This window comes from Oncorhynchus kisutch, linkage group LG14 (genome assembly GCF_002021735.2).
Source record: "Oncorhynchus kisutch isolate 150728-3 linkage group LG14, Okis_V2, whole genome shotgun sequence".
Classification (NCBI taxonomy): domain Eukaryota; kingdom Metazoa; phylum Chordata; class Actinopteri; order Salmoniformes; family Salmonidae; genus Oncorhynchus; species Oncorhynchus kisutch.
The window spans coordinates 48968162-49099567 of record NC_034187.2 but is presented as its reverse complement, the minus strand read 5'-3'; the positions used below and the strand labels follow the sequence as shown (position 1 = coordinate 49099567).

The 131406-nt window shown below is 41.5% G+C and overlaps 2 protein-coding genes across 4 annotated transcripts; both read left to right on the top strand.

Annotated features, from left to right (window-relative positions):
- Nucleotides 1-40211: 40211 nt before the first annotated feature.
- On the top strand, nt 40212-64321 carry lipea (lipase, hormone-sensitive a). The gene is made up of 11 exons (XM_020500717.2): nt 40212-40316; nt 51409-51657; nt 51893-52177; nt 52421-52511; nt 53246-53391; nt 53559-53744; nt 53874-54029; nt 54237-54381; nt 54480-54707; nt 54888-55276; nt 61085-64321. The coding sequence occupies exons 2-11, from the start codon at nt 51418-51420 to the stop codon at nt 61343-61345; spliced, it is 2127 nt and encodes a 708-aa protein (XP_020356306.1). The 5' UTR covers nt 40212-40316; nt 51409-51417; the 3' UTR covers nt 61346-64321.
- A 6209-nt stretch (nt 64322-70530) lies between these two features.
- On the top strand, nt 70531-122837 carry LOC109903782 (probable ATP-dependent RNA helicase ddx6). Of its 3 annotated transcripts, none has more exons than XM_020500719.2 (14): nt 70531-70758; nt 71846-72830; nt 75366-75429; nt 75546-75650; nt 76071-76200; nt 84487-84633; nt 94728-94822; nt 95129-95251; nt 101038-101166; nt 106706-106822; nt 107913-107976; nt 110958-111059; nt 111188-111409; nt 122468-122837. In XM_020500719.2, exons 2-13 carry the CDS (start codon nt 72643-72645, stop codon nt 111394-111396), a joined length of 1473 nt encoding a protein of 490 aa, XP_020356308.1. In that variant the 5' UTR covers nt 70531-70758; nt 71846-72642; the 3' UTR covers nt 111397-111409; nt 122468-122837. The 3 variants fall into 3 exon arrangements, with proteins under 3 accessions (XP_020356308.1, XP_020356307.1, XP_020356310.1); XM_020500718.2 differs by lacking the exon at nt 122468-122837 and adding an exon at nt 115672-116477; XM_020500721.2 differs by lacking the exons at nt 111188-111409; nt 122468-122837 and adding an exon at nt 110045-110120 and having other exon boundaries at nt 110958-111042.
- Nucleotides 122838-131406: the final 8569 nt, after the last annotated feature.

Below are 131406 nucleotides of genomic sequence, written 5' to 3'. Positions count from 1 at the left end.
TGAGAGCATCTTGGCTGCATCATCACACTACAGAGGATAGTGCGTACGGCCTTGTACATCACTTGGGTTGAGCTCCCTGCCATCCAGGACCTCTATACCAGGCGGTGTCAGAGGAAGGCCCTAAAAATGGTCAAATATTCCAGCCACCCAAGTCATAGACTGTTCTCTCTGCTACCGCATGGCAAGCGGTACCGATTCACCAAGTCTAGAACCGGCAGGACAATGAACAGCTTCTACGCCCAAGACATGAGACCGAGAAATAGTTAGCCAAATAGCTACCCGGACTATCTGCATTGACCCTTTATGCACTAACTCTTTTGACTCATCACATACATTGCTGCTATTGTGTGAAAGTGTTCACACCCCTTTTTTCCACATTGTGTTGAGTTACAGCATGAATTGAAAATGTATTCAATTGAGATTTTGTGTCACTGGCCTACCCACAATACCCCATAATGTGGAAGTGGAATTCTGTTTTTAGATTTTTTTACAAATTAATAAAACATTTAAAGCTGAAATATCTTGAGTTAATAAGTATTCAACTGTTTCGTTTAAGTTCTGGAATACAAATTTGCTTAACAAGTCACCTAATATGTTGCAATAATAGTTTTTAACATCATATTTTTAAATGACAACCTCATCTCTGTACCCCACACATACAAGGTCCCTCGGTCGAGCAGTGGATTTCCAACACAGATTCAACCCCAAAGACCAGGGAGGTTTTCCAATGCCTCGCAAAGGGTACCTATTGGTAGATTGGCAAAATGTTTATAAAAAAGCAGACACTGAATATCCCTTTGAGCATGGTGAAGTTATTAATTACACTTTGGATGGTGTTTCAATACACCCAGTCACTACAAAGATACAGGCGTCCTTCCTAACTCCAGTTCCCAAAGAGGAAGGAAACCACTCAGGGATTTCACCATGAGGCCAATGGTGACTTTAAAACAGGAACAGAGTTTAATGGCTGTGATAGGAGAAAACTGAGGATGGATCAACAACATTGTAATTACTCCGAAATACTAACCAAAATGACAGAGTGAAAAGAGGGAAGCTTGTATAGAATAAAAATATTCCAAAACATGCATCCTGTTTGCAATAAGGCACTAAAGTATAATTGCAAAAAATGTATTAAAGAAATTAACTGTATGTCTAAATAATAAAGCATCATGTTTGGGCAAGTCCAACACCACTGAGTATCACTCTTCATAATTCCAAGCATGGTGGAGGTTGTATAATGTCATCGGCAATGACTAGGGAGTTTTTTTTGAATAAAAAGAAACTGGATAGAGCTAAACACAGGCACCTGGTTTGGTTTGCTTTCCAACAGACTCTGGGAGACAAATTCACCTTTCAGCAGGACAATAACCTAAAACCCGAGGCCAAATATACACTGGAATTGCTTACCAAGACTACATTGAATGTTCCTGAGTGGCCGAGTTACAGTTTTGACTTAAATCGCCTTGAAAATGTATGGTAAGACTTAAAAATGGCTGTCTAGCAATGGTGGACAACTTCACAGAGTTTGAATCATTTTTATATTGTACAATCCAGGTGTGCAAAGCTCTTAGAGACTTACCCAGAAAGACTCACAGCTGTAATCACTGCCATAGGTGATTCTAAACTCAGCAAAAAAAGAAATGTCCCTTTTTCAGGACCCTGTCTTTCAAAGATAATTCGTAAAAATCCAAATAACTTCACAGATCATCCTTGTAAAGGGTTTTAACACTGTTTCCCAATTAATGAACATGCACCTGTGGAACGGTCGTTAAGACACTAACAGCTTACAGACGGTAGGCAATTAAGGTCACAGTTATGAAAACGTAGGACACTAAAGAGTCCTTTCTACTGACTCAGAAAAACAACAAAAGAAAGATGCCCAGGGTCCCTGCACATCTGCGTGAACGTTCCTTATGCATGCTGCAAGGAGGCATGAGGCCTGCAGATGTGGCCAGGGCAATAAATTGCAATGTCAGTACTGTGAGACACCTAAGACACGCTACAGGGAGACAGGACGGACAGCTGATCGCCCTCGCAGTGGTAGACCACGTGTAACAACACCTGCAGAGGATCGGTACATCCGAACATTACACCTACTGAACAGGTACAGGATGGCAACAACAACTGCCTGAGTTACACCAGGAATGCACAAGCCCTCCATCAATGCTCAGACTGTCCGCAATAGGCTGAGAGAGGTTGGACTGAGGGCTTGTAGGCCTGTTGTAAGGCAGGTCCTCACCAGACATCACTGGCAACAACGTCGCCTATGGGCACAAACCCACCATCGCTGGACCAGACAGGACTGGCAAAAAGTGCTCTTCACTGACGAGTCAAGGTTTTGTCTCACCAGGGGTGATGGTCGGATTTGCGTTTATCGTTGAAGGAATGAGGCTTGTACTCTGGAGCGGGATCGATTTGGAGGTGGAGGATCCATCATGGTCTGGGGCGGTGTGTCACAGCATCATAAGACTGAACTTGTTGTCATTGCAGGCAATCTCAATGCTGTGCGTTACAGGGAAGACATCCTCCTCCCTCGTGTGGTACCCTTCCTGCAGGCTCATCCTGACATGACCCTCCAGCATGACAATGTGCCACCAGCCATATTGCTAGTTCTGTGTGTGATTTCCTGCAAGACAGAAATGTCAGTGTTCTGCCATGGCCAGCAAAGAGCCCAGATCTCAATCCCATTGAGCACGTGTGGGACATGTTGGATCGGAGGGTGAGAGGTAGGGCCATTCCCCCCAGAAATGTCCAGGAATTCGCAGGTTCCTTGGTAGAAGAGTGGGGTAACATCTCACAGTAAGAACTGGCAAATCTGGTGCAGTCCATGAGGAGGAGATGCACTGCAGTACTTAATGCAGCTGGTGGCCACACCAGATACAGGCTGTTACTTTTGATTTTGACCCCCCCTTTGTTCATGGACAGATTATTCCATTTCTGTTAGTCACATGTCTGTGGAACTTGTTCAGTTTATGTCTCAGTTGTTGAATCTTGTTATGTTCATACAAATATATACACGTTAAGTTTGCTGAAAGTAAACACAGTTGACAGTGAGAGGACGTTTCTTTTTTTGCTGAGTTTAATATGTTTTGACTCAGGGGTGTGAATACTTATGTAAATTAGATATTTTTGTATGTACTTCTCAATGCATTTCTAAAAACATGTTTTCACTTTGTCATTATGGGGTATGGTGTGTGTGTAGATGGGTGAGAGAGGGAAAAAATAAATCTATTCCATTTTGAATTGAGGCTGTAACATGACAAAATGTGGAATAATTCAAAGGGAATGAATAGTTTCTGAAGGCACTGTATATGTACATATCTACCTCAATTACCTCGTACCCTTGCACATGTATAGCCAAGTTATCGTTACTCATTGTGTATTTATTCCCTATTTTATTTTTCTCTCTTTTCATTGTTGGGAAGGGCCCATAAGTAAGCATTTCAATGTTAGTCTAGACCTGTTGTACAAAACATGACATATCAAATTTGATTTCAAATTATTTCTATATGATTGAAATTGTCCATATAGGCCCATGTTTATCTCTTAAGTCAACTCGGTTTTCATTTGAAGCATAATTTTATACTGCACTCATTTGTAAACAATTCTTTGTATTTGTAGTCACCTTCATTCGGAAGTTAGACAGCCTAAATATCTTGATTCTATGTTTAGCGGAGATCATCTGTGAATAAAGTAATGCAGAAGGGTAAAATAGAAGGGTAAAATATAACGATACACTTTGGCTGCTCTACAAGTGGTCTGAATCACTCATAGATGTGCAAAGGTTTTTTAGAGCCATCTTACTAACGAAGGCTCTGGGAAACACCTTGGCTACTAAAGATACATCATAAAATGGTTCTAATGGTGATCCTAACGCTACAAAGGCTCTGGGAAACTAGGCCCTGTTCAATGCATTGAAAATCCAAATGGCAAAAAAGAAGATTACAGTATCCGGATCTTTCTGATCCCATTTTTTTTCTGTTTATGGACCCAGGGGATTCATTCCTTTTAGTGTGACCCCCAGACCAAGAGAGGTGGGTGTAGTTGGACAGGGAGTGACCACGCACTACCGTAAAACCAATCAGAGTTGGATTAATTTCTCCCCCTCACAAGAAAGATCTACCCACCCTCTTCTACCCCTAACCGATAACTGCCATAACAGTGGCAGTGTTGAGCCTCCATTGCCACTATGGGTCTGTGTTTATAAGAGAGGCTTGAAGGTGAACCTTAGTTTGGACCGACAATTATATACATAAAGCACCTGACAAAGTCCGCTTCCGCATATGACTTACCACTGTCCACCTTGGTTTCAATTCAAAAGGTCTTAACGCCTCCTATTTTCAATGGTCGTGGCACATCACCTTGTTCCCAACAATTAACAATTAATTCTGGTATCAAGAAGGAACGTTATATAATTAGGTTATAGGAAGGACACTTCATGTACACTTCATGTAGCTTATCAATGTAATTCAAATTATTTAATTTCCCAGATTACCAGTTCATGACAGGTAATTCTATTTATATTTCCTAATCTGTTTTCCTCCTGTTAGATAACTAACAGTAAGTATTTTTATGTTAGCTTACATGCTTACATGAGAAGCTTTGCCTATCTGAATCCAGGGCCTTTTCTCAATTTGTCCTCTCTCTCCTCCTTTTGAAAAGTTAAAAGGTAATCCAGGAGGCGGCAGGGTGAGGGAACGTGTACAAAAATCCTCTAGTATGAAACGAGACTCTCCTCTTCACTTGCCCGTCATCAGGCAAATGACGTGTTGTGGAACCCAATCAAGTTAATTGTGCAAGACAATTCAAAGATAAAATGACAAGTATTTTATTTTACCTTGTAGCCTAGTCAATTATTGCCGTTTGAGCTGTCTGATTGCTCAGTACTTGTGACTGTCGTGGAGGATTTAGGATTAGTTTCAGGCCTATTTGTGTAACAGCCTTGCTAAATTGTGGGCGTGTTGTATTGTAGGGAGTTTTTTCACTTCTGCCAGGCAATCAGCAATCAGTGCTGGGAGGTAGTGCTAGTACTGCATCCACAGTTTTTTCATTGGCAGCATTGGCAGCTGTGGTGTTGTTACCAAAGCGAAGACTGACACTGGAAAAAAAGACGTTCTGCAGGGTTGTTCTACCGAGTTATTTGAAGAAGGAGAGAGAGAAAGGCTCCACACCACTCTCACTTGTGTATCTTACCTAGTTATTTTCTGAGGATCTCATTTTGCTATTTTGTAGCTTTTGCAAGTATGTCTGTGTTTCCCATCCCAGTTTGCTCCTCTGCCTATAGGTTTTACGGAAGCTCCAGTGGCTGCAACCCTTCTAATTTAGTGTACACTGCAAGCACAACCCATGTGGAGTTCCTGGTGTCCGGCAGTGTTCTGAACTGCTGATCTGCGGTCAATAAGGCTGAGTTCACACTTCAGTCCCTACACTTTTTGGCCCTGATGGAGACATGGATTTCCCCAAAGAACACTGCTACTCCAGCTGCTCTCTCATCATCTGACTATGTGTTCTCTCACAGTCTTAACATTGTTGTCATCTATCGCTCACCAGGTGCCCTTGGTGATTTCCTCAATGAGATTGACACCAAGTTAGTTTTACTGCTTGTACTGGGTGGCCTTAACCTCCCGACGCCTGTCTTCCTTCAATTAATTTCTTTCCACTTCTTTTCTCTTTTGACCTCACCCTATCCCAGTCACCTCCCACTCACAAGGCAGGCAATACGCTTGACCTCATCTTCCCTAGAGGCTGTCCGCCTACTAATCTCACTGCAACCACCCTCCATGTTTCTGATCACTACTTTGTTTTACGATCTTCCCCTCCCGCTCCGTGGCTGACTGACTCACTGCGTGCTGACAGAACAGGGCTTCGGGCAACTGAGCGGGAAAAACTAAACTTCCGGAGGACCTATCATTCTTCCACTCCCTCCTCTCTACCTTCTCTTCCTCTATATCCACAGCTACAGCCACTGTCTATCACTCTAAATGTCAAGCTTCCTGGGAAACTCTTCTCTACTTTCTCCTCCCTCCTTAGTCCTCCACCTCATCCTCCTCTCTTCCCTCTCTGCCTGATGATTTTGTCAACCACTTTTGAAAAAATGGTTGAAGACATCTGTTCCTCTTTCACTCAGCCTGCTGAGTCCAACGGTCCCACTCACACAGAATTACCATATGCCTTGACTTCTTTCTCCCTCTCTCTCCAGAAGAAAGCCTGTAACTAATGATGTCTGGTCGCCCGACAACCTGCCCAATTGTACCCCTCCTCCCTTCTCCAGACCATCTCTGGAGAACTTCTGCCATTCCTCACTTCCCTTATCAACTCATCCATGACCACTGGCTTCATCCCCTCTGACTTCAAGATGGCCAGAGTTGCTCTCCTCTTCAAGAAACCATCACTCAACCCCTCTGAAGTCAAACACTACAGACCGTTATCCATTTATTTTCTTTCCAAAACACTTGAGCGGACTGTCTGACCAACTCTCATTATCTCTCTCAGAACCATCTTCTTGACCCTAACCATCAAGACGGCTTACTCAACTGAGACCACTCTCCTCTGAGTCAGAGGCTCTCCGCTCTGCCAAAGCGGAATCTCTCTCCTCTGTTGTTATCCTCCTAGATGTATCAGCTGCCTTCGACACTGTGAACCATCAGATCCTCCTCTCCACCCTCTCAGGGTTGGGGATCGCAGCCTCTGCACACTCCTAGATTGCATCCTACCTGGCAGGTCGCTCCTACCAGGTGGTGTGGAGAGGATCTGGGTCTGCATCACGTGCTCTCACTATTGGTTTCCCCCAGGGCTTGGTTATAGGTCCTGTCCTCTTTTCTCTTTACACAAAGTCACTTGGCTTTGTTATATCCTTACATGGTCTCTCCTATCATTGCTATGCTTATGACACTCAACTACTCTTCTCTTTCCCCCCATCTCAGCTTAATGTTGGTCCACCTCAAGCTCAACCTCGACAAAACTGAGCAGGTCTTCCTCCTGGAAAAGGACTGCCTGCTCCCAGACCTCTCCATCACGTTTGATAACTCCACTGTGTCTCAGTCCCAGAGTGCAAAGGCTATGGCCAAACCCTACATCATAACCTGAGCACTTCGTTCCACCACTTCTGGTCTCTTGGCCCTCCCACCCCTATGGGAAGACAGCTCCCGCTCAGCCCAGTAAAAGCTCTTCTGTGTCCGGGCACCCCAATGGTGGAACAAGCCCCTAAAGTCAGGACATCGGAGTCCCTGCCCAAAACATCTTCCGAAAACATCTGAAACCTTACCTCTTTGAAGATTATCTTAAATAACTCTCAAAGCTCCTCATACGCCCCCTATCAAGGAGGGGAGGACACCCTTATGTTCGCCTGTTAACAAATTAACGAATCTCCTCAACCACTTATCGGTCTCTGGAGCAAGGGTGGGGGATGGATTTTTTCTCAAAAGAGAAAAAGTACAGGTCTCCCTTATAAAAGAGGTCTTCTGACCTAAATAAAAATTTGCATTCTCTACTGGCACGTTCTCTACTAGCATGTAATGATGATGCTGGGAGACAGGAAGCATGTGCAGAAGGTGAGTAATTTAATGATAAGAAAAAGGCAGATAAACAAAATAGGAGAAGCTTACTTAACTTACCTACTGTGTCTCTAGGGGTGATGATCATGTGTTACTGGTCATGCTGAAAAATATCTAGGAACATTTAGAAAAGGCAAATAGCCTAGTGAAAACACCATCCAACCCCACCTACTGGTGGATAAGCAGGTAAATTTGGATGTCAACTCTCTACTGATCAAGTGAATTAATAGTTTCCTTGTTAGCCTTACTCAACAAGTGAAGTTTAACTCCGCCATCTCTACATCTGGAATGGTGAATACAGGAGCCCCTCAAGGTTGCGTACTTTCACCGATACTGTACATAAACGATTGTCAAGCCTCTGACGCAGCCCACACATTTTTTTAAATGCAGATGACACCGCTGTTGTGGGTTTCCTCCACCAAGCCTCTCTTCAAGGTTTTGACAGAGAAAGGGCAAAATTCATCCAGTGGTGTGCAGTGGTGAAATTCCCCTTCAGTAGGCAGAAGGCCTCATCGGCCTCATTCACGAATGCCTGGACCACTGACGCTGCATTGGCTAATCCATAAGACATCACCAAGTACTCGTAGTTCCCAGACATCGTGCTGAAGGCCGTTTTCCATTCATCCCCCTTCCGGATCAGATTTTAGGCACTCTGCAGGTCCAGTTTAGTAAAAAAAACAACAACACAGGCACCAACTGGAGAGGGTAGCGATACTTGGTGGTGATGGAATTGAAGCCCCTGTAGTCGATGCACGGACTTAGACCTCCGTCCTTCTTGGCCACAAAGAAGAAGACTGCCGATGCAGGGGAGGTGGATGTACAGATCGAACCCTGTTGGAGAGCCTCCTGGATGTACTCCTCCATGGCCTCGGTTTCAGCCACGGACACAGGGTAGATCCTGGTAAATGTCCGGGATGTCGGGCTGGAAAAGCAACCACAGGACTCTCAACCGACTTGGAACCACAGGGTAAGGGAAATCAGGCAGTGATTTTCATCCTTGACCAGGAGATGTTGGGGTCATGACGTTAGAGACACGGGAGGCCGAGAATTACTTTGTGTACGGGTGCGTAGGTGATGAGGAAGGGAAGGCTATCTTGGTGCATGGGTGAGTGGTGCTGTGATGCATGTGATAGTGCCGGAACACCAATGGCCGATTACCCAGGTTTGGACCGGAAAAGGGGAGGAGAGCGGGTAAGAGGGGAATAACTATGTAAGAATGCTGTTTATTGACTATAGCTCAGTATTCAACACCATAGTACCCTCCAATCATTAATCTCGAGGCCCTGGGTCTGAACCCCGCCTTGTGCAACTGGGTCCTGGACTTCCTGACGGGCGGGCTGCTCCCAGGTGGTGAAGGTAGGAAACATCACCTACACTCCGCTGATCCTCAACACTGGGCTGCTTGCTCAGCCCCCTCTTGTACTCCCTGTTCACCCATGACTGCGTGACCAAAGACACTTCCAACTCAATCATCAAGTTTGCAGACGACACAACAGTAGTAGGCTTGATTACCAACGATGACGAGACAGGGAGGAAATGAGGGCTCTGGGAGTGTGGTGCCTGGAAAACAACCTTTCACTCAACGTCAACAAGACAAAGGAGATGATGGTGGATTTCAGGAAACAGCAGAGGGTGCACCCCCATATCTACATCGACAGGACCGTAGTGGAGAAGGTGGAAAGCTTCAAGTTCCTTGGCGTACACATCACTGACAAACTGAAATGGACCACCCACACAGACAGTGTGGTGAAGAAGGTGCAACCTCAGGAGGCTAAAAAAAAATCACCTACAACCCTCAAACTTTTACAGATGCACAATTGAAAGCATCCTGTCAGGCTGTATCACCGTCTGGTACAGAAACTGCACTGCCCACAACCACAAGGCTCTCCAGAGGGTGGTGTGGTCTGTCCAACATATTACCAGGGGTAAACTACCCCCCCTCCAGGACACCTACAGCACCCGATGTCACAGGAAGGCCAAAAAGATCATCAAGGACATCAACCACCCGAGCCACTGCCTGTTCTCCCCGCTATCATCCAGAAGGCGAGGTCAGTACAGGTGCATCAAAGCTGGGACAGAGAGACTGAAAAACAGCTTCTATCTCAAGGCCATCAGACTGTTAAACAGCCATCACTAGCACATTAGATGCTGCATTCTATAGGCATAGACTAGAAATCACTGGCCACTTTAAGGAATGGAACACTAGTCACTTTAATAATGTTTACATATCTGGCATTACTCATCTCATATGTATATACTGTTTTCTATACTATTCTACTTAGTATCTTAGTCCGTTCCGCTGTGACATCGCTCGTCCATATATGTATCATGCATGTTAACATTAGAAGCCTCTTCCCTAAGTTTGTTTTATTCACTGCTTTAGCACAATCTGCCAACCAGGATGTTCTAGCCGTGTCTGAATCCTGGCTTAGGAAGACCACCAAAAAGTCTGAAATCTTCATCCCTAACTACAACAAGATAGACGAGATAGAACTGCCAAAGGGGGCGGTGTTGCAATCTACTTCAAATATAGCCTGCAGAGTTCTGTCCTACTATCCAGGTCTGTACCCAAACAATTTGAACTTCTACTTTTAAAAATCCACCTCTCTAAAAACAAGTCTCTCACCGTTGCCGCCTGCTATAGACCACCCTCTGCCCCCAGCTGTGCTCTGGACACCATATGTGAACTGATTGCCCCCCATCAATCTTCAGAGCTCATGCTGCTAGGCGACCTAAACTGGAACATGCTTAACACCCCAGCCATCCTACAATCTAAGCTTGATGCCCTCAATCTCACACAAATTATCAATGAACCTACCAGGTACCACCCCAAAACCGTACCCTCATAGATATCATCCTAACCAACTTGCCCTCTAAATACACCTCTGCTGTTTTCAACCAAGATCTCAGCGATCACTGCCTCATTGCCTCATTGCCTGCATCCGTAATGGGTCAACGGGCAAACGACCTCCACTCATCACTGTCAAACGCTCCCTAAAACACTTCAGCGAGCAGGCCTTTCTAATCGACCTGGCCGGGGTATCCTGGAAGGATATTGATCTCATCCCGTCAGTAGAGGATGCCTGTTTTTTTTAAATGCCTTCCTAACCATCTTAAATAAGCATGCCACATTCAAGAAATTTAGAACCAGGAACAGATATAGCTTTTTCAAGCAGAAATTTGCTTCCTGCAACACAAACTCAAAAAAGTTCTGGGACACTGTAAAGTCCATGAGAACAACACCTCCCAGCTGCTAGGATAGGAAACACTGTCACCACCGATAAATCCACTATAATTGAGAATTTCAATAAGCATTTTTCTACGGCTGGCCATGCTTTCCACCTGGCTACCCCTACCCCGGTCAATAGCACTGCACCCCCCCCCCCCCCCCCCCCAGCAACTCGCCCAAGCCTTCCCCATTTCTCCTTCTCCCAAATCCAGTCAGCCGATATTCTGAAAGAGCTGCAAAATCTGGACCCTTACAAATCAGCCGGGCTAGACAATCTGGACCCTTTCTTTCTAAAAATTATCTGCCCGTTCAACCTCTCTTTCGTGTCGTCTGAGATTCCCAAAGATTGGAAAGCAGCTGCGGTCATCCCCTCTTCAAAGGGGGAGGACACTCTTGATCCAAACTGCTACAGACCTATATCTATCCTACCCTTGCCTTTCTAAGATCTTCGAAGGCCAAGTCAACAAACAGATTACCGACCATTTCGAATCCCACCATACCTTCTCCGCTATGCAATCTGGTTTCAGAGCTGGTCATGGGTGCACCTCAGCCACGCTCAAGGTCCTAAACGATATCTTAACCGCCATCGAAAAGGAACAATACTGTGCAGCTGTATTCATTGACCTGGCCAAGGCTTTCGACTCTGTCAATCACCACATCCTCATCGGCAGACTCGATAGCCTTGGTTTCTAAAATGATTGCATCGCCTGGTTCACCAACTACTTATCTGATAGAGCTCAGTGTGTCAAATCGGAGGGCCTGTTGTCCGGACCTCTGGCAGTCTCTATGGTGGTGCCACAGGGTTAAATTCTTGGACCGTCTCTCTTCTCTGTATACATCAATGATGTCGCTCTTGCTGCTGGGGAGTCTCTGATCCACCTCTACGCAAACGACACCTTTCTGTATACTTCTGGACCTTCTTTTGACACTGTGTTAACCCTCCAGACGAGCTTCAATGCCATACAGCTCTCCTTCCGTGGCCTCCAATTGCTCTTAAATACAAGTAAAACAAAATGCATACTCTTCAACCGATCGCTGCTTGCACCTGCCTGCCCGTCCAACATCACTACTCTGGACGGTTCTGACTTAAAATATGTGGACAACTACAAATACCTAGGTGTCTGGTTAGACTGTAAACTCTCCTTCCAGACTCACATCAAACATCCCCAATCCAAAGTTAAATCTAGAATTGGCTTCCTATTTCCTATTTATTTTGCTCCTTTGCACCCCATTATTTTTATTTCTACTTTGCACATTCTTCCATTGCAAAACTACCATTCCAGTGTTTTACTTGCTATATTGTATTTACTTTGCCACCATGGCCTTTTTTTTCTTCTTTTTTTTTGCCTTTACTTCCCTTATCTCACCTCATTTGCTCACATTGTATATAGACTTATTTTTCTACTGTATTATTGACTGTATGTTTGTTTATTCCATGTGTAACTCTGTGTTGTATGTGTCGAACTTTGCTTTATCTTGGCCAGGTCGCAATTGTAAATGAGAACTTGTTCTCAACTTGCCTACCTGGTTAAATAAAGGTGAAATAAAAAAAATCATTCCTACTTAGATTTGTGTGTATTTAGTATATGTTGTGTAATTTGTTAGATATTACTTGTTCGATACTACTGCACTGTCAGAGCTAGAAGCACAAGCATTTCGCTACACCCTCAATAACATCTTCTAATCACGTGTATGTGACCAAATAAAATTTGATTTGATGATTGCCAGGGCCAGTGGTTCGTAGACTGGCGACGTCAAGCACACTAAAAGCACTCAGATGTTTGTCAATTCATGAGTTTAAAGGGTTTAATTGGAAGGGATTCTGGAACTTTACATCCTACATTCTAATTAATCTAACTACATCACATCAAGCTTTTCTTGTAGACATTTACAATTTACAGGTGGCATGAACCTCACAAGTCAGAACTTGTTAGGTGAAGTTTACACCGGCATGAGTACTTTTTCAAGGACACCAGCATGGACTGAGGAGCTGCTTGCACAACAACTCTGTTTTCAGTTTGTGTGTATGCTGGTGCCTAATTGTTATACTGGCTTGTTTAAGAGACTGTGGGTCTTCTGTCAAAAGTTACTAAGGATCGAGTGGTTGCTGAATGCAAGGCTATAGTGGTCAGTTAGAGGTGTCAGATGAGTCTGTGGCTCTGACATCCAATGTCAAGGTGAGTAGCAGAGGTTTTGGTGCTGGTGCCAGAAACTGGATCTGACCAGCACTAAGCAGAGTTAGGGTGCATAAGGAGGATAACTGACACCATCTTAAAATGCTTATAGAGATCAGCATGTATTGATTCTCAGTTCTGCTTCGCCATCGGAATGTACAGTATGCAATGACATGGAGACAATAGAGAGGTTGGGAACAGGAACAGGAGAGAGGTGAAAACCTTTTCCAAAAATCTGAGGCAGCACAAAGTACGTGAGGATGGCTGAGGGGTGGTCTGGAGGGGAGACGATCGTGGACTTCTCCGTAAGTTGGAGAATTTGAACTTTTCAAACACCTGAAACATATTTTTCCTGCAATATAGAGCCATAACCATTATGCTTAGGTCTATGTCAAAAATGTAGATTTTAATGCATATCTAAGCATACCTCTTGAGCTGTCTGTATCCTCCTGACTGGTGTTTGTTTTTTTAAGAAACTAAATGCATCTGCTAAAATCTGGGTAAAAGATTAAGAGGAATGTGAGTATTATTCAGAACATTTAGTAATTGCTTGCTTTTCTAAAGTCTACCAACCTTGCCAGCAGGCATACCAGCTAAGATAGTTAGACACAGAGGTGACACCACATGTCCCAGAGTGGTGTGAAGAAAACAAATCTGGGGCCTGTAGTTTTTCCTGATCTGGTAACTTAAACAGGTAAAACTCTGGACCTTATACAGTATGACATGATTCATCTGTTGAGTTTTTCTAATCAGGTCATATGGTTGAAAAAAACTGGCCTTTGGGAGGATGAAACCTTTGTCAAACCGCAGCAACCTTGTACTTGTTCATATTAATTATATTTTAAACATGGACTAGGGGCGTTTCCTATACATAGACACAGAGAAGCAACATGATTGGACAATAAAACTCAGACAACTCAAACAGGGCTGAGCTTGCGTTATGCAGGTTTGCATTGTGTAGTCCTGCCCTATGCAACTGTAGGCCTAATAAAACATTTGCTCACAGTCTATGTCAGCTATTGTGTTTAATGATTCATTCCAGTTAATAATTTTGGATTGAACAAATCTAGTTAGCCTAGTCAGGCCAAGTTGAATTTTTCTTTATTACATTTTTTCATGTCATCCAATTGGTAGTTACAGTCTTGTCCCATCGCTGCAACGCCCGTACGGACTTGAGAGAGGTGAAGGAGGGCCGCCCCATGGATCTCCCAGTCGCAGCCAGCTGGGACAGAGCCTGGACTCAAACCAGGATCTCTAGTGGCACAGCTTTTACTGCGATGCAGTGCCTTAGACCACTGTGTAGACCACTGCGCCACTCGGGAAGCCCTAGTCAGCCCAAGTTTAAATATAAACCAAATGTTATCCCATTCACATTCTCTCATAAACAAATGGGATATAAATACACAACGTTACAGCTTCCTTTACTCTGGCCAGAGGGACAGGGTGCATAGTAGGCTGATAGACTATGCAGCTGCTGTTTCCATGCAATACAACATGTCAGATCACTAATGTCATAGGCTGCTACATTTAGGAAAGAGTTTTTGCTTGTCTCCGTCAGGAGTGATGTGTTATCATGCACGCCTTGAGCTTTGTGCCCTGCTCACACAACCTACGATTTCCCTGAATCTGACATGCAAAGAGCCAGACAGGGAAATTGTGAGCGAATGTAACGAGTGCGCTGAGAGGTAGGAAGCAAGTTCAGGGAGTGAGTGTTTTAATAAATAAAAAGACACAATGAACACAAAACCCAAACAATGCACCAACATGAAAACAGAGTCAATAACACCTTTTTATTTTTATTTTTTATTTCACCTTTATTTAACCAGGTATGCCAGTTGAGAACAAGTTCTCATTTACAACTGCGACCTGGCCAAGATAAAGCATAGCAGTGTGAACAGACAATAACACAGAGTTACACATGGAATAAACAATTAACAAGTCAATAACACAGTATAATTTTTTTTTTTAAGAGTCTATATACATTGTGTGCAAAAGGCATGAGGAGGTAGGCGAATAATTACAATTTTGCAGATTAACACTGGAGTGATAAATGATCAGATGGTCATGTACAGGTAGAGATACTGGTGTGCAAAAGAGCAGAAAAGTAAATAAATATAAACAGTATGGGGATGAGGTAGGTAAATTGGGTGGGCTATTTACCGATGGACTATGTACAGCTGCAGCGATCGGTTAGCTGCTCAGATAGCAGATGTTTGAAGTTGGTGAGGGAGATAAAAGTCTCCAACTTCAGCGATTTTTGCAATTCATTCCAGTCATTGGCAGCAGAAAACTGGAACGAAAGGCGGCCAAATGAGGTGTTGGCTTTAGGGATGATCAGTGAGATACACCTGCTGGAGCACGTGCCACGGGTGGGTGTTGCCATCGTGACCAGTGAACTGAGATAAGGCGGAGCTTTACCTAGCATGGACTTGTAGACGACTTGACACCTGAGGAAATAACTAAGGGGAGTGGCAGATATAGGAATGATAATCAAGGAGGTGATGGAGTCCAGGTTAGTGTCATGAGGCGCAGGTGAGTGAGTGAGACGATAGTGACAGGTGTGCGGGATAATCAGCCTGATGACCTAGAGACCGACACTGGAGTATACATGACAGCGAGTTGACAAATCATGAGGCAAATCAGTCTAAGAAGCAGCACTTTGCTCCTCTTTGTAAAGCTTTGCGTCAATATATTTTATTCAACTAAATTAAAAGTGAGGTGGCGCTGCCATCACGTTTTCTGGCGGGCCATGGTTTCTGGCGGGCCCTGGTTAGACAAGCTAGCTACTCTATCTGGATTGACAGCCTGAAATAGCTTCTTGGTAGCTAGTGAGGTTGGGTGATTGGGAACCTATTTGGGCTAGCTAAAGCCAAATTCATAATATTGCTAGGTGGCTAGTAGTATTACAGAGAAACAACAAAAATGCAACAAAAAAATCTAAATAAATGTTTTATTATTACTATTTTAAACAGGACAAATCTGAGGGGCCACATGCTCCTTACCCCATATGGGCATGATGCCTCCCAGTCAATCTCTACTGTAAACACACCTTTGAAGTGTCTGACAAAAGACTGTTCTTATTGGGACACTGTCGAGTCATTACTAACAGAGCAACAAACCAAGAGGAAAATGTGACTCTCCCCTAGGACTAAATACAAGGTTTCTGTCCTCAAAGAGAAAAAAAGAAAACTTGGATTAAAGAGATCTATTGGTATATTCCTCTGTCCCTGGAGACAAGGGGGCTTTTTAGAGGTCCGTCAATATAAGCCCCAAAATATGCCAACTAAAACTGTTTAGCTCGTCTACACATGTCTTATACAGAATGGATGAAACTCTAAGCTTTCATAAGTAACATATACAGTCCAAAATTAATGGCACCTTCGATAAAGACTGTATAAAATAAACAATACAAATACTGAAATATATTGTGTGCAAAAAAAACATTATTTTATACTAATACTATTGCTGAGAGAAAAATATTTCGTTATAAAAGCAATTTAAAAAAGATTGGTGTCAAAAATGATTGGCATTTTCAATACTTTGTTCACCCCCTTGCAAGGATAACATCACTTAATCTACAGTATTGGGTTTTATGAGGGTGAAGAACACATTGGGAGGGATCTTAGACCATTCCTCCATACAGAATCTTTCCAGATTCTTGATATCCTTCAGTCTGCACTTAGAGTGTCCTTTTCAATTCAAACCACAGGTTTTCAATAGGGTTCAAGTCCGGAGACTGAGATGGCCATTGCAAAATGTGGACGTTGTGGGCAATTAATAATTTCCTTCTGGATTGTGACGTGTGCTTGGGGTCATTGTCTTGCTGGAAGATCCACTTGCGGCCAAGTTTCAGCCTCCTGGCAGAGGCAACCAGTTTTTTTTGCTATAATCTCTTACGATTTGGTGGAATTCATTATGCCATTGACTGTAACAAGGACCCCAGGACCAACGGAAGCAAAACAGTTCCATAACATCAGAGATCCATCACCATATTTTTACACTAGATAAAAGGTTATTTTCTGAATATGCATCCTTTTTTCGAAGCCAAAGAGCTTTATTTTCATCTCATCTGACCATAACACCCGGTTCCAATCCAATGCCGATTTTTTATGGCAACCCTTCCTAGTAGCCTTTTGGCATGTAGGTGTTGTCTAATTGTAGATTTGGAGGCTTGGTGACCCCAAAATGTGACCACGTTCTGTAATTCTCCAACTGTGGCCCTTGGACATTTCTTTGCCTCCTGAAACATCTTCCTCACTGTACTTGGGGACAAGATACACATGGGTCCTCTACCAGTTAAGTTTACCACTGTTCCAGTGGTTTTAAACGTTTTAATTGTTGCCCTAATAATGGTAAATTGTATATTTGGGTTTTCTGTTGTTTTTTGTACCCATTGCCTGATTCACGAAAGTCTGCTTTTGCCCATCGGGATGGATGACAAATGGATTTGAGATGCGTTACCTTATTTTTGTATACTTTTTTTATACATGAAAGCCCACAATTCAGTTGAGACTCAATACAGCTGAGATTCCCTTTTTTTTAAAGTAGAATGTTAATGCAGATGACATTTTTAACATTTTATATATGAATTGTGGGGGGGGGGGGTTCGCTATTTATATTCTTTATTTTATAGTCCTTTTTGCTGATCTTTTTTAAGGCTGCCAAAAATTGGCGAAGTCACTGTACATTAGTCTAAACAAGAGGGCTTGTTTTGGGTGTTGTAAATCTTTTCCCGACTGCACTGTAAAGCCTCCACTGTTATGACCAAACAGAGAAGAAAGGTAGACTGTCTATGCTCAGTCTTAGTAAAGCCAACACAAATAGCATTCCTCCCTCCTGCTGGTAGCAACTGTTCAGGGTGATGGAAAATGTATCCTTTATCCTCCATTGATCCACCATTGTTTGTGGTATCACGCAGTAGGGAGGAAAGACATTGCTTGTATAACAGCAGCAGACGCAGTCATCTCATGTTCCAATAACACAGTAGATTCAAACCTAAAAAAGGTTTCCAACCAAGTCTTAGTCCCCCTGTAACGCGTCCTTTGATTGGCGACCCTCGCCGCCGACCCTCGCCGCCGACCACATTATCAAGTTGCATCAACATCAGCTCCTCTTGTTTGTGTTGTTTGTTTTAACATTTAACAATGTGTAGTAGGTTTCAGAAACTTGTTTTTATTTATTTAGCAGACGCTCTTATCCAGCATCTTACCCAGTGTCAGCTAATGTGGCTAAATAATCAACTACTGGTGAAGTAATGCACTTAAGGTGTCCGTCACATGTCCCAGCAGAAGCAGTTCGGAACAGTTTGTGCATATATTATGACTTTTGTAGACATTTTTGCTTGTTTTGGAAATTAATTGACAGACTTCTTGAATTATCTTAGATTCATTCTGATTATTTTGAGGAAGTGTATACTGGCAACTGCGTCTCAAAATGGACAAACAGTACTATTGCCGCCTTTTTCTCATTTTTCAAGTGAAGGTCTTTTAAGTGAGTATGGGGGCACACTCCTTCAGTTCAGCCAGCTATGTGCAGGCTAGAGTGTGTCTTGTGCAAATTCTTCTGTGGTTTACAATTAATTGACAATATTTGTATGGGTAGATGTATTTTTTGTTAGGGAAAATATATTTTTTTATTCATTGTTTTATTATATGTTGAAAGCAAGCAATAGGCTAAATAAATGAATGGTTTAACTGTGTAGTCCAGGCACACATTTACTAGAGAAAGCATGTGTTCGAATCTGGTCTGCTAATGCCCTCTACGTGTATGACAACGTGTTCCAGATCCTGACAATATCCAGCAACTTCGCAACAGCCATTGAAGAAGAGTGGGACAACATTCCACAGGCCACAATCAATAGCCTGATCAAGATGTGTTGCACTGCATGAGGCAAATAGTGGTCACACCAGATAAGGACTGGTTTTCTGATCCACTCCACTACCTTTTTGTTACTAAGGTACATGTACCTTTTTATGAAATTGTGCACATTGATAGATATTCAGTCAACATTGAATGACCGTAACTGTACTGCCTACGGACTTTGTTTGATGTTAGCCTACACTGGAGAGTACGTGTACTGGGGGACATCTGCAAGATGGTGCTGGAAGGCTTTAATAATAAATGAATGTCAAATCAATTACACTAAGTGGTTGTCCTTTTGATGTGCTGTCTCAGTTTACCATAAGGTGTAAAAAATGACCTAACTAAATGTGTAACTAGTAGTTAAGTAGTTTTCTGACCAGATACTTTTTTACTCTTACTTGGGTAGTTTCTTAAGAAAGTAACTCAAGTAGAGATTTTCAATAATCTACACACCTCTGCAAATTATACATAGCCTATGTTACGGTTTTCTTCCGTCGAAAGAGAGTCGGACCAAAATGCAGTGTGGTAAGTTAAATACATGTTTAATAAACGAATAAACACAAAATACAAACGGAACGTGAAAACCTATACAGCCTATCTGGTGAAATACAAAACACTGAGACAGGAACAATCACCCACGAAACACTCAAAGAATATGGCTGCCTAAATATGGTTCCCAACCAGAGACAACGAGAATCACCTGCCTCTGATTGAGAACCGCCTCAGGCAACCATAGACTTTGCTAGAACACCCCACTAAGCCACAATCCCAAAACCTACGAAAAAAACCCATATATAAACACAACACAAAATAAACCCATGTCACACCCTGGCCTGACCAAATAAATATATAAACACAAAATACTAAGACCAGGGCGTGACAGAACCCCCCCCCCAAGGTGCGGACTCCCGGCCGCTCACTTAAACCCATAGGGGAGGGTCCGGGTGGGCGTCTGTCCACAGTGGCGGCTCCGGCTCGGGACGTGGACCCCACTCCAACCAAGTCTTAGTCCCCCTGTAACGCGTCCTTTGATTGGCGACCCTCGCCGCCGACCTTGGCCTAATAACCCTCACCAAGGACCCCACTGGACTGAGGGGCAGCTCGGGACTGAGGTAGAAGCTCGGGACTGAGGGGAAGCTCGGGACTGAGGGGAAGCTCGGGACTGAGCGGAACCTCGGGACTGAGGGGTAGCTCGGGACTGAGGGGTAGCTCGGGACTGAGGGGTAGCTCGGGACTGAGGGGTAGCTCGGGACTGAGGGGAAGCTCGGGACTGAGGGGAAGCTCAGCACTGAGGGGAAGCTCAGCACTGAGGGGAAGCTCAGCACTGAGGGGAAGCTCAGCACTGAGAGGATGCCTAGTACCGAGAGGAAGCCCAGTATTGAGAGGAAACTCAGGCAGGTAGTAGGCTCTGGCAGATCCTGGCTAGCTGGTGGTTCTGGCAGATCCTGGCTGACTGGCGGATCCTGGCGGATCTGGAAGATCATGGCTGACTGGCGGATCCTGGCTGACTGGCGGATCTGGAAGATCCTGGCTGACTGGCAGATCCTGGCTGACTGGCAGATCTGGAAGATCCTGCCTGACTGGCGGCTCTAGCTGCTCCATGCAGACAGGCAGCTCTGGCTGCTCCATGCAGACTGGCTGCTCCATGCAGACTGGCTGCTCCATGCAGGAGACTCCGGCAGCGCTGGAGAGGAGGAAGGCTCTGGCAGCGCTAACCAGGCGGGAGACTCCGACAGCGCTGGAGAGGAGAAAGGCTCTGACAGCGCTGAACAGGCGAGGTGCACTGAAGGCCTGGTGCTGGCACTGGTGGTACTGGTCCGAGAACACGCACAGGAAGCCTGGTGCTATTGGTTTTCACATTTTCATTATTTTGGTAGTTCTCATGTATAGGTTTTCCTTTATTAAAATAACATGAATCATCATAACGCTGCATTTTGGTCCGACTCTCCTTCACCACAAGAGAACCGTTACAGTTACGGTTTTCTTCCGTCGAAAGAGAGTCGGACCAAAATGCAGCGTGGTAAGTTAGATACATGTTTAATAAACAAATAAACACGAAATACAAAACAACAAACGGACCGTGAAAACCTATACAGCCTATCTGGTGAAATACAAAACACTGAGACAGGAACAATCACCCACGAAACACTCAAAGAATATGGCTGCCTAAATATGGTTCCCAATCAGAGACAACGAGAATCACCTGCCTCTGATTGAGAACTGCCTCAGGCAACCATAGATTTTGCTAGAACACCCCACTAAGCCACAATCCCAAAACCTACGAAAACAAACCATATATAAACACAACACAAAATAAACCCATGTCACACCCTGGCCTGACCAAATAAATATATAAACACAAAATACTAAGACCAGGGCGTGACAGCCTAAGTATAAATGGAGGAAAGTTTAGCGTTCTACAGTAGGCCTAGATCTGGAAATCAACTGATCAGCTCATCAATTTAGCCAGGGAAACACTAACAGTAGATTATCGACTGTGACGTGGCCTAACTATTTTGAAATTGAATAAATTCGGCACGTACAGTTGAAGTCAGAAGTTTACATACACTTAGGTTGGAGTCATTAAAACTCGTTTTTCAACCACTGCACAAATTTCTTGTTAAAAACTATAGTTTGGCAAGTCGGTTAGGACACCTACTTTGTGCATGACACAAGTAATTTTTCCAACAATTGTCTACAGACAGATTATTTCACTTATAATTCACTATATCATAATTCCATTGGGTCAGAAGTTTACATACAGTAAGTTGACTGTGCCTTTAAACAGCTTTGAAAATTCCAGAAAATGATGTCATGGCTTTATAAGCTTCTGATAGGCTAATTGACATCATTTGAGTCAATTGGAGGTGTATCTGTGGATGTATTTTAAGGCCTACCTTCAAACTCAGTGCCTCTTTGCTTGACATCATGGGAAAATCTAAAGAAATCAGACCTCAGAAAAAAAATGTACATCTCCAGTCTGGTTCATCCTTGGGAGCAATTTCCAAATGCCTGAAGGTACCACGTTCATCTGTACAAACAATAGTACACAAGTATAAACACAATGGGACCACGCAGCCGTCATACCGTTCAGGAAGGAGACGCGTTCTGTCTCCTAGAGATGAACGTACTTTGGTGCGAAAAGTGCAAACCAACCCCAGAACAACAGCAAAGGACCTTGTGAAGATGCTGGAGGAAACAGTTGCAAAATTATCTGTATTCACAGTAAAACGACTGAAAGGCCGCTAAGCTCTGCTCAAAACCGCCATAAAAAAGCCAGACTTTGGTTTGCAACTGCACATGGGGACAAATATCGTACTTTTTGGAGAAATGTCATCTGGTCTGATGAAACAAAAATATAACTATTTGGCCATAATAACCATTGTTATGTTTGGAGAAAAAAGGGGGATGCTTGCAAGCTGAAGACACCATCCCAACAGTGAAGCACGGGGGTTGAAGCATCATGATGTGGGGGTGCTTTGCTGCAGGAGGGACTGGTGCACTTGGCATCATGAGGGAATAAAATTATGTGGATATATTGAAGACATCAAGACATCAGTCAGGAAATTAAAGATTGGTCGCAAATGAGTCTTCCAAATGGACAATGACCCCAAGCATACTTGACAACAAAGTCAAGTTATTGGAGTGGCCATCACAAAGCCCTGACCTAAATCGTATAGAAAATATGTGGACAAAACTGAAAAAATTGTGTTGCGAGCAACGAGGCCTACAAACCTGACTCAGTTACACCAGCTCTGTCAGGAGGAATGGGCCAAAATTCACCCAACTTATTGTGGGAAGCTTGTGTAAGGCTACCCGAAACATTTGACCCAAATGTTAAACAATTTAAAAGCAATGCTACCAAATACTAATTGAGTGTATGAAAACTTCTGATCCACTGGGAATGTGATGAAAGAAATAAAAGCTTAAATAAATCATTCTCTCTACTATTATTCTGACATTTCACATTCTTAAAATAAAGTGTTGATCCTAACTGACCTAAGACAGGGAATTTTTACAAGGATTAAATGTCAGGAATTGTGAAAAACGGAGTTTAAATGCATTTGGCTAAGATGTATATAAACTTCCGACTTCAACTGTGTTAACAATAACAAACACAATTCCAGTAAAAATGGAAGATTGCAAGAAATACTGTAGCCTACCATTACTATATCTAACCCAACTCCAAATGTTGCCTGTCAATACAGCCATAAATGTGATGCATTTTCAAAACGCAAAATAGGCTATAAAAATAATCTGCGTTTAACACCTGCATTTGGAGACGAAAATCATTCACGTTAGCAGCCAATATCAAGTAGGGATACAGAATGTCACATCTCTGGAGTCCAGAGCAAACTAAATCATACAACCATATGGCCTACTTGTACCAGAGTTTGCAGGATCGGATAGAAAGCATGTTCTGTCTGCACTGTGCCATCACTGTGCCATCACGAGTGCTCGTTGCCAGTAGGGTAACCCTTTTCTTCCTCACAAATATACTAAATTCACCAGAATATGTTACATCTTCATCCCATAATATTGAAAACAGTGTGATGTTACAGCTGCTTAGACATATAGCCAGCAGCCACCCAAATTAGGCCTATCTGAAATATGAAAATGATCAATGAAATCGTCCTTGTTCTGGCAATCTTGAGTCCGTAGTAGATTGCTAAACTGTATTGTATATGGATGATAAACGTAAACCTAATCTGTTTTTGCCAGGTAAAACTGGAGGAAATTAGTTATTTCTGGTCAATGGTCACTAATCTGGACATGCACTAGGCCTTTGCGCACCAATGCTGACATTGACATTGACCAACAATCAAGACGCTGTCACGCCCTGGTCAAAGTATTTTGTGTTTATCTTTATGTATTTGGTCAGGCCAGGGTGTGGCATGGAGTTTTTGTATTGTGGTGTGTTTTGTCTTGGGGTTTTGGTGTGTATATATTTGGGATTGTAGCTATTGGGGTTATCTAGCAAGGTCTATGGCTGCCTGGAGTGATTCTCAATCAGAGGCAGGTGCTTATCGTTGTCTCTGATTGGGAACCATATTTAGGCAGCCATATTCTTTGAGTTTGTCGTGGGTGATTGTCCTTAGTGTCTTTGTTCCTGTCTATGTGTTAGGTTACACAAGTATGTGCTGTTTCGGTTTTCTTTACGTTTATTGTTTTGTAGTGTTTAGTGTTTATTCTTTGTTACGTTTTGTTTGAATAAATATGGATCGCAATCGACACGCTGCAGTTTGGTCCGACTCTCCTTCATCACCACTAGAAAACCGTAACAGACGCTTCGCGCAATTTTCCAGTTCTATAGCATAGATGAGAATTGAATGACTTGTGAGCAGTGGGTTCAGAACAACAACAACCAAAAATGTAGGCTATCCCCCCAAAATTAGGGGTGAAATTATACTACCACAGAAAAGCACACTTTGGAGACTGGAAGGGCAAATGGGGATGTGCTCTGCACAGATAAGCCCTATCTGTGCATGTAGGCCACCCTGAGAAGATTCAATATTTAAAGATTTATTTTAAATAATTACCACCATGAGACCTGTAAGGATGTCTTGTTTGAGTCAGTTGGGAAGACATTAGGCAAAATATGTATTTTTTGGTCATAATAAAGACGTCTCAAAAAACACATCTTAATCTGGATATATTTCGGTCCTATGACTTCACAACCAGAATATACCCGGACAGCAGAATTAGACGTTGTGCGCAAGTTGGGAAGGATTTCCCAAAGGCTCCTTGCAATGCTGGATCCTTGGAATGTCCCTACCTCAATCAAGTAGAACTGTAAAATTGTTAAATTAAGGGCTACGTTTAGTGTTAGGTAAGGGTTAGGGTTTACGGTTTGGTTCAGGGTAGGGATGTCCCAAGGAATCCGGATAGCAGTAACTGGTCATAGAGTGAGAGACGGGCACGGTATTTGTGAATGGGCCAGCGAAACAGGCATTCATTTGTTTTGTTTTTTAGTGTCCCTCCCGTGTCCCTCCCGTGGGATGGTTGAGCTAATGTAGGCTAATGTGAGTAGAATGAGGTTGTAAGTAACAAGAACATTTCCCAGGACACAGACATATTTGATATTGGCAGAACGCTTGAATTAATTGTTAATCTAACAGCACTGTCCAATTTACAGTAGCTATTACAGTGAAAGAATACCATGCTATTGTTTGAGGAGAGTGCACAGTTATGAACTTGAAAAGTTATTAATAAACCAATTATGCACATTTGGGCAGTCTTGATACAACATTTTGAAGAGAAATGCAATTGTTCATTGGATCAGTCTAGAACTTTGCACATTCACTGCTGCCATCTAGTTGCCAAAATCTAAATTGTGCCTGGGCTGGAATAACACATTATGGCCTTTATCTTGCATTTCAAAGATGATAGTACAAAAAAACACATGTTTCTTTTAGTATTATCTTTTACCAGATATAATGTGTTATATTCTCCTATATTCATTTCACATTTCCGCAAACTTCAAAGTGTTTCCTTTCAAATGGTATCAAGAATATGCATATCCTTGCTTCAGGCAGTTAGATTTGGGTATGTCATTTTTGGCAAAAAAAAAAAAAAAAAGGGGCAAACTATGTCAAAGAAATGGTACACCACACAACAAGCGGCAGAATTACCAATATGTTTTGTGATATTGTTAGGAAATATTTAGGCCTACTGTGTAGATAAGGCACATTTGGTTTATTTGAAAATAATTACTTTTTGCAGAATTGATAAATGTATTGTTGAAAGGCACGGAGGCAATATTATTTACTGTGTCGATATCCCCTATCGAGGCTAGTGTACAATAATAACGTCATTTGATGTTCTAGTATTTATTTCATGGATAAATTCTATTGTAAATGTATTAAAAAATATATACAAACGGGGTGCTATAGGATCTGTAGTCTACATATTGTACATTGTAATACACTACCTACATGCCATGCCACTACTACATGCCATTGTGTGCTGGAGCTATTGGATTTATTTTTCCACTGTCAGTAGGCCTACACATTCACACCTGAGTTGAATGTGGGATGCCTAACTACTTTTCCCTGAAGGAGGGAAATGAGGTACAACGTACAACTTCGATTGAAGGCCTAAAATCATGCCTTACAAGACCAATGAAATCATAATGATGTCCTATTACAGTGTGGATGTAGGAGTAGCCTATTTTACAATAATGTAACCGTATGTGGTAGTATTATTTATCTAATTGATCAATTAAATTGTAAATGTTGATGCGTACACTACTTTGTTCAATGATTACGGTATTGTACAAGGTAGATACAGGAGTAGCCTATAGTATACAAAAATAACATAATCGAATGTGCTATATTATAATTTTTTTGATTAAAGACCAAATTGTAAATGGCGATGGGAAGGATATTTAATTCCATGAAAACTGAATGTTTTGCTATATCTGGGAGTATGTTAATGAAGGTTTTTCAGCTGTTGAACTATGGAAATGACAAACACATTTCTAAATCTGTCTTTCTTTTAGTCAAGAAGATGTGATGAGCAGAGCAACCAATCAGCGTCACTGCAGCTGTTCAACCCTCCACCTCCCTCCACAAGCAACCACATCCTCTTCTCCTGTTCAACTAATTTGCCGCTGCACAGAAAAGGACTGTACATACCCATGTGCCCATCAGTGCAAAATGATCCAGCCAAAGCCTCAGCTGGATGCCGAAAATATGAAAAATGTCAACAAGATGCCACAGTAGTGTGTGTGTGTGTGTGTGTGTGTGTGTGTGTGTGTGTGTGTGTGTGTGTGTGTGTGTGTGTGTGTGTGTGTGTGTGTGTGTGTGTGTGTGTGTGTGTGTGTGTGTGTGTGTGTGTGTGTGTGTGTGTGTGTGTGTGTGTGTGTGTGTGTGTGTTCCAAGAAAAGACATGAGTGTGATGTGCCCCTCTGTGTCAATGTTGAAATGCCATTAATGAAAGATGGCAAAGGAGATAGTGATGTGATAGTGTGTTTGTATGACTCCTTGGGATCTAAAATGAGTGTGGGGTGCCCTCTTGTGTCTCCTTTTTGTTCCTTTGAAGGCACTACTGTCATCCCTGGTGGAGGTTCTTGAAACACTGCTATTTAAGTCTGAGCAGAGGTTGATGAAAACCTTCAAAGTTGGTGGTGCTATATTGCGTGTTATCTTGAACACCAGGCAGATGTTTGAGTAGAGAATGAAAATGGTGTAAACTGAACAGGTTGAACTTGTTGAGTACACTCTTAGAAAAAGGGGTTCCAACAAGGTTCTTTGGCTGTCACCAAAGGAGAACCCTTTTTGGTTATTATGCGTACACTACTTTGTTCAATGATTACGGTATTGTACCCATTCGGTGCCTAGGTAGAATCATTTTGGGTTCCATTCCACAGAGGGTTCTACATGGAACCCCAAAGAGTTCTTACTGTAACCAAAAAGAGTTGGTTGTTGAACTTGTTGAGTACACTCTTAGAAAAAGGGGTTCCAACAAGGTTCTTTGGCTGTCACCAAAGTAGAACCCTTTTTGGTTATTATGCGTACACTACTTTGTTCAATGATTACGGTATTGTACCCATTCGGTGCCTAGGTAGAATCATTTTGGGTTCCATTCCACAGAGGGTTCTACATGGAACCCCAAAGAGTTCTTACTGTAACTCTTTTTGGTTACAGTAAGAACTCTTTGGGGTTCCATGTAGAACCCTCTGTGGAATGGAACCCAAAATGATTCTACCTAGGCACCGAATGGGTTCTACCTGGATCCAAAAATAGTTCTTCAAAGGGTTCTATAGGGACAGCGGAAGAATCCTTTTAGGTTCTAGATAGGTCTATATTGCAGTGGTGGTTCCGTTGTTTTCTTAAAAAATATATATATATTAATTGGTGGTGGTGAGTTAAGATAATCAGAAATACTGTGAAACATCCCCACTTTTAGCACACATTTGCAAGCAGGCAAAGTAGCCTACTTCTATGCGTGCTGAGGCATGTGTGATCACTCAACATTGACAGGACTGACAAAAATGCTCACATGCAAACAAAAGACAAAGAAATTACAAAACAATGAAGTAATTGGCAAAAGAAATGTAAATGTTATGAAATAAAGCAAAACATGTGGATCATGTGTATCAGTTCGAATAGCATTAAGAGAAATGACTGTAAAATCAACACTGTAGATGATAAAAGGAATTAACAGTGAACATTTACTGGTGGTGATGTACACTACATGGCCAAAAGTATGTGGATACTTCTTCATCGAACAAATCATTCATAAATCATGGGCATTAATATGGAGTTGATTCCCCCTTTGGGAAGCCTCCACTCTTCTGGGAAGGCTTTCCTCTAGATCAGAGGTGGGCAACTCCAGTCCTCAAGAGCCTGATTGGTGTCACACTTTTTTCCATCCTTAGCAAGCACAGCTGATTAATCAAATTGCATTCTAAACTGAAGATCATGATTAGGTGATTATTGGAGTCTGTGACACCAATCAGGCCCTCACGGACTGGAATTGCCCACCCCTGCTCTAGATGTTGGAACATTTCTGCAGGGACTTGCTTCCACTCAGTCACAAGAGCATTAGTGAGTTTGGGCACTGATGTTGAGCGATTAGGCCTGGCTCGCAGTTGGCGATCCAATTTATCCCAAAGGGGTTCGATGGGGTTGAGGTCAGGCCTCTGTGCAGGCCAGTCAAATTCTTTCACACCAACCTCAACAAACCATTTCCCTATGGACCTCGCTTTGTGCACGTTGGTACTTTCATGCTGAAACAGGAAAGGGCCTTCCCCAAACTGTTGCCACAAAGTTGGAAGCACAGAATTGTCTAGAACCAGGCTCTGATGGGTGGCCAGTCCTCTTCTGGCTGTGCCGGGTGGAGATTATAACAGAACATGTTCAAATTGTCAAATAATAATAATCACAGTGGTTCTAGAGGGTGCAACAGGTCAGCAACTCAGGAGTAAATGTCAGTTGGCTTTTCATAGCCGAGCATTCAGAGTTAGAGACAGCAGGTGCGGTAGAGAGAGAGAGAGAGAGAGAGAGAGAGAGAGAGAGAGAGAGAGAGAGAGAGAGAGAGAGAGAGCGAGAGAGAGAGATGAAAACAGCAGGACAAAGTAGCATTTCCGGTGAACAGGTCTGGGTTCCATAGCCGCAGGCAGAACAGTTGAAACTGGAGCAGCAGCACGACCAGGTGGACTGAGGACAGCAATGAGTCATCAGGCCAGGTAGACCTCAGGTCCTCTGGGAGGAGAGGGAGAGAAAGAGAATAGTTTTTAATAGTTTTTAATATTTTCTGGGTCGTTTGGCTTTTTCAAGAGAGGCTTTATTACTGCCACTTTTAGTGAGTTTGGTACACATCCGGTGGATGTTATGTTCTACGTTGGAGGGCCAAGCACAGGAAGCAAGTCTTTCAGTAGTTTAGTTGGAATAGAGTCCAGTATGCAGCTTGAAGGTTTAGAGGCCATGATTATTTTCATCAATGTGTCAAGAGCTATCGTATTAAAAAACTTGAGATTGCATGGCTGCGTGCTCGACACCTATCAGCAATGGGTGTGGCTGAAATAGCCAAATACTTTTGGCCATCTAGTGTACATAAAGGGGAATTTATCAACATTAACAATCAAAGGGTAGCCTAAAGAAGTCACACAATGACAAACAATTCACACAATGACAATAAATGCACACGATTTGTCGGGAGACAGAAACATGCCTTTACTGCAGCTTCGCTACACACCCATTCCCTCCTTGTCTAGACATCTTTTTTTTATTACACTCAATACACATAGCCTAATCTTTACATAGAATAGGCCCAGTGGCAACCGGTTTTGAGCTTCACCAGTTTAGCTTAAAAATATATATAATTTCAAATATATATATTAATCTTTTTTTGGTGCCCGTTTCCATGTTATTTGGCATTAATACATGTCACAGATCAGTTTGCAAACAATGTAAAAAAATATATAATAATAATATTTGAGTTAATAAAGCCGCATACAAACATGGTCTCTTGATTTCTTGAGGAAGGCAGCTCCAAAATGCAGGTGTTTCAGGCTTGCTCAGTGCTTTCTGTGGCGGTGGGGCAGCCAGTGGAAAATATGGAGCATAGGGGTTAGTAATGTTCTCTAGTTGCACCGTGTTTGGCTCAGTGTTCTGTCACTCAAGGGGACACTACGTCACCGCAAAATCTACAGGGAGAGCAAACAAATTCAAGTACCTTGGGTGCTGCCAAAGAGTTACATTGGAACTGCCCATCCAAGAAGGCTCCAAGTCATTGTCCACAGATAAAAAGTCAAATCACGTTATAATCTACAGTAGCTTTGCTTTGACTGATCATGTCAACATCAAACTTTCAAATCTTAGCTAGCGGTCATCATCATGAATCAAGTTGACAATCTACTGGCAAATCCTTTTCAAACCTTGTCATATGAAGTGAAATTATGAAGAGAAATTATAGATAAAACGTATCGGTGCTCCTCAGCCATTGAACATAAACATTATGAGTGGTTTGGAAGGAATCAACTGCAACCATTGCAAAGCAATCACTAGCCTGCTATCCAGTGGAGTAGATGTGTAGTCCAAGTATGGGTTCAAGGTTCTCTTTTCCAAGCTTAAAAGGATAAACATTCAACATTGGCCATTCTGTCAATCCAGCAGGACTTCGGCAGCATTCAAAATAACTGGAAACTCGGAACTGGGAAATCTCAGAATTCAGTGAGTTCAAGACAATTGGAAGCTCGGGGAAAAAACTAGCTCCGACTGTGAAAATACGTTTTGAGCGGTCATCCAACTCGGAATTCCAAGTCGGGAACTCCGGCCTCTTTCTTGAGCTCCAATCTGAAGATTACTAAAGTCATGATTCGACCCTGTTTTTATCAAAGTTCCCAGCTGTCTTGAAAGCACCATAAATCCAGAGTGACAGACTTTGATGACAACATTTCCCAGGAAGGACAGCAGCACCACCTTCCTGTTCAAGTGAGCACAGCACAACAAGGTGTAACAGTGGTAAGGTGTTGGGACTGCTGCTGGGACTCTGCTGTTGGGACAGCTTTATGTAGGCTCTAACAGTTTGTGGGCACCGTCGGTCACCGTTATAGTCCAATTAATGTTTAGTGTTGTGGCTATGCTGGCATGCATCTAAAACATATATATATATTTTTTATACCCCACCAACATTTACATGCTAAAATCGCCACTGAATAGGCCTAGGCGTAACCCTAAAAATGTGTTCAGATGTAAAGCAGTAGTGTAGATTGGTGGAAGTCCCCATCGACTGAGGATGTAGTTTGATGGTAATTATCCAACCATTATGTAAAATTATGTTGAATATAATAATAACCTACATTTACAAATCGGACTATTATGTGAATAAATGCAACAGGCCCTGTGCTCTCCAACACGCCTTTCTAGAGGATCTAAAAACATAGCGAGTCATTGCATCACCGACTCAGTATGACTATAATGAACGTGTCTAATTTGCACTGTTATGCAATTACTAACAGATTAGGTACAAATAACTAATCCTGGCAACCAATGTTATAGCATTCATTTAATGAGGCAAGCAGATCAGAGATGGTACCCAAGAATGTTATGTGTATAGGGTAAATAACTACCAATAGACCTACTCAATTATAATGTAATCAATCAAATAATTACTCTGTAAAAGAGGAATGCAGTTACTCAATTAAACTAGTATGATATTTTAGTCATAAAATAATTGACACAATTACAGTGTACAGGAAATAAATGATACATTACAGAATAACACAGACTAAATGACTATCACCAATAGGTTAATACTTAACCTGGTTACACCGTGTCTTCAGTTCAGAATCATCTCTAAAACAAAATACCATGTGTGTCTGATACATTTACATGTTAGCAGACACTCTTATACAGCCTACACTAGCCTACAGTAGTGAGTGCATACATTTTCGTACTGATCCCCTGTGGGAATCGAACACACAACTCTAGCACCGTGCTTTACCAACTGAGCCACACGGAACACAGGAGCTTGGTAGCAAGTTCTCAAATTATGAACAAATTCACTGTCTTTTCAACCAAATTCAAGCAGAAACTACTATTTAAAACAAAAGACAGGAAAACAGATTCTAATATAATCAACTAAATGTAAATGATAGGGGTAGACATTCCCTCTGAACAATCCATCCTCCGATGAACTAAATAATAGTTTCCCTGTAACAAATCCAAAGCACTTACAGTACAATAACATATCAAAATTCATAACTCCTTATCAACTCTTGAAACAATCCAAACATGACAATTTAATTCACACAGTAACATTAACTTTGTTGTTTCATCGGTCTTCACACCTCTCGTCAGTGGCCACAGATAAGGTATGTTTGAACCTTGTGATAGCCCACAGATGGTCTGCCATCCAAACAATGTCATACAGCGTGATTGAGTCATTATGCTGGGCCTCGCACACCACCCAGTCATTAGTAGTGAGTATATCACCTTCTCTTATTTTTCCACTACAATAGTCATTTATGGAAACAAATGAAAAATCAAAGGCCCAATGTGGAGCATCGAAACATATTATTATTTTTACAGATGTATACTGATGTATTCCTAAAAAGCAGAAGGTATTAAATATCATTAATCACATTGATTAGTCTATGCAAATGGATAGTAAAACTGTCAAACCTTATTAATATGACTAAATGTAGTCTAATTGGGAACACATACGTAGGTGGGAAGTCAAAGATTCCTACTCACACTATTCTTTGTAAAATCCAGATTAGATATAGGCCTTCATGTGTATCAAATCTGTAGGCGATAGTGGGCTAGTGTTCAGGCCTTGTCATGATCGGTGATTGAAATTAGACTGGTATGTTTTCGGTTCCGTTTGCGATAATGTGTAAGAACGCAACTTCCACCTGACTGTGCTGCTGCTCCAGTTTCAACTGTTCTGCCTTATTATTATTCGACCATGCTGGTCATTTATGAACATTTGAACATCTTGGCCATGTTCTGTTATAATCTCCACCCGGCACAGCCAGAAGAGGACTGGCCACCCCACATAGCCTGGTTCCTCTCTAGGTTTCTTCCTAGGTATTGGCCTTTCTAGGGAGTTTTTCCTAGCCACCGTGCTTCTACACCTGCATTGCTTGCTGTTTGGGGTTTTAGGCTGGGTTTCTGTACAGCACTTTGAGATATCAGCTGATGTACGAAGGGCTATATAAATAAATTTGATTTGATTTGATTTGAACTGCGCTGAAATTAATAGCCTGATTCAATGTGATTCTCCTGAGAAAAAAAAAGTGTTTATCTGTTAAGCTGTTTGGTCTATGAATAGACCCATACCCTTCTATACCCATGCTATCTTATTAGTATTTTGCTATAGGCATAACCAACCACTAATATTCTAACTTGCGGAGCATTTAAAACAACCATATTTTCTGTGGGATAATGACACATGCTTTACATCCTAAGCCTATAGGCCTACCAAGAATCCATGTTGAGGCTGAGCAAGACCTTCGATGGGCTAGTAGACTATGCAGAAATAATCGTGGAGTTAATCATCACTATAGCCTAGATCGCTTTATATAATCTGGACCAATTCAAGCCCAGTTTGTAACCAACCATAAGACTTCTCCACAGAAATGGATAGCCTAAAGGCATTGATGGCCATGTGGGGTCGCATGATATGAAAATTCGGGTTACGCGAGAATTTCCAAAATCGTGAAGAATAAAACAAACAATATATAAACATATATACACTACCGTTCAAAAGTTTTGGATCACTTAGAAAGAAATACAGTGTAGACATTGTTAATGTTGTAAATGACTATTGTAGATGGAAACGGCAGATTTTTTATGGAATATCTACATTAGGTGTACAGAGGCCCATTATCAGAAACCATCACTCCTGTATTCCAATGGCACGTTGTGTTAGCTAATCCAAGTTTATCATTTTAAAAAGGCTAATTGATCATTAGAAAACCCTTTTGCAATTATGTTAGCATACCTGAAAACTTCTGTCTTCATTAAAGAAGCAATAAAAGTGGCCTTCATCATTTTTGAACGATAGTGCATATTATAGTATCATCTTTGTATCTCAAAATCATTGTAATATGGTTAATCTTCCAAATCTAAATGAGCGCCCTTAGATCATGGGAAAAGGCTCCACTTGACCGTTGCACTTGAATCATTGCCACATAGTGAAAACAATGTGTGGTGAGGCAGAGGCACAGAAACTCGAATCAATACATCAATACATTTGTCAGTACTGTTGAACGAACAATTTATGCTATTTCTAGCAATCAAGAGGAAACCCAAACGATTCTGAACCACGACCCCAGTTTGACATCTGAAAAGTGTTGCTACCCCACCCATGTGAAAAAAATTACGTAATTAACAGCCAATGTTAACTTTTTTATTTTGGGCTTTGGCAGTCAATTGAAAAACACTCATGAGAGATGGGTGTGCTTGATGAATGTCGTGTTGAAGATTCTCAAAGTCAAATGGCGTGGCCGACAGTGCGCACCTTATCTCAGCTGTCACATCCCACCTGGATCAATATTTCGTCACACAGATATGAGCTGGCGAAGGGTATAGCCTACCATGAGTTTTATGGTGCTTTTAAGACAACTGGGATCATGACATCAGTGATCTTTTGGTCAGAAAGTCAGAGCTCTAGAAAGAGGCCCGAGTTCCCAGTTGTTTTGAATGCGGCACTAGAGACCTAGGCTATCTCTTGTTTCTGAATAGGGATCCCTCCAACAAAGAAGCCCCCATGTCCATATTGATTTGAGAAATAGGCATATCTACACAGTAATGGTGGCTGGCTGCAAATCAACTAGCCTAATATTTATTTTTTATAGAGGTGATATGTCTATTTTAGCTAAATCGACAAATTAAATAGATTACTTCAGATCTTCAAAAATGTATTAACCTCAGCAGCAGTGACCTTGCTTGCAGAAGCCTATGGTTGTGCAATGGCATCCCACCTAACAAAATGTAGTTGAAAAGACATTAAAAAGACGATTATGCCCAACGTCCATCTACGTTCGGTTTTGGTTTGACAAATCAAATCATATTTGTCACATACACATGGTTAGCAGATGTTAATGCGAGTGTAGCGAAATGCTTGTGCTTCTAGTTCCGACAATGCAGTAATATCCAACGATGTTAATGCGAGTGTAGCGAAATGCTTGTGCTTCTAGTTCCGACAATGCAGTAATATCCAACGAGTAATCTAACCTAACAATTTCACAACAATTACCTTATACACACACAAGTGTAAAGGAATGAATAAGAATATGTACATAAAAATATATATGAATGAGTGATGGTATAGAACGGCATAGGCAAGATGCATTAGATGGTATAGAGTACAGTATATACATATGAGATGAGTAATGTAGGATATGTAAACATATAAAAGTGGCATTGTTTAAAGTGGCTAGTGGTACATTACATCAAGATGGCAAGATGCAGTAGATGGTATAGAGTACAGTATATACATATGAGATGAGTAATGTAGGGTATGTAAACATTATATGAAGTGGCATTGTTTACATTGTGATACATTTATTATATCATTTTTTCCATTATTAAAGTGGCTGGAGTAGAGTCAGTATATTGGCAGCAGCCACTCAATGTTAGTGATGGCTGTTTAACAGTCTGATGGCCTTGAGATAGAAGCTGTTTTTCAGTCTCTCGGTCCCTGCTTTGATGCACCTGTACTGACCTCGCCTTCTGGATGATAGTGGTGTGTACAGGCAGTGGCTCGGGTGGTTGTTGTCCTTGATGATCTTTTTGGCCTTCCTGTGACATCGGGTGGTGTAGGTGTCCTGGAGGGCAGGTAGTTTTGATGCGTTGTGCAGACCTCACTACGCTCTGGAGAACCTTACGGTTATGGGCGGAGCAGTTGCCGTACCAGGCGGTGATACAGCCCGACAGGATGCTCTCAATTGTGCATCTGTAAAAGTTTGTGAGTGTTTTTGGTGACGAGACAAATTTCTTCAGCCTCCTGAGGTTGAAGAGGCGCTGCTGCACCTTCTTCACCACGCTGTCTGTGTGGTTGGACCATTTCAGTTTGTCCGTGATGTGTACGCCGAGGAACTTAAAACGTTCTACGCTCTCCACTACTGTCCCGTCAATGTGGATAGGGGGGTGCTCCCTCTGCTGTTTCCTGAAGTCCACGATCTTCTTTGTTTTGTTGACATTGAGTGTGAGGTTATTTTCCTGACACCACACTCCGAGGGCCCTCACCTCCTCCCTGTAGGCCGTCTCGTCGTTGTTGGTAATCAAGCCTACCACTGTAGTGTCGTCTGCAAACTTGGTGATTGAGTTGGAGGCGTGCATGGCCACGCAGTCGTGGGTGAACAGGGAGTACAGGAGAGGGCTAAGAACACACCCTTGTGCCCCCAGTATTGAGGATCAGTGGGGTGGAGATGTTGTTACCTACCCTCACCACCTGGGGGCGGCCAGTCAGGAAGTCCAGGACCCAGTTGCACAGGGCGGGGTTGAGACCCAGGGTCTCTAGCTTAGTGATGGGTTTGGAGGGTAATATGGTGTTAAATGCTGAGCTGTAGTCGATGAACAGCATTCTCACATAGGTATTCCTCTTGTCTAGATGGTTTAGGGCAGTGTGCAATGTGATTGCGATGGCGTCGTCTGTGGACCTATTGGGGCGGTAAGCAAATTGGAGTGGGTCTAGGGTGTCAGGTAGGGTGGAGGTGATATGGTCCTTGACTAGTCTCTCAAAGTACTTCATGATGATGGAAGTGAGTGCTACGGGGCGGTAGTCATTTAGCTCAGTTACCTTAGCTTTCTTGGGAACAGGAACAATGGTGGCCCTCTTGAAGCATGTGGGGACAGCAGACTGGGATAAGGATTGATTGAATATGTCCGTAAACACACCAGGTCTGCGCATGCTCTGAGGACGCGGCTGGGGATGCCATCTGGGCCTGCAGCCTTGCGAGGGTTTATGTAAATGTTTTGCACACATCGGCTGCAGTGAAGGAGAGCCCACAGGTTTTGGTAGCGGGCCGTGTCAGTGGCACTTTATTGTCCTCAAAGCGAGCAAAGAAGTTGGTTAGTCTGTCTGGGAGCAGGTTATTGTTTCAATGACTTGAAAACAATATAATTTCAACATACTTGTATACTCATGGACACCGTGTCAAAAATTGGTCTATGAAATGTTTTATTAACAATCATACATCACTCCAGTATTTACACACAATATTTATTTCCAACATTCATGTGCTAATATATTCCACTACTGAAGAATGACTCAAATCACCTACTCATATTTCAAACATCCAGCGTTACAAAATACACTTTTTTTTTACTATTCCATGTCTCACTATTAAGTTAATTATTGCCAATAACAAAAGGGGTTTCCATTCGGTTTTGATATTTCATATTCACATTCATTGTAATATTTGCTAATCATTATTTATGCAACCAAAATATAATTTTTTGTAAAATGATATTGTTTACAAACAATGGAGTAAAACAAGCTTATATTTTTGGTTGGACACTGCAGCTTACCTTTACTTTTTTAACCAATGGCATCAACATACTGGAAAACGAATGAACCGACCAACCAACTCTTACAAAACCAATTAACAAATGTGAAAAAGCGACACATACCTTGGAAAACAGTATAAATTCAGTATGTATCTCCCACCTTGTCAAAATTGTGCATGATTTGTACACTGTACATTGAATACAACCCGGAGGCAGACAGGTCAAATCATGTGACACAATACTGTACCGTAGTGTTGGGGGTGTACCTGAGCGTAGCACCTGTAACTCTGCATCACTCAGTAGTCCCACACACAGCAGCAGAGCCCGGCTCACATAGAGCTACTGCTCCAGGCCTGGCACAGCGACCGCAGCACCTGGACACACGCACAGTCACACACACAAAATCAACAACATTGTCATAAATACACATATATCATCACAACACCAAAGACTTTGTTGTACACTCAACTGTATAAGTAGTGGCGTCTTCCTGTCCTGAGTCAGGTAACCCAAAAGAATAATCAAAACATGAGTCTGTGAAGTAAGATGAAGACTTCAGCTATAACAGAGGTCTGTTCAATTCCAACAATGATAGAATGAATAGATGCATCGTACAGAATGAATGACTGACTGCCCAGTTCAACATCAGTTCACCGTCTCACCTCATACTTGTATTGGAGCAGTTTATAGGTGACAATAAACCGTGCCTTTTTGTTCTTCAACACCAGGTTCCCCATGATCATTGGACCTCTGTCAGGCCTAGAGGAAAAATAACACTTACATTATGAGAGAAAGAGATGGGACAAAGATACAGACAATTTGAAACCATTTTATAACCTCTAGCTATCTCCCCTTCCCTTACCTGCTGATAGCTTGCACCATCCCAGTCAGCACTCTCTCCACCCAGCACTTCGGGATGTTCTCAAACAGCTTTCAGCACACCCTCTGCCACGCCATGTCTGAGCGTGTGCAGGAGGAGAAGCGAGGGGCCACCAATAACAGCTGGTGCGCAATGTATAATATTAAGGTAGTCTCAAGGTATTGCTCGCCTGAGGTAGAGTACCTCATGATATGCTGTAGACCACACTATCTACCAAGAGAGTTTTCATCTATATCTTCTGTAGCCGTCTATTTAGCACTACAAACCGATGCTGGCTCTAAGACCGCACTCAACGAGCTGTACAAGGCCATAAGCAAACAAGAAAATGCTCACCCAGAAGCGGTGCTCCTAGTGGCCAGGGACTTTATTGCAAGCAAACAAATCAGTTTTACCTAATTTCTACCAGCATGTCACATGTGCAAACAGAGCAACAAAAAAAAACTCTAGAGCACCTTTTACTCCAAACACAGAGACGCATGCAAAGCTCTCCCTGGCCCTCCATTTGGAAAATCTGACAATAATTATATCCTCCTGATTCCTGCTTAATACGGAAGTGGTGAAATGACTCGGATGCTATGCTACAGGACTGTTTTGCTAGCACAGACTAGAATATGTTCCGTGATTCATCCAATGGCATTGAGGAGTACAGTTGAAGTCGGAAGTTAACATACACCGTAGCCAAATACATTTAAACTCAGTTTTTTCACAATTCCTGACATTTAATCCTTGTAAAAATTCACTGTCTTAGGTCAGTTAGGATCAACACTTTTTTTTAAAGAATGTGAAATGTCAGAATAATAGCAGAAAGAATGATTTATTAAAGCTTTTATTTCTTTCATCACAATCAATTAGTATTTGGTAGCATTGCCTTTAAATAGTTTAACTTCAGTCAAATGTTGCAGGTCCACAACCTTCCCAAAATAAGTTGGGTAAATTTTGGCCCATTCCTCCTGACTGAGCTGGTGTAACTGAGTCAGGTTTGTAGGCCTCCTTGCTCGCACACGCTTTTTCAGTTCTGCCCACTAATGTTCAATAGGATTGAGGTCAGGGCTTTGTGATGGCCACTCCAATACCTTGACTTTGTTGTCATTAAGCCATTTTGCCACAACTTTGGAAGTATGTTTGGGGTCATTGTTCATTTGAAAGACTCATTTGTGACCAAGTTTTAACTTCCTGACTGATGTCTTGAGATGTTGCTTCAATATATCCGCATAATTTTGCTACCTCGTGATGCCATCTATTTTGTGACGTGCACCAGTCCCTCATGCAGCAAAGCGCGCGCGCGCGCACACACACACACGCACACACACACGAGATAACATGTGTTGTCGGTATGTTGTAGTCGAGTAGTTGCCTGAAAGCACACACTTAAAGGACAATACAAAAAAATGCGCTAAACAGCGCCACACTGAATGTTCTATTATCAGCCAGGCCCATATTTTCAAAGAAAACACTACTTTATTTTTCCTCTATTTGAGCAAAATAAGTAGTTATTTTGTGATCACAAGAAAATCCTAATAATTAAAGTAAAGATCCCCACAGCCAGGAAGATACATCTGAATGTTCTATCATAAAGTGAGAACAATTCGTTTCCCTGGCTGATATGACTTCTATTTAGAAATACTGTAAGAGTGAACTAGATGACAGAATTCATTGCCGCCAGCAGCAGGTAAACGAACGACTACAATGTCACTCAGAAAAACAAATAAGGGCTGTAGAGGTTGTAAAAAATAGTCCTTAAAAAATGAATAGTTCGTGAACTGCATATCATGACTAGCCATATTTAATGACCGTTCTCCTAGCAGCAGGATTATATGGTGGCAGCACTTTAACTGAGACAGGTAAAAAAAAAAAAAAAAAAGTATCTCTAGTCTACTATTCTCAACATTCCAGCGTCAATATTGTAGTTGTTCATTATGGGTCATAAATTACTTATTGCCTTTTATTGTTGGCACAATAAAAGTGGATAAATTCAATATATTTTGAATGAGTTATCCACATTTTTAAATACGGGCTTTTCTTTTGAAGGTTTAACATGACAATTCCAACGTGACGTCATCGTTTGTGCTGCTGGCAGAATACTCGTAATAATTACTAGTCAGGGTCTGTGAGCGAAACAGAAACTGTCAGTAGAAGAGAGGATGCGTGTTGGTAAGTTTGTACTAGTCTGTAAAATACACTATGCTTTGCATGTTTGATAACTGTACATTCACACTTATCTCGTAAACACAAATCGCACGTTAAATGTCGGGTGTCCGTTTGAAGTCGCTTGCTTGTTCTCTGTTGTTCGTCAGTCACAATTTCTGCCATAGATAACTTTAGCTGCAGCTGTAGCTGCTAGCATTTTGGCTGCTAAATTCTATGTGGCTTTTGAAAGTACTAATTTTAACTATGGATTTACTGCCATTGTCAACATTGATACAGTAAAACAAAAAAGTGTAGGTGGACTAATGTAGAGGCCAGTGGTTACCGCTGGGAAAGCTGATGTCGTGCATATGAGTGTCGTGTTCTTGTGAAACCCGATATTTTGGGAGTGAAGTTAGTGGACTGGGTTAGTTGCTATACCGCAAATGTCTGGTGACGTCATCAATCAGATGGTTAGGTTCAAAGGGCTGTTGTTGTTTTGAGAGCTGGGCCTTAAGTAACTAGATGACAGTGACTTTAATAAAAACTGAAAGGAATTTAAAAAGGCTTTAATGGAAATTGAACAGAGCCCGGTTTCCCAAAAGCATCCCAAGGCTTCATTCATCGTTAGAAACTTAGTAGGAGCATCATTAGATACCCGAGCCGTTTCCCATTACTGAAATTGCTCCTGAAAACGCTTGATATTTTAAATGGAATTTTAACCTGGGGAAATCTGGGCTTGTTTTCATCATGGGGGGTAAGTGGGACGAAATCTGTAAAGAAATGTAGACCTTCTTTGTGGCATGTTGAGAAGGCTCTGTGTGATACTGATCGCACGACACGTTTGTGCGTGTAAATATGGTTGTCCTTGTTCGATAGAGCCATTGGACGTCTTTCAGCGGATTCATTGCTAAATATTAGTGATACCCAATATTTTCCTTGACCAAAAAAACGATACTGATACATTTTTTTTGTGTGCCTTTTTTAAGAATTCTAGTACAGTTAAATATTTCACACACACACGGACGCAGCTGTCAAAGGCACTGCATCTCCGTGCAAGCGGGATCACTACAGTCCCTGGTTCGAATCCAGGCTGTATCACATCCGGCCATAGGGCGGCGCACAATTGGCCCAGCGTCATCCGGGTTTGGCCGGGGTAGGCTGTCATTGTAAATAAGAATTGGTTCTTTAACTGACTTGCCTAGTTAAATAAAGGTTACACACACACACCACACTGACCAAAAGGTTTGTTGGCATTTACGTATGTCCCGTATACCAGTAAAACATAATCAAGACTTATTTCTTTCACTTACTTGATGTGTTGTTTTGTTGTTCAGTCGTTTCATTATCAACCAGGATTTCATCATACATGTCAAGCAGTGAAGTTTCAGCTTTGTTTGTCCGTGGCCTCTCTTCCTCGGTGCCCACTGTCACTGTGTCCGTTTCCATCTTGTCCAGCTGTGTATGTAACATTTCACCTAAACCCTCTTTCTTGTCTGCATCGAGGTAGCAGTCCTTGTAAATAGCATCGAGCATGGTGGCGACACAGTATACAGTGCCTTGCGAAAGTATTCGGCCCCCTTGAACTTTGCGACCTTTTGCCACATTTCAGGCTTCAAACATAAAGATATAAAACTGTATTTTTTTGTGAAGAATCAACAACAAGTGGGACACAATCATGAAGTGGAACGACATTTATTGGATATTTCAAACTTTTTTAACAAATCAAAAACTGAAATTGGGTGTGCAAAATTATTCAGCCCCCTTAAGTTAATACTTTGTAGCGCCACCTTTTGCTACGATTACAGCTGTAAGTCGCTTGGGGTATGTCTCTATCAGTTTTGCACATCGAGAGACTGACATTTTTTCCCATTCCTCCTTGCAAAACAGCTCGAGCTCAGTGAGGTTGGATGGAGAGCATTTGTGAACAGCAGTTTTCAGTTCTTTCCACAGATTCTCGATTGGATTCAGGTCTGGACTTTGACTTGGCCATTCTAACACCTGGATATGTTTATTTTTGAACCATTCCATTGTAGATTTTGCTTTATGTTTTGGATCATTGTCTTGTTGGAAGACAAATCTCCGTCCCAGTCTCAGGTCTTTTGCAGACTCCATCAGGTTTTCTTCCAGAATGGTCCTGTATTTGGCTCCATCCATCTTCCCATCAATTTGAACCATCTTCCCTGTCCCTGCTGAAGAAAAGCAGGCCCAAACATGATGCTGCCACCACCATGTTTGACAGTGGGGATGGTGTGTTCAGGGTGATGAGAGCTGTGTTGCTTTTACACCAAACATAACGTTTTGCATTGTTGCCAAAAAGTTCAATTTTGGTTTCATCTGACCTTCTTCCACATGTTTGGTGTGTCTCCCAGGTGGCTTGTGGCAAACTTTAAACAACACTTTTTATGGATATCTTTAAGAAATGACTTTCTTCTTGCCACTCTTCCATAAAGGCCAGATTTGTGCAATATACGACTGATTGTTGTCCTATGGACAGAGTCTGCCACCTCAGCTGTAGATCTCTGCAGTTCATCCAGAGTGATCATGGGCCTCTTGGCTGCATCTCTGATCAGTCTTCTCCTTGTATGAGCTGAAAGTTTAGAGGGACGGCCAGGTCTTGGTAGATTTGCAGTGGTCTGATACTCCTTCCATTTCAATATTATCGCTTGCACAATGCTCCTTGGGATGTTTAAAGCTTGGGAAATCTTTTTGTATCCAAATCCGGCTTTAAACTTCTTCACAACAGTATCTCGGACCTGCCTGGTGTGTTCCTTGTTCTTCATGATGCTCTCTGCGCTTTTAACGGATCTCTGAGACTATCACAGTGCAGGTGCATTTATACGGAGATTTGATTACACACAGGTGGATTGTATTTATCATCATTATAGTCATTTAGGTCAACATTGGATCATTCAGAGATCCTCACTGAACTTCTGGAGAGAGTTTGCTGCACTGAAAGTAAAGGGGCTGAATAATTTTGCACGCCCAATTTTTCAGTTTTTGATTTGTTAAAAAAGTTTGAAATATCCAATAAATGTCGTTCCACTTTATGATTGTGTCCCACTTGTTGTTGATTCTTCACAAAAAAATACAGTTTTATATCTTTATGTTTGAAGCCTGAAATGTGGCAAAAGGTCGCAAAGTTCAAGGGGGCCGAATACTTTCGCAAGGCACTGTACGTCACTTTATACACCGAATAACTGGGGCCAAGATGTTTACCTGTTTCTGTGACCGTGACTACAAATACAAAGGAGCCCATTTCTTTGCATAGCAGGCAAAGGATATGAAGATGCTTCAAATGAAAACTGAGATGACTGTATTAAAAGATAAATACAGGTTACATAGACCATATATAAAATGAACTCAGCAAAAAAAGAAACATCCCTTTTTCAGGACCCTGTCTTTCAAAGATAATTCGTAAACATCCAAATAACTAAACCAATCTTCATTGTGAAGGGTTTAAACACTGTTTCCCATGCTTGTTCAAAGAAACATAAACAATTAATGAACATGCACCTGTGGACTGGTCGTTAAGACACTAACAGCTTCCAGATGGTAAGCAATTATGGTCACAGTTATGACAACTTAGGACACTAAAGAGGCCTTTCTACCTATTCTGAAAAAACCCAAAAGAAAGATGCCCAGGGTCCCTGCTCATCTGCGTGAACGTGCCTTAGGCATGCTGCAAGGAGGCATGAGGACTGCAGATGTGGCCAGGGCAATAAATTGCAATGTCCGTACTGTGAGACCCATAAGACGGCGCTACAGGGAGACAGGACGGACAGCTGATGGTTCTTGCAGTGGCAGACCACGTGTAACAACACCTGCACAGGATCGGTACATCCGAACATCACACCTGGGGGACAGGTACAGGATGGTAACAACTGCTCGAGTTATACCAGGAACGCATAATCCCTCCATCAGTGCTGAGACTATCCGCAATAGGCTCAGAGAGGCTTGAGAGAGACTTGACTGAGGGCTTGTAGGCCTGTTGTCTGGTGAGGACTTGCCTTACATCACCGGCAACAACGTCGCCTATGGGCACAAACCCACCATCGCTGAACCAGACAGGACTGGCAAAAAGTGCTCTTCACTGACGAGTCGCGGTTTTGTCTCACCAGGGGTGATGGTTGGATTTGTGTTTATCATCAAAGGTATGACCGTTACACAGAGGCCTGTACTATGGAGCGGGATCGATTTGGAGGTGGAGGGTCCGTCATGGTCTGGGGCAGTGTGTCACAGCATCATCGGACTGAGCTTGTTGACATTGCAGGCAATCTCAAAGCTGTGCATACAGGAAGACATCCTCCTCCCTCGTGGTACCCTTCCTGCAAGCTCATCCTGTCACGACCCTCCAGCATGACAATGCCATCAGCCATACTGCTTGTTCTGTGTGTGATTTCCTGCAAGGAAGGAATGTCAGTGTTCTGCTATGGCCAGTGAAGAGCCTAGATCTCAATCCCATTGAGCACGTGTGGGACCTGTTGGATCGGAGGGTGAGGACTCGGGCCACCCCCCCCCCCCCCCCCCCCAGAAATGTCTGGGAACTTGCAGGTTCCTTGGTGGATGAGTGGGGTAACATCTCACAGCAAAAACGGGCAAATCTGGTGCAGTCCATGAGGAGGAGATGCACTGCAGTACTTAATGCAGCTGGTGGCCACACCAGATACTGACTGTTACTTTTGATTTTGACCCCCCCCCCCCCTACCCCTTTGTTCAGGGACACATTATTCAATTTCTGTTAGTTACATGTCTGTGGAACTTATTCAGTTTACGTCTGTTGTTGAATCTTATTATGTTCGTACAGATATTTACACATGTTTGTTGAAAATAAACACAGTTGAGTATGAGGGGATGATTTAGTTTTACATAGTTTTAGTTTACATAAAACAAATCAGTTGGAGTCGGAAGTTTACATATACTTAGATTGGAGTCATTAACTTGTTTTTCAACCACTCAACAAATTTCTTGTTAACAAACTATAGTTTTGGCAAGTCGGTTAGCGCATCTACTTTGTGCAGGACACAAGTAATTTTTCCATCAATTGTTTACTTACAGATTATTTCACTTATTCACTGTATCACAATTCCAGTGGGTCAGAAGTTTACATACAGCAAGAGGACTGTGCCTTTAAACAGCTAGGAAAATTCCAGAAAATTATGTCATGGCTTTAGAAGCTTCTGATAGGCTAATTGACATAATTTGAGTCAATTGGAGGTGTACCTGTGAATGTATTTCAAGGCCTCCCTTCAAACTCAGTGCCTCTTTGCTTGACATCATGTGAAAATCAAAAGAAATCAGCCAAGACCTCAGAATAAAAATTGTAGACCTCCACGAGTCTAGTTCATCCTTGGGAGCAATTTCCAAACACCTGAAGGTACCACGTTCATCTGTATAAACAGTAGTACGCAAGTATAAACACCATGGGACAACGCAGCCGCCATACCGCTCAGGAAGGTGACGCGTTCTGTCTCCTGGAGATGAACGTACTTTGGTGCAAATAGTGCAAATCAATCCCAGAACAACAGCAAAGGACCCTGTGAAGATGCTGGAGGAAACGGGGACAAAAGTATCTATAGCCACAGTAAAACAAGTCCTATATCGACATAACCTGAAAGGCCACTCAACAAGGAAGAAGCCACTGCTCCAAAACCGCGATTAAAAAAAGCCAGACTTTGGTTTGCACACTGGGACAAAGATGGTACTTTTTGGAGAAATGTCCTCTGGTCTGATGAAACAAAAATAGAACTGTTTGTCCATAATCACCGTTGTTATGTTTGGAGGAAAAAGAGGGAGGCTTGCCGAATAACAACATCCCAACCGTGAAGCACGTGGGTGGCAGCAGCATGTTGTGGGTGTGCTTTGCTGCAGGAAGGACTGGTGCCCTTTACAAAATAGATAGCGTCATGAGGTAAGAAAATTATGTGGATATATTGAAGAAACATCTCAAGACATCAGTCAGGAAGTTAAAGCTTGGTCGCAAATGGGTCTCCCAAATGGACAAGCATACTTCCAAAGTTGTTGCAAAATCGCTTAAGGACCACAAAGTCGAGGTATTGGAGTGGCCATCACAAAGCCTCACCTCAATCCTATAGAAAATGTGTGGGCAGAACTGGAAAAAGTGTGTGCGAGCAAGGAGGCCTACAAACCTGAAAGTTACACCAGCTCTGTCAGGTGGAATGGGCCAAAATTCACCCAACTTATTGTGGGAAGCTTGTGGAAGGCTACCTGAAACATTTTACACAAGTTAAACAATTTAAAGGCAATGCTACCAAATACTAATTGAGTGTATGTAAACTTTTGACCCACTGGGAATGTGATGAAAGAAATAAAAGCTGAAATAAATCATTCTCTTTCCTATTATTCTGACATTTCACATTCTTAAAATAAAGTGGTGATCCTAACTGACCTAAGACGGGGAACTTTTACAAGGATTAAATGTCAGGAATTGTGAAACTGAGTTTAAATATTTGGCTAAGGTTTATGTAAACTTCTGACTTCAACTTCAACTTTTTTTTAATACATTTTGGCAAAGTTTCTAAAAACCTGTTTTTGCTTTGTCATTATAGGTTATTGTGTTTAGATTGGTTATGAGGGGGGGAAAAATAATTTAATCCATTGTAGAATAAGGCTGTAATGTAACAAAATGTGGGAAAAGTGAAGTGGTCTAAATTCTTTCAAATGTACTGTATTGCCATGTTAGTTATCTAACTAGCTAATTGTTTCAATGCATCTTTTAAGTGTGAAATTACAAGACATTTATTTACCTAAGGGTTAGCTAGCTAGGTTAGTTAGTCCCACTGGGCTAGCTGGCTAATGTTAGCTACTGAGTCATTTTTGTCCAAAATGGAAAAGTTAGACACCAAAACAAAGAAAAGTAAAGCTTTTTTACACTAGCAAAAAACACTGTTTCCTCTCAGCATTGCTAGCTATCTATCAAACATGTAAGCTTCTAGCTGGGATATAAAAAATGATGTACTGTTACTCCAAAACCGTTTGACCAACAGAGAAGCAACATTTACGCCTCCCTCTAAACCCCACCTACATGGAATTAATGTGCCAAAACTTTACAAATGCAAAAAAGGGCAGCGAAAAGCAAAGAGCAGAGTAACTTATTTTAACCATAGATAAGTGGTGTAAAAAGTACCTAAGTTACTCTGCTCTTTGCTTTTCGCTGCCCTTTTTTGCATTTGTAAAATACTTGAGTAAAAGTAAAGATGCCTTAATAGAAAATTACTCAAGTAAAATTGAGTCACCCAGTAAAATACTACTTGAGTGAAAGTCAGTGTTTGGTTTTAAATATACTTAAGTATTAAAAGTCAAAGTATAAATCATTTAAAATTCTTTATATTAAGGTAACCAGATGGCATCATTTTATTTTTTTCCTTAGGAATATAGTAAAGTAAAGTTGTAAAAAATATAAATAATCCCCCAAACTATTTAAGTAGTAGTTTCAAGTATTTTCTTTTACTTAAGTACTTTACACCACTGCCAAAGAGGGAACCGTTTAATCACAATTGTGTTATGATTGCACAGCTGTCAGTCAAGCTAAGGACATAAATGAGAATTTATCAGTCAAATCTATGCAGCCAAGGTTGGTTAGATCTGTTGATTCATGATTCTTAGTACTCTTGTCTTGACTAGGCTTATACCTTTAGGATTTATGACAAGATTGTGTTCATTTTGATAAATGCTGTCAACAGGCTATGTAATCTCATTCATTTGCAAAGTTAGATAAAGTCTGTTTGTAGGAAGAGTCGGGATAGTTGCATGTTTTAATCTTTGACCTTTGGCACACACAACCAAACCATCATTAAAAGATAAGTATTTTTTTACAACCACATCTTTTTTTTTTGTAGATAGGGTCCAGACTAGAGGTTGACTGATATCGATTTATTGGAGGACCAAAAAAAAGCAGATACCAATTTTAATCTTATTTATTATTATTAATATTATTATTATTATTATTATTTTTGTTGTAATAATGACAATTACAACAATACTGAATTAACACTTATTTTAACTTAATATAATACATCAATAAAATCAATTTAGCCTCAAGTAGATAATGAAACATGTTCAATTTGGTTTAAATAATGCAAAAACAAAGTGTTGGAGGAGAAAGTAAAAGTGCAATAAGTGCCATGTAAGAAAGCTAACGTTTAAGTTCCTTGCTCAGAACATGAAAAGATTTGAAAGCTGGTGGTTCCTTTTAACATGAGTCTTCAATATTCCCAGGTAAGAACTTTTGGTTGTAGTTATTATAGGAATTATAGGACTATTTCTCTCTCTACGATTTGTATTTCATATACCGTTTGACTATTGGATGTTCTTATAGGCACTTTAGTATTGCCAGTGTAACATTATAGCTTCCGTCTCTCTCCTCGCTCCTACCTGGGCTCGAACCAGGAACACATCGACAACAGCCACCCTCGAAGCAGCGTTACCCATGCAGAGCAAGGTGAACAACTACTCCAAGTCTCAGAGCGAGTGACGTTTTAAACACTATTAGCGCGCACCCCGTTAACTAGCTTGCCATTTCACATCGGTTACACCAGCCTAATCTCAGGAGTTGATAGGCTTGAAGTCATGAACAGCGCAATGTTTGAAGCACAGTGAAAAGCTGCTGACAGAACGCACGAAAGTGCTGTTTGAATGAATGCTTACGAGCCTGCTGGTGCCTACCATCGCTCAGTCAGACTGCTCTATCAAATCATAGACTTAATTATAACATAATAACACACAGAAATATGAGCCTTAGTTTCCGGATTCGACCATATTAATGACCTATCATCTCGAAATTCTTTCATTGAAATAGGGAACCGTTAAGTATTTTTTTCCTAACGGGTGGCATCCTTAAGTCTAAATATTCCTGTTACATTGCACAACCTTCAATGTTATGTCATAATTACGTAAAATTCTGTCAAATTAGTTCGCAACGAGCCAGGCGGCCCAAACTGTTGCATATACCCTGACTCTGCATGCAATGAACGCAAGAGAAGTGACACAATTTCACCTGGTTAATATTGCCTGCCAACCTGGATTTCTTTCAGCTAAATATGCAAGTTTAAAAATATATACTTCGGTGTATTGATTTTAAGAAAGGCATTGATGTTTATGGTTAGGTACACGTTGGAGCAATGACAATTCTTTTTCGCGAATGTGCACCGCATCGATTATATGCAACGCAGGACATGCTATATAAACAAGTAATATCATCAACAATGTGTAGTTAACTAGTGATTATGATTGATTGTTTTTTATAAGAAGTTTAATGATAGCTAGCAACTTACCTTGGCTTCTTACTGCATTCGCGTAACAGGCAGGCTCCTCGTGAGGCAGGTGGTTAGAGCGTTGGAAGTTAAAAGTAAGGTTGCAAGATTGAATCCCTGAGCTGACAAGGTAAATAATATGTCGTTCTGCCCCTGAACAAGGCAGTTTACCCACCGTTCCTAGGCCGTCATTGAAAATAATAATGTGTTCTTAACTGACTTGCCTAGTTAAATAAAGGTGTAAAAAAAAACTGCCAAATCGGTGTCCAAAAATACAGATTTCCGGTTGTTATGAAAACGTGAAATCAGCCCTAATTAATCGGCCATTCCAATTAATCGGTCGATCTCTAGTCCAGACACTTGTTTTGCAATTTCACTTGTTTTTGAGAAACTTAGCCCAACCCCAAGTGAAATTGCAAAACAACATTAACCCTCATTCTGCACGATGAGGATGGTTGAGGTAAGTTTCTCAAATTGCAAAACAAGTGTTTCGACCCTAACAATACATTTACATTTGATTTATTTTTGGTTGTGAAAAAGCAAACTTCTGCTTTAATGACGGGGTTTGGTTGTGTGTGCCAAAGATTAAAGCATGCAACTATCCCAAGACTCTTCCTACACACAGACTTTTTCTAACTGCAATATAATGAGATTACAAAGCCTGTTGCCAGCATTTATCAAAATGAACACAATCTTGTCATAAATCCTAAAGGTATAGGCCTAGTCAAGACAAGAGTACTAAGAATCATGAATCAACAGATCTAACCAACCTTGGACTGATACATTCTCTTATGTCCTTCGCTTGATTGACAGCTGTGCAAATTCTTTGATACCCTACTTTTATTTCAGCACAGTTCTTATGGAATTACATTTGTGCCTTTTTTATATCAAGCAACCCTTTTGAATTAGAGAACAACATTTTTATTATGGCAAATAAAAATGATGATATTGAAAGCCAAACATTAACTCGTGTTTTGAGTGCAAAATAAATAATATTGCAAGGAAATATATATTGCATTTTTAATGGCAAGAACAAATTAATTGTAAATAAATGCGAATAATTTTTTCCAGTGAAACATTTTAAATCATAACACGATTGCAATGAAACTGTTCCCTCTTTGGCAGTGGTGTAAAGTACTTAAGTAAAAAAAATACTTGAAAGTACTACTTAAATAGTTTTGGGGGGTATCTGTACTTTACTATTTATATTTTTGACAGCTTTTACTTTACTGTATTCCTAAAATTTATGTAATTTTTACTCCATACATTTTCCCTGACACCCAAAATTACTAATTACATTTTGAATGCTTAGCAGGACAAGAAAATGGTCTAAAGTACATCCCTGTTCATCCCTACAGCCTCTGATCTGATGGAGTCACTAAACACATGCTTCGTTTGTAAATGATGTCGGAGGGTGCCCCTGGTTATCCCTAAATAAAAGGTGGAAAAAAAGAAATTGATGCCATCTGGTTTGCTTAATATATATTTTTTTTTTAATGATTTATACTTTGAATACTTAAGTATTTTTACTCGTAGTATTTTACTAGGTGATTTACTTTTACTTGATTCATTTTATATTTGTTTACATGATTCCATATGTGTTATTTCATAGTTTTGATGTCTTCACTATTATTCTAAAATTTAGAAAATGGTTCAAATAAAGAAAAACCCTGGAATGAGTAGGTGTCCAATCTTTTGACTGGTACTGTGTATGTTTTTGGGGGGGTTGTATAAAAGCAAAATTCTCCTTTTCAATCTCCTGCATCCTGCATTTAATCTGTCAAAGCTAATATAATGTGGTTATCCAGAAATAAAAGATTTGGTTTATATGTATCTTCTCTCTCTAGTTTTCAGGTATGGCCTGGAGAGCTGTGTTCACAGCCTTGGAGGCAGTGTGTGAGGAAAACATCACAGCTCTGTCTGGGCCTACCGACTTGCTGTGCGGTAACGCTTCTGGACGCTTGTTGACCTGCATGAGAAAGATTCAGGACCATGGCCGTGCACTCGAACCTGTGGTTGCTGGTTTTACTGCAGTCTACCACCACTTTGACTTTGACGCAGATACCCCTGGGAATGGGTATCGCACACTGGTAAAGGTAAGCTAGAATAACATAACTTTTCTACTAACCTCACTGCTCAGAATGTCAGTAGTCTAGAAGAAGTATCACGCAGTGTGATTGTCAAGAGACTGAGACAATCACACAGTCAAAAGACTGCACAAGCTAGCAACAGAGGGACAATCTTGGATTATTAATATAATGCAAAACTAGAAATATATTCATTTTATTCGCAATACCAGCTGACAACAAAGCATCCCATCTCATCTCTCAGGTGCTGCAGTCTTGCCTTTTGCACATCATCCACAAGGGCCGCTACATTGCATCTAACTGCCACAGGGCCTTCTTTAGGGCCAACCACAATGCTTCAGAGATGGAAGCCTACTCCAGTGCCCTGTGTCAGCTGCGGGCCCTCCTTTACCTTGCTCAGCGTCTGCTCCACGACAACGGTCATGGGCAACTGTACTCCCTGCAGGATGGAGAGCTGAGCAGGAGGTTTGTGAGGGAGTACACCTCCATGCACAAGGCCTGCTTCTATGGCCGCTGCCTGGGCTTTCAGGTCAGTCATCACCACTTGTTGACTTTGTGGGAGGAGTGGCACATTGATTTCAATATAATGTTGATAAGATATAATTTAGCAATTGGTCATTGTGAATGCTAAGCTTTTCATGACTTGGGAATATACGGAGGGTGGATATACTGTAGCCTCGGCGAGAACCAGGCTTCCCTGACGACGCTTTTGGAGGTATGGCTACGTGAGACCAATGATACTGAAATCCAAATTTTCCCTCCGTCTCCCCAGTTCTCGCCTACCCTTCGTCCATTCCTGCAGACAGTTGTCATAAGCATGGTCTCATTCGGAGAGAGCTACGGAAAACAACAGTCTGGGTTAGGTCAGTCTCTGTAAATGTCTGAATTCTTTGGGCTGTAAGAACGTGTAAAAACGATATATATTAATTTAATGGAGTACAGGCTTAACTGAATAAACAACACAGACTGAATGCAATGACATTTTATTAAGTAGTTTGAGGAATGGTCTCGTCTCTGAGGGAAGGTCCTCGGAGCCAGATGATGTGATGGTAAGGTAGTCCTATGCACGACTGCTGGCATCAAACCCCTTTTTCTATATTACAGTAAGTAAGAGAACGTGGCTACGTTTGTCACATAAATGCAACCCAAGATTTACGCCTATTGGCTGAGAGAGAGAAAGGTGATAATTGCAAAAGTGAGCCCAGCCTATAGGTTAAACAGCAAGCGTGAGGCATATGCATTATTGTGCCGTGCTTATAAGCTACAAGGTAAATGGGTGAATGACCTTCCACACATGGCAAATAGGAAAGAGGAGAAGAAACAAGATGCTAATCTGATGATGATATGTTTGTATTAATTCCCACTATGCCCGTAGAATAGGAAACAAAAGTGAATTTATGTTATGGATGAAGTTAAACATTCAGACCAGCTTTCCTGATTTGAACTTTCATAATAGTACTTGCCGCAATAAACCTGAGTGACTATCTACCTCTTAGGGCCTCATGTAAGATTTGTGGTTATCCTTTGACATTTTAAAAGTTAATTGCATAGTATGCACTGCCCTACAGACTTTGCATACACTCTCAATTTCCCTAAGGCATGGCAGCTTTCTCCTTCCTTACCTCTGCGAAGTATGTCATTGATCCAGAGCTGAGGGGAGCAGAGTTTGAGCGGATCACCCAGAATCTGGACATGAAGTTCTGGAAGTCTTTCTGGAACCTCACAGAATCAGAGCTTCTATCGGTGAGGGCAGAAGGGAGTCGACTAGTAATATGATATTGTATGCAAATAAAGATGTCTTGAATCTCGCAGTCTCTCTTAGGTCTCTGTTTCCCTTACTTACTCACTCTGTTCTTGCTCTTCCAAACCTTCTGTTGGTTTGATTGCTTTTAAGACCCTTTCTCCCACAGGGCTTGGCAAGTGTAGCCTCTAACCTAGTGCAGCTGAACCTCACCCTGACCATACCTCCTGAACCACTGCGCCTCCCCCTGGCCTCAGACCCCCGTCTCTTTGCCCCTGTGTCCCCTCCGGTGGCCCACTGGGGCCCTGGACCTGTTAACATGCGGCTCATCTCCTATGAACTTCGAGAAGGGCAGGTGAGCTCTCAGCTGTAACCTCGGTGTTTACTATGTGATGTTTTTATCAAAGTTCTGTACAGTTTAATCATGTTAGTGTAAAAAGGGTTACGTTATGACGCAAACATCTAGTTCTCTCTCTTCCTTCAGGACAGTGACGAGCTGCTGGCTTTCTCTCGTACAGAAGCTACCCCCATCTCTGTGTCTTTGGTACCGTTTGGTGCTCAGAAGCACCCTCCCTCCCCCTGGTTGCTGATCCACTTCCATGGAGGAGGCTTCGTGGCCCAGACCTCGAAATCCCATGAGGTATGGTAGGCCAGGCATTGTGATGTGATGCCTGCAATTACTTAAGCTAATCAGTCACCTTAGTCTCTCAGTAATCAAGTTTAAGTGGGGCTCAGCACTTGCCATGAAGTCTACTTTCCTCTCTTTTAACAGTTATGTTTAATTTTCCTGTCAATTCTCCATTTTCTCATCACTCCATTTGTCCTCCATCCTCCTTTTATTTCCCAGAACTATCTGAAGAGCTGGTCCAAGGATCTAAATGTCCCCATTCTGTCTGTGGACTACTCCCTTGCCCCTGAGGCCCCATTTCCCAGAGCCCTGGAGGAGTGCTTCTATGCCTACTGTTGGGCCCTCAAGAACTGCCATCTTCTGGGTCTGTGTTGTTACTAATGTGTTAGTAATTATTGCAGAATTATAACAACCTCCTGTATCAGACCAGCTGGTACTGATTGCTCTGTCCCTCTGCCCCAGGCTCCACGGCTGAGCGTGTGTGTCTGGCTGGGGACAGTGCTGGGGGGAACCTCTGCATCACAGTGTCTATGAGGGCCATAGCCTGTGGTGTGCGTGTCCCAGATGGTATAATGGCTGCCTATCCAGCTACCCTGCTCACCATTGACGCCTCGCCCTCCCGTCTGCTCACCCTCATTGACCCACTACTGCCATTAGGAGTGCTCTCCAAGTGCCTCAATGCCTACGCAGGTAAGGAAGGAAGGAAGGAAGTGAAATGGATGAGGGTATTAGTCAAAGCTTATGGAAATGAGTTAGAGGGGCAAAGAGTGTCTCAGCATTAATAGTGATGCTTTTGTGTGTAGGTATTATATAACTGTATTGTTTTGCCCCCCCATCTTACCTCATCTTCCTCTTTTCCTTTCTCTCCAGGTGTAGACTCTCAGGCAGTACAGCCCACAGAGGGGACCAGCACATTGAGTGCTCTAGGTAGAGACACAGCCTTGCTGATCAGTGACCTCACACACGGGGCATCCAATTGGATTCAGTCATTCCTTCCTGCAGAGGTCCTAGGGTCACTGTCATCGTCACACCAGAAGTCCCTCGATAACGAGGCCCACTACAGATCAACGTCACCCAGTTCCTCCTCATCCAACTCCTCCTCAGGTCCTAGGGATTACCCAGAAGGTTTTGAGCCCCTGCGCTCTGAGCGCCTTGCTGTGATCCAGACGCCTAGCTGTCCCATTGTCAAGAACCCGTTTGTGTCACCACTTCTATCCCCTGATGACCTACTGAGAGGACTACCGCCTGTACACTTGGTGGTGAGAGGGGGGAGGATGTGAAGGGGTGGTTGTGGTGGAGTCTATGCATTTGGAAAAATTGGTGTGGAGGATGGAACAGCCAAGAAAGTAAGAGTAGCAGACCTGCCAACATGTACACATTTTGTGTACCATGCACGCAATTTGAGGTCAAAGTACGCTGGTATGAAAAACTAGCCTAAAATACGCAGAAATAGGCTTCTAGTTGGAACATTGTGGTTTCAACCGTCTGAAGTTGGAGCTGAGCCAATGAGAGAGAATCTTTAGCTCTTCGCTCCAGCCTACCCCCCCATAGTCGTAGTACTGTTTTCCTCCCTCGAGCTGGATGGCAGCTCTCCACGTCATCCTTTGATGACACTGATGTGTGAGGGAAAAGGATAAGAAAATGGAGAACAAACTGTTTGTCAAATACATTTTCCAAAATGTTATGTGTTAGTTAAGCACACAACCACTTATTTCGTAGTTATCTCCTTGACGAATGCAGTCGGCTACTGCGTTTAGTGAACTAGAATTAAGCCAGAACACTTTCTTGCCCACACATGCTTAGATCTCCAATGGTAGTAGGCGCGAGCACATTGACAGGCAAGGAAACGTGCGGTGTTGCAGTAGTTCAGTGCGCATAACTGCATGAATGTAAACAGACATGGCAGAGAGAGCTGTTCCGCTAATACCCTCCTTTACAGAAACTGTTATAGATTAGTAGGCCTATGGTAGTTAATCAGTTCTTGATCCTACTTCTTGATATGTCAACAAACAGTAGGCTGCTAATAATAGTCAGTTCACCAATGACAAGGCACATTGAATGAATGCTAGCCTAGTAGTCAGACCTAACTTGATGGATTAGGTCAGAGATGGAGATCTGAAACAAGTTCCTATAGGCCTAGTTCACTTGTTTCAAATTCCAAATAGCCTACAGTAAGCTAGACTACTACATTGGATCCAGTAATTGAATTATTCAGCATTTTCTCCCCAAACAAAATTTGAAAAGTCAGTTTACATTTTCATGAGACCATTCACATCAAGACTAGAGGTCGACCGATTATGATTTTTCAACGCCAATACCGATACGGATTATTGGAGGACCAAAAAAGCCGCTACCGATTCAATCGGGCCGATTTTATAATAAAAAATATTTAAAAAACAATGTATTTGTAATAATGACAATTACAACAATACTGAATTAACACTTATTTTAACTTAATATAATACATCAATAAAATCAATTTAGCCTCAAGTAGATAATGAAACATGTTCAATTTGGTTTAAATAATGCAAAAACAAAGTGTTGGAGAAGAACGTAAAAGTGCAATATGTGCTAACGTTTCAATTCCTTGCTCAGAACATGAGAGAATTCAAATTAACCACCAGCTTTCATATGAGTCTTCAATATTCCCATGTAAGACATTTTAGGTTTTAGTTATTATAGTACTATTTCCCTCTATACCATTTGTATTTCATTAACCTTTGACTATTGGATGTTCTTATAGGCACTTTAGTATTGCCAGTGTAACAGTATAGCTTCCGTCCCTCTCCTCGCTCCTCCCTGGGCTCAAACCACCAACACAACGACAACACCCACTACATCGAAGCAGCATTACCCATGCAGAGCAAGGGAAACAACCACCCCAAGGCTCAGAGCGAGTGAAGTTTGAAACGCTATTAGCGCGCACTAACTAGCCAGCCATTTCACTTTGGTCACACCAGCCTCATCTCGGGAGTTGATAGGCTTGAAGTCATAAACAGCGCAATGCATGACGCACAACGAAGAGCTGCGGGCAAAACGCACGAAAGTGCTGTTTGAATGAATGTTTATGGGCTTGCTTCTGCCTACCACTGCTCAGTCAGATACTTAGATACTTGTATGCTTGTATGCTCAGTCAGATTATATACAACACAGAACACGCTAGATAATATCTAGTAATATCATCAACCATGTGTAGTTAAACTAGTGATTATGATTGATTGTTTTTTATAAGATAAGTTTATTGCTAGCTAGCAACTTACCTTGGCTTACTGCATTTGCGTAACAGGCAGTCTCCTTGTGGAGTGCAACGAGAGAGAGATAGAGAGGCAGGTCGTTATTGCGTTGGACTAGTTAACTGTAAGGTTGCAAGACTAGTTCCCCCGAGCTGACAAGGTGAAAATCTGTCTTTCTGCCCCTGAACGAGGCAGTTAACCCACCGTTCCTAGGCCGTCATTGAAAATAAGAATGTGTTCTTAACTGACTTGCCTAGTTAAATAAAGATTAAATAAAGGTGTAAAAAAAAAAAATTATAATAATAATAAATAAAGGTGTAAAAAAAACGGCAAATCGGCACCCAAAAATACCGATTTCCGATTGTTATGAAGACTTGAAATCGGCTCTAATCAAGGCACCTATTTATTCGAATAATCATTACCCCCTAAATGATTAGTGTCATTGAGACCATCTACATTTTTATTTAGGATCAAACACAAGACTTCAGTGTTGGCTTACTTGGCTACATTGTTTGATATCATTTAAGGTTTCAGGAAATGGCAGTTACAGGTAAAAAAAAAAAAAAAAGAAAGCTAAATGCCACCTACAATCAACACCACCTTATCAGAAAATCAGAGGAAGAGCCCTGGGCAATGTTCCCTCTAAGCTGCGCACAATAAACTTTCCCCGTTAGTTTGCACTATCAACGTTTCCCTCTACTGTGGGAATTATGATCAAATCAGCATAATATTAGTCCCGTTCAATGTAACATACCGAGAAAAAAAATCTAACTATGCAAGATTTACCAGTAGTCTGATTTTGTTTTAGGCAGAGCGCATCGGAGGAGGACTCCATTGCAATGACAGGCACGAGTGGTCAAGAGTAGATGTGTGTGCGCACATTTGTTCATATTCTTTGCTAGTTAGTGAGTTATCAGCCCAATTATAGCAAATGTCTGGTCAACAATTGGGCAGTGATTGCTTCCTACAAGAGCACAAAACGTGTAGGCCTACATTAGAGCTTTTTAAAGGGGCAGTGTTGTATTTTGAGACTGGTTTGATTAAGCTAAGAAGCCAATAGGCAGAGGGTAGCATACATTTCTGACTGATTCTCTGTAATAATAATGGTATGGGGATGAAAATAATCATTTTGTGTCAAACAACATAATACAACTGCATTGTCAGTCACCTCCTTGTCTGAAGGACAAGTGGCTAAAGGGGTTATATCAAGCCCTGCATAATGTTTTTAGAAGTCTACATTGAACTGTGGTGTTGGCTGCTACTGTAGGCAGTATCATAGTATAGCTATTTTGTTAGCTATTTCCATGTTAAAATGTTATGGGATGTTTTTTAATGGTAGGCCATTAAAACTATAACTTAAAGCTGGTGTTCACAGTAAACAGTGTGCGCACTTAACGTGTGCTGGAAGTTGCACAGATTTTTCACAACGTTTAAGTTTGCACTCGGCAGACCTGAAATTTACTCAGTGATGAAAACAATTAGGGAACATTGGCCCTGGGGTGTATTTATTTTGCCGCTCTGTTGCAAAACATTTCTGAAACTGAACAAAATGGGGAGAGACTTATCAGAATTTGTCCAATAGAAACTCTAATTTCTATTGTTTGGACTAATGATTACATCCCTGATTGTACCTTTAAATGTATTTTTTGTTAGCTACTGAAGAGCATCCAATTACCAAGTACCCATAAGAGTCTATAGCCTACCATTACTACTGAGGGAGTCTTCTGCCAACAGCATTATTATGCCAAATTTGCATTTGTCTATGATTTGAGCAGTGTGGGTGTCGCACGCGTGCTGTCGTGGGGGCCGGTTCTACTGAAGTAGTACTCGTAAAGATCTGCAGTGGGTCTATTTCGACCTTGTTCACTTGTCTCTCTAATACTCCACGATTGTTGGTCTTTCCACTTTAAGGGCCAATCGGGAGTTCAAACAATAACAAAGCGAACACCCCGCCACTTGTTTTGGTAAAAATAGCTGAGGAATGGGGCTTGAGAAATATACGTATAACCACCTAGCTATAGATGCAAAGACTGACCATCTTGAGATCAAAATGATAGTTGTAACTATGTTTTGAAGCTATACAGAGTTTGTTTACAAGCATTGGCATAAAACAAGCTTGTATTATTGGTTCAGAGGGGTATACTACAAAAAACACATATCAAAGTTTATTTTTCTTAATTAACCAAAAAAATCAATAGTTATTTGTGGTTGTTTATCCAAGTTAACTGGCTAACTCATTGGTCCTGATTTGTAGCATACCCCTCTGATGTGGTATGATAGTTGAACTAAGCAGTTATAGGTTATAGTCTTTAAGAATTAATGGCCATAAAGTACCACAGTATGAGTCATAATACCCATAAAACCTAGCGATAAAATAGTAAAATGGTCCCAATCATTTTTCACATTTTAGAAACACTTAAAATAAAGGCTGTGTTTCATGTAGGCTTACTCTGGCGTGATGTTTTGATAACCCCCCCCAAATGAAATGCTAATTAGCTGCTAATGTGACTATCATAAAGAACTACAATTTTTTTTTATTTTTTATATATATATATATAAGTCGGTTAGGAACAAATTCTTATTGACAATGACAGCCTAACCCGGACAACGCTTGGCCAATTGTGCGCCGCCCTATGGGACTCCCAATCACAGCCGGTTGTGATACAGCTTGGAATCGAACCAGGGTCTGTAGTGACGCCTCTAGCACTGAGATGCAGTGCCTTAGACGGCTGCGCCACTCGGGAGCCCCAGATGCTGATCTGGATGACACTGCCAAATCGAGGCAGAGGTAAGAATGTCTGGAATAACTATGTTAGCTAAATTGTAGTACAATAAGTTGGCTACATTTCTTTAAATGGACAATTCTGTGAACTGTCTTGTGCAAATTTTAAATTGACACAATACCTGTTAGCGAAGGTGTCAGCTAGAGATGATGTGCAGGGATTTGTAGTTTTGCATGATGTATACTTTGATGCTAATTAGCACTTTTGAATCTAAGATTAAATAGAGGCAATTATATAAAAGTCACCTTGTCCGAGAGAGATTTACATGGTTATCAAAACGTTACACCAGGGTAAGTCTACATGAAACACATACGTTATTTTCAGTGATTCTAAAATCCCCAATGGGAAAAATGAATAGTGGAAAAATGATTGGAACCATTTCCCTGTTTGACCGCTAGATTTTAGGAGTATTATGACACTTCCACGGCAGGACTCTATACACCCCTTTCTGTGTTTGCAAACATTGCTGCAGGAGGACAATGCACGCCATATTGGTTACATAACACGGGGGAGTTCTCATTAACCGCCAGCAAAACAAGCCTCCGTTTACATGTTGCTTATGAGTGCTTTTCACTCTACTTTTGGATAATCATTTGGATTTTAAGGATGTATGAATGTCCTGCTTAATATACTAGTTGTCATCTTTGCAAATCAACTCACTGCATTATACTTAAACACTTTTGGCTAGAGCTCTTATGTCAATGAGCGTTGGCATTCTATCTATCAATTGCTGCATCCAAAATAAGTATTTAGTAAAGATCACAACCAAATATAATCTTAGCGACTGTTCAAGCAATGATCAAAACAACATTGTAAGCGTACCCCAAAAAGTGTTTTTGTTTAGAAGTAATAACAGAAATGCAACTATGTTGAATGGGTACAGATGGCGATTGTGGTCAATCTGCCTCCTAAAATGGCTTGTGCATTCCGTGCCTGACGTCAGTGTGTCGTGTACTGAAAAGGGGCCTACATATTAATTAAACAGTCCAAAAATGGAGGAAGAATCTCCAGATTGGCCCTGTAATTCTTACTCCCCTGTCTGTCCCCACAGGCCTCTGCACTGGATGCCTTGTTGGATGACTCTGTGATGTTCGCCAAGAAACTGCGGGATATGGGCCAACCAGTGACCCTGAGAGTGGTGGAGGACCTCCCACATGGCTTCCTCAGCCTATTGGGGCTCGCTAAGGAGACACAGGTGGCCTCAGACATCTGCGTAGCGCGAATCAGAGAGGTCTTCCAGCAGCAAACCCCGCCTCCCTGTACTAACAAGCAACCAAAGTTGGAAAGGACCAATCATGGCCCATCAAATTGAGTGGCTGACCAGCTGTCTAATAAAATGGAGGGGAAAGTGTAGTTGTTAGAGTTTGTAGGGAACTGAGGAGTCATGCATTTACAGTTTATAAAATGGTGAAGAGGGGGGGGAATAAACTATGGATGGAAGAAAAAGGGAGGACAGGCCCCTTGAGGGGCTTTCCAGATTATTTTACTCAATGGTAGTCTGGGGGGGAAGGCAGTCCTCTAGTCGACTGACAGCACAATACGATCATCCAAAGCACACTGGGGGAAAAGTATGAAATGTAGTGTCCTTTTTAACATTGCAGAAACACAGGGTATGTGAATAAAACCAATGACCAGCGTTGAAAGAAATGCCTTTCCTGGTTGCTATTCTGTCCTTATGCTTTAACCAACCCCTTTGTGATTGATTTGGCTAAAGCAGAAACAAAATGGCAACCGGCTGCTTAGAAATAGAAGTAATAATCTCTGAATAGACAGATTTGTGTAATCAGAAGTAGTGCCTTTAACTCCAAAACTGTACTGTACAAACAAATCCCTTTATTTTACCTTGCCTGTATCATCGGGTTGAACAACTAATAGGACCTAATGCATGGATACAGTGCCTTCAAAGTATTTAGACCCCTTGACTTTTTCAACATTTTATTAGGTTTCCCTACAGAAAATGTTCCATAAAGGTTTTTAGAAATGTTACCTAATTTATTTATTTTTAAATTATCTAATTTACTTAAGTATTCAGACCTTTTACTGAGTACTTTGTTGAAGCACATTTGGCAGCTATTACAGCCTTGAGTCTTTTGGGGAATTACACTATAAGCTTGGCACACCTGTATTTGGGGAATTTATCCCTTTTGTTCTCTGTATATCCTCTCAAGCTCTGTTAGGTTGGATGGGGAGCATTGCTGCACAGCTATTTTCAGGTCTCTCCAGAGATGTTCAATAGGGTTCAAGTCCGGGCTCTGGCTGGGCCACTCAATGATGTTCAGAGGCTTGTCCCAAAGCCACTTGTTCGTTGTCTTGGCTGTGTGCTTAGGGTCGTTGTCCTGTTGGAAGGTGAACTTTCGCCCTCAGTCTGAGGTCCTGAGTGCTCTGGAGCAGGTTTTCATCAAGGATCTCTCTGTAATTTGCTCCGTTCATCTTTGCCTCGATCGTAACTAGTCGCCCAGTCCCTGCCACTGGAAAACATCCCCACAGCATGAAGCTGCCACCACCATGCCTCACCGTAGGGATGGTGCCAGGTTTCCTCCAGAACGTGATGCTTGGCATTCAGGCCAAATAGTTCAATCTCGGTTTCATCAGACCGGAGAATCTTGTTTCTCATCATCTGAGAGTCTTTAGGTGCCTTTTGGCAAACTCCAAGCAGGCTGTAATGTGCCTTTTACTAAGGAGTGGCTTCTGTTTGGCCACTGTACCATAAAGGCCTGATTTGGTGGAATGCTGCAGAGATGGTTGTCCTTCTGGAAGGTTCTCCCATCTCCACAGAGGGGCTCTAGAGCTCTCTGTGACCATCGGATTCTTGGTCACCTCCCTGATAAGGCCCTTCTCCCCAGATTGCTTAGTTTTGCTGGGCGGCCAGCTCTAGGAAGAGTCTTGGTGGTTCCAAACTTCTTCCATCTAAGAATGATGGAGGCTACTGTGTTCTTGGGGACCTTCAATTCTGCAGAAATGTTTTGGTACCCTTCCCCAGATCTGTGCCTGGACACAATCATGTCTCGGAGCTCTACGTACCATGGCTCATGGCTTGGTTTTTGCTCTGACATGCACTGTCATCTGTGTGACCTTATGTATACAGGTGTGTGCCTTTCCAAATCTTGTCGTTTCAATTGTATTTACCCCAAGTGGACTCCAAGTTGTAGAAACATCTTGATGTGTTCTGACTTTTAAATATGAAATATTCTTATTCATGTCACTGAGGGAGAGGTGAATGTAGAGCGTTTACATTCTGTCAGAATATATTGTTAGACATCAGGGATCCTATGGAAGGACAAGGTCCACAGTCTGGTACAAGTCAACAGGACAGCTGTGAGGTGGGGAGGAGTGAGGAATTTGGACAGAGGTCAGATGAAGTGAGGAAGAACAGATATCACAAAAGTTATGTCTTGCAAGGGCCTCCTGAGTGGCGCAGTGGTCTAAGGCAGGATCTCTAGCTGTGGCACTACAGATCTGTGGCACTACAGATCCTAGTTCGAGTCCAGGCTCTGTCGCAGCCGGCCGAGACTAGGAGACCCATGAAGCGGTGCACAATTGTCCCAGCGCCGTCCGGGTTTGGGGAGGTTTTTGCCGGCAGGGATGTTCCTGTCCCATTACGCACTAGCGACTCCTGTGGCGGGCCAGGCGCAATGAACGCTGACACAATCGCCAGGTGTACGGTGTTTCCTCTGACACATTGGTGCGGCTGGCTTCTGGGTTAAGCGGGCGTTGTGTCAAGAAGCAGTGCAGCTTGGCTGGGTTGTGTTTCGGGGGACGCACGGCTCTCGACCTTCGTCTCTGCCGAGTCCATACAGGAGTTGCAGCGATGGGACAGGACTGTAACTATGTTAATAGGATTTATATGTTTATATGAATTCATATGGTTCCACCCTGAAACGGTTCCACCCTGAAACCATATGATTGTATGAAATTGATTAGAATCATGAGATTATTCTAATGATGTGAGGTTTTAGTCTGTAGAATTATATATCCGTGAGTGTAGTTTTTTGTCAGAATTAGGGTATAACAATATCTGTACAATATGTCTATTATAGTATCTTAAAAACAGACTGTCTGAGCAAGATTCGGTGCAGACCTTGGCTGGGGGCCACAGTGTACTTCCCAGGGTCTCCCTATCTTGAGGGAGGAGTGATTCTCATGGACTCCCCTAATCATTGTCGGCTGGGTAGCAGGACAGTGGGTGCGTAGGATACCTAATGTTTGTGTGTGAAAGAAGCCAGTATAAAATGAATGGTTTTGTACAACAGACCAGCGCTCTCATGAATAAACCTTTTTGACTATTTTAGCTGGGCCTCCGTCTCTTTCATTTCAACCCGTACCTTACAAATTCTGGGTTGCAGACTGAGTAATATAATTGAATTGGGTTATGAACCTTGAGAACATAATTCTCGTAACAAACTACCAATTGGATACCACAAAATTGGGGAGGAAAGGGGGGGGAAATAAATCAACCGGTGTGTTGGCTGTTCATAGATGTAAGGAGGAGACACCAACATAGAAGGAAGGGTTAAATACTTGTGCTTGTGTGAATATGTCTTGGTCTTATGCAGCTGTGTGACCCAGTTGGTGAATAAACTTGGTTTGAGCTTTACTAATCGTCCGTGAGTTTGTATTCTTTATTTAGAACCTAACAATTGGCGCTGCGAACTTCAGAGTCCGAATCAGTGAAACAGGAGCCTGCACCAGAAATAAGGTAGTTCCTACACCTGTTACCAGTCATTATTTAGTACTTACCAATCTCAAGAATGATCAATGGAAACAGGATGCACCTGAGCTCAATTTCAAGTCTTGTAGCAAAGGGTCTGAATACTTATGTAAATAAGGTATTTCTGTTATGTATAAATTAGAAAAATTTCTAAAAACCTGTTTTCACTTTGTCATGGGGTATTGTGTGTAGATTGCTGAGGAACTTGTTTTATTTAATCCATTCTAGAATAAGGCTGTAATGTAACAAAATGTGTAAAATGTCAATGGGTCTGAATACTTCCGAAGTCACTGTAGGTACTTCGTGTGTGTGTGGTGAAGCTTGTTTATGTATTTACAAGATAGAACTACAGTATTGTATTGACAAGGTGATGTTGACCAGCTGCGGATGAGTGTGGAAATGACTTGGTTGAACATGGACATGTTTTTGTTTGGGTTACTGTTTTGAAAAAATATGTTGTATTTAAGGCTAGATGTCAAATGTACTTACTACTTGCAGAACACAAAAATGATTATCTATTACCTTTCATGACTGACAAACTTTGGAACACCAGTCATCTTTTTTGGCTTGGGGATGCCTAATACAGACAGAAGCATGTCTGTTCTATGAAATATAATCTCAAATATTTTATTTTCTCTGTTACTCTGTGTGCACTGAACTGACATGCATGAGTATTGATGACACTCCGATGTTCAGATTAAGGGAATGAAGTAGTCTATAATGCGCACCACACAGTGCTCAAATCCGACAGCGGTTTGTAGCCTATTATAGCTGCTGGGGAAATGTATTCAAAGCCTATATTTTATCACTCGATGTAACTTTTCAGTGCTACTATTTTTGTAATGTTATTAATGAAACAAAATGAAACAACCCCATAGTAGAATAGTTGACCGATTTACCTAGTTAGCTTGTGTGTTCATTCTCGAGGCTCATTGAAATTGCTAGAGCCATAGGAGGGACAGATGTATTCTGACAAGCAGTCAATGCACGACAATGTTTAATGCAATCGCAGGAAAACTTTTAAAAGCCGTTTTGGCCTTTGTTAAAAGAAAGAGGGGATCCCAGTTTGACATTACTACCAGTGTCCAATGGGGTAAATGCAGATAGCCACTACGCTTCATCAGTTGGTCTACAGGTGATAATAATTTTTGCCAATAGCACATCTGATAATTTAGACTGTGCATAGGCTGGTACAATGTTAAAATATATTTTCTACCTTTTTTACCAAAATGTTATTAGACCCATTTCTGGAGGTTTTATCAAATGCAGACAGATAATTGGTTCGTTCAACATGGGTTTTTTTGTCTGTAAAATTAACTATGTGAGAAATGGCAGTGAAAACACCTTTTTATGCGCAATTAAAAAAAATATAATAACCATCAAGTAAAGTCAATTTGAATCACGCGATGATATGGTATGTGGTGCTCCCACTGCGACTCGGGAAACCATACAGTTTATTAGGCTACAGATTAAATAAATTATGAACTTCAGAGTGGTGAAAATGCACAGTGATCTTGATGTTCCTTTCCATTAAATATCGAGGGTCTTATTCTGGTAACATGATCAATGCTTGACTGCCGTTTAACAAATACAAATATTCTTGCTCTTATCCATAATAATCTCATCATGTAGACTAGCCTACCTGCACAGTATCTGCCAGCTGTTGGCTAGTGCACACGTGCCAAGACCAGAGTAAGCACTGTCGTGTCTTTATCATTAACTGAAGACTTATGTTTTTATCAAAGATTCTCTGTAATTAAGTATTACGCGATTAGACTGATTAATCATGTAACCGTAATTACTAGGAAGTCGGGGCACCAAGGAAAAATATTCCGATTATAAAGTTATCATTTCCTTAAAATAACTTTTCAGATATTTTATCTGATCAATTAGTCTTCGAATGAATGAATGATTTACTTTACCTCACGTTAATCTCATTCCAAACGTCGTAAATGGTTGGTTATCTGCACTAACCCAGTCTTCACTATGAGTTATCCATACATCATCAATTGTCTTAAATAATGTATTTATTACTAAGTAATTCACAGAAACGCATAAACAAACAAACAAGGTAAATGTGGTTACATGAAATGATAGGAGAATGTTCCCTAGTGGGCTAAACCGACATGGCGGCTTGTTAGACAACCTCGTTTTAGAGAATTTGGCAGTACGTCCAACCAGCCTCACAACCGCAGACCACTTGTATGGCGGGTCACAGTTCTGGTTAGCTTTTACGTTTTTAAATCGGAAATGGTCTTGATCTGTGATGCCCCAAGGCTATTCCGATTCTCTGGCAGTATTTCCAGCCGCTTTGGCACAACATTTAGAGGGTTCCATACCGTTGAATGCTGAAAGAAAGAATTCAATTTATTTTGGCTATACCGTTGGATGTTACTAAGCAGCATATGTACACCCTTACTGGGAGAGCAGGGTACTGCATGGCATGGTTGGCCGAATATGCTCAAGTAGTACAACCACTTGCTGATCTCATCTACGGCCACAAGATGGTGGCGAATGACCTCATTAAGTGGACTCCTGAGGCTAAGTTGTCTTTTGACTAGGTTGAAACAGATTCTTATCTCAAATCAAAACAGTTTATTTGTCACGTGCGCCGAATACAACAGGTATTACAGTGAAATGCTTACTTACCGGCTGTAACCAATAGTGCACAAAAGGTGTTAGGTGAGCAATAGGCAAGTAAAGAAATAAAACAACAGTAAAAAGACAGGCTATATACAGTAGCGAGGCTACATACAGACACAGGTTAGTCAGGCTGATTGATGTAGTATGTAGATATGGTTAAAGTGACTATACATATATATGATGAACAGATAGAAGCGGTAGCGTAGAAGAGAGGGTGGCGGGACACAATGTAGATAGCCTGGTTAGCCAATGTGCGGGAGCACTGGTTGGTCAGCCCAATTGAGGTAGTATGTACATGAATGTATAGTTAAAGTGACTATGCATATATGATAAACAGAGAGTAGCAGCAGCATAAAAAGAGGGGTTGGGGGGGGCAAATAGTCCGGGTAGCCATTTGATGAACCGTTCTGGATTCTTATGGCTTTGGGGGTAAAAACTGTTGAGAAGCCTTTTTGTCCAAGACTTGGCACTCCGGTACCGCTTGCCATGCGGTAGTAGAGAGATCAGTCTATGACTGCGGTGGCTGGGGTCTTTGACAATCTTTAGGGCCTTCCTCTGACACCGCCTGGTGTCGAGGTCCTGGATGGCAGGCAGCTTAGTCCCAGTGATGTACTGGGCCGTATGTACTACCCTCTGTAGTGCCTTGCGGTTTGAGGCCGAGCAATTGCCGTACCAGCAGTGATGCAACCAGCCATGCTCTCGATGTTGCAGCTGTGGAACTTTTTGAGGATCTCAGGACCCATGACAAATCTTTTGAGTTTTCTGAAGGGGAATAGGCTTTGTCGTGCCCTCTTCACGACTGTCTTGGTGTGTTTGGACCATTCTAGTTTGTTGTTGATGTGGACACCAAGGAACTTGAAGCTCTCAACCTGCTCCACTGCTCGGTCCTCCTTTTCCTGTAGTCCACAATAATCTCCATAGTCTTAGCTACGCTGAGGGATAGGTTGTTATTCTGGCACCACACGGCCAGGTCTCTGACCTCCCTATAGGCTGTTTCGTCGTTGTCTGTGATCAGGCCTACCACTGTTGTGTCGTCTGTAAACTTAATGATGGTGTTGGAGTCGTGCTGGCCATGCAGTCGTGGGTGAACAGGGAGTACAGGAGGGGACTGAGCACGCACCCCTGTGGAGCTCCAGTGTTGAGGATCAGCGTGGCAGATGTGTTGCTACCTACCTTCCAAAGAGCCTGTGGTTGTGGAGATGGCGTATGATGGTGCTTTTTAAAATCTGGTGACCCCAAGACACCACCAAGGAGGCAAATTCTTTCACAGTGATTCTTGGGGATTTTGTTGCTTCTCTCACGATCCCCCTCCATATCCTGGGGGGCAAAATGCATTTGCGTCTTCTACCCATGAGGTTTTCAACTGTTCCATATCTTTTGAATTTTTTAATAATTGCCCCGACAGTGCTCAGTGGTATATTCAATCGTTTGTGGATCTTCTTGTAGCCATTACCAGATTTATGAAGGTCTACGACCATCTGTCCCTTTTGAATTGACAGTTATTTTATTTTCTTCATGGTGTTGGTTAATAACAAAGGGATATTGAATGCGTGTTACCTCATTTTTATACCCTAGTAAAAAAGGAAGTTCCTTAACACTTAGATACACTTAAATAAGTGGAATTTTAAAGTGGCCTTTTATTGTTGGTAGCACAAGGTGCGCCTGTGTAATGATCATGCTGTTTAGTCAGCTTCTTGATATGCCACAACTGTCAGGTGGATGGATTATCTTGGCAAAGAAATGCTCAGTAACAGGGATGTAAACACATTTGTGCACTAAATTTGAGCGAAATAATATTTTTGTGCTTATGGAATATTTCTGGGATCTTTTATTTCAGTTTATGAAACATGGGACAAAAACTTTACATGGTGTGTTTATATATATTTTTTCAGTGTTTATACAAGATACTTCTAGCAATATAATATGACCATATGAACATATGACCAACTGCTCAAAACAGTAGTAGTTCGGCGGAAGCAGAATGCTGTGAACCTTTTACCTGGAAATCCTTTTATGATGTTGTGCAGGTTTTTATTTTATTTTTTTAGTATTTTTTATGTTATTATTAACAACAAATCAATACAGGAAGTACATGTGGGAACACAATTATATGTGAATAATATACAATGGACAATCGGGGCTAGGGGCGGGGGACTAGGGGTTACAATATCACATTACACAAGTACCTTAATTAAGGGACATGCATTCATTATTCTAACAGCTTTTTTGTTAATAGAGTATTTAATTGTCTTAAAATACAGTTCAATTTATTTTTGTACGGTAAGAAAATGTGATTTTTTTTTGTTTGTAAATGTACATTTGTGAATTTGAAATTTGGCCAAAAGAATAATGAAATTAATTACATAAAAATGTTTCAGCTTATTTCTATCGTAGGTAAAGAATCCAAGCAATACAATCCCAAAAAAGATGCAACACTGTTTCTGGGTGGTCATTACAAAAGGAGCAATTTGAGTTGATGTTTTCCTTAAACTTCTTCATATAGTGAGTCAACCACTCACTATATGAAGAAGTTTAAGGAAAACATCAACATCAATTTGAGTTGATGTTTTCCTTAAACTTCTTCATATAGTGAGTCAACCACTCACTATATGAAGAAGTTTAAGGAAAACATCAACTCAAATTGCTCCTTTTGTAATGACCACCCAGAAACAGTGTTGCATCTAATATTTATGAATAATGTTAAGGAAACTTCCTTAATTTTGTTATCAAGTAGGTATGTGTGTGGCAACATCCAAACTTTTTTCCAACAAATATGATCAATAAATCCATTCCAATAAGGCATGACATAAGGTATAGATCGATACAACGTCCTCCTGAAACAAGGTTCGCATTGCTCTGTTGTTGAATGGACCAAAAGAGAAACACATCTTTCCTACTGATGAGTCAACAGGGTCAACGGAAGGTAGGCGTATTCACGTTCCTGTATATAAAAAAAAGCAACACCTGAGGGAATGGCATCTAAAAACAATTGCAAAATCTTTAGGTGTTCCAGGGACCTTGTAAAGTGATAAGAATTCCTTATAACTGAGTAAAAGACCCTCTGCATTTACCAGTTGGCTCACCAATAGGATATTATTTCGGAACCAATATTCTAAAAACAAATAAGTATTTTTATACAATATATCCCGAATATTCCATATATAATATCTGTGTGGAGATGATGTTGTGTAGGTATCGTATTGCAATAGTAGATGGCAGCATCGTTTTGAAACGGACGAAGAAGAATGCGACCATGTTGAATTAGCAAGAACAAACACAATAGAGACGGTTTATTTGGAGTGAATGTAATCTAACGGTAAAGTGTTGATCTGAGGCCAAAAAAATGTGATATATAACATCAGGGGGAGAGAAAGGTGAGCGTTTCGGTCTTTCATGTTCAATTTGTATTAGCTATAAATATTTCAAATGAGTCGACTTTCGCTAGGCAAGCTAGCTAATCCTGTCAGACATTGAAAACGACTGCCCGGTAGCCATCCAAGTTGACGAAACTGGCTAGATAGTGAGCTAGCTGGCTAATGGCAATTAACTGTAACGTTAACCTGGCATATATAAATAAATCATATATAACCGATTGCATCTGTGATGTAATGCTAGCTAAATAAATTAGTATTTACAGTACTGTTATGTAGTTACGTTAGCCAACTTGCATGTTTTCGTCAAAGCTGGCGTGGCTAACGTAACGTCAGTAGCTAGCTAGATGGCAAAGTTAACTGGCTAACTAAATATCTTCCTCTAAAGTTGGCAATATGAATGGCCTTTGTCGCACTAAATCAAATCGCGCCCGAAGCTAACTGTTACTGTCTGGAACATTAGCTGACTTCCTATCTTTATTTGCCTAGAAGGGCACCCCTGTTGTTCGATCAGTTTAGCTATAAAATTAGCTAACTTGCATTGAATGTCAGTGCTAGCATAGCTACTAACGTTATTTGGCTAGCTAGGTAGGTCGCATCTAACTATTCATTTTCGTAACTAACTACTTTTGTAGCTAACTACAGTTACTTTTTTTATTAAATTGTCCATACATTTGGACTTAACTTTCAATTAAATGCAGATTCTTCTAATACCTTCAAAGTAATTTCAAACTTTGCACGTTATAACGTTTCGATGGGTCCCACATTTTGTTGACATTATAGCCTGAAGTTTCGCACGTCTATGATCTGGTCCCTAACTGTAACTGTATGCGCTTGTAGTGTAGGCAACTCTTTTGTCATCTGTGGTCATGCCTTACACGAGTTGACTGGAATACACTACAGACTGATCCACCGAGCCAACACTTGTGCCTGCCACCCAAATACGTATTTTATATTATGTAGTTGGGGACTTGAACAAAATGTTTGGGCATCTATTCTACATTGTATTACGTTTTAAAGCAATGTCTAGGGCTTGGCCTATATAGTGTTCATCCTGACTACTAAAACAATTGTTCCTTCTTCCTGTCAGGTGACACAGGCTTGAACTGAATACCGCCTGACTCGCACGCAAAGCTACACACTTTGACAGAAGACCTGCGGTGTCTACAAGCGAGGAGGGAGACCCAGCTGAAACAAACAGGACAGACAGAGGGGATCATAAAGCTGTTTTGCGTTTTGGACTACAATGACCCTTTATTTGATTTTCAACATCAGGAAACTACTTTCACATGTGGATGGACATGTATATACACACAGAGTGGAAAACAAATATTGAACAATAAGGACCATATTATTTTGGAGAAATATTTGTACAAAGGTTTGAAAAACCATTTATAAGAACATCGATGTTGCGCAGTTCAAAGGGACTCGACGCAAAGCAAGGAAATGTTTAATCAAAGAAAGAGATGTAACTTTTGAACAAAGATTATTTTACTGATACTATTCCCTCGGTTCAAATTGTCTTCGCAGTTCTATTGCAGGACTTAAACTCCTTGATACTTGTTTACATACCATTTTTTTTAAATATTGTGTTCAGGTATAAAATATTTATGCATTTGAATGCATATAGCTCTTCATTTGGAAGAGCTCTTGTGTTAAGACTTTTCATACGTCAGTAAACTCTGAAGGGGACTAAACTGCACGTGTGTGTATATGAAAGAACTACAAATATACTTCTGTTGTAAAAGCTTTGGACTAAAAATAATGGAGAATATTGTTGAATGCCTTTTTTAGACATCTACTTTCGAAGAGGCTTTTTAAGAAAAGGAAGAAAAAGCTAAGGGAGGGTAAGACGTAAATCTTTGAGAGTAAAAACAAAGGAAAGACATGGCATCCGCAAGAACGGAGAACCTTGGCCCTATCTGCATGGGACTGAACAAGCAGAACGGGCAGCTTAGGGGGGTGCCTAAACCGGCCTCTCCTCAATCAGGACCCCTCGTCCTGGGCTCTCTGTTAAGCAAGGCTGTAGGTGCACCCCAGAAAGCAGGTGCTTCCCTGGAGGGAACTGGCATTAGGTACACATTTCTCTTACACACCTGTTTCACCCCAATTGTGTGCTGCTCGTATAGTATATTTTACTTTCATACCAAGTGATTACCCAGTAGAGTTGTAGTTTTTTTTTTTACATCAGCAGTGAGTGTGTTCAGGTGTTTTCTTAATACCCTCTTAGAAGACCTGCATGGTTCTGGTACCGGTTCCGACCAACATTTTCACTTATAAATCGCTCTGTGGATACCATGGATCAAAATGGCTTGCGTTGAGCAATAGCCTTGGTTCCCACGGACACTGTTGTTTTCTGAGCCTGTGTGATGCAGGATGTGACATGTGAAACCACTTGAAGCTGGGATGTCTCTTCTACCATAATTTGCTCTTCTGACTGTCCAACTTCTGGTTGAACCCTACAATCACACATGCCTGCAGTCATTACATCGTAGTGCAGCAGGAGTGAGTGGTTTCATCACGGTAGCACATTCAGAGATCGATTTGTAGCCATTCATCTAAATTTTAGAGATCTGAGGTCTTCACAGCGATGGGGGCAGACATTCTGATCAAGAGGGACCTTTAGAAAATATACACATCTATATATTCTCCACTAAACATACAAATATGTATTTTTTTATACTGCATAACACTGCGTGACACTGCATAATTTTGGCTCTGTACGCCGCCACAATGGTTTTGAAAGGAAACAATCAACATGTGCTTTAAGTGTAGACTTCGTTTTTAATTGAAGGGTTTTGTCAATTATTGTATGAACCGTGTAGAAATGACTTTTTTTGTTTATATACATAGCCCCCCAATTTTAGGGGCTCAAAAGTAATTGGACAAAGGAACAATCATAAATTTAAATTGTGAGTTTTAATACTTGGTTGCAAATCCTTTGTATTCAATGATTGCCTGAAGTCTGGAACCCATAGACATTACTAGATTCTGGGTTTCTTCCCTGGTGATGCTCTGCCAATCCTTTACTGCAGCTGTCTTCAGTTCCTGCTTGTTCTTGGGGTGTTTTGCCTTCAAGTGAAATGTATGCTAAATTGGATTCAGGTGATTGACTTGGCCATTACAGAACATACCACTTCTTTTCCTTAAATTATTGTGTTGCTTTCGCAGAATGCCTCGGGTCATTGTCCATCTGCACTACCTCCACCACCGTCCAATGAGTTATGAAGAATTTGGCTGAATCTGAGCAGATAATATAGCCCTAAACACTTCAGAATTCATCCTGCTGCTTTGTCAGCAGTCACGTCAATAAATACAAGGGAACCAATTCCATTGGCAGTCGTACATGTCCACGCCATAACACTACCTCCACCATGCGTCACAGATGAGGTGGTATGCTTCGGATCATGGGCAGTACCTTCCCTTCTCCATACTCTTCTCTTCCCATCATTCTGGTACAAATTGATCTTTGTCCATAGGATGATGTTCCAGAAATGTACATGTATTTATTTTATTTTTTAATGTTTTTTGGCACTCTAATCTGCTATTCCTTTTTTTTTAGGCTTACCAATGGTAAGCAAGGCTTTTGGTCAACCTTCTGTATTTACTCTGGTGAAGTCTTCTATTGATTGTTGACTGACACAGATACGCCTGCCTCCTGGAGGGTGTTCTTGATCTGGCCAACTGTTGTGAAGGGTTTTTTAATAATTTTTAATAATTATTCTGTCATCCACCACTGTTTTCTGTGATCTTCCAGACCTTTTGGTGTTCCTGAGCTCACCAGTGCGTTCTTTCTTTTTTAAGAATATACCAAATAGTTGACTTGGCCACGCTTAATGTTTTTGCTGTCTCTCTGATGGGTTTGTTTTGATTTCAGCCTAATGATGGCTTGCGTCACTGGCAGTGATGACTCTTTGGACTTCATATTGAGGGTAAACGGCAACAGATTGCATATGCCATACTTGAAATCAACTCAATACTTTTTTTTATCTGCTTACTTGTAAATGTACTAATGAGGGAATAACACACACCTGGCCATGGAACAGCTGAGCAGCCAATTGTCCAATTACTTTTGGTCCCTTAAAAAGGGGAAAACCACATAAAAAGTGCTGTAATTCCTACACCGTTCACCCAATTTTGGATGTAAGTACCCTCAAATTAAATCTGAAAGTCTGCACTTTCAACTCCTATTCATTATTTAATTTCAACTCCAATATGCTGTGGTAGACAGCTAAATAATAGTAACTAGGTCAATGTCCAAATATTTATGTACCCGACTGTATAAGGAAGGTTAAATCTTATAGATGCTGGTTTTATAATTTGATTATACTATATTTAGAAACATGTCATTTCAAGCCTTATTAATACAGTTTTGAATAGGAAATACATAAAATATTTCATTTTTATCATATTTGTACTTTAGCTTGTGTCCTCAAGTGATAACTTTTTTTTACCTGAAAGGTGGGATTGTAACCTTTTGAGCATGCAGCATTGCTAGTTATTGTTTATCCCTCTCATGAGGGCCCACATTTTTTGGGATTACATAGATGACATTTTTGGGTTGCATTTAACTGGTTAATTGCACTCTTCTCATTGGTGCCCTTCATCAGATTTGGAGATGACTGGAAAAAGAGCCTACAGCTCCCTCCCAAAGACACTAGAGTCAGAACCTCTGTAAGTCATGGTACAATGCAGCATGCTTTTTTTCACAAACTCACAGGATTTTCCCAGTGTAATTTTAATCAAATCTGGTACTTCTGATGTCTAACCTATTCTTTGCTGTGTCCCAGGATGTAACATCCACTAAGGGAAATGAGTTTGAGGACTACTGTCTGAAACGGGAGCTCCTGATGGGCATTTTTGAGATGGGCTGGGAGAAGCCCTCCCCTATCCAGGTACAACACTCACTGGGAGCTTCTCTGCCCACCGATCACCTTTGAAACTGGGGGATTCCCTTGCTGTAAATTTGGCTCCTGTTTCTGATGCCTATAAAAATATAGGCAAATATATATAGCTACTTTAATGTTACAAAAGTTTAATGTAACTTTTGTATCATTTCAGCCAATAGTTTTGAGTGGTGCTCACGAGCCATAACGGGTCCCCGTTTTTGTGTACTACATCATTCATTTCATATGATATGTTAATAATTTGTTGAGCTTAAGATCCTGGACTTTCTTTAAAGTCTTTAAAGTTCTGCATAACTGAAGTCTTGACTTTTGGTAGTTTGTCATAGTGATAATGTTACATATTTTGACAATAGCCATGTTTTTTTTTGTGTGCTACAATATGTTAAACCAGAGTTTGTCACCTTTCAGGAGGAGAGCATTCCCATAGCCTTGTCAGGACGAGACATCCTGGCCCGAGCCAAGAATGGAACAGGGAAGAGTGGGGCCTACCTCATCCCCATGCTGGAGAGAATAGACCTGAAGAAGGATTATATACAGGGTGAGATGAGGTGCTTCACATTACTCTTTCCCTCCTTTTTTTACTCTACTTATCTCTACTACTGACGGCTCCAGGCTAACATTTTCCCCTGGTACTTAGTGCTGTGGCGCTCATAAAGACAACCGGTCTCACAGTAATGGACTGTTAATTAACATAAACACATTTAGCATCTCTTGGCCTCCGCATACAAAAGCTGCTGATGCACTTTTTTGTTTTAAAAAGTAATACATCAATTTGATATACACCATCACAATACATCCATTATTTTAGGCGGGTCTAAAGAAACATGATATAAAGAAAATGTATTTCAGAAGAACAGAATGAGTTGGCCTACTGTATGTTATCTGGCTATGCGCCATGCCATAGGCCAGGGATGGGCAACTTTTGTAGACCTGTGGACCAATTTCACAGAATAGCATGAATTTAGTTATAAAATTGCAACGTCTTTTTCTCTACCCCATGGCAAAATGTGTAGAATTGCAGTGAACTTGCTTTAAAACAGCAACATTTATTCTAATTGCAGGAAATGTATTTTATGTACGGATGTGGGCACGCAGACCCATGAGCAACTGCGGCCCCTCAGTTCCATTTTCTTTTTGTGACCCCCAATCGAAGTTGCCCATTCCTGCAATATGCTTGTTCATTAAACAGACAAGATACAGTGTGTTTAAGGCCTTTGCCATTGTTATATATTATGATTTTATAGTAAGAATATAATTGAACATAGCTGAATGAAATGGAAAGGATTTTTCCCATTCAGTAGTTATTTGGCAGCTTTGATAGTGGTTTTTGCGTGAGATTTTATTTATTTGTCCATACAATTAAAAAAAAATATTGTAGACCTGCATTGACAGGCCCCAGCGGTCTTTATATCATGCAGTCGTGAGATGCGTTTTGAGTTAAAAGCAAGCTGCGTGTGCACATTTGTTGATATTCATTGCTAGTTATTGAGTCATTTGCCCAGTTATAGCTCATTTTTGGTCAGCAATGAAAGTCCAGGAAAAGTCATGGTATGTGCATCATCTGTGTGTGCCAGTGAGCTGTTGCGAGAGAAATTACATTTGCTCAGCATGGACAATTGATATGTTAGAAACTAATAGTGTAGTTTGGCTGGTTCTTGCTAGTTAGCTATTTAGCTATTAGCATCATTGTCATGTCCTAAAATTACTTTCCACCGCCCCTCGTGTATAATCACAAATGGCCGACATGCAGTTGGTAGGGGCGCACAGTTGATGAAACCAATGCTGCATACTCCAGTTGTGAAAGTCTCTCAAGCGCTGAAATTGGCTAGGATTTTCCTCTATTCAATACTGGCTATGTAATTCTGACAAAGTTACAAAAATATTCCTAGAATAGCCTAATTGACAGGTAACTCTTATGCTTTCAAGATCTCCCCTGAATACTGAATATTTTAACCTTTACAAATAGATAAACAGCTTAGACAGCTACCTCGTCCACCTTAGCCATCTGATCCCTGGTTCATTGAGGGAATTATTTTTTATAAAGACATGGAAAGTATTTGGTTGTAATTAGTGATGCACCGATATGACATTTTTGGCCGATTCAGATATTTTCCTTGCCAAAAAAAAACTGATACCGATATATAAAGTTTGTGGCCTTTTTAGGCATTCTAGTACAGTTAAATTGTTCACACACACATGGATGCAGCGGTCTAAGGCCCTGCATCTCAGTGCAAGAGGCGTCACTACAGTCCCTGGTTTGAATCTAGGCTGTATCACATCCGCCCATGATTGGGAGTCCCATAGGACGGCTCACAATTGGCCCAGCGTCATCCAGGTTTGGCCGGAGTAGGCTGTCATTGTAAATAAGAATTTGTTCTTAACTGACTTGCCTAGTTAAATAAAGGTTACACACACCACACTGACCAAAAAGTTATTTTGTTGGCATTTACGTATGTCCCCATTACCAGTAAAACATCATCAAAACCTATTTCTTTCACTTGCTGTGCTGTTTCGTTGTTCAGTCATTTCATTCTCAAGCAGGATTTCATCATACATGTCAAGTGGTGAAGTTTCAGCTCTGTCTGTCCGTGGCGCCTCTTCCTCGGTGCGCATGGTTACTGTGTCCGTTTCCATCTTGTCCAGCTGGGTCTGTAACGTTTCACATAAAGCCTTTTCCTTGTCTGCATCAAAGTAGCCATCCTTGTACATAGCATCGAGCATGGTGGTGGCACAGTAAAGAGAATGCCACCGAATTGCTTGTTCACAGTCTGTGACGGCAGTTTTGTTCAGCAGGCAATGCCATGACAGAGGGTATCACATCTGCTGCAGGCGAAAGGAGCGTTTGCAGGCCGCTTTCCCTCCGGTTTGTTTTTCAAGCCACCCGGGTAGGCTACTATAGTTATTTCATACCACGCACCTGGGTTAGAGGGACAATAGAGCCCTGACGACCAGGCCATTAGCGACATGATGATCGTTAGCAAGTTGTTTTACCAATGCATGTCCAGTGTGTGTAAGAAGAGATAACCGTGACTCAGCGGTCACATGGAATTTTACTGCCGTCATGACTGCCAGTGTGGAAGTAATACGTCACCGCAGCAGCCCTACTGGTGCCATTAAGTTTTTCATTTGGTCGCACCAATCTTTCATCCCGCAATATCATTTTTGGATTGTCTTTCGCAGTGCTTTATTGAAGTGTTAAATACCATCTCAGTAGTCTTAAGTTATACGTTTTCATCATGTGTTCCTGTTTAAGCAGGAATGCATGATTCAAGATATTGATGTACAACTTAATCCAGTGATAGTCAAGAATTTTTAGTTGACAATTAGGTTTTACTGTTAAAATAGTACTCCAGTTTTTTGTTCAATAGATATTAATTTGCCTACATGTTTATGTGCACTAATATAGGCTGTTTGGGGCTAACATGCTGACCACACCGCTCGCATATGTGAGCGTTGCAAAATGACATTTACACGTTATTTAATCATTGCACTGCTCGTGAGCGTCTGTGTAGCTAGGCACTAAACTCAAACTTGATATTATTTGTGATGCTGGATGCGCTGCAAGTCCTGCCTCTCCCATCTCCTCATTGGTTTTTAGGAGCATATACCCACGTAGTGATTGAAAGATGAACTGAGGTCCACACTCCAGTCCAGTTGGTGGTATGCACCTTTTAAAGTTGCTTGCCAACCGCCATAGAAAGTCCAAAGAAGAGCACTGAAGGAGGAGAGATTACTAGAAACTAACTAAATTTACCTTGTGCATTTCAGGTAAATTAACAACCCAATGTTTATATTCCAGGACAAATCATCTAGCAACAGCAAGCTAGCTAAATTGCCATAAATGTTTGCTTTTTGACCTGTCCCCAAATTTATGTAGTTGATTCAGAGTTCATTTTTATATTTTAACCTGTGTTTCCTGATCGCATGCGAGCTGTCTGGTCAGCATGTAATTCACCACTTAAGTGGAATCTCAAAACACTATAGCTAGATTGCTAACTTAAATGTAATACCCACTGGTAATAGCCATATTAATCTGACTGTAAATGTAATGCCATAAATAAACTTAGCTGTCGTAGCCTACTACCCAATGAGGCCCATGCACTCGTAATGGCCAATGTGCTCTCCGTATCTCAAACCATATCAAATATGTTGCTATAGAGATCCAAATTCAGTTGAGAAATAAAACATCTACATACAGAAATCGGAGAACCTCTCCAGTTGTAACAACAAGTATTACAGAGGATAACAATTTTTCCCAAAATGTGGATTTTGACATTTATGCAATCCAGGGTGCATTTAATTATTTATTTATTTTCCCCTGGAGCGAAGTGGGAGAGACTGGGAGAGTGTCAGGGCAAACACTTTCATTACAGGAATCATGAGGATAATGCACTCTACAGTCCCGCTCCTTGAAAGCGGCAGCTCTACCCTTTAGCTCAGTGCGAATGTTACCTGTATTCATGGCTTCTGGTTGGGGTGTGTACGTACAGTCACTGTGGGGGGGACGTCATCGAGAACTGCCCAGTGACACGAGCCTACCAGACAAGCTAAATTACTTTTATGTTCGCTTCAAGGCAAGTAACACTGAAACATGCATGAGAGCATCAGCTGTTCCGGAGGACTGTGTGAGCACGCTCTCTGCAGACGATGTGAGTAAGACCTTCAAACAGGTCAATGTTCACAAGGCCGTAGGGCCAGATGACTTACCAGGATGTGTACTCCGAGCATGCGCTGACCAACTGGCAAGTGTCTTCACTGACATTTTCAACCTCTCCCTGAGTCTCTAATACCAACATGTTTCAAGCAGACCACCATAGTCTCTGTGCCCAAGAACACTAAGGTAACATGCCTAAATGACTACCTACCCATATCACTCACATCTGTAGCCATGAAATGTGTTGAAAGGCTGGTCATGCCTGACATAAACACCATTATCCCAGAAACCCTAGACCCACTCCAATTTGCATACTGTCCCAACAGATCCACAGATGATGCAATCTCTATCTCAATCTCAATCCCTTTCACACCTGGACAAAAGGAACACCTATGTGAGAATGCTATTCATTGACTACAGCACAGCATTCAACACCATAGTGCCCTCAAAGCTCATCACTAAGCTAAGGACCCTGGGACTAAATACCTCCCTCTGCAACTGGATTCTGGACTAACAACACATCCGCCACACTGATCCTCAACACGGGGGCCCCTCTGGTGCGTGCTCAGTCCCTTCCTGTACTCCGTGTATACTCTCGATGAGATGGCCTATAGGGAGGAAGTTAGGTTGAGAGCTTCAAGTTCCTATGCGTCCATATCACCAACAGACTACCGTGGTCCAAGCACACCAAGATAATGGTGAAGAGGGCACGACAAAACCTATTCCCCCTCAGGAGACTGAAAAGATTTGGCATGGGTCCTCAGATCATCAAAAGGTTGTACAGCTGCCCAATCGAGAGCATCCTGATGGCAGTGATGCAACCCTAGTACGGCAACTGCTTGGCCTCCGACCACAAGGCACTACAGAGGGTAGTGCGTACGGCCCAGTACATCACCGGGGCCAAGCTTTCTGCCATCCAGGACTTCTATACCAGGTGGTGTCAGAAGAAGGCCCTAAAAATGGTCAGACTCCAGCCACCCTAGTCATAAACTGTTCTCTCTGCAACCGCATGGCAAGCGATACCAGAGCGCCAAGTCTAGGTCCAAGAGGTTTCTAAACAGCTTCTACCCACAAGCCGTAAGATTCCTGAACATCAATCAAATGGCTACCCAGACTATTTGCGTTGCCCCCCCTTCTAAACTGCTGCTGCTCTGTTATTATGTTTAACGCATGCATAGTCACTAATAACTCTACGAATGCATAGTCACTTTAATAACTCTACCTACATGTACATATTACTTTGACACCGGCTCCCCCTACACGCGGACTCTGTATCGGTATCCCCTGTATATAGCCCCGCTATTGTTATTTACTGCTGCTTTTTAGTTATTTGTGCTTCTCTTACTTTTTAACGTTTTTTTCTTAAGGTCTGCACCTGTTGTATTCGGCGCATGTGACAAATAACATTTTATTTGAATTTGCAATTTCACCTTTGAGCAAAACACTTGGGTGAACCTTTGGAATCATGGAAATAGAAGATTTTTCTAATTCCGTTGTTAGAATATAATAGTGGGCACTTTGAATACAGTGTTTGACTTGACAACAAATGAAAATGCCGGGGAGCAGTTATTGTGACAGGGTAGGAACCAAAATGTCTGTTTCCTAGGGGATGCTATAATCTTTGGCTACACTGAATGTGAATTTTTTTCTCTTAGCTACTTCATGTAGCTAACATATTCTTGCTTCATGTATTCCTCTCTGATTTATTCCTAAACTGGGGTATGCCGTCGGGGTTACGTAAATTAAAATTCTCTTCACATTTTCAAACAGTCCATTTATATCTTCCAACGGGGCTATACATTTGGGTGAGGATTTTTTTTCTCACCCGAGTATCCTCGTTTCACTGCCAAAAAATTAAATTGAACCATCTAGGGTTCAACGAAATAACACCACAATGTCAAATACAGGTAGCTTAGTCAAATAATTTAACATCCAATCACATTAATAACCATTACTCTCTCGCGGGAATACCACTAACGGTATGGAGCCAAACGTAGCTCCTGCTTATGTTGGTATCTGTACTGATGGCGCGAAAGCCATGACAGGGAGACACAGTGGAGTGGTAACGAGCGTGCAAGCAGTTGCTCCCGATGCCACTTGGGTACACTGCAGCATCCACTGAGAGGCTCTTGCTGCCAAAGGAATGCCTGACAGCTTGAAAGACGTTTTTGACAATACAGTGAAAAATGGTTAACTTTGTAAAAGCAAGGCCCCTGAACTCGAGTGTATTTTCTGCACTATGCAATGATATGGGCAACGACCATGTAACGCTTTTACAACATTTTATTTAACTAGGCAAGTCAGTTAACATTCTTATTTACAATGACAGCCACCCCGGCCAAACCCGGACGACGCTGGGCCAATTGTGCGCCGCCCTATGGGGCTCCCAATCAAGGCCGGTTGTGATACAGCCTGGAATCGAACCAGGGTGTCTGTAGTGACGCCTCTAACACTGAGATGCAGTGCTTTGGATGGCTCGCCACTCGGGAGCCCAGAGAAGAGTGCTGGTTGTCATGGGGCAAAGTATTGACACATTTTCTTTAATTGAGAGCTTAAAGTTCTTGACTGACCATAACTTTCACTTGTCTGACCGCTTGCATGATGACGAGTTTCTCACACGACTGGCCTATCTGAGTGATCTGAATCTAGGATTACAGGGACCCTCCAGGGACTATATATTGTCTGCATTAACAAGGACAGCACGCAGGTCTCATCTCTGTATGATATTTTGTGTGAAAATTAACTCAAGATTACGGACTATGTCAAATGTGATATAGCGAAGCACCTGAATGAGCTGGGAGTACAGTTACTCAGGTACTTTCCAGAAACGGACGACACAAACAACTGGATTCGTTATCTCTTTCATGTCCTGCCTCCAGTCCATTTGCCCATATCTGAACAAGAGAGCCTCATTGAAATTGCAACAAGTGGTTCTGTGAAAATGTAATTTAATCAGAAGCCACTGCCAGATTTCCGGATAGGGCTGCGCTCAGAGTATTCTGCCTTGGCAAATCGGCCTGTTAAGACATTTATGCCATTTGCAACCACGTACCTTATGTGAGAGTGGATTCTCGGCCCTCACTAGCATGAAAACTAAATACAGGCACAGACTGTGTGGAAAATGACTCTCTCCCCAAATACAACCCAACATTGCAGAATTATGTGCACCCTTTCAGGCACACCCTTCATTACCCTGTGGTGAGTTATTCACACTTTTGTATAAACAAATAAGGTTTTATATCTAAGATGGTTAAAGAGCAAAATGATTGATTATTTGTGTCCTGGTCCTATAAGAGCTCTTTGTCACTTCCCATAAGCTGGGTTGTGACAAACTCACATTTATTAAAAATAAGAATATCGTATAGTGTGTGGGGCAGGCTTTCAATGATGTCAAAAATCAACATTTAAGAGTGCGCTGACCCTGGTGCTGGAGGGGGTACGCAGCTGGAGGTTGAATGTTTGAAGGGATACTGGACTATAAAAAGTTTGGGAACCACTGATTTAGAAGATACTGTTGGACAAACAACATGCTGATTTTTGTCTAAACCATCACTGGCATTATCAGGCTGTATACCTAATTAAATTTGCTCTGACTCAGTTCATTTAATTAGCTAGCGATTCACATTAGCGGCTAACAATATTTGGCCCAACTTGCTAAGAAAATACAAACTAGCTGTTTGCAGATGTAAGAAACAAACTAATGGTGTAATTATAGACCGTTAGTGGATCTACATTAAGAAGCAAAGTGAAAACGGCATTGTTGTCATTGCATGTGGTGCATTGACCATGCAGACTGAAAGCAAGTGTCTAGTGGTTAAGGATCAACGGTGCGCTCCTTGGGTAATGGGGCAGGGCTAGGTCTGTTTGGAGGGAGAGAACACAGAGAGGGGTGACTCAAGTAACGAAGTAAACTATAAAAATGGACATTGCGCACAGCATGTCATTTTAACGAACCAATCATGCAAATACCATTTATAGAAGGTAAAGTAAAAACCCAAACCGGCCCCTGCATCATATCGTACCGGTATATCGTAAAATGCAGTATACCGCCCAGCCCTACTGCGCCCTCTTCTTACTTTTCCCTCCCTCTCTGTCAAACCTCATTGTCTTGCACTTTCGCTATCTATACCTCTTATACTTACCCATATCCACTTCGTCCTCTCTCCCAAGCTATTGTGATGGTGCCCACTCGTGAGCTGGCCCTGCAGGTGAGCCAGATCAGTATCCAGATCAGCAAGCACCTGGGCGGAGTGAAAGTCATGGCCACCACGGGTGGTACCAACCTGCGAGATGACATCATGCGCCTGGACGAGACTGGTAAAGACCCAACAGCATCACATTGTCACTTCATACCAAGAGTGGTGTCTTGCGACGTACACAGTTGAAGTCGGATGTTTACATACACTTTGGTCATTAAAACTAGTTTTTCAACCACTCCACACATTTTTTGTTAACAAACTATAGTTGTGGCAAGTCGGTTAGGACATCTACTTCGTGCATGACACGTAATCTTTCCAACAATTGTTTATAGACAGATTATTTCACTTATAATTCACTGTATTACAATTCCAGTGGGTCACAATTCAGAATTCAAACAACAGAAATCTCGTAATTAAAATTCCTCAAACATACAAGTATTATACACCATTTTAAAGATAAACTTGTTGTTAATCCCACCACAGTGTCTGATTTCAAAAAGGCTTTAAGATGAAAGCATACCATGCGATTGTTAGGTCAGCACCTAGTCACAGAAAAACTGCCATTTTTCCAGCCAAAGAGAGGAGTCACAAAAAGCAGAAATAGAGAGAGAATTAATTACCTTTGATCTTCATCAGATGACACTCATAGGACTTCATGTTACACAATACATGTATGCTTTGTTTGAAAATTTTATCTTTATATCCAAAAATCTCAGTTTACATTGGCGTGTTTTTTGCAGAGAGCAACATCAATTTACAGAAATACTCAAAAATTTTGATATAAATACAAGTGTTATACATGGAATTAAAGATATACTTCTCCTTAATGCAACCGCTGTGTCAGATTTCAATAAAGCTTTACGGAAAAAGCACACCATGCAATAATCTGAGTACAGCGCTCAAAGACCCAACTATATATATATATATATATATATATATATATATACATACATTTGTTTTTTTTACCTTTATTTAATTAGGCAAGTCAGTTCAGAACAAATTCTTATTTTCAATGACAGCCTAGGAACAGTGGGTTTATACCTTGTCAGCTCGGGGGTTTGAACTTGCAACCTTCCGGTTACTAGTCCAACACTCTAACCATTAGGCTACACCACTAAGCAACATCAAGACATCAGTCAGGAAGTTAAAGCTTGGTTGCAAATGGGTCTTCCAAATGGACAATGACCCCAAGCATGCATCCAAAGTTTTGAAAAATGGCTTAAGGACCACAGTCAGGGTTTTGGAGTGGCCATCACAAATCCCTGGCCTCATCCTGTAGAAAGTTTGTGGGCAGAAATGAAAAAGCGTGTGCAAGCAAGAAGGCCTTCAAACCTGACGAAGTTACACCAGCTCTGTCAGGGGGAATGGGCCAAAATTCCAATTTATTGTGGGAAGCTTGTGGAAGGCTACCCAAAATGTTTGACCCAAGTTAACCAATTTAAAGGCAATGATACCAAATACTAATTGAGTGTATGTAAACTTCTGACCCACTGGGAATGTGATGAAAGAAATAAAAGCTGAAATAAATCATTCTCTCTCCTATTATTCTGACATTTCACATTCTTAAATAAAGTGATGATCCTAACTGACTTAAGACAGGTCATATTTACTAGGATTAAATGTCAGGAATTGTGAAACTGCGTTTTAAATGGTTTTTGTCTATGTAAACCTCCGACTTCAACTGTATTCAGATCCCTTTACTTTTTCAACATTCTGTTACGTTAGACTTATTCTAAAATCGATGAAATCAAACATTTTCCTCAGCAATTTACACAATACCCCATAATGAGAGAACTAAAAACAGGTTTTTAGGAATGTTTGCAAATTTATTCCATATACACTGCTCAAAAAAATAAAGGGAACACTTAAACAACACAATGTAACTCCAAGTCAATCACACTTCTGTGAAATCAAACTGTCCACTTAGGAAGCAACACTGATTGACAATACATTTCACATGCTGTTGTGCAAATGGAATAGACAACAGGTGGAAATTATAGGCATTTAGCAAGACCCCCCCCAATAAAGGAGTGGTTCTGCAGGTGGGGACCACAGACCACTTCTCAGTTCCTATGCTTCCTGGCTGGTGTTTTTGGTCACTTTTGAATGCTGGCTGTGCTTTCACTCTAGTGGTAGCATGAGACGGAGTCTACAACCCACACAAAGTGGCTCAGGTAGTGCAGCTCATCCAGGATGGCACATCAATGCGAGATGTGGCAAGAAGGTTTGCTCTGTCTGTCAGCGTAGTGTCCAGAGCATGGAGGTGCTACCAGGAGACAGGCCAGTACATCAGGAGACGTGGAGGAGGCCGTAGGAGGGCAACAACCCAGCAGCAGGACTGTGACCTCTGCCTTTGTGCAAGGAGGAGCACTGCCAGAGCCCTGCAAAATGACCTCCGGCAGGCCACAAATGTGCATGTGTCTGCTCAAACGGTCAGAAACAGACTCCATGAGGGTGGTATGAGGGCCCGACATCCACAGGTGGGGGTTGTGCTTACAGCCCAACACCGTGCAGAATGTTTGGCATTTGCCAGAGAACACCAAGATTGGCAAATTCGCCAATGGCGCCCTGTGCTCTTCACAGATGAAAGCAGGTTCACACTGAGCACATGTGACAGTCTGGAGACGCCGTGGAGAACATTCTGCTGCCTGCAACATCCTCCAGCATGACCGGTTTGGCGGTGGGTCAGTCATGGTGTGGGCTGGCATTTCTTTGGGGGGCCGCACAGCCCTCCATGTGCTCGCCAGAGGTAGCCTGACTGCCATTAGGTACCGAGATAAGATCCTCAGACACCTTGTGAGACCATATGCTGGTGCGGTTGGCCCTGGGTTCCTCCTAATGCAAGACAATGTTAGACCTCATGTGGCTGGAGTGTGTCAGCAGTTCCTGCAAGAGGAAGGCATTGATGCTATGGACTGGCCCGCCCGTTCCCCAGACCTGAATCCAATTGTGTACATCTGGGACATCATGTCTCTCTCCATCCACCAACGCACCACAGACTGTCCAGGAGTTGGCGGATGCTTTTGTCCAGGTCATGGAGGAGATCCTTCAGGAGACCATCCGCCACCTCATCAGGAGCATGCCCAGGCGTTCTAGGGAGGTCATACAGGCACGTGGAGGCCACACACACTACTGATCCTCATTTTGACTTGTTTTAAGGACATTACATCAATGCTGGATCAGCCTGTAGTGTGGTTTTCCACTTTAATTTTGAGTGTGACTCCAAATCCAGACCTCCATGGGTTGATAAATTTGATTTCCATTTATCATTTTTGTGTGATTTTGTTGTCAGCACATTCAACTATGTAAATAAAAAAGTTTTTAAAACGAATATTTCATTCATTCAGATCTAGGATGTGTTATTTTAGTGTTCCCTTTATTTTTTTGAGCAGTGTAAAAAAATAAATACCCTTTTTACTTAAGAATTCAGACCCTTTCCCATGAGACTCAAAATGTAAGCTCAGGTGCATCCTGTTAACATGTATCATTCTTGATGTTTCTACAACTTGATTGGAGTCCACCTGTGGTAAATTCAATTGATAGTACATGATTTGGAAAGGCACACACCTGTCTATGTAAGGTCCCACAGATGAGGGTGCATGTCAGAGCAATAGCCAAGCCAAGAGGTCGAAGGAATTGCAAAACCACAGTGGCCTCCATTCTTAAATGGAAGAAGTTTGTAACCACCAATACTCTTTCTAGAGCTGACCACCCGGCCAAACTGAGCAAGCGGGGGAGAAGAGCCTTTGTCAGTGTGGTGACCAAGTACTCAAACTCACTCTGACAGAGCTCTAGAGTTCCTCTGTGGAGATAGTAGAACCTTCCAGAAGGACAACCATCTCTGCAGCACTCCACCAATTAGGCCTTTGTGGTAGTGGCCAAATGGTAGCCACTCCTCAGTAGAAGGCACATGACAGCCCACTTGGAGTTTGCCAAATCAAATCAAATCAAATGTAGTTATATAGCCCTTCGTACATCAGCTGATATCTCAAAGTGCTGTACAGAAACCCAGCCTAAAACCCCAAACAGCAAGCAATGCAGGTGTAGAAGCACGGTGGCTAGGAAAAACTCCCTAGAAAGGCCAAAACCTAGGAAGAAACCTAGAGAGGAACCAGGCCATGTGGGGTGGCCAGTCCTCTTCTGGCTGTGCCGGGTGGAGATTATAACAGAACATGGCCAAGATGTTCAAGTGTTCATAAATGACCAGCATGGTCGAATAATAATAAGGCAGAACAGTTGAAACTGGAGCAGCAGCACGGCCAGGTGGACTGGGGACAGCAAGGAGTCATCATTTCAGGTAGTCCTGGGGCATGGTCCTAGGGCTCAGGTCCTCCGAGAGAGAGAAAGAAAGGGAGAAGGAGAGAATTAGAGAACGTACACTTAGATTCACACAGGACACCGAATAGGACAGGAGAAGTACTCCAGATATAACAAACTGACCCTAACCCCCCAACACAAACTACTGCAGCATAAATACTGGAGGCTGAGACGGGAGGGGTCAGGAGACACTGTGGCCCCATCCGAGGACACCCTCGGACAGGGCCAAACAGGAAGGATATAACCCCACCCACTTTGCCAAAGCACAGCCTCCACACCACTAGAGGGATATCTCTAACCACCAACTTACCATCCTGAGACAAGGCTGAGTATAGCCCACAAAGATCTCCGCCATGGCACAACCCAAGGGGGGGGCGCCAACCCAGACAGGATGACCACATCAGTGAATCAACCCACTCAGGTGACGCACCCCTTCCAGGGACGGCATGAGAGAGCCCCAGTAAGCCAGTGACTCAGCCCCTGTAATAGGGTTAGAGGCAGGGGAACCGGCCAGGCAGAGACAGCAAGGGCGGTTCGTTGCTCCAGAGCCTTTCCGTTCACCTTCCCACTCCTGGGCCAGACTACACTCAATCATATGACCCACTGAAGAGATGAGTCTTCAGTAAAGACTTAAAGGTTGAGACCCGAGTTTGCGTCTCTGACATGGGTAGGCAGACCGTTCCATAAAAATTGAGCTCCATAGGAGAAAGCCCTGCCTCCAGCTGTTTGCTTAGAAATTCTAGGGACAATTAGGAGGCCTGTGTCTTGTGACCGTAGCATACGTGTAGGTATGTACGGCAGGACCAAATCAGAGAGATAGGTAGGAGCACGCCCATGTAATGCTTTGTAGGTTAGCAGTAAAACCTTGAAATCAGCCCTTGCTTTGACAGGAAGCCAGTGTAGAGAGGCTAGCACTGGAGTAATATGATCACATTTTTTGGTTCTAGTCAGGATTCTAGCAGCCGTTTTTAGCACCAACTGAAGTTTATTTAGTGCTTTATCCGGGTAGCCGGAAAGTAGAGCATTGCAGTAGTCTAACCTAGAAGTGACAAAAGCATGGATTAATTTTTCTGCATCATTTTTGGACAAAGTTTCTGATTTTTGGAATGTTACGTAGATGGAAAAAAGCTGTCCTTGAAATGGTCTTTATGTTCTTCAAAAGAGAGATCAGGGTCCAGAGTAATGCCGAGGTCCTTCAGTTTTATTTGAGACGACTGTACAACCATTAAGATTAATTGTCAGATTCAACAGAAGATCTCTTTGTTTCTTGGGACCTAGAACAAGCATCTCTGTTTTGTGCGAGTTTAAAAGTAGAAAGTTTGCAGCCATCCACTTCCTTATGTCTGAAACACATGCTTCTAGCAAGGGAAATTTTGGGGCTTCACCATGTTTCATTGAAATGTACATCTGTGTGTCATCCGCATAGCAGTGAAAGTTAACATTATGTTTTCGAATAACATCCCCAAGAGGTAAAATATATAGTGAAAACAATAGTGGTCCTAAAACGGAACCTTGAGGAACACCGAAATGTACAGTTGATTTGTCAGAGGATAAACCATTCACAGAGACAAACTGATATCTTTCCGACAGATAAGATTTAAACCAGGCCAGAACTTGTCCGTGTAGACCAATTTGGGTTTCCAATCTCTCCAAATGAATGTGGTGATCGATGGTATCAAAAGCAGCACTAAGGTCTAGGAGCACGAGGACAGATGCAGAGCCTCGGTCCGATGCCATTAAAAGGTAATTTACCACCTTCACAAGTGCAGTCTAGGTGCTATGGTGGGGTCTAAAACCAGACTGAAGTATTTCGTATAAATTGTTTGTCTTCAGGAAGGCAGTGAGTTGCTGCACAACAGCCTTTTCTAAAGATTTTGAGAGGAATGGAAGATTCGATATAGGCCGATAGTTTTTAATATTTTCTGGGTCAAGGTTTGGCTTTTTCAAGAGAGGCTTTATTACTGCCACTTTTAGTGAGTTTAGTACACATCCGGTGGATGGAGAGCCATTTATTATGTTCAACATAGGAGGGCCAAGCACAGGAAGCAGCTCTTTCAGTAGTTTAGTTGGAATAGGGTCCAGTATGCAGCTTGAAGGTTTAGAGGCCATGATTATTTTCATCATTGTGTCAAGAGATATAGTACTAAAACACTTGATCCTAGGTCCTGGCAGAGTTGTGCAGACTCAGGACAACTGAACTTTGAAGGAATACGCAGATTTAAAGAGGAGTCTGTAATTTGCTTCTAATAATCATAATCTTTTCCTCAAAGAAGTTCATGAATTTAACACTGCTAAAGTGAAAGTCATCCTCTCTTGGGGAATGCTGCTTTTTAGTTAGCTTTGCGACAGTATCAAAAAGGAATTTTGGATTGTTCTTATTTTCCTCAAATAAAATAGGATGATCGAGCAGCAGTAAGGGCTCTTCGGTACTGCACGGTACTGTCTTTCCAAGCTAGTCGGAAGACTTCCAGTTTGGTGTGGCGCCATTTCCATTCCAATTTTCTGGAAGCTTGCTTCAGAGCTCGGGTATTTTCTGTGTACCAGGGAGCTAGTTTCTTATGAGAAATGTTTTTAGGGGTGCAACTGCATCTAGGGTATTGTGAAAGGTTAAATTGAGTTCCTCAGTTAGGTGGTTAACTGATTTTTGTCCTCTGGCGTCCTTGGGTAGACAGAGGGAATCTGGAAGGACATCAAGGAATCTTTGTGTTGTCTGTGAATTTATAGCACGACTTTTGATGTTCCTTGGTTGGGGTCTGAGCAGATTATTTGTTGCAATTGCAAACGTAATCAAATGGTGGTCCGATAGTCCAGGATTATGAGGAAAAACATTAAGATCCACAACATTTATTCCATGGGACAAAACACTGTGACAGTGAGTGGGTCCAGAGACATGTTGGACAAAACCCACTGAGTCGATGATGGCTCCGAAAGCCTTTTGGAGTGGGTCTGTGGACTTTTCCATGTGAATATTAAAGTCACCAAAGATTAGAATATTATCTGCTATGACTACAAGGTCTGATAGGAATTCAGGGAACTCAGTGAGGAACGCTGTATATGGCCCAGGAGGCCTGTAAACAGTAGCTATAAAAAGTGATTGAGTAGGCTGCATAGATTTCATGACTAGAAGCTCAAAAGACGAAAACTTCTTCTTTTTTTTTGTAAATTGAAATTTGCTATCGTAAATGTTAGGAACACCTCCGCCTTTGCAGGATGCACGGGGATATGGTCACTAGTGTAGCCAGGAGGTGAGGCCTCATTTAACACAGTAAATTCATCAGGCTTAAGCCATGTTTCAGTCAGGCCAATCACATCAAGATTATGATCAGTGATTAGTTCATTGACTATAATTGCCTTTGAAGTAAGGGATCTAATATTTAAGTAGCCCTATTTTGAGATGTGAGGTATCATGATCTCTTTCAATAATGACAGTGAGATCCTAGTGAGATTGCTAAGGCGAACACCGCCATATTTAGTTTTGCCCAACCTAGGTCGAGGCACAGACACGGTCTCAATGGTGATAGCTGAGCTGACTACACTGACTGTGCTAGTGGCAGACTCCACTATGCTGGCAGGCTGGCTAACAGCCTGCTGCCTGGCCTGCACCCTTTTCACCCTTTTTTAATTTCATTGTGGAGCTAGAGGAGTTAGAGCCCTGTCTATGTTGGTAGATAAGATGATAGCACCCCTCCAGCTAGGATGGAGTCCGTCACTCCTCAGCAGGTCAGGCTTGGTCCAGTTTGTGGGTGAGTCCCAGAAAGAGGGCCAATTATCTACAAATTCTATCTTTTGGGAGGAGCAGAAAACAGTTTCAACCAGCGATTGAGTTGTGAGACTCTGCTGTAGAGCTCATCACTCCCCCTAACTGGGAGGGGGCCAGAGACAATTACTCGATGCCGACACATGCCAAAGGGTACCCAAAGGACTCTGACCATGAGACACAAGATTCTCTGGTCTGATAAAACCAAGATTGAACTCTTTGGCCTGAATGCCAAGTGTCACGTCTGGAGGAAACCTGGCGCCATCCTTATGATGAAGCATGGTGGTGGAAGCATGATACTGTGGGTATGTTTTTCATTGACAGGGACTGTGAGACTAGTCAGGATGAAGGGAAAGATGAACAGAGCAAAGTAAAGAGATCCTTGATGAAAACCAGCTCCCTCCAGAGTGCTCAGGACCCCAGACTGGGACGAAGGTTCACCTTCCAACAGGACAATGACCCTAAGCACACTGCCAAGACAATGCAGGAGTGGCTTCGGGACAAGTCTCAATGTCCTTGAGTGGCCCAGCCAGAGCCCGGACTTGAACCTCATTGAACATCTCTGGAGAGACCTGAAAATAGCTGTGCAGCTAGGCTCCCCATCTAGCCTGACAGCTTGAGTGGATCTGCAGAGAAGAATGGGAGAAGCTCCAAATACAGTTGTACAATATACAGTGGGGTTTGAAATAGACACCCTTGATAAACATGAGCAATAATGACTGGAAAATTGAATAATTGAATTACTGAGCCAATATTGTCTGCTCAATTCTTTAATAATAATAAAAATAAAAATAAATCTCAAATGTTTTACGAGTTTGTTAACACCATTGGAAGGTATCTTAAACCATTTCTCCATACAGTGTATTTTATCATTCATCTGCACTTATGGACTGCCCTCCACAGGTTTCTAATGCGTTTAAAATCCAGAGACTGAGATGGCCTTTGCAAAATGTGGATTTTTGTGGCCAACTGGCCATTTCTTTGTGTGCTTGGGGTTATTGTCTTGCTGGAAGATCGACTTGCAATCAAGTGTCAGCCTCCTGGCAGAGGCAACTGGGTTTTTGGCTAAAATGTTCTGGTACGGGGTAAAGTTCATGATGCCATTGACCTTAACAAGGGCCCCAGTACCAGTTGAAGCAAAACATCAAAGATCCACCACAATATTTTAGTGTGTCTGGGATTATTTTCTGCTAATGCGTTCTCATTTCGATGCCTCTGGTGTGAGTGGCCAAAGAGCTCTATTTTCATGACGTCTGACAATAGCACCGGTTCTAATTCAAGTGCCAATGTCATTTAGCAAACTCCAGATGTTTATTTGTTGTATGACATCAAAATAGAGCTCTTTGGCCACACCAGTGGTGGGTTTGGCATTGACATGAGTGCATGTGCAGAGAAGAATCCAATACGTACTGTAAATGGTGGTGTGGGGGGGGGATCTTTGATGTAATGTGGCTATTTTTCTTCCACTGGTCCTGGGGCCCTTAAGGTCAACCGCATCATCAACCTTATCCAGTACCCAGGACATTTATCAAAAACCTGGTTGCCTCTGCCCAGGAGGCTGACACTTGAACGCAATCTTCCAGCAAGACTGTAACCACAAGCACACATCAAAATTCACAAAGAATTTGTCAATTGGCCATAATCAACATTTTGCAATGGCCATTTCTCTCTGGCCCTGAAACACATCTGTAGTTTAAATTTAAAAGGGCAAGTCTGTAAGCTCAGCCAAAGGATATCAACGATCTGGAAGGATTCTGTATGGAGGAATGGTCTAAGAACGCTTGTAGAACATTTTAGAAAAAGGCTCAGTGCCGTTATCCTTGCAGGGTATTGTATTGCAAACGTGTGTCAATCATTTTGACCCCCTACCTTTTTTGAGAATAAAGTTATTTGTTAATTACTACTAATTGTTAAACAAAATCTCCCTGAGCAATTGTATAATATAATTTCCCGATTTATGTTTTGCGCATTAGATATAGTGCTGTATTTGAATTATTTGTCATTTTTGCTAGTCTTTATCAAGGATGTCAATTATGGACCCCACTGTACACTACAAGCAAGTCACACAATCTCAAAGCTGTACACTTGCACATCTGTAATGGTGGTGTTTCTGATATTTATTTATTTTTCACTCTTAGTGCATGTGGTCATAGCCACACCTGGCAGGATCTTGGACTTGATAAAGAAGGGCGTGGCCAAAGTGGATAGAGTTCAGATGATGGTGATGGATGAGGTGAGTGTGTGAATACTTGTGGCACTTGAGTCAATCAACCACTCACTATACTCAGCTACTCTAGATGACTCCAGAGAATCAGTCCATGAGCTATTTTGTTACAAGCCACTCAATATTCTTCATCAGGGCCCATCAAATCTGTTCTGGTGTATCTATCTACCAAAGAGGTTCAAAGGGCTACATGTAATATTTTCCCCTGCAACCAGCACTGTATGTCAATTACATACTAGTAGTAGCAAATTAATTTATACTTTTTAGAACGCTGCTAATGCTCCTCTTAATAATAATGTAATATCTTCCTCACAGGCGGACAAGCTGCTGTCTCAGGACTTTGTGGTGCTCATCGAGGATATCATCAGCTTCCTGGGCAAGGGCCGTCAGATCCTGCTGTACTCTGCCACCTTCCCCATCAGCGTGCAGAAGTTCATGGTGAGTAGTGCCACATGGCGCTGAGCCACAAGTTGGCAGCCATGTGGTCTCACCAACAGGCCAGTCTGTTTTGCTTTTCCATAATGATACGATATACAGTGCATTTGGAAAGTATTCAGACCCCTTTACCCTTGCCTTATTCAGACCCCTTGACCCTTGCCTTATTCCAAAATTAATGAAAAAATATACATTTATACACACACTACCCCATAATGACAAAGCAAAAGCAGTTTTTTTTATATTTCTGCAAATTTATTACAAAAAGCAAAAAAAAACATACCTTATGTAAATAAGTATTCAGACCCTTTGTTGTGAGACTCGAAATTAAGCTCTGCATCCTGTTTCCATTGCTCATCCTTGAGATGTTTCTACAACTTGATTGGAGTCCACCGGTGCTAAATTCAATTGATCGGACATGATTTGGAAAGGCACACACCTTTCAATATAAGGTTCCACAGTTGACATTGCATATCAGAGCAAAAACCAAGGAATGAGGTGGAAGGAATTGTCCGTAGACCTAGGGATTGTGTCAAGGCACAGATTTGGGGAAGGGTACCAAAAAATGTCTGCAGCATTGAAGGTCCCCAAGAGCACAGTGGCCTCCATCATTCTTAACCTCTTGAAACTACTATTTTCATTTTTGGAAAAATAACGTTCCCAAAGTAAACGGGCTATTTTTCAGGACCAGATAATAGAATATGATATAATTGACAGCTTAGGATAGAAAACACTCTAAAGTTTCCAAAACTATAAAAATATTGTCTGTGAGTATAACAGAACTGATATTGCAGGTGAAAGCCTGAGAAAAATCCAATCAGGAAGTGACTCTTATTTAGAAACCTCTGCATTCCTATGCGTCCCTATTGAGCAGTGAAAGGGATATCAAACCAGATTCATTTTTCTATGGCTTCCCTAATGTGTCTAGTGTCACAAGACATAGTTTCAGGCTTTTATTTTGAAAAATGAGCGTGAGCGAAAACATTGCGTCAGTGGTCACCTGGTGGCTCTCAGAGTGATATGTGCGTAATAGACAAATGCAGCCATTGTTTCTCTCGCTCCTACTAAGAAGCCAACTGACCCGGTTGATATATTATCGAATAGATATTTGAAAAACATCTTGAGGATTGATTATAAAAAACGTTTGCCATGTTTCTGTCGATATTATGGATCTAATTTGGAATATTTTTATCATGACCGCAATTTCCGGTCGATTTCTCAGCCAAACGTGAAGAACAAACGGAGCTATTTCGGCTACAAAAATAATCTTTATGGAAAAAAGGAACATTTGCTATCTAACTGGGAGTTTCGTGAGTGAAAACATGCAAAGCTCATCAAAGGTAAACTATTTAATTTGATTGCTTTTCTGATTTTCGTGACCAAGCTGCCTGCTGCTAGCTAGGCATAATGCTATGCTAGGCTATCGATAAACTTACACAAATGCTTGTCTTGCTTTGGCTGTAAAGCATCATTTCAAAATCTGAGATGACAGGGTGATTAACAAAAAAGGCTAAGCTGTGTTTCAATATATTTCACTTGTGATTTCATGAATATGAATATTTTCTAGTAATATGTTTTGTCTGTTGCGTTATGCTAATTAGTGTCAGTTGATGACAATTCTCCCGGATCCGGGAGCGGTAGTTCCAAGAGGTTGAATGGAAGATTTTTGGACTCTTCATAGAGCTGTCCACCCAGCCAAACTGAGCAATCTGGGGAGAAGTGCCTTGGTCAGGGAGGTGACCAAGAACCCAATGCTCACTCTGACAGAGTTCTAGAGTTCCTCTGTGGAGATGGGAGAACCTTTCAGAAGGATAACCATCTCTGCAGCACTCCAACAAGAATGGCATTTTATGGTAGAGTGCCCAGACAGAAGCTACTCCTCAGTAAAAGGCACATGACAGCCCGCTTGGAGTTTGCCAAAAGGCACCTAAAGGACTCTCAAACCATGAGAAACAAGATTCTCTGGTCTGATGAAACCAAGATTGAACTCTTTGGCCTGAATGCCAAGTGTCACATCTGGAAGAAACATGGCATCCTCCCTATGGTGAAGCATGGTAGTGGCAGAGTCATGCTGTGGATGTTTTTCAGTGGCAGGGACTGTGAGACTAGTCAGGATCAAGGGAAAGATGATCCGAGCAAAGTCCAGAGCAATCTTTGATGGAAACCTGCTCCAGAGCGCTCAGGACCTGTCTGTGGCAATGGTTCACCTTCCAACAGGACAACGACCCTAAGCACACAACCAAGACAACTCCGGAGTGGCTTCGGGACAAGTCTTTGAGTGGACCAGCCATAGCCCGGAATTGAACACGATCGAACACCTCTGGAGAGACTTAAAAATAGTTGTGCAGCGTCCCTCCCATCCATCTGATTTTGAGAGGATCTGCAGAGAAGAATGGGAGAAACTCTCCAAATACAGGTGTGCCAAGCTTGTAGCGTCATAGCTAAGACAATTTGAGGCTGTAATTGCTTCCAAAGGTGCTTCAACAAAGCACTGAGTAAAAGGGTCTGAATACTAAGAATGTGATATTTCAGTTTTGTAAATTTGAATACATTTCAGAATACAGCTGTACCATAACAAAATGTGGAATAAGTCCAGTTGTCTGAATACTTTCCAAATGCACTGTAAAGTCGTGGCCAAAATTTTCACAAAGTCTGCTACCTCAGCAATTTGCATATACTCCATAATGTTATGAAGTGATCAGATGAATTGCAATTAATTCCAAAGTCCCTATTTGCCATTCAAATGGACTGAATCCCCCAAAAACATTTCCACTGCATTTCAGCCCTGCCACAGAAGGACCAGCTGACATCATGTCAGTGTTTCTCTCTTTAACACAGGTGTGAGTGTTGACGAGGACTGGAAGGCTTGAGATCACTCTGTCATGCTGATTGAGTTCGAACAACAGACTGGAAGCTTCAAAAGGAGGGTGGTGCTTGGAATCATTGTTCTTCCTCTGTCAACCATGGTTACCTGCAAGGAAACACGTGCTGTCATTGCTTTGCCCAAAACGGGCTTCACAGGCAAGGATATTGCTGCCAGTAAGATTGCACCTAAATCAACCATTTATCGGATCATCAAGAACTTCAAGGAGAGCGGGTCAATTGTTGTGAAGAAGGCTTCAGGGCGCCCAAGGAAGTCCAGCAAGCGCCAGGACCGTCTCCTAAAGTTGATTCAGCTGCGGGATCGGGGCACCACCAGTACAGAGCTTGCTCAGGAATGGCAGCAGGCAGGTGTGGTGCATCTGCACGCACAGTGAGGGACGACTTTTGGAGGATGTCCTGGTGTCAAGAAGGGCAGCAAAAAAGCCACTTCTCTCCAGGAGAAACATCAGGGACAGACTGATATTCTGCTAAATGTACAGGGATTGGACTGCTGAGGTAAAGTCATTTTCTGATGAATCCCATTTCCGATTGTTTGGGGCATCCGGACAAAAGCTTGTCCGGAGAAGACAAGGTGCAGCCGCAGAGTTTGGACCACATGTTCAGTCTGACTGATCATAGCCTTATTATCCACTGACAGCCCACTAACAAGCCAGGAAGCAAAGTCTGCACACACTATATATGGCAGGCATAGTTGGAGAGTATCCTGGTGTTGACAGTCAGTTGTCTGAGTCTGCACAGGAGGTACAGTTGGTGTTGGTGTTTTTATTTTTATTGATGTTCTGCATTAAAGTGTGTGCTGTCCATGTTTGTTCCCTTGTACTTAACTCAATCTCTACACCACCCATGACTAGGTGGCTCATTGATTTCCGGAGGAAGGCAGACCCAATGTGCAGTTATTTTATTTTGAGTCTGAGGTAGTTATTGCACTAGTCATGAACCATGTTTACTTCTGTTTGGAAATGCAGTGTGTCATCGGTGAGGTCGACACGCTGTCATCTTCATATTTCACTGCCAAGCAGTCCCCTTCGGAGCCTCTTAGATCATTGGTAGGGCTGTGGCAGTCACAATTTCGTCAGCCAGTGATTGTCAAGTAAATAACTGTCGGTCTCACAGTAATTGACAGTTCATTAACATAACATTTAGCATCTTCTGGCTTTCACATAGCCTACAAGCTACTAATGCAGACGTTTGGAACATCTACTTTAAAAAAATGTCTAAATCCATGTTATATAGCCTACACCTTAACAATATGCATTACCTTATATTAAATTTTCAATACCTTGCTTCTTTAGACAAGTCTAAAATAAATAAGATATGAAGAAAATGTAGTCTATTTCAGAAGAACAGAATAGCGTACTCTTGAGTTGTCCTGATGTGGCTATGGGCTACATTTAGCAGACAAGATTTGCTTAGAATTCCGGGGCATTATTTTATAGTATGAAGAATACAATTGAACAAAGCTGAATAAAATGTGAAGGATATTTTCTTCACAAACGATTTGAGGGAGACTTTCATGCGGCTATTCTGTGTTGAGCGGTTAACAAAGAAATAGGTATTCCTATATGCTTAATTTAAAGTTATTAATGTAACTTTAGTAGTTCTACAAATGTTGGGCTCTGTTTGGATGTTTAATACATTGTAAGGCTGCAATGATGCGACTAATGATATGAAAAAAGTAGCTTGAAAGGCATGAATTCTGCATTGTTTTTTCACAATTTAACAAGTACTTGATAATGCCCAGAATTTCATGGCGGGATCCCCTTCATGTGGCTGTAATGCACCCTAAAAGAAACCATGCCGTCTATGGCCGGTGGCCATTGTGCCCTTCTCCCCGAGTGCTCCGAAGCACCTCTCACTCACATGGCTCTCCATGTGACTGGGTCTTTCTCACAGGCTACAAGTGAAGACGGACACAGCGGGGACGCAACTGCGCGTGTCCTTATCCATGTTCCGTTAGCGGAAAACATTATCAAAGGTGACCGCAAATTAAATTATGCATGTAATGATTTTATTATAAAGGGGCATTTTTATGGTGAAAATGAACTTCCCCAAACTTGAAACTCATGCGCTGCTTATGTATACCAGTTAGGCTCTACAGCCCTTGTAAAGTGGATTAATGTGCCTAATTTTCATAAATTCATAAAAAATCCTACAATGTGATTTTCTGGATTTTTTTTCTCATTTTGTTTGTCATAGCTGAAGTGTACCTATGATGAAAATTATAGGCCTCTCATCTTTTTAAGAGGGAGAACTTGCACAATTGGTGGCTGACTAAATACTTTTTTGCCCCACTGTAGCTTGGTAACCCCCCACCAGCTTAGACAGATCTTAGACGTCTGCCAGCTCATCTGCACTTTCCTTCAGTAGCTGTCCCTTGATAAAAAAAAAATTGTCTGGTCCTTTTCGCTTTGCTGGATTTGACTCTTGAAGACCTTTCTCACCACCTCAATGGTTTGCTCCATCAAAGGCGTAGAGGTTCAGTTGCTGCCTCTGGCTTTCTGTTACAGTGGAGAAGTCATCATTATAAAAGTGTTGTTTATTGACAAACTGGTCCTTGTCCTTTTTGTTTTTCCTTTGGGTTTTCTTCTTGGCTTGCCCCGGTAGGGTTTGCAAGGCCCTGCCAGGCCTGCTTGAGGTTCACTGTGTGGAACATGGTTCCACTAGCTTTTTGTAGTTGTCCTTAGCTTGGGTTATATGTTTTTTTTCTGTCCTTTGCAGGGTTTTCAGTTCTTGGTTGCCAGCAGAAAATGCTGTCTTTTTCGTCTAGCTACAAGGGTCTAGCCATGTGTAGGCAGGCACACGTGTGTAGTTATTCCAGCATTGATTTACTCAGGCACTTTCATAACCCTCTACTCTCCCTTTTTTATTTCCCTATCCCTACTCCCTGTCTTCCCTCTCTCCTCCAGGCCAAGCACCTGCATAAGCCCTATGAGATCAACCTGATGGAGGAACTGACTCTGAAGGGCATCACCCAGTACTACGCCTACGTCACTGAGAGACAAAAGGTCCACTGTCTCAACACACTCTTCTCCAGGGTAAGCCTTGGCACTAATCACCACAAACGCATGTGAATGTACATGTAGTCTGGAATGTGGGCACAGATTAGTATACCATAGAGCCTTTACAGGCAACCTTTATTAACATTTGTCTAACTCTGTGGTTCCCAAAGTTTTTATAGTCCCGTACACCTTCAAACATTAAACCTTCAGCTGTGTACCCCCTCTAGCACCAGGTTCAGCGCACTCAAATGTTTTTTTTCTTGCCATCATTGTAAGCTTGCCACACACACACACACACACACACACACACATGCTATACAATAATACATTTCTTAACTTCTTATGGCTGAGATCCCGTTACCGGGAGCGATATAACAACATCCAGTGAAAGTACAGGGTGCCATATTCAAAAGAACAAATCTCATAATTAAAATTCCTCAAACATACATGTATTTTATATCGTTTTCAAGGTAGTCTTGTTGTTAATCCCACCACCGTGTCCGATTTCAAATAGGATTTACGGGGAAAGCACCACAAATGATTATGTTACACAATACATGCATGTTTTGTTTGATAAAGTAAAATGTAAAAATGTAAATGTAAAATCTGAGTTTACATTGGCGTGTTACATTCACTAGTTCCAAAAACATCCAGTGATTTTGCATAGCCACATCATTCAACAGAAATACTCATCATAAATGTAGATGATAATACAAGTTATACACATGGAATTATAGATATACCTCTCCTTAATGCAACCGCTGTGTCAGATTTAAAAAAACTTTACAGAAAAAGAAACCCATGCAATAATCTGAGACGGCGCTCAGAAGTAAAAACACCACAGCCGCAAAGATGGCGTCAACATAAACAAGAAATTACATGATAAATATTCCCTTACCTTTGATGATCTACATCAGAAAGCACTCCAGGAATCCCAGGTCCACAATAAATGTTTGGTTTGTTCGAAAATGTCCGTTATTGTTAGAGGAATTCTAAATTCCTATATGTTTTGTAGCCAAAACCAAATTCACACTCTATCTATTTCATAATAAGTTGTAAATTTATCATTTTGCATGAAATAGAAAGGGACCAGTCTTAAACGAGTTCAGCATTTATTCTTGATGAGTACTGACCCAAAATACAAAGAACATTACATTTTAAAGAGAGAACATAAAATGACGTCATCAGTTTCACACACTCTCTCCGAGTACAGACAATTAATTTGTTTTACTTACATTTTCAGTCCTAGTTTAACCAAGAACCCATACATTTCATACCATAACATAATAGTATTAAAATAAATGGTTCTAATTTAAATGTATACATAATTAATCATTTCAACTATAATTTCCTCCAACAGTTATTTATGTCCAAATACCTTATTTTGTTAGCGCGTTTGGTATACATATCCAAACGCTAATTCTGGTCAGCGTTATGTCGGACAAAAACTTCAAAAAGTAATATTACCGGTCGAAGAAACATTTCAAACTAAGTACAGAATCAATCATTAGGATGTTTTTAACATATAGCTTCAATAAAGTTCCAACCGGAGTACTCCTTCTTGTCTTCGTGAGCAATGGAACGCAAGTGACTACCATGAGGAATAAACATGATCAGAAAATGGCTGACTGCCAGACACCTGACTGATTCTGCTATCATTCACTCCCACAACATCAAAGAAGTCTCATTATAATTTCTATTGATGGTTGACATCTAGTGGAACCCCTAGGCAATGCAACATCATTCATATCTCAAGGGGATTTCATTGGGGACTCTGGTGAATACATACAAAGCTCAGATTTCTGACTTCCTGTTTTGATTTCAACTCAGGATTTTGCCTGCCATATGAGTTCTGTTATACTCACAGACATCATTCAAACAGTTTTAGAAACTTTTGTGTTTTCTATCCAATACTAATAATAAAATGCATATATTAGAAACTGAGACTGAGGAGCAGGCCGTTTAATTTAGGCACCTTATTCATCCAAGCTACTCAATACTGCCCCCCAGCCATAAAAAGTTAAACATAAGAGTGAGTGTGAGGTTTTTGTCCCAACCCTGCTTGTGGGAAGTGACAAAGAGCTCTTATAGGACCAGGACACAAATAATAATAATCAACAATTAAAATAAAAAATTAAAATTACCCCCCTTTTTCTCCCCAATTTCATGATATCCAGTTAGTAGTTACTGTCTTGTCTCATCGCTTCAACTCCCACACAGACTCGGGAGAGGCGAAGGTCGAGAGCCATGCGTCCCCCGAAACACAACCCAACCAAGCCGCACTGCTTCTTAACATAGCGCGCATCCAACCCGGAAGCCAGCCGCACCAATGTGTCGGAGGAAACACTGTACACCTAGTGACCTGGTCAGCGTGCACTGCGCCCGGCCCGCCACAGGAGTGAGCGAAGAGACAAGGATATCCCTGCCGGCCAAACCCTCCCTAACTCGGACGATGCTAGGCCAATTGTGCACTGCCCCATGGGCCTTCCGGTCGCGGCCGGCTGCGAAAGAGCCTGGGCTTGAACCCAGAGTCTCTGGTGGCACCGCCCACTGCCCCTAATAATCAATCATTTTGCTCTTTATTTATCCATCTTACATATAAAATCTTATTTGTTTATACAAAATTGTGAATAACTCACCACAGGGCAATGAAGGGTGTGCTTGAAAGGATGCACATAATTATGCAATGTTGTATTGGGTAGAGAGTCTGTCTTGAATCATTTTCCACACAGTCTGCACCTGTATTTAGTTTTCATGCTAGTGAGGGCCAAGAATCCACTCTCACATAAGGTACGTGGTTGCAAATGGCATAAATGTCTTAACAGCACGATTTGCCAAGGCAGAATACTCTGAGCGCCCTATCCAGAAATCTTGGCAGTGGCTTCTGATTAAATTACATTTTCACAGAACCGCTTGTTGCAATTTCGATGAGGCTCTCTTGTTCAGATATCGGCAAGTGGACTGGAGGCAGGGCATTAAAGGGACAACAAATCCAGTTGATTGTGTCGTCCGTTTCTGGAAGGTAACTGCACACCCAGCTCACTCAGGTGCTTCGCTATATCACATTTGACATAGTCCGTAAGCTTGAGTTCATTTTCACACAAAATATCATACAGTGATGGGAAGACATGCGTGTTGTCCTTGTTAATGCAGACAGAGCTCCAACTTCTTAATCATCGCCACAGTTTGGTCCCGCACATTGAATATAGTTGCGGAGAGTCCCTGTAATCCTAGATTCAGATCATTCAGGTGAGGGAAAAAAAATCACCCAGATAGGCCGGTCGTGTGAGAAACTCGTCATCAGTCAAGCTGTCAGACAAGTGAAAATTATAGTCAGTAAAGTACTTTAAGCTTATCTCTCAATCAAAAAAAAAAAAAACATGTCAACACGTTGCCCCTTGATAACCAGCACACTTCTGTATGTTGTAAAAGCGTTACATGGTCGCTGCCCATATCATTGCATAGTGCAGAAAATACACGAGAGTTCGGGGACCTTGCTTTAACAAAGTTAACCATTTTTACTGTAGTGTCCAAAATGTCTTTCAAGCTGTCAAGGCAGCAAGAGCCTCTCAGTGGATGCTACAGTGTACCCAAGTGAAGTCGGGAGCAACTGCTTGCACGCATGTTACCACTCCACGATGTCTCCGTTATGGCTTTTGCATCTTCAGTACAGATACCAACACATCATTTAACAAAAATATTTTTTATACCCCGTTTTCTCCCCAATTTCGTGGTATCCAATTGTTAGTAGTTACTATCTTGTCTCATCGCTACAACTCCCGTACGGGCTCGGGAGAGACGAAGGTCAAAAGCCATGTGTCCTCCGAAACACAACCCAACCAAGCCGCACTGCTTCTTAACACAGTTCGCATCCAACCCGGAAGCCAGCCGCACAAATGTGTCGGAGGAAACACCGTGCACCTGGCGACCTGGTTAGCGCGCACTGCGCCCGGCTCGCCACAGGAGTCGCTAGTGCGCGATGAGACAAGGATATCCCTACCGGCCAAATCCTCCCTAACCCGGACAACGCTAGGCCAATCGTTTGTCTATCACTCTGTTTGTAGCCAGTTGATGTGATAACTGTCTTTTGGGTTGACAGAAATACTTTCCCCCAAACCTTCTCAATTAAATGTTAATTGCAAAGTAAGCTTACCTGGCAGAAGTATACCATGAGTAAGTTTAGCATTTGTATCTATTTGTTATTTTTACACTTTGCCATGAAATGAGCAGCAGCAGTACAGAACCATCGCCGGACCGGCACATTAGATGGCACATTCCTCACTTGCTAGATGCGCAATTAAAGGGGATTTACACTTCAATCAAAATGTGTTATTTCTCTTCCAGCCTAATGAATAAATTGTCCTCTGATGTAAGTTCACCATTGACATGGACTCAAAACATCCAATGTTTCTCTATCAACAATTGATATTGAGAGTGAAAAACAAAAATGAATTTAAACAAAATACAGCAGTATAGTTTGAGTAAATATCAAACATGTCTGATTTATTTTTTTCTGGGGCCCCCCTTTGTTTTATTTCCCATTATTTCACCGTGTATATTGGCAGAACAGTGCACTACTTTCTCTTGTACACTAAGGACCTGGGGAAGAATAATGTGCCTATTTAATGGCTAGGAAAAAAAGAGTAGATGGAGATTTCTTGTATTTTTTTATTTTTTTAAAAGTAGCTCTCATGCTAGAAAAGGTTGCAGACTCCTGATTTAGATATCCTTGAGTTATACAGTGTTTCAAAGTAGGCGACAGTGTTTTGAATGGTGTACAGTGAGTGAATTTTACAGCAAATAGTGTTAACAAACTAGCATAGCCTACCTATGTATTTTGCTTAGTGGCGTGCACTGTTGAGTTTTGGCTACATGAGCGATGCAGTGGTGTTTGTCTTACTGTAACCTTATTCTATGCTTTTATATTTGTTGCTTCTATGTAGGAATACTATCGTGATCTTGCAGACATTTGATCTAACTTTAATTAACACGCACCATTTGCCTGAGTAGCCTGTTCTTTACTAGCCTGGGAACCAGTCTCTAGCTAATCCAGCCAAAGAGGCTGGCCTTCCTGCCATCTTCAAATATGAATATTCTATAATGAGTTTGAGGAGAACAGAGGATTTGATTATGTAAATATTGGAACTTTTTTTGTTTGTCTAGACGAAAGTCTGTCGAAGTTTGCTAGCTCATGTCTAAATTCTCACACTAAATACAAAAACTTGCCTAGCTAAAAGCTACATTTGAGGTTTTTTACATTAAATTTTTGAGGGCCAAATGTTGTCATGGAACATATTAATCTTATTTCCAATGAGCAACTCTGCCTTAAATGAACGTTGAGATTGCCGAAAGGCCAATTTCTTTGCAATGTCCGGGAAAAGTTGGAACCACAGCCACTGATCTTTTAAACCTACTTCAGATGTGTTTACATTCATGTTAAACCATTGCCTAAGACCTGCCAGAACCCTGTATTTGTTTTTGTTTAAGGCTTTGAGATTCTCATTATAATGAAAAGTGCTATATGAAGTACATCTCTTGATTGTTTGTTTGTTTGTTTTAACATTTCCTTTCTCAGTTGCAGATCAATCAGTCCATCATCTTCTGTAACTCCACCCAGAGAGTTGAGCTGCTGGCTAAGAAGATCACCCAGCTGGGCTACTCCTGCTTCTACATCCACGCCAAGATGATGCAGGTCATCGATTTAGATTCACGTTTATTGTCCTATAAGAGGAAAATCTGCAGCCACTTTAAAGGAGGGGAAACGTTATCAGGGGTTAGGACCTAAATTATTTTCCAATCTTTTTTTCACTGTTCCGACCAGCAAAATATGGTTCTGAACCCATTTAATCCCCAAAAGAGTAACGGCTTATCTTTCCTTTCTGTTCCTTTTTTAAACGTGAAATTGTATATATTTTTTTGCTCGACATTTGAAGTAATTTGATCAGTGTAGATAGATCAGCTTGCTATGGAGCAGGCAAGCTATTTACATGAATTGGACAGACGAGTGAAGGATGCGACTTAAATTTGCCAGGTCGAGCGAGGGTGGAGGAGGCTTTGCTTGAAGCGCCGGGCATTTTATGACATGCATCTGAATTAGGCCCATAGAATTTATACCTACGAAGGAGTGGCTTCTATGAAGGAACTTTGAATGTTAATCGAAGTAACAAGCTTATGTGTGCAGAGCGGCAACAGAATTAAAATAAAAACGTCTTACCTTACTGTAGTTAATAAATCCAATGTGAAACATGGTCACTGCATTATTCTTAACTAGCATTGAAAAGGTTCATTCAATCTTTAATTAAAAATATATCTTCCTAACTTCTGAATCACGCTTGTAACGCCAGTAGGCTACTAGACTATGCTTCTGAGGGGCAGGTTGCCTGCACACACTGGCAAAGATTTTCTGGCAGGCAGACACTGGAATACGTTTGAGTGACAGAGTGAGTGGGCATTGTTTTATTGTGGGACTTGCCCTGAATGTGTAAAAGGTTATTAACCGGTTCCCATGCTTTTAAAATAAAACTGTATAGATCACTTTCATTTGTGATTCTGTTCCCTGAACCGGTTCCAACTCCTGATTTGTATTATTATGGTCTACACACCATACCAGATTTAATGATGAACAGATTTGTTTTTATTGTCATACAAGAGAAAAATCTGGCCAACGAGGAATATGAGGAATATATGAGTTTGTGCTAGTCAATGTATGGGAGCCATGAGAAAATATGCAATTCTGAGGTTGTGTTCAGTGCTCTCATGCAGTGTTCTTTTAATCCTCACAGGAGTACAGAAATCGTGTGTTCCATGACTTCAGAAATGGACTCTGCAGAAATCTTGTCTGCACTGGTACGTGTCCACGGGGCTCTAAAGTGGGAAAATATTGGCATATGCTCCTAAATATTTAGCTGTGCGACCTGGAATATTAATTTGGGAGCACCATTGTGTCCAGAAAAACTAGTCTGATGGGTGACAATATTAGCTTATCACTAGTGAATCATATCATCACTTGCAAATGCTGCCCAGCATAAGAAATGGTGCCGTTTCTAGCGACTTTTTATAATCAGTCGCATACCTCAAGTAGCCTAGGCATGTATATTATTTTGTGTCCTAACTAAAGTGGCCAAAAAACATCTTAGGGATCTGACCCTTTTTTTCATAAAAAAAAAAATATATATATATATATATATATATGTATATATAAAATATATACAAAACGCTTGGAAGTTTGTGGAAATGTGAAAGTAATGTAGGAGAATATAACACATTAGATCTGGTAAAAGATAATAAAAAATATGCATTTTCTATTTTTTGTTCCATCTTTGAAATGCAAGAGAGGCCATAATATAGTGCAGTTTAGGTGAAATTTAGATTTTGGCCACTAGATGGCAGCAGTATGTGCAAAGTTTCAGATTGATCCAATGAAGCATTGCAATACCGGACAATATTTTGTATCAAGTCTGCCAAAATGTGCTGAATTGGTCAATTGATACATTTTCAAGTACATAACTATAGAGAACAGACAAAAATGATATGGTAATACAAAATATAATTTTACACACTCCCAGGAATGTCATACATGATGGATCATTAGCTTATACACTTTCACACATCTAGCGGGGTTGGTGTGGAGCCAGCACTCAGGGGGAGGTGCACAACGGCCACTGGCCGCAAAAGGCATATCATTTTTTTTAGGGCGTTACGGCCACCGAAGGGATGCCACTGTGAAATTCTAGGCAATGTCAAGTGCTTGTCAAATTGTGAATGAGTGATCTGATGTAGTGTGTGCAGCTTGCGCAAAAAAAACTAAGCAGCGCTCATGCCTTTCAAGCTACTTTTTAGTCGCATCATGCAGCCTTACAATGTATTAAAAATCATTAAAAACCCAACATTTGTAGAACTGAAGTTACATGAATAACTCTAAATTTAAGCATATAGGAATGCCCATTTCTTTGTTAACCGCTCAACACAGAATAGCCGCATGTGCACGCACACTCCCTCAAATCGTTTGTGGAGAGAATATCCTTTTTATTTTAATAATAATTCTAAGCAAATCTTGTCTGCTAAATGTAGCCCATAGCCACATCAGGACCTAACATAAGGACAACTCAAAGTATGCTATTCTGTTCTTCAGAAATAGACTACATTTTTTTCATATGCTTCTTTAGACCTGTCTAAAATAATGTATTTATTGTGAAAGTGTAGGCGATATAACATGGATTTAGGAAGCCAGGAGATGCTAAATGTGTGTGTGTTAATTCACGGTCAATTACCGTGAGACCAACAGTTTTATTTGTGTGACAATCACTGGCTGACAAAATTTGGTGACCGCCACATCCCTAGCAGCAACCTATCCTCTATTTATTTTCTAAAACTGATTTGAAGGGGAAGCACTAATCATGTTTATGCAACCTAATAATCACCCTTTAGAATACTTCCGGAACTAACTTCATTTTTTATAATAAATTGAGAATCTACAATAGAAATTGGCCCACGCTAGTCGTCATTGATTGGGATGCATGTGAAGTTGCACAGTGGTTTTATACCACTGACCCGACCAAACTCAGAAATGTGACTTTCATTGAGTCTGAAGCGGTAGATCTGGTCTACATGTGCTATTTCTATGCTTCCCGTAAAGTTTTTTAAAAAGTTTTTTTTGTGCACCAGCTGAAAATACAATATTTATTTTGTTATCGGAAAGATATTTCACAGCGGTTTAGATGGTACAATGATTCTCAGCCAGTGACAAAATTAGGTGAACTTGGCGGTATACTGTGTTTCGATTTTTACATTCTGTAACGATATTTGAATGTTTGGTTAAGTGATACGCCGTGTCACTTTTTTGTTTTCTCCACTACTTGAGTCCTCTCTCTCTCTCTCTCTCTCTCTCTCTCTATCTATGCCACTTTCCACACAGACCTATCCCCGCCCAGTCACTCATGGAGCGCATTTGTTGTTTCTTGACCACGAGACACTTACGTTCAGTCTGCATGGTCAGTGCAGCACATGCAACATTGTTGATCCCAACGATGCTGTTCTCACTTTGCTTCTTAATATAAATCCACTAGTATTCTATAATTACACTTAGTTTGTTTCTTACATCTGCAAATGGCTAGTTTGTCTTTTCTTAGCAAGTTGGTGCTTAATCGTGTGAGCCGCTAATCGCTAGTTAGCTGGCTGTACTGAGTCAAAGCAAACGTAACTAGCTATACAGCCTGATAATACCAGTGACGGTGTAGATCTAAATCAGTATGTTTGTGCAACAGTGCTTGCTAAATCAGAGGAATATGCAAAGCGTGAATATGTTAGCTACATGAAGTAGTTAAGAGAACATTTAATGTAGCTAAAGATTATAGGGTCCCCTAGGAAACACTTAACACTTCGGTTCCTACCCTGTCACAATAATTCCACCTGATATTTTAATTTGTTGTCATGTCAAACAATAGTGTTCGAAGTTCCCACTATATTCTAATTATTTTACATTTGAGTCATTTAGCAGAAGCTCTTAATTCTAATCCAAAGCGAGGTAGGGTCACGGGCTACTCATCAAACAAATTTAGAACTTTTGTCATTCAAAAACATAATGCCATCACTTGTTTTATATATATATATATATATATATAGCCAAAATATATCACTGTATATATATATGTCTCACCAGCCCTGGGCAAACTATTTTATACTTTTTGCAACCAGGAAATGGCTGAGCAAATTCTGCATATTGCACGTCCATATGAATTTGACTGAATATTTTGTTTGGTTATATCAGATTTTACATGGGTATGTAGTACAGTTGATTAAACTGTTTTATGGTTTTCTGTTTGAAACAGATCTCTTCACCAGAGGTATTGACATCCAGGCCGTCAATGTCGTCATCAACTTCGACTTCCCCAAGAATGCTGAGACATACCTGCATCGCATCGGACGATCAGGTATGGAAACCTTTTTATGTGCTTCTGGTATTATGTCAATGCCTTCTATCTTCTTGTAATTTCTGAATGCTTTGTTTTGAGAACATGGCAACATGCTCATTCTATCCCTCTGTGATATTGTCTCTTAGGGAGGTTTGGCCACCTGGGCCTGGCCATCAACCTGATCACCTCTGAAGACCGCTTCAATCTGAAGTCCATCGAGGACCAGTTGGTCACCGACATCAAGCCTATCCCTGGCAGCATCGACAAGAGCCTGTACGTGGCAGAATTCCACGCCACCAACCCCAATTGCGAGGAGGGGCTGAAGGAGACTGGCCGCCAACAGGTGGAGCCCTAGAACTCCTCAACTGGTGAGTCATTCCCTCTGACATGCAATATGGCAAATTCCTCAGAAGACTAGTTGGATCCAGGACTTAATTGTTTAAAAAGCAGTATTTTATTTGTATATACACTGCTCAAAAAAAATAAAGGGAACACTTTAACAACAATGCTGGCGGTGCTTTCACTCTAGTGGTAGCATGAGACGGAGTCTACAACCCACACAAGTGGCTCAGGTAGTGCAGCTCATCCAGGATCGGACATGAATGCGAGCTGTGGCAAGAAGGTTTGCTGTGTCTGTCAGCGTAGTGTCCAGAGCATGGAGGCACTACCAGGAGACAGGCCAGTACATCAGGAGACGTGGAGGAGGACGTAGGAGGGCAACAACCCAGCAGCAGGACCGCTACCTCCGCCTTTGTGCAAGGAGGAGCAGGAGGAGCACTGCCAGAGCCCTGCAAAATGACCTCCAGCAGCCCACAAATGTGCATGTGTCTGCTCAAACGGTCAGAAACAGACTCCATGAGGGTGGCATGAGGGCCCGACGTCCACAGGGGGGGGGGTTGTGCTTACAGCCCAACACCGTGCAGGACGTTTGGCATTTGCCAGGGAACACCAAGATTGGCAAATTCGCCACTGGCGCCCTGTGCACTTCACAGATGAAAGCAGGTTCACACTGAGCACGTGACATATGTGACAGAGTCTGGAGACGCCGTGAAGAACGTTCTGCTGCCTGCAACATCCTCCAGCATGACCGGTTTGGCGGTGGGTCAGTCATGGTGTGGAGTGGCATTTCTTTGGGGGGCCGCACAGCCCTCCATGTGCTCGCCAGAGGTAGCCTGACTGATTAGGTACTGAGATGAGATCCTCAGACCCGTTGTGAGACCATATGCTGGTGCGGTTGGCCCTGGGTTCCTCCTAATGCAAGACAATGCTAGACCTCATGTGGCTGGAGTGTGTCAGCAGTTCCTGCAAGGGGAAGGCATTGATGCTATGGACTGGCCCGCCCGTTCCCCAGACCTGAATCCAATTGAGCACATCTGGGACATCATGTCTCGCTCCATCCACCACAGACTGTCCAGGAGTTGGCGGATGCTTTAGTCCAGGTCTGGGAGGAGATCCCTCAGGAGACCATCCGCCACCTCATCAGGAGCATGCCCAGGCGTTGTAGGGACACTACTGAGCCTCATTTTGACTTGTTTTAAGGACATTACATCAAAGTTGGATCAGCCTGTAGTGTGATTTTCCACTTTAATTTTGAGTGTGACTCCAAAACCAGACCTCCATGGGTTGATAAATTTGATAATTTTTGTGTGATTTTGTTGTCAGCACATTCAACTATGTAAAGAAAAAAGTATTTAATAAGAATATTTCATTCATTCAGATCTAGGATGTGTTATTTTAGTGTTCCCTTTATTTTTTTGAGCAGTGTATTTGTATTTATATATAGTACCAGTCCAAAGTTTGGACACACCTTCTCATTCAAGGGTTTTCTTTATTTTTACTATTTTCTACATTGTAGAATAATAGTGAAGACATCCAAACTATGAAATAACACATGGAATCATGTGTTAAACAAAACAAAATATATTTTATTTTCTTCAAAGTAGCCACCCTTTGCCTTCATGACAACTTTGCACACTCTTGGCATTCTCAACCAGCTTCATGAGGAATGCTTTTCCAATAGTCTTGAAGGTGTTCCCACATATGCTGAGCACTTGTTGGCTGCTTTTCCTTCACTCTGTGGTCCAACTCATTCCAAACCATCACAATTTAGTTGAGGTCAGGTGATTGTGGAGGCCAGGTCATCTGATGCAGCACTCCATCACTCTCCTTGGTCAAATAGCCCTTACACAGCCTGGGGGTGTGTTGTCATTGTCCTTTTCAAAAACAAATGATAGTCCCACTTAGCGCAAACCAGATGGGATGGTGTATCGCTGCAGAATCCTGTGGCAGCCATGCTAGTTCAGTGTGCTTTGAATAAAATAAAAAAAATTGCTGACAGTGTCACCAGCAAAGCACCATCACACCACCACTTCCATGCTTCACGGTGGGAACCACACATGCGAAGATCATCCGTTCATCTACTCTGCTTCTCTCAAAGACACGGCGGTTCAAACCAAAAATCTCAAATTTGAACTCCAGACCAAAAGACAAATTTCCACCGGTCTAATGTCCATTGCTCTTGTTTCTTTGCCCAAGCAAATCTCTTCTCCTTATTGGTGTCTTTTAGCGGTCGTTTCTTTGCAGCAATTAAACCATGAAGGCCTGATTCAGGCAGTCTCCTCTGAACAGTTGATGTTGTTGTTAGTTACTTGAACTCTGACGTTTATTTGGGCCGCATTTTCTGAGGCTGTTAACTCTAATGAACTTATCCTCTGCAAATCAAATTTTATTGGCAACATACGTGTATAGCAGATGTTACTGCGGTTGTAGTGAAATGCTTGTGTTTCTAGCTCTAACAGTACAGTAATATCTAACAAAACACACATCTAAAGGAATGGAATTAAGAATATATAAAAACCTTTAGATGAGCAGTGTCAGAGCAGAATAGAATACAGTATATACATGAGATGAGTAATACAAAATATGTCAAACTTATTAGTGTTCTACTATTAGTGGCCAGTGATTTCAAGTATATGTGTATGGGGCAGCAGCCCCTCTGGACTGATGATGGCTGTTTAAAAGTCTGATGGCCTTGAGATAAACGCTGTTTTTCAGTCTCTATGACCCAGATTTGATGCACTTGTACTGACTTTTCCTTCTGGATGATAGCGGGGTGAACAGGCAGTGGCTCGGGTGGTTGTTGTCCTTGATAATCTTTTTGGCTTTCCTGTGACATCGGGGGCTTTAGGTGTCCTGGAGGGCAGGTAGTTTGCCCCAGTGAAGCGTTGGTGATACAGCCCGACAGGATGCTCTCAATTGTGCATCAGTAAAAGTTTGAGGGTTTTAGGTGTCAAGCCAAATTTCTTCAGCCTCCTGAGGTTGAAGAGGAGCTGTTGCGCCTTCTTCACCACGCTGTCTGTGTGGGTGGAGCATTTCAGTTTGTCGGTGATGTATACACCGGAAACTAGAAGCTTTCCACCTTATCCACTGCGCTCCTGTCGATGTGGATAGGGGGGTGCTCCCTCTGCTGTTTCCTGAAGTCCACGATCAGCTTCTTTTGTTGATGTTGAGTGAGAGGTTATTTTTCTGGCACCACACTCCTAGGGCCCTCACTTCCTTCCTGTAGGCTGTCTTGTAATTGTTGGAAATCAAGCCTACTATTGTTTTCGGAGGTAACTCTGGCTCTTCCTTTCCTGTGGCGGCCCTCATGAGCCAGTTCCATCATAGCGCTTGATGGTTTTTGCGACTGCACTTTCAAAGTTCTTTGCATGTTCTGTATTGACTGACCTTCATGTCTTAACGTTATGTTGGACTGGCGTTTCTCTTTGCTCATTTGAGCTGTTCTTGCCAAAGTAAGGACTTTGGTGTTACTAAATAGGGCTGTCTTCTGTACACCAACCCTGCCTTGTCACAACACAACTGACTTGCTCAAACACATTAAGTATGAAATAAATTCCACTATTTAACTTAATAAGGCACACCTGTTAATTGAAATGCATTCCAGGTGACTACCTCATGAAGTTGGTTGAGAGAATGCAAAGCTGTCATCAAGACAAAGGGTGGCTACTTTGAATCTCAAATAAAATGTATTTTGATTTAACACTTTTTTTTGTTAAGTGTTATTTCATATTATCCTTATATTATTATATTATCCTTGATGATTATTTCATATCATCTCAAGGATGAGATGCATCCTGTTCCATTGATCATCTGAGCTCAATTTTGTGTCTCATAGGAAATTGTCTGAATACTTGTGTAAATAAGATTTTATTTTTATACATTTGCAAAAATGTAATCTGTTTTTGCTTTGTCATTATGAGGTATTGTGTGTGTGTGTGTGTGTAGATTGAGGATTTTTTATTTAATCCATTTTTTGAAAATAAGAATAACGTAACAATATTTGGAAAAAGTAAAGGAGTCTGAATACTTTCTGAATGCACTGTATGTCTGACATTGCCAGTGAAAATGGCTAATATTTTAGGTCACCCCTAACTTGGATCTGAAATGGTCAGATGGGTGTAAGGAATATATTAAATTCCTCAGATGGCAAGCTGACTCGATTACCATCTTCCTTCTGTCTATCAAATAACTGTGGCTATAAAAGGGATATGGGATATATTGAATTGGGCGTGTGTGTGTGGGAGAGAGAGAGAGACATATATTTTTAATCCTTGCCTTATCTTCCATCCAGGACAACAGGATGTACCCGGCTTTTGCACAACATTCAGCTCTTGCAGCTCAGGCACCTCTTCAACTTATCTTTTCTCAATCTTCAGAACCTGGCACATGGATGTATTTGTTTTTGCTGATTTGTATGTCCTGTTCTCGTTCCCCTTTTATTTAATTAAGAGATGCCTGCATTTTTTGGCAAAAATAGTCTTTACCATGTTGTTTTGCACCAAAGGTAACTTGCCAAATGCACACTGAGTTATCAGTCCTATTTTGGCTTAAGACACACAGGCTTATGTTTTTTGGATTGTATCCTGGTATTGCAAGGTAATAATCAGCTGAAAAACTTGAGATAGTTGAGGAACATTACCTTAAAAAGAAAAGTAAGAACCATGCAAAATATTGATCCAAGTTGTATTGTTTCCTGCTGAATACATCATCCACTTTTATGGCTAGTAGGTTTGGGCGATATACTGTACACTGGGGTATTTCGAAATACTGACTGATTTTCAAAACTGTTTTAAACTATGTTTCCTAAGTGGCTAGATGTCAAGATCAAACTTCTTGGTTACAGCAGACATTCTAACCTGGGTACCAGTCTCTTTTTAGCTGACATTCCACTCCTTGCCACTCCTTGTCATTGCCAAAGACGGGCTTTTCTGCCATCTTCAAATATGAACATTCTTTCATTAATGAGCTCGAGGAGAACAAAGGAGTTGTTCCTATTCGATAACCCCCACCTCTCTCCTCCAATCACAACGGTTATCCTAATATTGGAACTCAACTTTTTTTCCCTCCTCCACAGAACATAAACTCAGCAAAAAAAAATCCATCCTCTCACTATCAAATGCGTTTATTTTCAGTAAACTTGTTGAATCTTATGTTCATACAAATATTTACACAACTGAGACATAAACTGAACAAGTTCCACAGACATGTGACTAACAGAAATTGAATAATGTGTCCCTGAACAAAAGGGAGGTCAAAATCAAAAGTAACAGTCACTATCTGGTGTGGCCACCAGCTGCATTAAGTACTACAGTGCATCTCCTCCTCATGGACTGCACCAGATTTGCCCGTTCTTGCTGTGAGATGTTACCCCACTCTTCCACCAAGGCACCTGCGAGGTCCCGGACATTTCTGGGGGGAATGGCCCTAGCCCTCGATCCACAGGTCCCAGACGTGCTCGATGGAGTTGAGATCCGGGCTCTTCGCTGGCCATAGCAGAACACTGACATTCCTTCCTTGCAGGAAATCACACACAGAACAAGCAGTATGGCTGGTGGCATTGTCATGCTGGAGGGTCATGTCAGGATGAGCCTGCAGGAAGGGTACCAAATGAGGGAGGTGGATGTCTTCCCTGTAACGCAGAGCATTGAGATTGCCTGCTATGACAACAAGCTCAGTCCGATGATGCTGTGACTCGCCCCAGACCATGACGGACCCTCCACCTCCAAATCGATCCCACTCCAGAGTACAGGCCTCGGTGTAACGCTCATTCCTTCGATATATGCGAATCTGACCATCACCCCTGGTGAGACAAAACTGTGACTCGTCAGTGAAGAGCACTTTTTGCCAGTCCTGTCTGGTTCAGCGACTGGGTTTGTGCCTATAGGTGACGTTTTTGCCAGTGATGTCTGGTGAGGACCTGCCTTACAACAGCCCTACAATCCCAGCCTCTCTCAGTCTATTGTGCACAGTCTGAGCACTGATGGAGGGATTGTGCGTTCGGTGTAACTCGGGCAGTTGTTGCCATCCTGTACCTGTCCCGCAGGTGTGATGTTCGGATGTACCGAACCTGTGCAGGTGTTGCACATGGTCTGCCACTGCGAGGACGATCAGCTGTCCGTCCTGTCTCCCTGTAGCGTTGTCTTAGGTGTCTCACTGTACAGACATGGCAATTTATTGCCCTTTATTGCCCACATTTGCAGTCCTCATGCCTCCTTGCAGCATGCCTAAGGCACGTTCACGCAGATGAGCAGGGACCCTGGGCATCTTTCTTTTGGTGTTTTTCAGAGTCAGTAGAAAGGCCTCTTTAGTGTCCTTTAGTGTTAAGTTTTCATAACTGTGACCTTAAAACCCGCTACCTACGACAACAGCCGGTGAAATTGCAGAGTGCGATGTTCAAAATACAAAAATCGAATTTTAAACATTCATGAAAATACATAATTTAAAAGCTTAACTTCTTGTTAATCCAACCGCGTTGTCAGATTTCAAAGGCTTTATGGCAAAAGCATACCATGCGATCTATCTGAGGACAGCGCCCCACACCAAAATACTTTTTCAACCAGCACATGCATCACAAAATCACAAATAGCGATTAAATTAATCACTTACCTTTGAAGATCTTCCTCTGTTTGCAATCCCAAGGGTCCCAATCTACACAATGAATGATCATTTTGTTCGATAGTCCTTCTTTATATCCAGAAAAGTCAGTTTAGTTGGCGCCAATGATCTCAGTAATCCACTCTTTCAACATGCATACAAACAAATCCAAAAAGTTACCAGTAAAGTTTGTCCAAACAAGTCAAACGATGTTTCTAATTAGTCCTCAGGTACTCTAATATCTAAATAAACTCTAATATTTAAGACTGAGTGTAGTATGTTGAATAGGGATGATGAATAACAAAGTGCGCACACCTCATTCACGTGCCAACAAGACCACTTTTCTAATGAGAGAGTACTTAGAGTTCTTCAAACTACAAATTATTTACAAAACAACCCTGAAACCCTTTCTAAAGATTGACATCTAGTGGAAGCTATAGGAACTGCAATCGGAGTCCTATCTATTTGTATATCCCATAGGCAACCATATGAAATAACCTGTGACCTCAAAAATATATATATATTTCGGATGGATTTTCCTCAGGTTTTTGCCTGCGATATCAGTTCTGTTACACTCACAGACATTATATTAACAGTTTTAGAAACTTCAGTGTTTTCTATCCAATGCTACCAAGTATATGCATATACTAGCTTCTGGACCTGAGTAACAGGCAGTTTACTTTGGGCACGTCAGTCATCCGAAATTCCGAACAATAACCAGCCTCCAAAACAGGTTCATTGCCTACCGTCTGTAAGCAGTTCGTGTCTTAACGACCGTTCCACAGGTGCCTGTTCATTCATTGTTTATGGTTCATTGACCAAGCATGGGAAACAGTGTTCAAACCCTTTACAATGAAGATCTGTGAAGTTAATTCGTAAAAAATCTTAAATATCTTTGGAAGACAGTGTCCTGAAAAAGGGATGTTTCTCTTTTTGCTAGTTTTTTTTGTATCTGGTTGCTGAGCAACTTAAACATTTTTGTCCAAACGAAATCAGTCTGTCAGAAGTTGCAAGTTCACGTCAAATAGTTCTAAGTAAACCAAAACTTGATTGCTTTGATTTTAGATCCTTGTTGCCTAAATTGTTTTGTGCGTCTCAAAAAATCTATTGTGTTTTTCAATTAGTGCCCCCTGTGTGCACTTCCGGTAATACAGTATACCCCAGTATGGTACAAAAAAGGTATGAAAATCTGGATAGCAAATTCTAAGCTACATATTTCATTGTTTTAATATGGTCAAAGAAAGGCAGTGAATAACATAGTCCCCCCAAAAATGTAAAGGAAGTTTGTTCAGAAGTTTCAGTCCTTTATCTGAGAGATGTAAGAAAGATCAGGGAATGTTTTAGTTTTATTATTACATGTACTTATTCTCTTATTTTAGGCACTAAACTACAGTATCTCCATATACTTCCATTCCTTTAAAAAATAATAAGGAGACCTTCAGACGAGTCGTGAGGCTTGTGGGCGTCCTAAAACTGAACACCATCGTGAGTCTCAGCTTTCCACAGAGGAGACATATTAGTGTGCATCCAAAACCAATGTTTTTGTGAGAAGACTGGTTTTACGGGATGTGTAATGGTCTGTCAAACACCGCTCTAACTCTGCCACCTTGCACCGCAGATGCCGAAGTGTGATATCGGCGGATGCTTAAACAGACTACTTTTGATGGGGATTTTTGTATTGTTAATTAGATTTCCACAAGGATGCAGAAATTGTATTCCAAGGGGTAACCTTAACAACCACAAAGGGTAAAGAAAGCATCAATGTTGGCTAGCCCATTCATTTACATGTGTTTTTGTTTGATATTAAGATGATATATTTTTAAGATTAAATGTATTCACAAACGGTTGGATAATAGATCCTTTGCTACAGCACTACTAACATCCAACTTCGACTTAAATAATGTCTCATCTGTACTAGAAATATCTAGCTGGTTGCGTGCAGTGGACAGGCAGGCAGATTGGAAACTGGACATCTTGCTAGCATTATAGATTAAAAATAAATAAAAAACCAAAACATTTTATGCAGGCAGCGTTTATAGCTAGCTAGTTTCCTTAGCTGGGTAATCACACAAATGCCTGTATTAGAAAATGGCTACATAGCCGATGGCTTTGGGTTGCTTGAAAGTTGTCATTTTCTAAATGATCAACAGCTAGCTAGTTCAGCAGCTTGACTCACACTTTCAGCGGCCCAGTCTGTCCAAACCGTAAAACATGTTTAGGTTATTCAAACCTGATCTGTTATCGATGACAACCAGCTGGCTCAGGTCTTTGAATTACACACAGTGATGTCGTTTTCTCAGCAATATTTCTGAATTCTGCTGATTTTTAAAAGTAACACTGCTTCTGCCTTGCCTCAAGCTAGCTAGGTTTACATGACATGCATGTCACTAGACACAGCTCCTATTTTTTAGTTGTCTATCTTATATAAATTACTCAGACGTAAACGCTTGTGGTAATGTTCCCACTCTCACTAGATACAAACCCACCAAACGTATGTTTTTAGTGGCACACAACATCTTTCGTTCATTTAATTACTGGTATTTCACCACCTTTGCTTCGTAGCTTGAAATAAGTGGTGAATCTTTTTCTTGCAGAGCGCCAAATTCAATTACAGAAATGCTCATTATAAAAATTCAGAAAACAAAACATATTTTACATAGGTTTAAAGATTAACTTCTTGTTAAACAAACCAGAGTCATATTTATAAAATGCTTTTCGGCAAAAGCATACCTAGCCCAGAACATACCTAGCCCAGAACATAGCCCAGTTGACAAATTATTACAAACAGTAACCAGCCAAGCAGAAGTGTTACAAAACTCAGAAATAGAGATAAAATTAAACCCTTACCTTCGATGATCTTGTTGGTAATCAGAAGACATTCATTTACTCAATAAATGTTCCTTTTGTTCAATGAAGTCTCTTTATATCCAAAAACTGAGGTTTTCTTCAGTAATCCACAGGCTCAAACTCAGTCAAAACAATCAGACAAAAAATCCAAGTTGTATCTGTAAAGTTCATAGAAACATGTCAAACGATGTTTATATTCAATCCTCAGGTTGTTTTTTAGCCTAAATGATCTATAATATTTCCATCGGACAATAATGTCGCCAATATAAAAGGTAAACAAGAAATGCACATGCGCCTGAAAAAACTCTGCATCACATTTCCAGTTCAGACTGGTCTTACTCCCTCATTTATAAGAATACAAGCCTGAAACGATTTCTACAGTTGACATCTAGTGGAAGGCATAGGAACTGAAAATGGAGTCCTAAGTCAATGGATACTGTAATGGAATTGAATAGAAAACTACAAAACAAAACAAAAAACGACTATTTTTCTCAGGTTTTCACCTGCTAAATCAGTTCTGTTCTACTCACAGACGCCATTTGAACAATTTTGCAAACTTTAGTGTTTTCTATCCAAATCTACCAGTTATATGCATATCATATCTTCTGGGCCCGAGTAGCAGGCCGTTTTAATTTCGTCATGCTTTTCATCCAAAATTCCGAATGCTGCCCCCTACCCTAGAGAGGTTAAATAAATGCCTTTTCGATGAGATTCCTTTTTCTTTCCCCCTTTGTGCGCTGGACTGAAGTAGTTGGCAGGGACACATGGCCCCATTCAAACATTTAAACTTGTCTTTCTCCCAAGATACGGTGCCTTCGGAAAGTATTCAGACCCCTTGACTTTTTCCACATTGTTATGTTAAAGCCTCATTCTGAAATGGATTAAATACATTTTTTTCCTGAATCCACACAGTATTCCATAATGTTTGCACATACAGAAGTATATTTGAAATTGAGCTCAGGTGCTTCCTGTTTCCATTGAGCATCCTTGAGATGTTTCTACAACTTGATTGGAGTCCACCTGTGGTAATTCAATTGATTGGACATGATTTGGAAAGGCACACACCTGTCTATATAAGGTCCCACAGTTGACAGTGCTTCAGGGCAAAAACCAAGCCATGAGGTCGAAGGAATTGTCCGTAGGGCTCCGAGACAGGATTGTCAAAGAATTCTGCAGTATGGTCTGTCCCCTGTAGCCTCCATCATTCTTAAATGAAAAATGTGTGCAACCACCAAGACTCTTCCTAGAGCTGGCTGCCCGGCCAAACTAAGCAATCGGGGGAGAAGGGCCTTGGTCAGGGACGTGACCAAGAACCTGACAGAGCTCCAGAGTTCCTCTGTGGAGATGGTTGCCCTTCTGGAAGGTTCTCCCATCTTTGCCACACTCCACCAATCAGGTCTTTATGGTAGAGTAGCCAGACAGAAGCCACTCATCAGTAAAATGCACATGACTGCACACTTGGAGTTTGTCAAAAGGCACCTAAAGGACTCTTGACAATGAGAAACAAGATTCTCTGGTTTGATGAAACCAAGATTGAACTCTTTGGCCTGAAATGCCAAGTGTTTCGTCTGGAGGAAACATTGGCACCATCCCCAGGGTAAAGCATGGTGGTGGTGCCAGCATTGTGCTGTGTGGATGTTTTTCAGAGGCAGGAACTGGGGGACTAGTCAGGATCGAGGGAAAGACCACGCAGGAGTGGCTTCGGAACAAGTCTCAATGTACTTGAGTGGCCCAGCCAGAGCCCGGACTTGAACCCGATCGAAGATCTCTGGAGAGACCTGAAAGTAGCTGTGCAGTGACGCTCCCCATCCAACCTGACCGTGCTTGAGAGGATCTGCAGAGAAGAATGGGAGAAACTCCCCAAATACAGGTGTGCCAAGCTTGTAGCGTCATACCCAATAAGAATCGGCTGTAATTGCTGCCAAAGGTGTTCAACAAAGTACTGTGTAAATGCTCTGAATACTTATTTTAATGTGATCTTTCAGTTTATTTTTAATACATTTGCAAAAATGTCAACCTGTTTTGTTTTGTCGTTTTTACGGGTGGTGTGTGTGTGTGTGTGTGTGTGTGTGTGTGTGTGTGTGTGTGTGTGTGTACAGTTGAAGTCGGAAGTTTACATACACTTAGGTTGGAGTCATTAAAACTAGTTTTTCAACCACTCCACACATTTCTTGTTAACAAACTATAGTTTTGGCAAGTCGGTTAGGACATCTAATTTGTGCATGACACAATTTTCCAACAACTGTTTACAGACAGATTATTTCACTTAGAATTCACTGTCTCACAATTCCAGTGGGTCAGAAGTTTACATACATTAAGTTCACAGTGCCTTTAGACAGCTTGGAAAATTCCAGAAAATTATGGCATGGCTTTAGAAGCTTCTGATAGGCTAATTGACGCCATTTGAGTCAATTGGAGGTGTACCTGTGGATGTATTTCAACGCCTATCTTAAAACTCAGTGCCTCTTTTTTTTTGACATCATGGGAAAATCAAAAGAAATCAGCCAAGACCTCAGAAAAAATGTGTGGACCTCCACAAGTGTGGTTCATCCTTGGCAGCAATTTCCAAACGCTTGAAGGTACCACGTTCATCTGTACAAACAGTAGTACGCAAGTATAAACACCATGGGACCATGGGACAAAGCCATCATACCGCTCAGGAAGGAGACACATTCTGTCTCCTAGAGATGAATGTACTTTGGTGCGAAAAGTGCAAATCAATCCCAGAACAGCAGCAAAGGACCTTGTGAAGATGCAGGTGGAAACGGGTACAAAAGTATCTATATCCACAGTAAAACAAGTCCTATATCGAACTAACCTGAAAGGCCGCTAAGCAAGGAAGAAGCCACTGCTCCAGAACCGCCATAAAAAAGCCAGACTATGGTTTGCAACTGCACATGGGGACAAAGATCATACTTTTTGGAGAAATGTTTTCTGGTCTGATGAAACAAAAATAGATCTGTTTGTAGGGAAGGCTTGCAAGCCAAAGAAAACCATCCAGCACAGGGGTGGCAGCATCATGTTGTGGGGGTGCTTTGCTGCAGGAGGGACTGGTGCAATTCACAAAATAGATGGCAACATGATTAGGGAAAATTATGTGGATATATTGAAGCAAAATCTCAAGACATCAGTCAGGAAGTTTGGTCGCAAATGGGTCTTCCAAATGGACAATGTCCCCAAGCGTACTTCCAAAGGTGTCAAAATGGCTTAAGGAGAACAAAGTCAAGGTATTGGAGTGGCCATCACAAAGCCCTTGACCTCAATCCCATAGAAAATGTGTGGACAGAACTGAAAAGGTGTGTGTGTGTGTGTGTGTGTGTGTGTGTGTGTGTGTGTGTGTGTGTGTGTGTGTGTGTGAGAGAGAGCAAGGAGGCCTACAAACCTGACTTCGTTACACCAGCTCTGTCAGGAGGAATGGGCCAAAATTCACCCAACTTATTGTGGGAAGCTTGTGGAAGGCTACCTGAAACGTTTGACCCTAGTTAAACAATTTAAAGGCAATGCTACCAAATACTAATTGAGTGTTTGTTAACTTTGACCCACTGGGAATGTGATGAAAGAAATAAAAGCTGAAAAAATAATTCTCTACTATTATTCTGACATTTCACGTTCTTAAAGTGGTGATCCTAACTGACCTAAGACAGTGAATTTTTACTAGGATTAAAATGTCAGGAATTGTGAAAAACTGAGTTTAAATATATTTGGCTACGGTGTATGTAAACTTCCGACTTCAACTGTATGTATGTATGCATGCATGCATGTATGGGGGGATTTAATCAATTTTAGAATTGGGCTGCAACATAAGATGTGGATAAAGTCAAAGGGTATGAATACTTTCTGAATTCACTGTAGATTCTTGTAATGGCTCACTCACACCAGCTATCCATTCCCGCTTACATTCACATGCCTTTTGCCACTCAAGTGCCTTGATTACGCTCCCATATGCACTCATTTCATCGGTCTTTCTCTCTCACACCACAAACAGAATACAAGCACAATTTAAGCTGAATCGAAACAATGGTTTATTCAGAGATCATTATGCAAGTAGAAAGTTCGGTGTGCACTCCTAGGGAATCTTGTTCCAGATGTTGTTCAGTAACCAAGGCTCAAACTCTGACTGACATCATCTAGAATGTGAGTACTTTTAATATAAACATCGCAATAAAAAAGGGCAGCTTTTACTTAGATGCAATGTGATTGTTTTCCTGTCACAGTAATCAATTGTGTGGAGAAAACAAGATATAAATCCGATGTAAGACCGCATAGGTAACTAGACTAGGCCCATTGTAAAAACTGTGGATGGTAGCCTACAATTAGGTTGCTATAGCACAGGACAAGAATTTCCCTATGTATAAACAATCTCAGATCAGTACAGGAGCAGTTCATGAAAAAGAAAGTTACAGTAGTGTCCAATTACTGAGCTTGTGCTGCATTTTACTAGTAAAACTATTTTCTGGGCTTTCATACTTTGGGGTTGCATGATCTGGCCCCATTATGTTGTTATTATGACGCTAGGTACAAATGGCAGCCTATTCTCTATAAAGTGCACTTCTTTTGACCAGGGCCCATAAAGTAGTGAACTATATGGAATAGGCACATGTCTGCAGCTATGGAAAGAACTGGTGGAATTTACCATCTGATCAGTCGTATGCATCCAATTTCTGAAAGATGCACAGGGTATTGTTGGCGAATAAATGTTACCTTTTATTTAAGCAAGGAGTCATGCTGACACCATGGTCTCTTTCCTAGATGAGTCCTGCATGCACACATCAGTAAACACTACATATCTAATATATACTGAACAAAAATATAAATGCAACCATTTCAAAGATTTTTCTGCATTAGTTCATATAAGAAAATCAGTCAATTGAAATACATTTATTAGGCCCTAATCTATGGCTACAGAAACTTATCTGTTGGTCACAGATACCTTAAAAAATGTAGAGGCATGGATCAGAAAACCAGTCTGTCGTGCTGCATGAGGCAAATGGTGGTCCCATCTCCTTTTCATAGTTGATCAGGCTGTTGATTGTGGCCTGTGGAATGTTATCCCACTCCTCTTCAATGGCTGTGTGAAGTTGCTGGATATTGGCAGGAACTGGAACACGCTGTCATACACATTGATCCAGAGCATCCCAAACATGTTAAATGGGTGTCTGGTGAGTATGCAGTCCATGGAAGAACTGGGACATTTTCAGCTTCAAAGAATTGTGTACAGATTCTTGTGACATGGGGCTGTGCATTATAATGCTGAAACATGAGTTGGCGGCAGTGGATGAGTGGTACGACAATGGGCCTCAGGATCTAGTAACGTTATCTCTGTATTCATATTGCTATTGATAAAATGCAATTGTGTTGGTTGTCTGTAGCTTATGCATGCGCATACCATAACCCAACCACCATGGGGCACTCTGTTCACAACGTTGTCATCAGCAAACTGCTGGCTCACACAACGCCATACACGTGGTCTGCGGTTGTGAGGACGGTTGGACGTACTGGCAAATTCTCTAAAACTACATTTGAGGCAAATTACGGTAGTGAAATTAACATTGAATTCTCTGTTGGACATTCCTGCAGTCAGCATGCCAATTGCGCGCTCCCTCAACTTGACAGCTGTGGCGTTGTATCACATCTGCACATTTTAGTGGCCTTTTGTCCCCACCACAAGGTGTGTAATGATCATGCTATTTAATCAGCTTCTTGATATGTCACACCTGTCAGGTGGTTAGATTATTTTGTCAAAGGAGAAATGCTCACTAACGGATGTAAACAGATTTTGTGTATAAAACAAAAAGAGAAATAAGCTTTTTGTGCGTATGGAACATTTCTGGGATCTTTATTTCAGCTCATGAAACATGGGACCAACACTTAACATGTTTCATTTCATATTTTCAGTATACATATCAATTACACTATACTTAAAAAGCAAATACGAAAATAAATATCAAATGAAACAAACTCGATCTTCTGCCTGAATTGTCCTAGAGGAAATCTTGCAGTTTACTTTGTGCAAAACAACATGGTTTAACATATTTTTAAGACCTGCTTTTTCTTTCTCAATGTAAGGGTCCCTTAAGTCATCTTTTTTGTTTTTTAGGTAGACGTTTCATGTTGGTAAGACTGGCCTAGTTTTGTGGGTATGTCTTTAGGGTAAGAGTCTAATTAGAATCGATCTCCTAAGTGTGTTTCTTTTTCATCTCCATAATGGCAATTTTAAAGTTTAAATGTATTAATTGTTGGTATTTACTGTGCAGCCCAATGGTGCATGCCAAGCCCAAAATGTATTTTGACTAAAAACGAGGTAACAAACCATGCTTTTATTTTAAAATCTTCAGAGCTCTTGAGTGTGCTGTTCCTCACTCTGGCTCTGATACATATGAGCTGAGAACTTGGCAGACCTCTCATTTGTTATCTCTGCTATTCATTAGGTGGGAGGACCCTGGTGTTTTTTTATTTGATTTTATTACATTTCAGACAGTTTTGTTATTGTGCAAGGCTGAGGGACTAATCTCATGTGGCGTGGGTTTGCTCACATCAGAATTATATATGAAAGCGAATTGTAGCATCTTCAAACTGGCAGCTGTGATATTTTCTTTGTCCCGCAAAAATGTTCGATGCGGATAAAAGCAGATGCATTATTTTTTTTGCTTTTAAATTATTTTTGGAAATGTTTGCTGAGCAGGGAGGGGGCAGTGCTTTGGGGCACTAGGTTTGTGTGGGTTTGCGAGCCACATTGTCTTCAATATGAGGTGCTGAGGCATCTTGAATATTTTCTTTACTCTGGTACTTAAAGTGGAACTGAGATTTTCAGCAACATGAAACCTTATTAATCTGTTCATATACACCCCCAGGAAGAATATTTAATATTTTCTGACGATCGAGCACTTACATATGGACATTTTCATAGAATGTTTGGGAATGACGTATAGTAAGGCATTTGTCAAAATTCTATAGCAGTTTAGAGTGGGAAAGCGGCCAAGCGTTGGCTAGCCTTTCAGTGAAAAAATAATACCTGCCTGTTAACTTTTCATTGCGTACTGCCAGTAGACTTAAATGGTTCTTCACCAACATCTTCAGTGTTTTAACCAAATCATGTCTCATTTGCTTTACAGACAAATCTTATGTTTTTGAGAAAGTAAATAAGTTCAATACTAACATATGAATAATTTAGGTAAAAAGTTGGATATTAAATGTGTGGTATCGCACAGTCTCATTTTACAATATACAGTGTGTCCCACATTTTAAAAAATATATATAGAAATACACAATCGTGGACAAAAGTTCAATGACACAAATATACATTTTCACAAAGTCTGCTGCCTCAGTTTCTATGATGGCAATTTGCATATACTCCAGAATGTTATGAAGAGTGATCAGATGAATTGCAATTAATTGCTAAGTCCCTGTTTGCCATGCAAATGAACTGAATCCCCCAAAAAACATTTCCGCTGTATTTCAGCCTGCCTAAGGACCAGCTGACATGTCAAAAAACCAACAACTGAAAGCAAAATGTATATAATTGTATACAAAAATAAGACATCAAAAGCAAAACCCATACACTTGTAAGCAAATAATTTTAAAGCGCAAGCAAAACTCTTGACAATATTTGAATTCCCTGTCGAACAACATTCGCGCTGAACGTTGTGCAACAGGTAATTCATATGTTTACTTAAGTAGTTAGTTTTTCATTAAATGTATTAGATATACATGCTTCTAATAGCTGTACGTTATTGACTCGTGACTGACAATTTTGAAGTATGTTAGCTAAAACAACCAATAATGCCTTATTGTAAGTCATGGAATTAAGTCAAATAGTACCTCTTATAAATTTGGTTTTGAAGCATAAACAGGGATTTTGTTTTATTTTGACTGATTGATATGAATGTTTGTTTCATGTCTGCAAAGTAGTTAAAACGCTGTCAGTTCCACTTTAAGAACTCCAGCACGACAGTGGACCAACCAATAGGGTTTGCAATAGATCTGAAACTCAACACATTTGTAATTTCTCCCAAATTACAAAGAAAGTATAATATTTCGATCATGTTTTTTTTTTACTGGAGAGTGCTACCCCAGCTCAGTCATACTGGTTAGCTAGGTCAATCTTTTTACGAGGTGGTTGGTATCGTTTTGAGGAAATTGGTTTGTAAATGATTCATAGTTCACACAAGTCGTTTACAAAAACAGTATGAATTTGCTTCATTGTTAGAGTTTAAATATATCCTTTTTTTTTTTTTATACTGACTTACAGGATTTATATTGAACCTAAACCAAAAAAAGAATAATTTAATGTTTTTGTGTGCTTTGCGTGAGTGACTGTCAGTAAGGGTTTTATATGTGCGTGTGTGTTGTAGAGAGAAGGGTGGTGTGTGTGAGAGACGAGGTTGGTTGGTGTGTTTGAGAATAGGTTAGTGACCCGTCACGTTTGTTTGTTGGTGTGGATGTGATTGTCTGTGTGTCTGAATATGAATGACTGTGCTGTAAGATTGTTTGGGTGGGTGTACAATTGTCTGAATGTGAATGTCTGTATGCAACTGTGTTTCTGTCTGCTTGTTTGTCAGTGATTGTGAGAGTGACATACAAGGTCTTAATACCCTTATTTCTGTTTTCCTGGCCTGTTTTCTGACAGAATAGGTCAACACTCGCCTATATAGTGTAAACCCCAAACTTGCCCAAGGCAGAGTTTGCTTCAGATTCCCCTAACCTAATGTTCTTTCCAATCAGTTGGCACAATGGGGGCTAGAAAATGGGCAATGTTAGGTGTTGAGACTGAGTATTTGGTCTGTCAGTGGGTAAATGTCTTTGTATGTCACTGTCTAGTCCTGTGTATGCTCTTGACCATTGAGTCAAGTTGTGACCATGTGAATGAGTACAAATGGGGGAGGGAGGGTTCAATTGTTTAAATTCAAGATGTTTGGAAAGGGTAATCATGTTCATACTCTTTAAGAACACGAGTAAGAACTAGCCAATAAGGCCTATGGCGGGGAATGGTAGAAGGGGTTTTGGGTACAATGCAATTAAGGCAACAAATGATGGTATTGCAGCATTGGTTTTGGAGAAAATAAACAAACTAGTAGAGAATTCTGAAACCACAATATCCCTGATCCCCAAATTGCAATACAGCTAATTGACAGTGACGCCTCATGTATCTCCAGTTGCACCAATTCTGAATTGGATGTATAGCTGTGTTGTGCTTTTCTAATGCAGACTCATATTACATGCCGAGACTGCATTCAAACTGTGAGACTCTGAATTCTGTGAAAGCTGGAGAGGATGATTTGTATTCTCTTCCTGGAACCTGGATAGGAACGACTGGTCCTGAAATTCTAATTTGCTTGCTAAAATTCACACCCTTAAATGACCCATTTTTAACTGCAAAATTTCTTGTTTGGTGAAAATGTTCACAACACCTTGAATGATGAGTAAAACATTTTCTGTGGACATTCTCAGGGGGAGAAGCCATTTTGGAATTCAGTTGTCCTGTTTTTTTCTGTAGTTATTGTATGTGGGAATGTACACCTTGGTGGCTATAACTTTTTCTTTCTCATTTGTTCTTTTCAAACCTGTTCAGCCCCAGGAGTGAGAATTACAGAATCAGTTTTAACACTGACACTTTGACCAGGTAGTTTTGATGTCTTACAAAATTGGACGAGTAGTCAGCCACGATATTGGAACATGTACGGTTGATCTCCTGATGATAAAGTCAATGGGTAAAGTGGCATCATTGATTCACTTACAATACCCCCCCCCCCTCCCCCAAGTCTCCCTAGAATCACAAGCAATACAAGAAGCGTATTTTAAATGTTTATACTTCTATCACTCTGTCCTAAACTGTAGTTTAATGACATTGGAATTAATGCAGGGGGTTATAAAACTTAATAAACATGAATTTGAATTCAAAGTGTGTTTTTCATTGTTGCTGTCTTGAAGGCTTGTGTACATACCAGGCTGTGTGTTTGGATTTGACAGCTATGTGTGAAAATACCACAATCACATTTTGTCACATGCTTCATAAACAACAGGTGTAGACTAACAGTGAAAGGCTAGAAGAAATACTTTAGTCTGTCTGCACTTTCAGCTGTGTAGGCCTACATTTTTACATTCAGCGAATGTTCTTAACCAGAGCAACGTAAAGTTAGTGACTGCTCAGGTTATTAGTGTAAGTGAAAGGTAAAGCTTCTATAGATATTGACAGGATTGTGTCAACACAGCACATATTACACAACACTTATGTTTGTTAGTGGTTGAGAATTTCTGCAAGTAAAGTCCACTCAGCAGAGAACTTTTCCAGATGGTAGGGCTGGGCGGTATTCTGTATTGCACTATATGCTGTATGGAACGGTTTGAGTTTTTACTTCACCTTTTATAACCGTCTTTCATTGTTTTGCTAAATGTGATATGCAACTCCGCCACGTATAATGTAAGTTTTTATAGTTTACTCCATTTGCTACTTGAGTCGTCTCTCCCTCTCCTGCTGCAGCATGCCACTAACCACACCAAGCCCCCTGTCACACAAGGAGAGCAGTTCTTCAAACAGAAGTTCACTCTGCATGGTCAGATTGATGCAACAACGTTGGTGACATGCCGC

What these genes read in the sequence shown, in the direction of transcription:
- lipea (XM_020500717.2), top strand. Translation starts at nt 51,418, where the DNA reads ATGGCCTGGAGAGCTGTGTTCACAGCCTTGGAGGCAGTGTGTGAGGAA. An exon ending in GTGCCTCAATGCCTACGCAG is followed by an intron (nt 54,708 to 54,887) that starts GTAAGGAAGGAA and finishes CTTTCTCTCCAG; the next exon opens with GTGTAGACTCTCAGGCAGTA. An exon ending in TACCGCCTGTACACTTGGTG is followed by an intron (nt 55,277 to 61,084) that starts GTGAGAGGGGGG and finishes CTGTCCCCACAG; the next exon opens with GCCTCTGCACTGGATGCCTT.
- LOC109903782 (XM_020500719.2), top strand. Translation starts at nt 72,643, where the DNA reads ATGGCATCCGCAAGAACGGAGAACCTTGGCCCTATCTGCATGGGACTG. An exon ending in TCAGCGTGCAGAAGTTCATG is followed by an intron (nt 95,252 to 101,037) that starts GTGAGTAGTGCC and finishes TCTCTCCTCCAG; the next exon opens with GCCAAGCACCTGCATAAGCC. An exon ending in TCAACACACTCTTCTCCAGG is followed by an intron (nt 101,167 to 106,705) that starts GTAAGCCTTGGC and finishes TTCCTTTCTCAG; the next exon opens with TTGCAGATCAATCAGTCCAT.